This window comes from Ciconia boyciana, chromosome 9 (assembly GCF_034638445.1).
Source record: "Ciconia boyciana chromosome 9, ASM3463844v1, whole genome shotgun sequence".
Taxonomy (NCBI): Eukaryota; Metazoa; Chordata; class Aves; order Ciconiiformes; family Ciconiidae; genus Ciconia; species Ciconia boyciana.
Window position 1 is genome coordinate 4621275 of NC_132942.1, and position 144179 is coordinate 4765453.

Below are 144179 nucleotides of genomic sequence, written 5' to 3' on the forward strand. Positions count from 1 at the left end.
CCTAGGTGCTCTGCTAGGGCTGCCTATGTCCATAGTGTAATAAAGTAAAATACAAATTCATGGACACGTTTTCCAGCCTGCTCTGCCCAAACTAACATGCTTGTGTAGTACTCACACTGAAGTGCCTGGCAAGGCAGAGAGGTGTGCTTGATTGCTTTTAATGGGCACACTCAGCGGGATGGCTTTCAGCAGCATTTACTGCCTGAGCGGCGAGGCATCGTCACAAGGTCTGTCCAGCTGAGGAATGCTGGAAAGGTCTTGTTGGCTACCGCCACTGCTTTATGTATCCTGATGGCCTCAAACCTCGAGCAAAAAGCTTTCTGCAGGGACACCCCCCATAGTGCCCAGCGTTATGGAGGCTGCTGCAAAGTGTCCCCCCTCTGGTGCCAGGGCAGAGAGGAGGGCTGTGCATCCACGCTGCCCTGCTGAGTGCCTCGTACGGGGCCCACCTGCACGTCGCAGAAGCTTCAAGTGAGAAAAATATCACCTAAAATTCAGTTTGTCCACTACACGCCAATTTACATAACTAAACTTTGTGTTAAAGTACAGCCTGAGTAATAACAATTGCTTTATTTATTTTTTTTCCTGAATGCAATTTTTATTAGCTGTGAAATCAAGCCCTTTCCCTAGCTGGAAGTATGTGAGCAACCTTAATGTATAGGAAGATTATAGTGGTATAGCAGAAAAATAAAACTATTAGAAGCTCTTGAGGAATAAATTCAAACCCTCATTAATCTCTGTGGGCTGCATCTCAAATCTGAATTTTTATAGAACGTGGGTGGTATTTTCAAAGCGAGTTGCTGGAACTGGTTGGTTTAGAGGGTTGACTTAGATGATAACAGTATGTTTCTGAACCGCAGCCCTCTGCCTGAACAAGATGCAGGCTGTGGTTCACGCTGTGTACATCACTGATACAGGGCTGTGCCCGTGGCGTGGGGGTGGCTCCAGGTCCCTGCAATTCTAGTGCTGGAGAGCTGTGGGGAGTGCGTGAAGCAGTGGGCCTGACACACAGAGGCTGTTGATACACTAGTTTTGATTTTTCTGATATCCACTAATTCAATTACGGCATGCTTGTTATGTGTCTTTGCTTTATTCTTTTTTTTCAAGAAACAGTTGAGCTTCCTTAGCTGGGACAACTCAGCTTTTTTACTGTGAAACCCCAATTAAAATTGAAGAACGTGGTGGATGTGTCATCCCAATCATTCTGTGTCACTCCTGTCTTTCAGCCAGCCCTCAGAGGAGTCCCTTATTACTGACAGTGCATCTTGGTATCACTGGAGACCTAAGTGTCAGGAATGAGGTTACACTGGCTTTGGCACAGGAGAGGTGCACTTGACTCTTGAGCTTTTGCCTGTCTCTTAATTGCATCTGGGAGCATCAAGTTTGTTGGTTTAAGCTCTCATAACGCAAAGATTTCTGATTCACCACTGCAAGAAGAATAGCAAGAAATTAACTACTGTACCTCTGGAAGTTTAGGTTATGACTGAAGTGCTATCTTTCATCAAGGACAGACTTTGTGCCTAGACAGAGTAAAGGCTAAAGGCTAAATTCCAGCTCTGAGAAGGATGCATGCTGGAGGGATTCCCTATTAGAATTTGAAGAGCTGTCACTTGCTTTGCTGTCACAAGTGTCTTGGTACCTCAGATCTAGGAATTTTCCACATTTTGTTAGTAATACTACTAAAATTTGAAGGATGGATGAAGAAAACCCTGCTTATTATGTGAGATGATAGCAGAAAGATGATTTTGTTCTTAAGTTTAAAGCAGTTTGGTTTTGGCTTCGGTAGGTACGGATTGGAGGAGAACCTTATCTTCATATTTTTAAAATAAGTATAAATAGCTGAAACCCCACTTTGGGGAAGCAGCAGGTGGTGATTTGGCCGTGGTAGGTCCTAAACACAAAATTCAGCTGAAGGGAAAATTTTGCTTATGGAGCTTTTTATCTTTATTTTGTGCAGGTGTGAATGAGTGCAAGATACTGAAACTTGTGGTCCCCTGGGAGCAAGGCAGACATTTACCAAAAAAAAAAAGTGAGACAGCACAAAGAAGAAAGCCTATCTGAGTGCATCAAAGTCAGCTGAAGAAATATTGTCTTTCCTTTAAGACGAAAGCAGCAGTTCAACATTTCTTTGGTTTAATAATACAGTTTTAATAAGAGCCAGATTCTTGTGGCTTTATGCGTTGTTGAAGCATGTAGGCAGGTTGCTATAATGAGCTGAAGAAAAACCCTGCAGAAAGAGGATTTTTTTTTTTTTTCTCTCCTGTAGCTTTGGTTTTACTTCAGAGCATCACAGAGGCAGAGCTGCGGATTACTTGTTCATGAGCACAGCCTGCCGGCTCCGACCACAACCAGCAGCGACAGGGACAAGTCCTCCTCCCTCCTCCATCACCCACACGACTTTGTGTCTGAGTTTGGGCATGCTTTGGTTTGTGTTTTCCCCTTGGGAATGGATGTGCCCACTGAAATCCCTATGAGATACCCACAGCCTTTACTCCATAGCATGAAGACTATATAGGGAAACACCTTGCAGCTCTCTGCAGGGAAAAAAGGTTTGGGCTTTTACAGATAAAAGCCAGAAAAAAACATTATGAAACAATGGGAAATAGTTCCTCTCTTCTCAGACCACCAGGCTACTTGGGGGTATTAGGGGTTGTAGGGCTATTGCAAGCTGTGGCATCAATTGACGTTACCAGGCACAATTATTCCTTTTACCTTATGATTTCTCTGGGCTGTACCCAGCATTTACGTTCAGGGCTGGCTTTTAGCAGGCTCTGTAGGTATATGTCTATGCCATGTTTGAACCCCTGAGTTAGCTCTGAGCTAGCTAGTGTGTCTGCACAATCTGGGGGGGGGGGGCGAAGGTGTTCAGAGGCTGCAGGTCGTGCCGTGGGGCTGTAACTCCAGTCAAAGAAGGGCTATAATTTTAACGTACATCTGCTGACACCCACCTGTAACACTTTTTCCTCTCATTTCATTATATTCTTAGTTGCACCTTTCCCTCCTCATCATTATCACCTTAGGAAGGCTGCAGAACATGAACCCCACTAATTTTTTCTAAAGGTTTAAAAAAAAAAAAGTAAACCCCAGAGTGCACGGGCTACCATTTATGCAAAAGGGTGATCAGGTACAGCCAGGTGATGTACACCTCAGTCTTTATGCTACAGCTTAGCTGCCATGGGTGCAAATCTCCTGCCCTCATTCCCCTGGCTTTCTTGCCTGCAGACGCCTGCTCCCACCCTGTTCTGCTCTGAAAGCAAAACCTGCTGGAGGTTTTTGGTTCAGGTCTGTAACATCATCTCCTCCATCCTCCCCTTTAGGAAAGTGGTAGCTGGTTTTCTCCAGGACCCCATTCCTCTCTGCAGCTCATGTGCCTGTGATGGGCTACCTCTGCTGTCACGCACCTGCACCGGATTTCCCACGATGGTACTTACGGCAGCAGAAATGGTGACTGTGGAGCATCATGAAAAATGTGTTCTGGTGTAATGGCTAGATGGTAGCAGGGACTGAGTTAGGTGTTATCAGGTACGCAACACATGGTTAAGAGTGTAATAAGTACAAAAATCTCCCTCAAGTTGTGTCTTTTTACTCTGCAGTGAACGTTGCTTCTGATGAGGTATCTGTTATTCTCTCACTGTCGTACTTTAATCTCAATAACGTTGCTTTGCAGAAATCAGATGCTGCCAGAAAGCCACAAGCTGGAGCACTGCTCTTAGATGTGTTTAGCGACTTCCCCTCAAATGAAATTGGTGGCCTCTCTTTAGCTAGAGGCTTGCCTAAGTGTTACTTCTACAGTCTTCAGGTTTGATTGCCCTGAGAGCTGTGACATGGATATGGTGTCACTGTAGACTTTGGGGAAAAAAAAAGACCAAAATAAAAGTCACTAAGCTGTGAGCTCACTTGGCTGGCTGCAAATGCAGAGCTGGGAAGATGAGTGTGGTCTTCTGAGTAGCTTGCTGAAACACTGTCTGTCTGTCCTGGCTGGCTGCGGGAATGACTGATAAAATCAGTCAGTGCCATTTCTAAATGCATGTGCCCAATGACCTTCTTTATAGGATGAATTCACTTTTGTAATTTGTGTTTGGGAATCATCATGCAGACTTGGCCCGAAGCATGTTATTGTACAGAAAACACTTTTGCATAAAATCAGCTTTTTAATTTGATGGAAGCTTTCATCTTCAAATGAAAACCTTGGAGTGAGTTATCACAGTCCCTGTTCCACAGTCCTTGCAATCAGAAGTGATGCTGGGTACCAGTATAATGAGACTGGGAGACCTGGTCCGAGGGAAGAGCACAGCTGCAGTGCACGATGCTGTCAGCTGCTGGGGAACAGGGAGAGATTTCCTTCAGGATTTGCTTGCTTGTTTTCAAAAGCAACTTGCTACGGAGTCTGTGTGCCACCTATTTGGATGTACAAGAGAATGACCTTCATCCTAAGGAAGATCTCAGCCATCAGTCACCTGCTTCCTCGACACGCGGGCACGCTGTGCCACCTGAAGCTGTGCTCGCTGCCGCAGGGGTAGCTGCCGGAGGAGAGCCTGCAGTCGGGGCCAGTGACTACTGCACGGAAATTCATCTCAGCACCAGATCCCCCTGCACTCCTGCTGTGTAAGCCCTAATTAAACCCTTGCAGCAGAATAATTAATCATTAGTAAGGGAATTAAATCTGTATTATAGTCTGTATTATAGTAAACATTAGTTATATATTAACAAGCGCATTAGCTATTCATTAACCTTCTAAGCCCTTCCAAATCCCCTTTATCACACTGCAGCTTTGTGTTAAATATCTGTCTCAAATGACCTTAAGTGGGTGCCCTTTTGCTTGCTATTAAAGGCATTACAAATTCCAGAACCTGTTTAGTTATTTTGCCCCTTTGGTTATTATCTCCCTTTCTATTTGGCTTTATTGAAATTCAACTATAGTGAAGACATCACATTATTGATATGGACCCATTAATACCTCCCAGAGATTGAGGGAATCACTTCCCAAAATGATATATGATAACTGAAGCGATTATTCTTTTTGCCTATTGTTGCTCTTGTGCTGCTCGCACCGGGCATTGGCAGATCTTATTCCTCATGTCGGAGGACGTGCTCTACAAAGATGCAGAACAGGGACCAAGAGAGGCCGAAGCTAATGGGTATGTATAGTCCCAAATAAGATTCAGAGCTACAGTCCCATTTTGGGCACCTGCCTTCCAGCTCATTAAGGCAAATCCCTGAATTTCTCTGCACCTCCCTTCCCTCACTGGAAGCTAGGGCTATATCTCCTGTGCCCTCTCTATCCTTTTTTACTAAAAATACAAGTAAGTTCTTTAAGGCCGTAGTTTGTGCAGGCTGGTGTCCAGCATCAGGTCTCCCACCTGCAGGGTTTACAGCCCAGTCACTGGCAAGGTAAAACGATGGGCATGAGCCGAGTGGGTGAAGAAGGGAGCAATGGGACCTGCTGACCGTAGCATCTGACTCTGTAGCGGTGAGAGATTTGTGGCCAAAGCAAGGGCAAAGCAAGAGCTGCTTTTAGGGGTCAGGCTGGGTCACAAGGAAAGTATTTATAATGTCTGGATAGAGAAAACATCCACCCTCCCCATCTGAAAGCCATCTTGCAGGACAGTCCTGGTAGCCTTGGCTATGCAGTCAGAGCTTTCATTTCCCTGCCTGTTGGCTAGTGAGGGAGGCAAATGCAGACCAAATTAGGAATGAAAGACCTCTTTGCCAGGTTCCTGCTTGGGGCATGAGAGGCAGCAGAGGTGCTCTGTGGCATGGTGCTGCCCACGATGCAGGACCGATGCTGCCTCCTCCCTCCCCACCTGCAGCCCAGGGTTCCAGCACAGACCCGGCCGTGGTGCAGGCAGAGATCTGCTGGCAGCTGGTGATGTCTCTGAAACCCTCTCCACGCTGCTCGGGCCTCCTGCGTTTGCGGTGATGGACTGTGTCCTGGCTTGTCCTTGCTGGGTGATCCTTAATCTCTCTCGTCTTTTAATTAGGGCAATTTCTTTTGGCCTGCTGGAAATGCTTTTCTCATGTAGATTAATTAAAAATAAAGCCTAGCTCTGACAATTTACTGTGCTGTGAGCTCTGGTCAGGATGCAGGCAGCTTTCTAAGTCATTATTCATGACACTGTTCTTGCTTCTTATTTACTTCTAAACCATGTTGTGTGGGAACTGGGGGCAGCAGTCATTCTCTGTAAAGTTACAGGCAGAATTAGTCCAGCTGTGAGGGGAAAGCTGTGTACGAAACATCACCTCCACCCTGTGGGCTTCCAAGCCCGTCCCATGCTGCTGAAAGCAGTGGCATGATGCCAGATGCCCTTCGAGCAGCTCCTTTGTTTCAGGATTTGCACCTCTGGTCAGCAGGGGTTCCTGGCTTAAAACCTTGCAGTTCAGCTATTTAAAGGCATGTTAATGGTTTCTGCTGTTTGCTCCCTTTCCATTAGCAGCAGCTGACTGGTTTGGTCTTTGCAAGGTGTGAAACAATTGTCTGAAGACTTGGGCAGTCAACAAATCAATATTGGCTAGTTAATGGCTTTGTTCTGATCTTCCTCAGGGTGTCTATTTAAGTTCTAGTTTGGCCTGCAGGATTTGCAGAATTAGGATGATCTCTTGGAGAATATTCACCCTTGTGTGGATGACTTCAGGTTAGTTTCATCTTTCTCTAACTTTCCCAAAGTTTCATCTTTCTCATATTTCCCATAAAAAGTCGTAATTCTCTATCTACAAAGAGTTTGGGCAAAGTTCCATTCCTTTACAGTATGAATTTGTCCAAGGAATATAAAATCCTATATTTCAAAGCCAAAAGTAAGATCTCTTACAGCCTGGATCCAATCTAACCCAGCAGGTGGGTTGATGTGACGCTGGCCTGCCATGGGGTCTTGCTGGTGATGGGAGATGGGACAGGGGACCTGCACATCTCAGGTCTAATCCAATCTGGGAGCCACCTACTTTGATTTTTCCTCTTCAAACTCTCTAAGTTCTCTCAGGGATCTTTTAGTAAGGCTTCTTAATTTTAATTTCTTATAAACAGAGCTTGGAGAATAAACCATGAATTTAACATCGTTTCTGCTGATAGCACATTAATACGTAGTATGCAGCTTCCTTGTGTGTGTTCCTGGGACCAGATGAGAAAAGCGCTCTGATGAAGTGGGATTGTGCTTGTCATGAATATTTATATAAGAAGTCTCAGTGCCTTGATAGTTCCTGGAATGCAAATGCAAAATGGGAGGAAGCAGATTTTTTTTAACAGTATTTTTTTTTTATACATCTTTTAGTCTCCTTTCAAGGTCCTAGAAAATATTATGCTCTTTCATAGCAAATACCTGAATGCAGAGCAGCATGCTAACTAGCTGTGGCAGGACTGCACTGCTTCACTTATACAGAAGCCATACGGGCAGCAGGCAGTAGCTGATGGGGCATGGCTATACCTCCGCCTGGGCCCACATAATTCAACAAGCTACTCACAGCACAGTGTTATTTGTGCTGACCAGAACATGCATTGACTGCGATATTCAGCAGTAGGAGAACATTCCTGTTGGCGTTGCTGGACTTTAGGACAGACCTTTTGTTGAGTTGCATCTAAATATACAAAATGAAAGCATATCATAGAGTTTCCACTTAACTTTCTCGTGAGACTTGACATGCAATACCATAAGAAATGGAAATTGTAGTGGTTATTATATGTTCTACCTAGAGTAATTCTGCTTAAATTCCTAGGGGATGCTAAAACACTGAATGGGAAGGGTAAAGCAGTGCTTTGATCAGGAGCCAGGTGTAGAGCTGTAATGAAATCCATTTTTAAGACAGTGCTGTGGCAACAGAGCTGGTTGTCCAAAAGTGAAAAAAGTTTTATACAGTGGCTGGAAAGAGGTGTGGGAAAAAAGCAGTATTACCATGAAAGATATTCCTTCTCATGGGGAAAACTGAATATTTGAAATCAGCAACACTTCCTGGTTTAAGTAGCGGAAGACAGCCCAAAACAGAGTTAGTCTTGCAAATATTATTACTTGCAGTGTCTGTCTTACACTGGCGTTTGATACTCTCTGCTGAACGTTGTCATTTAAGGGTTTCATCATGACACTACGTTGCAAGAGCTATCATGCAAAAGCAACAGATTTCCCACATTGACAAACAACGGCCATGGGAAACGCTACCCTGTCCTCCCTTATCCAGATGGGCTAACCCAGGGGCAAATGCCGTTTCAGTCGTCTTACCAGCTAAAGCCTGTAAACTTCCATGTTACTCATTTAACTTTTGATTGCACACTCAGTACCAGCACTATGCTTGTCTGAAGCCAGCTGAGCTGAATTTCTGTTCTTAGAAGGTAATTTTATAAATGCATTAATAAGGATACAATAATTTCAAATTAAGCACCACAAATAAGGAGTCATTTTTGCAGACTATAGTTGGTCACAGAACCTTTAATTTCTTAGTTTTATTCCTTTTAAATGTACTGTAGTTTAAGTTTTGCTTTTTGACTCTTTCGGGCTTCAGAATTCCTGTGTCAAAATTGCTTCATATAATGATTTAATTGTTCATACATTGCAGAAAAGCAAAAAAAATGTCCATGTATTGGATAGCCAAAAGATCAGGCAAATATTTCACTCAATGTACAACAAAATATTATGAGGTAATTTTATTTTTTTTCCCATTTTTAGGTAAAAATATTACAGTATACAAGATAATCTTATTAAAGGTAAAAATACAGTATTTTGCTTTTTCTCTAAACAGATCTACGTACAGTACACTTTTTATTTTGTTGTTGGTTTTTTTTTTTTTGTACAAATATAACTATTATTCTATTAGGCTATCTGTGTTCTCATCTGGCACTTAAGAACTGATCACAGGTCACCTTCTGGTTCTGCTTGTATTTCTTAGCTGATACCTAAATGTAATGTTCATCTTATAGGTGTCTCTTGTAAACAAACAGTACAGTTCAGTGGTTCCCAAGAAATAAGGTGTGCTTTAAGTAGTTGAAATCATGTAGCTAAACGTAAAAACCCAAGCAATCCAAGTTTGCCTTTGTGTTGCGCACTCATCACTTTCCAGTCGTAAAAGTGCAATCCAAGTACTTGTATTACTGCAGCCTTTAAAACAGTTTTAATCCCTTCCTCATCCTCTGTAAAAGCCAAACACGTAAAAGAATAATTTCTACAACGATTTTTCCTTTTTTTGTCAGAATGTTCTCAGTGGAATAGAAGCCTTTTCGTATCGATTTAAAGGTTTAAAACTACTGGGCTATGTTTTTTCGTGATTTATCTCACCCCGTGGCTTGCTGTTTGACCTCTGGAATCCGAAAGCTGAGCCCAGTTGCATCGCTGTCACTGGATTGATGCTGTTCCTTGAACTGAACACATTAGCTGAATATATGTTATTTCTGGGTATTCCTGGGAAGTGAGTTTCACATCATTATGAATATTTCAGTACACTGTTGTTGAAGCTGGGATCACCTAAGGATACAAGAGAGGCTAGGTGGGTACAAAGAGACCATATCCATTAGGGGACTAGCTAATATAGCTGGAAAAGGCAGGGAGGAGTTTTTGGCTGGGAATCCCTTTATCAGGTTCTAGAAGAGGGGTGAAAGGATGCTTTACCCAACAAGCTTGGTCCATTTTTTCCAATGCTGTCATCCAGTCTAAAAGGTAGATGACCTCTACCTGCCATACTTTGCCTTGGTCATTTCAGCAGATGGTTTCTCATTTGATTATTAACTCATTAACCACAGTGCTGTTCAAAGTTATCTTCATGGATGCCCGTGTAAACATAAAAGGAGAATACACACCCAAGGATAGGAATTTTTAAAATTTTTCAAGGAATACGCTTGGCACACTTTTTCTTCAGACTTCACTCAATTCTGATCAGTACAGTCTCACTTGGTATAAATGAGCACAGTTGCATTGTCTTCACTGTAGTCAGGTGGGTGAAGATCTGTCTTTTTTGCCTTTAACTAGAGGTGCCTTCCCTATGGTGCATCTATTTCTGATGTCAAAGGGCATATATTTTTACCAGTAAGTCACTTCTGTGTCATAAAAGATTTAACTGGTAACTCACCAAGCACAGGAGTAATGCAAAGTGCTCCTACCAATACTTGCTAGTTAGCAAAAGTAAGAGTGTGCGGTACCCATCTTTTGCATGGTTTTTGCCCTCCTAAGATGCTGGTTGAGACTGAATAATGTTTAGAAAACCAGTTGCCTTTCTCTGTGTTCACCATCAGATGTCCTTATTTAAGTTCTTCCCAAATTTGTCGCTCAGCTGCTGTATTAGTCTTGCCAGCTCGCCAGTAGCTTGTGACTTTTCCTCTAAGAGTTCATAGCGCAGACTAGAAATATCTTGCTTAATCTCTTTAAGTTCTCCTAAAAAGAGGAAAATGTTCTAGTTAGCAATATTAGCAATATTGAACCAAATAAGCAATCCCTATGCTTTTAAGACCTGAGAAAACATTAATTTCAGTGTGCTTGGTCATGAATGTGTGTGGAGCTCCATATGCTGTCCCTGCATTTACGGACTTAATACTTGATTTATACGAAATAACATGTATTTGTGGTAGTGGTACTGATAGCAATAGCAAGTATGTATGGAAAGTTCATCTTTTTTCTCAAGTTATTCTCTCTCCACATATTGATCTCCACCTACATAGGCCATTTGCAGGAGGGTAGCAGTTAAGAGGTGTTAGAAGGAGGTCCTTTACCATCTGCATACAATGTCTGCTCACAGCCCAGAAGGCCAACTGTATCCTGGGCTGCATCAAAAGAAGCGTGGCCAGCAGGTCGAGGGAGGTGATTCTGTCCCTCTGCTCTGCTCTGGTGAGACCTCACCTGGAGTACTGCATTCAGCTCTGGGGCCCTCAGCACAGGAAAGATATGGACCTGTTGGAGTGAGTCCAGAGGAGGGCCACAAAAATGAGCAGAGGAATGGAACACCTCTCCCATGAGGACAGGCTGAGAGAGTTGGGGTTATTCAGCCTGGAGAAGAGAAGGCTCCGGGGAGCCCTTACTGCAGCCTTTCAGTACTTAAAAGGGGCTTATAAGAAAGATGGGGACAAACTTTTTAGCAGGCCCTGTAGCGATAGGACAAAGGGTAATGGTTTTAAATTAAAAGAGGGTAGATTTAGACTAGATATAATGAAGAAATTTTTTATGATGAGTGTGGTGAAACACTGGAACAGGTTGCCCAGAGATGTGGTAGATGCCCCATCCCTGGAAACGTTCAAGGTCAGGTTGGATGGAGCTCTGAGCAACCTGATCTAGTTGAAGATGTCCCTGCTCATTGCAGGGGGGTTGGACTAGATGACCTGTAAAGGTCCCTTCCAACTCAAACTATTCTATGATTCTATGATTCTATATCCTACATGACACTATAGTGATAAATAACCTTATCCAGTTCAAAAAAAGTCCTTGGGGCAGGCATGGGCAGTACAGTCAGAAATTCCTTCACTTAGACCCCAAGACAAGGTTAGGTGTTGGCAATATCATGGGTGTTGCAAAGCAAGGAGAGGTAGAGGTATGGGGCAGAGCAGGACTATGTGAAGACCGATTCTATGATATATGTGTTCTGCTAAGGAAAATTAAGGACCCAGAATTTCAAAAGCATAAAGGTGGCTCAGAGTCACCATGGCTCACCTTAGTGCAAGCATGAGCATGCTCTCCCTCTACAGAGCATGTTATCTAAGCTCAACCCTCTTACTGGCCATATCAATAGCAATAACATTACATGCTCTAATCTGTGTCAATTATAAAAATCCACTTGCCTTCATTGACCTCATCATTTTCTCGGTCAACCTGAGCCTTCAGTACATACCGCTTAATCAGACGTTTCATTATTTTCTGAAAAGAGAACAGAAACACTTATCTTAACATAAGCTTATCCATATTGCCTTAATTCTAGACTTATTATGAGCAATTCAAACATCTGAATTCACTATGGATAAAACCTGGCTTCAGAGGATGCAAAGAGAATTTTTTATTGATTTCCCATTTATTTTATACTTTATATTATGAACTTTGTACTACAATAGTTGATTGGCAGCCATTCCATAATGAGCCCACGTACTTTGGGATATTTAGTGGGATGCACATGAATGTAGAGTATGTTCCACAGACAGAAAGAAAACACAGATGATCCAATAGCAAGCTAAGAAATGGGATCCAGAGCCTTCCTTTAGCATGTTGTTGTTTAATGTATCAATAAAAAATACTTTACAGGAAGAAATAAGTGGTTAATTAATGATGTTAGCAAACTCACTCATGATGATGAACTAAACATCTGACCCACGGTTAATAGAAAGACTCTGTTTGCTTTGGAATTGGGGTTTTAGGAGAGAAAATAAATTTAGTGAAGGACAGAAAAGAGAGTTTGAACAGAAGTGGAGAACTTGGCTTAAGTGAGAGATATTTCTTAGGGAAATGGCATATTTTAAGGAACATGTCCAGGGAAAAAATAGAGCCATGTAGACTTATAAAATGGGAGATGATTGTTAGTAAGGAACAGCATATATGGAAATAGTAGGAGATGATTATGGATATGAGCTTGCAATGTGATATTGTTCCAAAAACGCATAAGTTACATTTATCTAGAAGGGAAGTAACTTTGGCAGTCTTGGGCTACACACTGGGTTACAGCTGAAGGCCTGCGTCATTGCCAGTTCTTCACTACGAAAAAGACACTCATCAATGGGGAAAAAAAATCTCAACTCTGATAAACACAAAAAGGATTGCTCTATCAGAGACAATGATTTAGGTGCATCCTCTGCAAACAGAGGAGAGCTCACTGAGCATCCAAGAACAGATACACAAATGTCTTTCATTGACCAGATGGCCACTGTTAAGGGAAAAGCCTCTCCCAACATTGGCTCACCTATTCACAGAGCAATCACATGTCTCTGCTTTCAACATCACTGAAAAATGCTGCAGAGAGTGTGAAATATGAGTTAGTTAAGAAATCAGTACACCTGCTCTTTTTTTCTTAGTAGCCAAATACGGATTATAGCAGTGCAAAAGGAATGTGAACATCAAAGAAGGATCCAGTCATTTGTATATGTCATGCAGGCATGGAATATGGGATGTCTAAGACTGTCCTTGTATCAAAGAGGCATCTGGCTAACCAGGTGAGTCATTAAGGCAACAGAGATGAGGCACAGCGCACGTACGGTGTGTTGAAGATGGCCAAGGTAGTAGAATCCAGAGGGAGGTAGGGTTGTCACCTGAGAAAACATAAATGAAGTAATGTTTGGGGAAAGTAGGGAAATCCTGGATCCAAAAAGAAATGATTTTTTCAGAATAGATGACAGAGGAAATTTAGACTAAAACAAAGAATCAGCACACAGTGAATGCTCTTATTACTTGGAAAAATATGATAACATAACATCTAACTACCCCAGTTCCCATACAGCTTGTATTTTTGATGGACACTACTCAAACGCTACCCTATATTATATATATACCCTATGCTACCATGTGTGGCAGAAGTGTCAAGCTTAAGGCTGCCTAGTCTATCAAATACATGTCGTAGTCAGATTTGTCTACAGAAACTAAATGTTAAAAATGTGACCACTTTTTAACAAGAGTCTACTTAGCCACTTAGTCGATATTTCTGCCAATAGCTTTAGGAAAGTAATTAATTTTTGCCTCAATATTGCACTGTGGCTTCTAAGCCTTACTTCTCCCCTTCTCCCCAGTACTGCTCCTTGTAGCTACAATGAGGGAAATAGCCTCTTGGCAAAATAATCCTGGTTACTGCAGGAAAATGCTGAAAAAACTTACAAACAGCCTCTTGGTAATGAATGCTAAACTTGAAACAATTCAAATATATCTGATTCCTATAAAGTACTGTTCCTCCGTTCTCTAAAATTTTATTGAAATTCTTCAGGTCTTAGAGATCTTTTATACTATGCAACACTCAACTACTGAGTGTTGGTCTTTAAACGGTCTTAAGATAATAGGTTCTAGGAACAGGTCAGACATTTGTAAATGATAACTCTGCACCGAATTAAATCTTTTTTATGTATTCATTGGCACAACCGTCAAGCTCTGCATTTGCCATCAGCTATCTGAACACCTATACCTTCTAGCACAGAGGGAAATGAGACGAAAAGGACAGATTTGTGGCCGAGGCACTGAAATTGCACTCATGAGATTTGGGGCTCAATTTCTGGTTCAACCATAGGCTTTTTGGGTCTGATAAGTCCTGCTCCTCAGTTCTTTGTCTTTAATGTGGAGGCCATTATGTCTTCCTACTTCTCTATTTATAGTGTTTTATTCTGGGCTACACTTATGTGCACCGTTGAAGATCACATTATTACAGACTTTAATACTGCTATTTAATTCACAGGTTTCTTCTTGAAGCTGTGTTTGTAGACACTGCAGATGCCATTTGGCATGAGTGTGGGAGGTCCCAGGGCAGCACTAATGGGACGAAATGCTTTGCACCTTCATGTCTCTGATCAAAATCAGACGCAAGTCAGCAGTGATCAGAGGAGACAACTACTCACTGGGGCATCAGATCTGGTGATCACCTGGCATCACCATCAAACCTAGTGATCTCAAATGCAGATGTTATCAGTTAGGCAGTAAGAGCTCGAGAGTGAAGTGATCAAAGGAATTTGCTCATTTCTCACCTCTTTGCTATTTTGTCTCGAAACAGCAAAGAAATATACTTCTGAGCCTTTAAAAGTACAAACTATTCCTTCTAATTTTTTCCTGACAAATCCTTTCCTGAGTTTTGTAGATGAAGATGTTGATAGCATGACAGACTGCAGTGCTGAAAGTGGAAAAAACTTGTCAGCTTAGCACAGCATTTTAGCAATGCTCCATTTTGAAGTCTCAGCTCAAAAGCGTTTGATAAAGGTATCATTTTGCCTGGACTAGTTTATTTCCAGATCACGGCAGCTGTGTGTTGACTTGTTCTTCCTAGTTTTCAAATTATTGCATGTTTAGATTCTGTATATTTTTGTTATCCCTCAAGAGCACTGTCTGTATGTAGTCCAAGTACACAGACTGCAGCTACATCACTTGATAAATACCACTAAAGAAAACAGTTCAGCAAAAAGCTACTGCTTCAAAGGTTTTCCCAGTTGTAGAAGAAAACTTTCTGGCCAGAGTATTGAACTGTTTGTTCTTCTTTGTATTCAGATAATAAGGACTATTACACTCTCCTTATATTATTCAGGCAATTTCTTCCTGCAGCAACTGAAACTTTCTAAGATCATTTGAATACAAGCCCAGTAGGAGCATTAGTAAAGCAAAATAACAGGTAGTTATCTTTTTCTATCTATTTTTCACAGCTACCTTTGGCTTTTTCAACCTTGGAAATAAGGATCTACATTACCACAAACATTAGGCGGTCTCATTTAGAAATAATAGCTACAGGAAGGGAACAAGTCCAGCAGAGGCTGACACATTTTTCCATTACCTGTGGATTTGAATTGATGGGAAAATGTCAGAAATGCTGAAATGCTATTTTGAGCGGGACACAATCATCTCTTCCCTTTGCCTTTGATGGTATCAAGCCAACTAACTCCAGATGCCAGACTGAATGTATCCCACTTCTAACTCAGATTTTTAGACTCACCTTCTCTCCTGGCACAAAAGCCTGGAAAACTTTTAAAACCAGTAAAAATGTATTCCTGGTCTGCTGTACAGCCTAGGAGCCCATTGTGCTGGATGCTGTACCAACACAAGAAAACCCAATTCTAGAATTGCCATTGTGCATTTGATCCAATTAACTGTTACTTTCCTCAACTTTCTTTAATGTCAGTTCCTTCGGACATATCACTTGCCATCAGATTCCTTTTCACTTTACGTTAAAAAATAAGGAAAAAATCCTGTGGGCCACATTTTGCATATTGTGTTCCCCTGCTCCACATGTTTGCACAAGAAATAATACATCTGCTGGCACAAACAATCCAGCTGAGACAGACAGTTGTGTTAGTTCCTGCGATGGCTGGGGTACCCCGTGCCACCACTGCAGCCACAGGTATTTTTGAACCATACCACATTGCAGGTTTAGCTTGGTAGGACAAGTCACTGCGAGAGAAAGCCCATGCAAATGTTAATGCAAAAGCTGGAGAGATGATGCTGTGTCATGATAAATGAAATGCTGCCAATGCAAGACTGGAGGATTAAAGCTTGAATGATATTTCTTGTATTAAATTAAATACCCTTGAGTGGAATTAATTAGCATGACAAACGCTAACACCATGTGTATTTCCATGGGTGATAGGCTGCGTTTGTCTCTGAAGTGCCCCAGCCCAGTCTCATGCCCGTGCTAAGCCACAGCCTGGCACATCACAGGATGGCATCGACTGGAAGAAAGCAAACATGACCCTGGCAGGTAAAAGCTGTTCACTGACAGATCTCTTCCCCTGGCTCCTGCTTTCATGCTGTGGTTACCTGGTATCTTGTGGGCTTGTTATAAGTGTTCTTCCCAGAAAAATTTTCTGTATTTCGAGTGCTAGAGTGAAAACGAACTTTCTGAAATTATAAAACATCATGATAATATTAAATCAGTGATAGCTTCTCATACCCCATACCCAGACAGCCCCAAACTAAACAGACCTTTATAAAAACAGAAGGAAATGGTTCAATATATGAGTAGAATAAAAGCCAGCACGTTCAGGTCTAAAAACCTAAACTTTTGAAAAACAGAGAAGGGTCAAAACCCACAAATTACTGAAAAAAGTTGGATTCTAAATTGTCTAGACAGAAATTATATTCTCACGCAAGTTTTAGACAAGAAGGTGTTAAGAGGTACAAAATATGTTAATCTTAAATAGATTGAGTATTATCAATTTAGAACACAATTTAAGAAAGGAAGAAAAATAAATACTTGTCTTTAAAGAGAACATCGATGTGGTATGAAAACAAATTCTGAAACAGAATTGATTTTCATCAGTCCTTTTAAAACAGTAGTACCATTTGCAACTTTTTTAGCTCCTCAAAAATATGCTTTTTTGTTTTTAGATAGAGCAGTATTTTTTATCAGTGTGCATCACAGCTACTAACTTTGTACTCTAGATGCTTTGAAGGAGATTTTTCTGAAGACTACACACAATATTTGTAAGATATTTCTTTGACTCTGAACTCTTCCACCTCTGAACTTTTTGGTCCAAGTTCTAATGAAAAAGAAATCACTTATTCAAAGGAATTAATTTATATCATAGACCCACAGGAGCCAATACATATCATAGACCTCTGCACCTATATGCAAGTGCCCTGGTAAGGGCCTGGATAAGGGTTTTTCTTCCCTGACTGGACCAGAGATCCTGAGAAATAGGTGAAATAGATCCTGAGAAATTTTTTTTTTAAAATCAGGATGCTGATAATGTCAGGAATAAAAGTGTGAAATAATCACGTAATTTTTTTTTTTTTTTTCACTCATCAGGTGTGCCATGGTCTTACAGAGACTGTTTTGAAGATGATCTGTGAACAAAATCAACAGGCAAGCAAGAAATGACTGATACTCTTAATTGTTTATGTCAAAGCCATGGAAACTATGAATTTTGCATAAGTTCCATGAAAAAGGGCAAGCCAGACACATTCACTCGTGGCTGGGGGAAGGAGAGGCTTACAGAAAATTTTATTACTTTGGTTTATGCTTTGAAGCAGAAATTAAGTTTCAAACAAAGCAAGCTTTGTGAGGTTAGGTTCAAATAATGTTTTAAAAATATATTTTTTTTTAATCATTATTTGAGATAGTTAAAGGACAGGCATTTCTTTCATTTCAAGATTCCACTGTTCTAGTGAGTCTTTCAGTAATCAATAGTAGTGTTAAATGAATTTATAGAGTAAAATGCCCCCAAATGCTTGTCTATCTTGGCAATGCTCACCGTGTGGGGTGGATTAATTGAAAACATGGAGGAGAACCCATGGATATACTTCTCCCTGCAATTTAGGCTCTGGCAGAGACTGAATGAACATCAGACCTGAGGAGCTCTCTTAAATTCATGGGAGCATGATCTCCTCCAAGGCTGTGGGCTTTGCCTGGAGCCCGATGGCTCACCATGAGTTGTTGTATTGCTCAGCTCTTTGCTCATTCAAGGAGAGCCAAGAGATCCAGACAAAGCCCAAAAGCAGGCTGCACGTTACAAAGGCAAACTCTGCAAAGCCTCCTCCAAGTTTCCTTTCCTTATCCTTAGTGTCTCTTAGTACACCTCTTCCCTTCTGCCAGCTTAAAACTGGGGGTAGGCTGCCCACACCTCGGCTGCCCTAGAAAGGCTGGCTAAGCCTGCCAAGGAGCCACATCAGCCTCTCATGTGCAGTGACTATAAGAAATAATAGACAACACATTTCAGAGGGCTTTTCTTTTCCCCCAGGAATGGGTTCCCAGTGTTGTTCTTTTGTTTCAAACCCAGCTCGAGATGAGAAAAATTAAATAAAGGCCAGGACACATTTAAGCAAAGCTGCCTCCTTGCATCTTTGAATCCACTGAATTTAATGACAGCAGCCAAGTAGCTGTGGCTGAGTTCCTGTGAATGTTTTGGGCATTTTCTTCTTCAATGTAAAGCAGGTAGACCTGCCCTGTGAGTGGGATTGTGTTATAAATTTATGTGCTGGGAATGTTTCATCCCAGTGATGCTCTGCAGTATTGCAGATAATAATTTCCATGGGCAACATCATTTTTTCTAATTTCTCTGGCATTTTCACATGGGGGAGCAATTCTAATTCTGTTGGGAAAGGTCTGGATACTAACTATATTCTTGCATCTCTCTTGCTTTGTCATGCGGACACTCACTAGGGCTGAGGAAAGCGTGCCGCTATGTAGCCAGTATTTCCAAAGCAAATTTCTATTTCAAATGACCAAAGGAGCGGTGGCTGAGGCTGGATCTACCCATTAGTGGCTACAGATCAGAGGGCAGATGTAAGTAGAGAGGTTGTTAATTATCGCTTTAGGTATTTAGGAGGTGTTATTAAGCCCTGCTTGGAAACCTGTTCCCAAACCTGGAATGGCAGAAAATGTTGTAATGACAGTAAAATTAATTTGGAAATCACTTAAAGGAAGATGGCTGTTTTGAAGAGGCATAAAGGTTGGCTGGGTAGATGAGAAGCCAGGCAAGCTGGGATCCTATTTGTGCCTCTGCTTCTGCCCTTGGTCTTTGACCTTGCTTATTTGGCCTTGGGAAAGTTGCTTATAAAAGTGCCTGCTTTTATAAAAGTTGCTCTTTTCCCAGTGTCCTGACAGTGTCTAGTACAATGAGGCCACAAGTCTGGGAGGACCCTCTAGGTACAATGTATACAACTAATACACAATGATCAGGCTGAGTAAGAGGCTGTGCTGTCCCTGATCTACCTGTGCACCATGCAACCCCCTCCAGAAGGTCCCTGGCTTGAGTCTTTTCTACAAAGAAGGTGAAAAGCAAAGATACAACATACCCGTTGTTTGGAATTCAGCATCCCCATCTCAAGATCATTTTCACAGTTTTTGGCCTTAGATTTGCAGAGTTTTATGAGGCACATTTTTATTCTCAGTATGAGATAATAAAATGATTTAGGGCTTGGCACTAGATTAAAAGGAGCAGGTAAAGTCCTTCCTTCATCAAAGTAGGATAGCCAGAGCTTGGCACGTGCAAACTTCCACTCCACATCTGCATCCTCCTTGGGAAGGGAAAAGAAAAAAAAACAACACCCAAATGCATAATTAGTAAATAGGAAGGAATTTAGCTATGAGAAGGACAAACATACAGGTAGGGTTTAACTAGAATCAGATTTGTTTGCCAAACCAAGACCCCGGCGCACAACATGTCTTTGTAGGCTTCTCTGTGGTAATCTCAAAATAAGGAAAATTTGTATAAAGCAATGGATAAACAGAGGGTATAAGTCCTTTAAATACTAGACTATTTCATGTTTCCTTAGATATCAAAGGGGTTGTCTTTCAGTAACAATCTGGTGCTTGTGCTATGCTGATAAATGAATGTGTCAGAACATATACAGAGTCATGGAAAGCATAAGAAACTTTTATGTGCACAACAACAAAGACTGTCTCTGATTAACTGCAACACTATCTAACTGCCAGCTAACTGTTTTCACTGCACTTGCCAGGAATCCCCCATAGAAGAGGCTAGGGCGCTGATTTCTTCTATTATTAGTTGATTTCCTCACTGATCCTGTTTGCATTCACCATCACCTATCCCTAGATCAATACACCTTAATTCTCTTACTATTCACCTCCTGCCACAGATGAAGGTAGAGAAAAAGTCCATCACTCAGTGCCTGTGAATCTCCTTTATGAACTGCCAGGGTGGGGCGTGATCACTTCCAAGTGCAAGGGCAAGGTTAGCACATACTTCACGGATCTGCTTGGCATTTGTGTAGGAGGATGGTCAGGGCCGTGTATCAGGACCATTTATCAGGCAAAAGAAGGGATGAGATACATCTGCTCTACAGCTGTTTTCATTGTGGTTTATATGGAGGCCAGCAGTATCACTAGAAGCATGGGTCTGCCAACACTCCGTACTCATGTACATCTGTGTTCTGCTGAAATTAATAACCTCTGATTACCCCGTACCTCTGAAACCCAGTCAAAAACTGGCATAACACAACTGAGATTAATTTTGTCACAGTTACAGCAATACGTCTTCGCCAATAGAGCGGCATTTACTTCTGCCATTTGGCCTTCTCATTGCAACTCACAGAAGCCATAAGCTGAATTACAGTGGAAATCACTTGTGAACTGTTTTAACGATTTTCTGTTAAGCAGCTAAGGAGCTACTGATGGAAGTAGCTCTGGTTTCTGGGTGGCAAAAGGATTTTTTTCTTTCCATGAATGCAAAGTTGGCAGGAAGCACTAATACTTGAGGCATAAACAGAATAAAAACAGAAGTAGCTGAAGAGAGATGTTCAATGGAAAGCCTGAGAATATGGTCTTGTCACTCCAGCTAACAGTAAAACATGTCCCCACTGACCATAATGGAATTTAATTCCTAAGTAATGACCATCCTCTGTTGTCATTCAGCAATGTCTGATGACATTGCTGTCATCAGATAAAGACATTGGCAAAAGGGACTTTCTCTGCAGTCAGTAGGATGACTCTGTCTTTAATCTCCCTGCTACTGAGGATTGAAAGGAACTAGTAGGAGATTCACTAGTTTTGCCCAGTCCTCAAGTAGGAGGATCTGGGCCAAATAGCTCAGGCTTGTTTTTGCTTGCTGATAGTTGCAAGTAGTCTTTAACAAAGTTTTGAAAATTTCCATGCAATCAAGAAGGATGATAAAGCACTTTTCCAAGAAAATGGTCATCACAAAGTTTAGACAAGAAAGTTAATATAGGTCACGTATTCAAGTATTTTTAGAGATTTTTCTTCGGAAACTTTCAAGAGCATCTCTACCTACTACAATAAACTAGAAAATGCAGTAAGAGGCTGAGACCCCTTCAGAAGTAAATCTTGTTTCAGTAGAAGAGGATTCAGGAAGATGCCTGATCTTAAGTAATTAGAAACCTGTGGGGAAATGACTCTGCCTTCTGCATGCAGGAAAGCTTCTGGGGCAGAGAACATATGTAAGGTCTCTCCGACATTAAGACATAGTTACAGCACGCACAAGATAGAGTTATATTTGCACTACAGTACACGGATGAATCAGATGTTACAGTGAGAAAATATTTTCAGCTCTGGCCTTTTGCAGTGTCAGGTTCTGAGGGGAGATTAGGACAAATAATTAATATAAACCCAACCACAGAAACTTGACATTTAACAAAGCAGAAGAAAGAGGTAACTCAGCATTAACATTACCCAAATAATTTTTTTTTCTGCTTTTATTTACATTAGCAGTGAGTTGTGCAAAGCATTTACCAAATCCAGTCTGCTAATAGCAATACTACTGAACAAGGTTGGGTAAACCTTGCAAACACCTTTCTGCAGAAACCTATTCGTATTCCTTGAGGGCTGTGTTCATATCCTTTAAAAGCTGCTTTTTTGTGAATGTTCATGCAGTTATATTTTGCAGACCTAGACACTCCTCAAAAAAATCTATATCAAGCTTGTATACCTTATATTTGGAAAATATGTAATTTTTAAATATGTATACATGAGTTTCAGACCTAGATGGGCTTGGGCTTTTAAGCAGTAGAGAACAGGGTAAAAAGCCAGGTGAAATATTACCCGATCTATCATAAGCAAACAATGCAGCTAAGGTAACACATGTGGACAAATTACTGTAATGAACATAGTAAAAAATATCACAAACTGCTTTCATTAAATACCCGTAAAGGAAATTGGGTTTACTCACAGACGGTCAGTAAAAACAAGGACGTTGAAGTTGTTCTAGAGATGATTCATTGTTAATTATTAATTCAATCCTAATTTGGGGAGGACAGACACAGCCTTAACTCTTACACAGCCTAAGATCTGTGTTTCAACAGCACTCTAATCTTGCATACACAATAAGCTACAGCTTCTGTGTTTTTTTAACATTTTCATTATCAGACATGATTAAGTTCACTGAGTTTGTAATCTAATTTCTTATCTTACCTCAATTTCCTGATAGGAGTTGTTGATCATGGCTATTAGCATATTAAGCAGCACCACCACCATAGTCACATTATATACTCCGTAGAGTACATATCCAATATTCTCAATAAATTTATGATCGTACTTCAGCACCACAGATATCACTTCAGATAAGCCAAATATTGACCAGAATAAGGTTTTAAAACTTTCTTCTACCCTAAAAATAAAGCAAACAATTACTTCATAGAGTTGACACCAGGTTAGCCAGGCCAAATGCTAATAATAAAAGTGGCAATCCACCAATATAAATATGCTGCCTTGGTACACTCTTTGTAAACCATTATCCATCACCCAGGGATGCACCAAATCATATTTCCTGATTTGATAAAGAAATATGGTTTCATACTATAAAGTTACAGTGTCCCCTTACTTGCTCCATCTGTTCTTCTCAGGTGTATTATTTGTCACTTGGATTTTGTGTCCCTGTCAAGGACTTCTTCATGGGCAACTTGCAGTTTGAAACCTTTTGTGTAGGGGTTTTTACTTCTACTCACTCACCCTTTTCTCATCCAGAGAAGACAGGCAGAGATTATCTGGGAAAGGGAAGAAGGAACCTAGTTTGAGCTCCTTATATGTGGTTTCCAGGGCAGAGGAGAAGCAGTACTTTTTATGCAGGAGGAGTGACTGAAAAGTTCTGATTAGTGGCATTAACATAACGAGCACACAGTGCAAATACTCAGCCCATAGTCTGATTTTCTTCCCATCCTGCTTTGGGACTACAAACAAGTCAGGCACCCAAGCATTTGTAGCAAAAATTTGAAATTAAGGAGTGTTAGAAGATGTTGCAGACAGACATTTTGATTTGATTATTACCCTTGCTTGAAAGTAGAAAGGAACCAGAGGAAAAGAAAAAGGTTGAAGATAGAAAAAAATGAGGGGAAGAAGCCAACGACAAAGAGAAGTGGGGCTGGAAAGGATGCAGCTGGACTGACAGGTCGAAAGGAGAGTCTGATTCAGAGGAGTCAAAGCCATAACAGGCAGAAGGGGAGCAGCCCAGCTGAAAAGGAAGGAAGGAAGGAGGAGGAGGGATGCTGCTGCATTTTGGAAGCCGTTTGCTTAATTTTTAATTTAGAAGCCATTTTGCCTTCACTGAACAATCCTTAGCATGTTAACAGTTAATTACCTCCTCTCTTCCCCTGCCTGCCAAGAGGTAAACACCTTCTAAGAAAACAATGCCATTGACAAATTATTTTGATTAAATGTTTTTTACTAGGGTGGCAGCCTAATCCTGCTAAATCTGGATATAAAACCAGATTAGAGACACAAAATATGACATATCCTAAGGGAACCATAAGCTTTACATCAACTCCAGTATCAATTACACCTGCATAAAAGCAAGACAAATTAATTTCAACCCTTTGAAAGGCTGGTGCAGAGCATTGGGCAGTTCCTTTCTGCCAAAGCAAACTGGTATTTATCTCCCATCATAACTTATGGGATTCCATGTTCCATTTACAAGTAGTAGTAAGACTGCAGTAAATATTTAGGTATAATTCTTAGCTAGTATAACTGCATTGACTTGTGGGGAGTAGCCTTGAGTGGTGTTTCAAATAGATGTTGCACAACTTCATCTAAAATGTGGCTTTGTCTTCAGCCTCCATGATACTCGGAGTCACTGATACCATGTTCACTCTCCCTTGCTGCTTTGCACGGGGCTGGGACACCATGCAAAGATGTGGGATGAACTATGATTGTGCCGCAAACAAGTGCCATCACTTTTCCACTTGCTGGACATTTCCCCTCCTGTAACACTCTGCTCTTGTCTCCTGCCCTCATCTGCAGCAAAGGGTAGCTGGCATTAATGTGTCAGATACCCTTCGCTTTTATGGTAGCAATCTGGCCAGTGCTTATTCTATAAATGTACTTTCCAGTTAAAGAACATAACACCAAAAATCTGTGGCTTTGAAACCCACCACCTAAGTCACTTATCAAACTAATAAAAACCATAACTCCCAGCCTTGATCCCAGCTGCACCCTGCTATTAACCTTCCTGTTTTAATTTGGAAAGGTTCCCTTAGTTTTCCACCCTGCCGGCAGATTTTAATACAACGTGTCAACTCTGCTCCTTTTCCGCAGCTCATGCATTAACCTTTGCTCTGGAGCGGTGCCAGATTCTCCTTGAAAAGTTAATTAAGGACTGGGAGCAGCCTTGACCGCCCTGAGCACTGCAGAGGAAGCAGGCAAGGGCCAGGGCGTTGGGCTCCAGTGCAAATGTCCAAAGTCCTTACTCCCAGTGTCAGGTAAGGGACCAGTGCCCATGGTGGTGGGACAGAGAAGGTGGGGTGAGAGGTGGACCTGACCTGTAGCACCCCAAAACAGTGCTTAGCAATGCCCCCAGGCAGATGCAGGTCTCCCTCTTGTAAAGGCAACATTTCTAAGGAGACCTTGTACTAGTCCATCCCTACCCTCCAAAAAGGCTGGATGTCTCTTTCCTTCTCCCTTTTAGATTACTTCCAAATTGCACGAGATTTGGCACAGGTTGCAGGGAACATCAGCTGGGGGTTTTTTTTGAGAACATCTCACTAAAACACCAGACGAGGATGCTTGGAGCCAAGCTCTCAAAGATTCCAAGATGCTGATGTGTCTCATTGTTGCCAGCTAAGCAATTTACCACCTCCCTGCAAGGTCAGCGGGTGTTTTATCCTTCTCAAAGGCAGACAAATGAAGGAATGGAGGAAGTCAGGAGTCTTGCTGAGACCGACAGCTCCTGGCAGCAGGAGGATCTGGCAGTGGAAGATTGACTGATGCTCCTTGTGGAGATGGGTACACTGCAATCTCTCTACTGTGGTAGAGCCAACTGTTGCAGTGGGGAAAGAGCAGAGAGAATTTTTTTGTTTCAATACACATAGTCCTGTAAAAGTTAAGCAAAGATTTTGCATCAAGGAAGAAAACAGACTATAGGCAATTATCTAGTTGCAGATTTTCCTTGCTTTTGTAAACAGCAGTGTGCTGTTCATCAAAAAAGATCACAGCAAGACTATGATTTCATGTCATTCTTGTGTCCTCCTCTTTAAGAAAGCTTAAGGCATCCTTTCAGACTTATGTCCTTAAATTGATTGGTTGAGATTTAACACTGCCAAAAAAGCAATGCAGTCAATATAATTTACAAAAATATCACATTTTGACAAAGCAAAATGAGAAGAAAAAAGCCTTCAAGCCTTGAAGTAACATTGGCACTGAACAGTGAGTCACATTTCCCTTAGGGGAGAGAGAGACAGAAAACCTCACGTTGTAGCCTTCGGCCTGATTTGTGATGCAGAAAGCAAGATGAATGCAATCAGTCTTGCCTCCATTTCGATTTGTTTGCATAGCATGTTCTTAATTACAGGCTGTTTCAAGAGCTGTGTTCTGTACACAGCATACAATAAACAGATAAACATAGCTGGGGTCGGTTGCAACTGTCATGGAAATGGTCTACTTTTCAGCATTGAAGAACTTCAAAAAAATTTTGAAAGTATACCATGGTTAGTTAAATAATCTCTGTATTTAACTGTGTGAAGTAAAGTCCACTGCATCTTTATTTCCTTTGCATCCAGAACATTAAAATGGAAGAAATGACAGAAGCTTTGCAGGAGAACTCGGTTCAGAGGCCACTGGGGTGCTACGTGCTTGCTCTGTAGATGGCAACACAAGCAAAACAGAGCATATGATTTCAAAAGTGCAATAGCAAGGGAAGGTGAAAGCTAAGTTACACCAAACATTCACTGATTATTATCATTAGAACTAAGCAAGGAATTCCCTCTGAGTATTATCTGGACAAATGTACACTCTTTTTCTCTGCTTACGTACTGTCCTGGGAAGCTGTGGTTTTCTTAGATGTGTAATTCAAAGTTATTTCAGTGAGTAGCTGTTTGTCTAAGGTTTCTCACTGAGGCTGTCCAGTGAGCTGTCACGTCAATGCCCTTTGAAACTGGCCACAATCAATTAGCGCACAAATCCAATGGGTCTTTTTCTGTCATGACTAGCCAAGTGATCTCTGAGAAGAGATCCCATAGTCAAATAGTCACATTTCTGAGTATAAAACTTGCTTTCTGTAAAATTTCACCCATCCTCATTAGAATTCACAAACATGCCCATCAGGAAATGCATTCAGTGATGTCTCTGAAGTCACACAACGGTTATGAGGACACCAAAGTAAGCGTTATTCTTCTTTGCCCAGTGAATTTTCAGTGAATGAACAGTTGAGTTCCTTAGTCAGCTCTAATACGGAAATCTTCCTTCTTTTCATGAATAAGTTAATGGCAGCAGGAGCCCACCACCTTCAGCAAGGCCCACAGGCAGCTCACAAAAAAAAGAGAAGGAAACATTGCTGGAGCTGGTAGCTGCCCATCTGCCAATATAACCTTGCCATTCGCTTATTAAAGTTTTTTGGAGACTGTATACCTCAGTTTCTAGCTTGTTGAATGAGATGTCTGAGAAGGATTTTTAGGATGAATGTTAATCTATTCTTTTTGTTTCATATGATGAAAGGGCTCATTTTCACTGATACTCATTTGACACTCCTGTGTGTTTAAATAATCAGAAGAAAGTAAGTCTATTTTAAATCTCTTCCAAATTCTTAAAAGTAAAATTTATGCTCACGGAAAATTTGCTTCATAACAACATGAAGTCCCTCCAGGATAAGTAGTCACCAGGCTGAAGTTAAGGAGGAAGAGCACTGCCTTTTGACAAGATTCTCCCCAATCCAAACACCCTTCAGGCATTTAAGCAATCTTTAGTCCGGTAAGCAGTCATCATTTTAGTCAATGTTTGCTCATTATTTCCATCAAAAGCTAGTAACTACTGGAAGATACACTTAGGTAATGAGTGCTAATGAGAGAGTTACTGCACGGCATTGCGTCAAAGACTGGAATTTGTCAGTGATGTGCTCTAGTGATGTGCCTGGGGGATACCATAACTGAGCGTTACTGTGCCACCAGGCAATCAGACTCAACTTCTCATTAAGTCTTGTGCTTCAAGGGCATCTCCTTCTCTTCAAATAAGAAGCAAGTCACATCCCACACACTCAATTTTCTTCTGCCTTACTACTGAGCACAGATAAATGTAATTGCACCTGGCCTCATAAATCCTTCCATTAAAATGTATACTGAGGTTACAGCAGAGGTCTAGGAGGCGTATTTGGCTCAATTAGAGAAAGTAAACATTATGCTACAAGGTACGAGTGGCGCAAGAGGGTGGTGTGGTAAAACTGGCTCCGGTGCATTTGGAAGAAAACAGCCACTTGCAAGACAGAAATTATGCTGAAAAGGTCATTTCTCCTAGAGGAGCTAGAGCTAACCCCCCAGCTCGCCGTGTGACACGTTAGAGAAATGACACATCAAATGGCAGCTGCTGTCTGCTCTGCATCTGGTAAATGTAGTGGGCTCAGGCATTACAAGCTTGGCGTGGTTGCCTGGAAGTCAGATCACAGCAAGGGGAAAACATTATGCCAAGCTCTTCTCTTCCCTCACAGACGAGTGTGTGGGAAGGAAAGTCCCCACCGTCTCCCTACGGTGGTTTTGTGAGACACAAAGCTGACTGCCACAGTGCTATCCTGGTGCCACATCACAGTCCAAGGGAGGAGGCTTTCCTGTGGATGCATGGGACATGTCCCTCAGACACAGCAGGGCACCAGGATGTCCCCTACTCTGAAAGCTCCTTCAAGACCTCAGCTGTCCCCCCCAGGATTGGAGCTTGGGTTCCTGGGGTCCCAGAGAATCAAGGTTGCATTTTGTGCTACCTCCAAAGGGTTGTAGGCTTTCTCTTTTCAAAAGCAGCCCCAGTCTGAACCTCATTCCAGAAGCATTTGCCAACCTCTTTCTCTTCCTGACATCCCCGACAAGGTGGAGACAAGGCCTCTGACACAGCCATCTCTGCGGGGCTGTGCGGCCACCAGCGAGCGCTGGAAGGTGAGTGTGACCCGGGCCACTGTGGCCAGTCACCTGGCACGATGCTCTGTGCAGCTTTCACATGGCCTCTGCTGAAAAGTACCGAGCCAGGATTTCAGAAACACAGCCTAGGCATCCTGGTTTGTTTTGCTATTTTGAGCATCACAAGTAGCAGCTGGCTCTGCAGGTAGGCACCTAATAATCACAGCTGCGCTCAGGTGGTATCCTAAAACAGACCTCACATAAGCAAAATCCTCCCTTATTTTATATACGTTTTGGCTTGCAGTTTTAAGAACAATAGTCTTGGGTCTAACCTCTTCTCCACTGCTTCTCTGGACTCATTAAACTGAACATCTCACAAACCATTTTCCTGATCTGCTATTTTGATTACCAGAAATAACCTTTAATAACTACACTTCTCCCTATGTTCAGTCCTTGAGCTGGCTACCAGGGCTGGAGGCTGTGGTACAAGTTTCCCAGGCAAAGTCTGGATGTGAATTCCCCATGTGGCTGGAGTAGAAACTATCTGAGCAGACCTTGCAGCAGCAATGGGCCAGAATGGATTGAGCCCTGCAAGAGCAGCTGCTTTTCCATAGGTACTCACGTTGTAAACGCAGGGTTGTATTTTGCACCAAGGTAGTAAGAGTAAAGGTTGAACATTCCAATCATGAAGGCCAGGAACACCATGATGAAGATGACCATGAACTTGAAGATATCCTTCACAGTCCTCCCCAAAGAAATCTGCAGGGGGCCGAAGCTTTCGTTGGCTGGAAGAATGTAAGCAATGCGGGAGAAGCTGAGTACCACAGCTATTGCATACAGTCCTTCTGAAATGATCTGAGGATCCGAGGGAAGCCACTTGTTCCTGGCTAAAACAATACATGTACACTAGGTATTAGTAACAAAAAGTATTAGATGGAAGTTATGATGATAAATGACCCCATTTCAAGACTGAATCTTGGTTTTGGCCCGGAGTTAAAGAAAAAAAAAAGGTTTGGAGCAACTGGTCAACTGAAGTCCTCAGAATGCTGTACAAATATGGGTGAGAAGAATTAGCTGTACTTTTCACATGGTAAAGATGAGAAATGAGCAAGTCACTGGGATTTACCAAAGTCACACAGCAAATAAATAGCATGGCTTTAAACAAATTTTATATTTTTTCTTTCCTAGTTGAACATTGACTGTGCTGTGCCTTTTCCATCTGAAGCCCTTGAGATGGAGAGATAAAACCACAACACAGCAGAGTTTGGCTATAGATTTGGATACATGGCACTGTGTCAATATTTGGAAAGGAAGCATGAGGGAGACTGAGATCTCCATCCCTACCATTAGATAAGAAAATTAGGATTTGTTCAGATAAAGCAGATACAACCATCAAGTGTATCATCTTCATGTTATCTTTAAATTAAAACCAATTCTTGCAGACTAGTCACTCTAATATTTTTACTTTAAAAAGCTTCCTGATGCTACCAGATATGCATCATTTATTTAATCTATTGAAAATTTGAACATTTATATTAATATAGCTTATAAGTGTCCTTGCATCAGCTGAGCTTCTTGATGAAAAGTGTGTGACTCAGGGCAAAGACATGCAATGTCTTTAAGGACACAGCAGTAAACTTAGGCATTATTTTCAGTAACCTAAACCAAAGGAAAAGCAGCAGATGGAGGAATTCGCAGGATCTGGTTGTGACATTCTGTTCTGGACCCTTTGCACCTTTATATCATGAACTCACTTTAAATGGGTCAGCAGCAAACCAGAGAGAGGAAAACCACATCATCATCTCAGTGGCCTCTTGCTTGCCTGTGCAGGAAGAGGGAAGCTTACCTTCAGAGGGGACACACCAAACAAGAGGCTGAGCCTGTGTGACCAGCTCACGGACACGCCAGCGAGCCTGTGGCCATGCACCCTGGTGTGGGGTCAGGGAACGTGCCTCTGGTGCTGCATGGTGCGTGGCTACAGTGGATAAAGTCTGCTGCCCCAGATCTTCCTCTCCAGCCCAAGCACATCGCTAGAATAACTACCCTATAACCCGAGGGAGCAAATGGTCCTCCCTTGTGCCCAGCTCCCTAGCTCCTGTAGCCCCTCCTTGAGCAAAAATCCCCATGGATTTTACTCAGGGTTACATCTAAAGCTTGCAGAGGCATGCAATGAATCCAGTCCCCACACTGGGGTGCAAAGCTCTATTCATTTGTGAACATCAAAGAAAAACCATTTCAGCCATCAAAAATAATGTTGTTGAGGCTATGCTACTGCTTGCATTTCCAAATGTTGGCACTTACAGATGATACAGACTCTCCAAAAATGAAGTTTTTCTCTTGGAGGAGCAGCAGCTTATGGGCGTAACCTGTGTTGGTATTTCCATTATACACGTGTTGGATGTAACAGAGGTGCAGAGTGCACCAACAGTTAGAAATGCAGCTCCAGATCCTATGTTTGTTCACACATGTCCCCACGCTCATATTTGGAAAAACAAGCAGGTTCATTCATCTGTAATTTAAATCATATTCTTCTCACTCCCAGTTCCTGATTATTTGTTGCTCGAGCTATTTTGTCAGGATGTGATTAACCTGAATGTAACCTTAGCACAAGATCAGAGACTGAATCAGCCTCAGATCTCAATTCCTTTCTGGCTGCTTAGGAAGATGGCTGGAATGGGTAGATCTGAGAAGAATAATTCGGTTTAATCAGAAAAAAACCTACATAAATATCACAAAAAGAAAGCTGCTTTCAGCACTGCCACACATTAGCCTAAAAGCACAGGAAGCATTAGATAGCAAAAAGCATCTTACCATAAGTAAAGTAAGCAACTTCAGGGGGAAGGGTGACATTATTGAGGTCATCATCTTGAACGTACTGATCTACGTACTGTTGTGCTTCAGTCGCTTTGAGAAAAGCCATGAACCTGGCGGTGAATGATGCCACGAAGATGGACAGCATCCCAAAGTCCAGCAGGTTCCAGAGATGCACCACGTATTCGCGTGGACCCTCTTCCCAGATCTCCTTGCACTCTGACCATATCATGCCTGCGGAAAGGCCAGAGCACGTTTAACCGGCAAACACAGAATGTGCTTTTTGTATTCAGACAGACCCGTTTCCTGGCTAACAGTAGCTTCTAAGATCGAAACAAACAACTCTTCAATTAAACTGAATTTCTTGAGAAGGGTTCATGTAATTTTTTTAAAAAAATTATTTAAAACTTTAAGCTTATATGTCCTTTTGTGCATATGAGGTAGAAATTTCAAAATTTCACTATATGAGTCAATGGTAAAGTAGATTTCTGGTGATGTCAGAGAAAGCACGGTTCAGAAATACTGAAGACATTAGAAAATCCTACTGCTGATCTGTTTGGAAGAACATAGATTTCCTCTTTTGTCCCCAAAAATCTCCTTGCTGAACTGTCCCACCGAAGATGGTATCATTTGCTCTGCTGATGTTCTCCTTCCCTAAAACAGTGGGTGGGTCCGTTTTGAGAAAGAAAACAGATCTTTGTGAGAGAAAATCTGATCCAGGAGTAAATACAGTATGATCAGAGAAAAGGTAAGACACAAGTTCTGCCCTTGGAGAACTTTTCACAACGTTTTATATATTAAATAATAATGAATTTCCATACATTAAAGTGTGATCTACCACTTTGAAAAGCCTGAGTTTAGTCTGAATTTAGGATCTTTCTGACAATAGACTTACAGATAAACCTAAATGCCAAACCCAGAAAATTCAAACGTTTCAACATCCAAGTTCTACTGGGGAGTGCTAGGGAGGATAGGTGAATTCAGTGGGCAAACTGGAGCCAAGAGCTCAGGTCAAATTCACCAACCTGCCCAACTTTCAATCAAAGCAGGGCAGCGGGGCCAAAATCTGGCTTCTGAATAGCTAAAATATTGGAATATTTAACGCACTGATAAATATTTCCTGCACTCTACCCAATCCTGTTTCCATAGCAGCAGCAAAATTCATGTTTAATCAAGCAGGAGCAGTGCCTGCCAATTTCCATGTGGCCTCCTGCAACCTTGTCCTTTTTGTGAACTCTTCTTCATCCTCTTTGCTGGAAGCTCTCGTGGTGTGGCATGTAAATGCATTTGCTCAGCTACTTCAGAGACTCCTGGAAGCACATGGTATCCCAAGAGGTGCAGTCAAAGGCTAGGTTATAGGGAAGGAAACAAGTCAGTGTGAATCTAGCCGGAGGCTGGAGGAATGAAGAACTGCTGCTGCTAGTCCTTATGCACTGAGAAGGATTTGAGAGAAAAAGGAAAGCTAAGCTATTGATACCACTGGTGGCCGAGGCACAGCTAGCCTGTGACCTCCACAGCCCTGGAATCTCCAGGCAGATCCTTGGAGCCGTACCTTGGTATAGGTTATGCTCTGTATAGATCTGTCTTGGGAGAGAGCCTGAGGTCTTCTGAGTGCTGAGGAGAGTCAGAGGGAGGGCAGGAGAGGAGCCTCCCAGCTCTTCTCCTCGAGTCTGCAGGTCTTTGCTGAGTAAAAGCAGGAACTTCATCCCAAGCCATCATTCACCATGAGTAAGGTTTAATAATAAATAGTTTAAGGGAGAAGGTGGAAGAATTGGTTTCTCAGGAACTGTCCCAGAGCGAGGATGAAATATTAAAGAAACATTTCTAGCTAAAAAAAAAGTATCCCAGAAGTGATAGATAGGAGACATTAGCCCCACACATTATGCACGCGTGTCGTATAAAGGTACTAAAGCACTTTAGGAAATATTACATGCATGGTAACACTGCCGACCAAAGTACTTGTCCACTGACGCCCAGAAATGTCTTTTCTGGTTTAAATATTAACTCTCCCATTCAAATTTATTTCTAATCTTGGTCACTTAATATACCTAGGTCGCAGATTAATGAAGTAAGGAATGTCTAAAACTGAGTAGACTGACTAAAATTAGAATCACTCTGTGAAAGTATCACACTATTGGCCTATAATTTACATCATTCTTTTTGCCAGCGTTGTGGCAATCATTATTTATCCATACATATGGAAAAAATATCTATTCAGGACAAGTAGAAAAGTTACAGTAATTATTTGGTCAGTACTGCTGGGTAATTGTATACACATTGTGAGAGAGTAATTCAAAGCTTCTCCTTAAGTAAAAATACTGAGAAAAGAATAAGAAGCTAAAATTCAGGGGATGGGACGTAAGATGGGATGTAAGAACAGAAATAAGGGAAGGAAACTAGGCAAAGCAGATTTGCTGGGATGTGATTGCATTTCAACACGGTGTTTCTGAGGCCCCCAACGGCTCTGGGAGAGGTCACTTCCCTGAGTTTGACGCACAGAGAGGTGGGATATGAGCAGCTTCTGCTCCCCAGCTTCTGCGGGTCTCTTGTGCCTGTTCTTCCACAGCAGGGATAATCAGAAATGTCACCTTGACTGGCATGTCTGGTTTCAGCAGGGGAAGGAGAGTCAAGCTACAGGCACAGCCTGTCTGGAGGAAACATAGAAGTGTGCAAGAATTGCTGTTCACCACCTGTGCACAAAAAGGAACAGTTTGTCAAATTTTTATATCCACTGGCCTGGTACAGAAATCACGAGCAGCTGATGGAGAGCCGCCTTTGAGCCTTCCTGGATCTGCCAAAGGCTGTTGAATTAAGAGAGAGAGTTGTGGTCAGATGGCATCTACCCAGAGCTTAACTGCTACCTTGGCTGCTTTTGCAGTGAGGATTTTGTCTCCCTAAATGAAACCTCCCTGCTTCCAGCGCACACTTTTGTCCGTGTTGCTCATGAGGAAAATCCCAGCCTTCCTCACTTGAAGGCAAGAGATGGGAAGATCCGGCCGTGGAGGGAGGTAGCCAAGGCATGCAATGAGCCACAGATGCGTGAGCTGAAATTGCTGTGCCCCATGTACGAAAGGGCAAGTTCTCCTTTCAGAGCATTGCGGTATTTCTCTGTGCTGACAGGTTTATCATCTGCAGCCCTTGGATTCTCATTCATAAGAAAGAAGAGTGAGACCAAAAAGGTGTTCTCCCACCTAAAATGCTATTGTTTATCTGGCTGTTCATGGGGATGTTGAATGGGCTACTAACACTACCTGGCTGATTCAGCCATGGTCCACAGGCATTTCAGAGGTGCAGGCTAATGGAAAGTTAAAGCCTCTGATACAGATTTTTGGAGCAGGATGAAGTGCTTGCCTGGCTGAAAGTCATTGCCTGTGCTCAGTTTACTCTATTACTCACCTGCATTACAAATAGTTGGGAGCAGGAGATGGCAATGGTTTTGCATAACTCCAGTCTGAAATTCTCCTGCTGGTAATTTTCTCTGAAAATATATACACGTGGATCAATTTTCATATCTCTAGCAAGATTAATTGCAGGGAGTGCTATTACAGGTTGTGCTAACTCGTGGCCACACTATGCTATGCTAATGTAGCACATTATCCTCAAATAATGCTATTCTGAACGTGCGTCATAATTTTATGGTTGACAGCCAGATAACTCAGCCAATTTTCTTCCCAAAAAAGAACCAAGATCAGGGACCTGTAAACTAATTTCTCAAAAAATGGTCTGCTATGGTTGGAACAAGTAATGTGTCATCAGCATTCATCATTGCTGTCACAGTATGAAGGAGAAAAGAGAAAGAACAGAAGGAAGGGATTTACAAACTGAGAATAAATAAAATTACACTTTTTGATTGTACTACGAATTGAAATGTAGGTAGCATACCTACACTGTTGAGTCTGAAGACAGCAACTGCAGGAGTTGCCAAGTAGGATTAAATATAGCTATGTATATTTAGTACACAAGAGTTAGATTTATTATACTTCAACGTACACTTACTGTCTACTTACTTTTGCCTCTTTGGAAAAGCATGTCTTGGCAACTTTACCTGTGATATTTATCTACAACATTTACTTTTATTTAATTATATTTCTACTTACATATACATATTTGTAATTTCTTTAAGATTTTTGCACCAAAAGGCTGGGGAGTCCACCACCCTTGGTGTTTTTACAGTTCTTAAAGTTCAGGGTTGCACATGGGGCTCAGCAAGTGCCCAAGCACCCGTGCCAGCTGTCTGCAGGCCACGTGCACCAAACTTTCACCTTAGAATTGCTGAAACATTATTTGAAGCTTTATGTAGGCAGACAGGTAAAATGGCCAGAGAAGACTGTCAGTGCTGAGGTAGGCAGTCATTAGAAAATCTCATTATATTCAGAACTCTCTACAATGAATCACCTTTCTTCTCCCAGAAAAGTGAAAACCTTCGCTTTAAATAAAATGTTTTCTTCTTCATCTCTCAGGAACTCACCAGGCAGACAGATACCTACTGCCTATAAGAAAAGAATACCTAGTCTAAAATCTAATCTTCTTGTCCAACTGCTTTAATATCATTTTAAAAATATATCTTACAGACTTACTCTATCCAGTCTGTCATCTATTCAGTTTTTTTCTAGCCTAATATCCTGTATGGGATTCTGATTATTGCGGGGACAGGGAACAAAGAAACAGTGGCCAGGAAGTCATCAGATAGAGCAGCCCGATCCTATTTTTCAGGGGGGTTTAATGCCATCAGTACTTATGGAACTGTAGAATTATTTGCTGCAAGAAAAGAATCAAAATCATGGTGATGAGTAAAAATAGATACGGAAGAGGTAGACAAAGATTCTGCAGAGTTGATAAGCTCATTTTCCCAATAATTCCTTCTGAGCTTGTTTAGATTAGTGGTTCAAGGTACCTGACCTGCCAGGAATAAATTGTGCCTATAGGAAAAGTGATAGACCTGAATTTGCCTAAAACTCCCTGGAAGTTTAACTTGTGCACGACATACTTTTGCACTTGAAGAGTTCATCCACATGAATCCCTGCTTTATAATTGTTGGATAACTTAATTTATTTGAAAAGACTTGAGTGCTGTGCTGTCCTCTCACCAGTAACAATTTCATAACATGAATTTCATAAAATCCAACTTGTATTTACCTAGCAGTTTTCAACACTAGATCTCAGAGTGCATTACAAAAAAGTAAATAACAATATACCCATTTTGCAGATGAAGAAACTGAGGTTCAGTGAATTATAATAGGATCTCATGGCAGGATAATAAAACGGGCTGGTGGTCACCCATGTCCGAGTGGACACACTTCTTTCTGCTCACTTTAGATAGAGCAATGATCTATAGTGAAGCTATAAGTTTCTATGACTATATTACTTTCTTTAAGATGCAATGATTAAACCAACAGAGGCAAACAGACAACATCTATAGCATTCACCATGGAAAGTGGAAATTCAGGAAAGTGAGAATTTGCCAAGCATCATTCAATATTTTCAAAAGCAGTGACCAAGATCAAAGTCTTCTTTGATCCTGTTTAGTCAAAATACTTCCGTCAACCTCTAATTTAGCATCATGGTGGGTTTTCTGGGTTGTTTTTTTGTTTTTGGGTTGTTTTTTTTTTTTCATTTGTCTTGTCACTGTCTATCATGTTATTCCTAGTCATGCTGAATTTCTGTGGAGGACTTGTAGACATTTTGGTTTTGCTTACCCAATACCCACTTCATGATCAGCAATTCTGTCCATGAGAACTGAGTTGTTTTGACTCTAAATATTTGTTTTGGATGATCCGTGATGGTCTCGTTGGGGAGATTTTTTACTCCTTCAAACCGATCTGAAGCATTCACTACTAACAGTCCAAGGAAGATCGTGAAAGAAACTGCATGTGCCACAAACTTCATGAAAGGACTGCGGAGGGTCCGTCCCAACTGCAATGAAACATATACAAGACATAAGATTTTTTTTCACTCATCCACCTCCTGGAAGTTTTTTTCCTATAAAAGTTTGAACCATTTGCCCAAGGTGAAAAGGATTCAGAAATTAATGCTAGATCATGAACTAAACAGGGTTTAGATTTGTTCAGGTTGTTCTTTGCTATTACTAGACATTATGCATTGCAGTTCAGATTATGCCCTTTGGATAATTTTCTATGCATGGCAGTATCTTATATTGCACTTTTGTACCCACATATAATATCTAATTGTCCTGGCCATATGATAAGTGGAAAATGAAGAGACAGGACATTTATATGAGAAATGTTAGTGTGTATACATGTTATATGAATGTACTCATGTGTGTCAATATAAATTCTAATGATGGGCCCCCTTCTAATTCTTACATCATTGTTATATATTAGAATCTTTTAGTAATGCTGAATTCCTGGTTCATTAACGATGTGTAGGAAATAGCCTTCTGTTTAATGATTCTTTAGTAATGCTTTTAATATGCTTTGGTATGATAGTCTTCTCTCATAATTACTACAAAAGCTGGAGGTTCACTCCCCAGAACACAAGGATTTATTTCAAGACATTAAGCCAAGAATTGGAGCAGCAGATCTCTTCGCTATAGCTAATATTTGTTCCATTCTTCTTGAAAAGCTTTGTTTGTTAATTAATTTAAATAACACTCTCTTCATTTTACATTTTCTGTGATCTAAGAAAATATTACTCCAGAAAGTTGTCAGAGTAGAAGCATTTTTAGGAGTGCAAGGAGCAATGCCTGTGGTATTGGACACAATAAAAAGCAATGCATGTGCTGTCCTGTATGTACCCTTTCCAAAAACCCCTCAAAGCAAATGGGATTTTTTTTTGCAGGATATTACTCATTGATTCATTTCTCTTGATGACAAGGTATCCTCAAAATTTTCTTAATATCTGCTGACTTGATCATAAAACTTCATAGGAAATATGAAAAAGGAAATTCCTTGTTTTCTTACTTATCTCCAATAGCAGCTTTGTGCAAAGGAGCCCAGGTCTCTGGTCATTGTAGAGCAGAAAATACTTCAAAAGCTGGGCTCTTTAGGTCTAGCAGAAATTTAAAGGAAGCCTTATGCTTTTGTTCTTATTTCTTTTTCTTCTCTGAATTTTTAAAATGTCAAGTAAATCTTTTAAGAAGTTGACAGAATAATAAATCCTATTGGAAAATTTGCATGTTTCTAAATACCAGAAAGACTTTCCAATAAAGAAAATTTAAAAAATCTGCTCTATCTCTGAGCCTTTATTAACATGTTTGCTTCTTTCTGAGGTCAATAAGGATGTGTTTAAGCAGGTAGATATTACACTGAATCAAACCTGAAATTTCCCTCTTATTCTTGTCTAGGAATATTATGGCAGATGTAGAAGAAAATTAAGTGTGTTAAAACCAGTCCCAACACTTGTGATGCTGGTTCACTCCTCTGCTGTGAACCTTGGTGTAGTGTTAGTTCTCATCAGCTTTTTATGGCTGGTGTTGGGTAGATTTCCATTTTGTAGAAGAATTTATATTTCCAGTACAGAGCTGAGGGGTTGATGGGATATGTTTGAACAATGTCCCATACAGTAATAATCTCAGATGTTTTCCTCATATGACCTGTCTGAGAGAGCTCAAAGAGCAAGAGCAAAGTATAACAACAACTATGGGCATATGGGACCTTACCAACAAAGTTTTAAGAAAGTGCATTTGCAGTCTGTACAAGACTCGTTTCTACCCTGAATTCACTTAAAGAGAAAAAGCACTTTCTATTGAATCATGAATTCTCTCCAAATAATTAGACTTTTTCTGCTGTCTATAGAAACTTAAAAAAAAGAGACCTGAGATTAAACTAGCACAGCCTTGGTTATCAGAGAAATAATCCCGCCTATTACAGAACCAAATGAATTCTGTGGGTAATTTCACTTAGTTCTCTATTGATTTAACAAAAGTCTGCATTTAGTCAGTGTTACATGGGCATTTTATCCCCTTTATTACTGTGGAAAGCTTACAATTTTTTTCTCGAGGTGATGCTTTTCATATCTTCTCAGAAATCTGATTTTTAGCTAAGAGCTACAGGAGGTGAAAGTGTTGACTAGAATATTCTGTAAAAAATTAATGAAGCGTCAATTCCTCCAGTCAGGCTAATACTTTATGACAGTAAGATATATTTTTCAAGCAACATGATACAGTTAAACTCAAGGTGTGTAACTACTTGGATGTATCAATTTCTCAATTACATTTAAAATCACAATATAATCTTTCATCAAATTGGCTTTGCAGGGAACTGCCTGGCTGTCACTGTTAAGACAGAAACACTGACAGTGTGTGAATACAAAGGTTCATTCTTAAGAGAATAGCTCATTTCATGACTTAGTATCCTATCTGTATTATAGGAAAATAATGAAGCATGCAGACATGTCAAAAAGAAAATATATAAAATGTGATAGTGAAACAAAGTTTTCCAAATGCAAATTAATCTCTGCTCCAAGAGACAGGAACAAATAAAGATAGAAATATCATAAAGAAAAAAGCCATTACTATTTTCAGTACTATGCTCATAGCAGAAGCATGAAGCATATTGTTGTAGACATTTTATGTAGCTTAACTGGGGAGGAAAATACCCAAAGTAAAAAGGTACAAGTACAGCTTTAGGTGGAGTGATCCATTAAAGTTCCAGTGCTTAAACAATGCTGAGTCTGTCCCAGAGGGATCTACGGTCCATAAATCCCCAGTATGGCTACATGAAAGCCAGGGAACAACCCAGGCAATGAGAGCTGTGTATAAATGATCTCTGTCAGTGTTGCAATATTTGAATGTGCACTTCAGCCGACCAGAGAAGAAAGAAATACTTCTTGAAGTTCTGCAGATGGTCCAAACAGTCCCACTTGCTCTTGTCATTACGTTTTTGGGCAGCAGACTGTGCAATTTTTCCATTCTATCGCTTATCTTCTCTTTTGGTCACCAGTGAAACAAGTTTTGGACACCAACATATAAAGCAACAGTTCATTTCAGAGTCACAGCCTCCATGAGATGGATGACTCAACACAGATATTTCAGGATAGGATAGGCTTACACTCTGTGGGTCTTGTCAACAGTTTGTGCATCCAGAGGAGAATGAACAACCAACACTAAAATTGGTTTTAATAAAGACAGTTCTGTGCAACTGAATGCAAAAGAAGACTTAAGAGTTTAGTTGCAAACTCCAGTTAATACAATTTACTAAACTTTCAAGGGTGGTATTCTAACTCCACAGAGCGTTATTAAAGAAAATTTTCTGTTAGGGAATAAAGGCTTGAAAACATATTCCTTGCTAAGATACACCAGTGAAGGAATTATTTTGTGATATGAATTACTCTGTTACCCTATGTGAAACTGCAGAATTTGACCAATATATCTTAAGAATGTGATACACAATAGTATTGGTCAGGATAGCTCCTATAAAGCAGTATTTCACAGAAATTGCCTTCATTTTTCTCACTGTCTTAGCCCAGAAAGGAGTCCCTGACTCATGCCTGGGCATCCATGTGTTTTTCAAGTCAGGCCTGATTTGATTTAAGTTAAATATCTTAGTTGATTGTTACTATGGAAAAATTATTTCATTACCCGGTTGTGTAACATCAAGATTGTTCTCATGACTTAAAACCAAACAAAACACTTGTAAAATTGACCAGGACAAAATTGGGCTGCTCAGAGCATCATATGCAAATCTTTTGTTAACATCACCATCCTTTTAGCGGATATGCTGCCTATGTAAAATTGTCTGCAATAACACTACGAGAGGATACAAGGCTCATGCATCAACCCTCAACCCTTGAACCTAATAATGACTATTTTGGGTGAGGTACCAATTCATGGGGAAAAATGCATTCATTATTCAGTTATTTCTATCACAGACCCCAATCAGAAATCAAGACTACATTGTTCTGATCAATGCAAAGCCATGCATTAAAAGACAATTCCTGCCTGAAAGAACTTGCAATTTGACTTTACGACAGAAGGTTCCATATGGTTTTTCACAGTCTAAAGTAGGGTGAAAAGAAAGGGACATTGAAAAATGAGATTGCACAAAAGGTTTAGTGTAATGAAATCGTAGTCGATTAAAAGTTACATCCCCCTCCCTCCAGTTTTTTTTATTTTAATACATGTACCTCAAGAAATTAAAACCAAATAACTTTCTCAATAATTTCTTATTTCTGCTGTAAAATGGATTTATTTTGAATTTTTTGCCTCAGGTTTTTTCCCTTTAGTTTTTATGCTTTTCATTTAAATTCTCCACTTATTTCTAGTTTAATTGTTCTCCACACCTATTACTATATTCAAATGCAACCATTGTAATTCTGAGAATACACCACAAATGTTGCTGTTGGCTGGTGTGCCAACTCCCAGCACATTCAACAGAGGTGAAGGAAATTAAACAGCTTCATAAATCCCTGCTAGACTGAGGTCTGACATAACAGAATCGACATGGTAATTCCACACATGAATTCCCTCTATGACCTAACCAAAACCACCCGCAACACAGCCTGGCTTTCACATGCACTTCTCTGTGTGAAACTCTGGAGTCCTGTCCAGTATTCATAAAAGCTGTGGGGTTTTGTGTTGATACAAACCTTGAGAAAATGAAGTTACATTCTCAATTACTCTAAGAGAAAGTACTTTTCTTGGAAATATTTTGGAGGACACCAAGCCTTAAATGTGTTTTATTATCTCAGATGTTCTGGAAGACTCTTTTCAAAAGGTTTGTCTGATTGCACCAACATAAATCTTTTCAATAGTCTTTCCTTAATACCCACCCACGGATCTATAATTTCTTGGGCTTGACAAATTTAGAAAGGATTCCTCACTGGCTTTTAAAGGAAATGGGAGAAGATGCTTTCAAGACAGAATAAATTACCAGCGCCAGGGGTCATTTTATCAAGTTTAAGTACCTCTGATAAGCCTCCTGCTGAAGGCCTCTACGTTGTAATGGATGATGTTGCTGGCTATTGCTGAATGTGAAATGAACTTCTCCCCTGCCACCCCTTTATTCTGTGGCAAGAGTAGTGAAAAAGCTATTTATCACTCAGCCACACACCTATTTATCTCCACTTGCTTGAGCAGACTCTTTCAGGATGGAAACTTCACTACAGATTTCATACCACAGACAACTCAAGCTTTTACCTAAGCTAATGGTTGGCTCTGGTCCTTTGACCTCTAGGTCTCAGCAAAATTCTCCTGCTCCATCTGACATTGTGAGACATAGCACAGATGTATTTAGGTACATGGCAGTTTTCCAAGTTTCATCATCTTTCCCCTCAAAACCATAAAGTTTGTATGATTAACTCTGGTCTTCTCTGCAGCACTAAGCAGTCCCCTGGGGCTTGTCAGAGTTTCAGGCACATGTGCCATAATAATGCTCCACTAACTAAGAATACAAAATCAGAAAGAAGAAGGAAAGGGAAGAGAGGAGCCCTGAAGAAGGGAGGAACCTGCAACAAAAAGTACATAAAGGGAATGAGAGTTTAAACATCAGAGTTAACTAAAAGGGCAACAAAGATCTTCTCCTTTAGTTATTCCCCATTTTGGTGGTTCTTCTGTTCTTTCTTCATCTCACTACCATGTTGTTCTCTCCTATCCATTTCTTGTTCCTATTCTTTTCTTGTCACCCACTGTCTCAATGTTTCCTTCCCCCATCACCCCCCCTTTATTACCTGTAAAGATGAACCTCCAACCATGCCTAATAGCTCCATTTGTGTATATCAAGCAACACCTCATGCTTGCTCTCCTCTGGGGCAATCTTAGAGGATAGCATGAATCGCTTCCCAATGGCATTACAGAAAAATATGTGACCTCGTTCCAGGCCCTGGATAGAAATGACCGTAAAAAACATGCACCTTAATGAGTTTGTACCTTGCTGCAGGGAGCAATCCAGTAGGCTATGGCAAGGAAGGGCAGGCCAATGGAGACCCCGAAGACAGCCAAGAACTTCACAGCTATAGATTGCTGCCGTAAGCCTGAGAGGTTTTCATACCACATGGTGAGCAATTGTTGCTGGCAGTTGGGGTGAGCAACAAACTGTAAAAGACACAGAAACAGAAGTATGAGCAGCATTGTTTGAAGAGGATGAGATTTCAGTGACTAACCTGGTGAACTTGCCAGTGGAACAAGACGGGGCACGTCTTTGCTCTCCGAGATAGCTTATGTCACAAACAGAAAACTGCAAACCAGGAACCCAAGATCCCCGGGTACTGGCAGAACATGTTTCACTTCTGCTTCTTGTCTTCTCTAGATAAAAGTTTTATTAGACAGCAGACCATCTAGGCCAAAACCCAACATCCATCAGTGGCCAGCACTGACAAAGTGCCTCTGTGGGGTCAGCATTTACATCTGGAACAGTCTACATCGAGATTCAGAAAAGACACAGAGAGGCACTTTGAGGTCAAGCTGGAAAAAACCTCTGATAACTTGCTCAAGACATAGGCCATTGAAATAGTAGCTCAACACAGCACTAGTATTACATTGTTCTGTTCACTGCATACAGACCCAAAGTGAACCATTCTGCATGGTTCTCCTTCTCCTGTAAACGATAGGAGGTTTGGCTGGTATTTTGTTACTTTAAATGTTTTATCTCAGATTATCTTTCAAAAAATGACAGCTCATTCTTTACTGATCGGACAAAAAGACAAATTTAAAAGCAGAAGGAAAAGCTGTGCTGCTCTGGTACAGAAAGTACATGTTTTGTATCCTGTAACTAAGACTCTTCTTCAGTTTATTGTTCAGAGGAAGAAGAAAAGGCGAGCAGCAGACAACTGAAAAGGGCAATTTCTTAATGGTAAAATTACAGCACCACTAGATCCCATGGAAGAGTTTTATAATAAAAGGTAAAACTTCTTTATTTCATATTGTTCTTCAGGGTGATTGAATCTTCAATCACAAAGAAAGATAATTAAAAGGCAGAATAACTGAAAGAAAAGATGAAAAATAAATATGTTGCTAATGTAGTTGATTGCATTAGCAGAACTAAGTGTTTCATTTATGAGTTTTGCGAGTGAATAAATGTTCTTAGGAGGGAAATGTAAAACCTTCCACTATTTCAAAAAGCAGAACTTTCTGGAGGTGAGGGGGAGGATGAAGGGGGTAGAGAGAGGAAGAAAGGAGGAAAGCTGAGGCTACGAGGGGGCTTCGTGGCCGCTGTTGCCCCTGCCTGGCAGAGTAGACGTGGAGCATGTCTGGCAGCTGCCCCGTTGCCCTGCTTCAGCGCTTTCAGCTGCAACCAGCTGGGGGGATTTCAGCTGTAGTCTGTGGTTTTATTGGGACTGAAAAGTAGGGAAAAGTCTAACTGTGCTTTCGTCTTCACTATCTATAAAATCACGATCAAATCGGGAATTTAATGGACTCTTTTCTAGATGTTTGCATAACAACAAAACCGTTACTGTGAGTTTAAATGATCCATTTATTGCTAGTGCAGAATGAAATACAGTTGCACAGTAATTAGGATTGCTTTGGAATAGTGCATTTCCTTCTTTAACAGCACATTGCCAGCTATTTAAAACGTACTTCAAATGAATTAGGCTTTGGGGCCTGCATTTCTCAAAAAGAAAAAACCAGAAAATAAGACTTTACCCCTTCCACTGAATAAATCAATCAGAGTGAAAAAAATTGACAGGTACTTCTAACATCTTTTGTCTTTAGAATTTTTTCTTGGAAATATTAACATTTCAATATACTTTCTTTTAAGTCGCTTTCAAAAAAAGAAAGCTTTCAAAAAAGGTAATCTATAAATCATCAGTCCTAGTCATTCTGAGCATTTAAAGTTTAAGGTTAAGGTGATGACAGCAGTATCGCAAGGAGGCATTTCCTAATGCTCAGTGTTTATGTTTGTACTAATGCTGCTAGGGCTTTTTATTGTTCTGGCAAATGGACAGAAAGATGAAGTGGAAGAAAGCTAGACAGAGAATTGATTCCCTTTGTGAATTTTATTTTCAGATATGATGAATTCAATAGCAATTGTAGCAACTCATGGAAAGGAAAATTACACTAGTAGATGTGCAGACGTCTGAGATGAAGGGCCAGAGCAACAGCCAGACTTCCTCCTGCTCTTGTAATTGTTCACCGCATTATGAGAATTGATTCAGACAAAGAAATTCAGTTGTCCTTGGCAATGAGACAGTCAAAGACTTTTTGCTGGTTGGCATTTCAGAGAATTCATCAGACATTTCAATCTGTTAATTGTTTCACTCTGTCTGGGAACAGCTACAATAAAAATACAAATATAGGAAAATTGAGAAGGAATTGCCATAAAACCCAGCTCGTTGGAACAATTTATTTTGTACAAGGCAATAAAGATTGGCAGCATGCCATAGAGCCTTGATGGTGTTCATCTTACTCTGATTATTGCAAAAATGAGGAGAAAATAAGATCAGGATAAGAAAGATAAGAGCATGAATGAGTTTTGATCTATTGTTTGCTTACAGCAAGCAGTACAGTTTTTCATTATGTTTGCTCCATCAGGTATTAATGAAATACGCAGTGACCCTTGGACAATGCCAACCCTCTCTCTATCAAAATTTCAGAAATTCATCTTAGATCTCATCAAGGACATTACAGAGCCATTTAACTTTCTCTCTTCTCTGGGAATGGGCACTGACACCAAGTTAAAGATTACACTAATGCTTTGCTTAGTGTCGTAGGCACAGAAAAGAACAGAGTTTGAGACAAAAGCTTCAAGGCAGAATGCTTCGAAGTGTAATGCAAAATGGTGATGTGGTATATTGAATTTCAGAGGCCTAAATGCTGCAATGCTTTTTCAAAGTTCCCATTAAATGCTATTTCCCTTCCTTCAGTACTGGAAAATGAGGCTAGGAGGCTTTTAGGGGCAAACTGTGTCTGCTCCTGTGCTGCAGCCCAGAAGAAGAGAAAGGCAGAAAGCGTTGCAACAAGACCGGTGTGGCCAGGGCTGTGCAGAAGGGCAAGATATCGCTGATTGAAATGGCAGCACTGGCAGTGGAGAGGATTGCATGGGTCCAAAAAGAGCCATTTAAAAGCACTGAGTGCTTTATCTCATGGGCAAAGTGAGTCCCCTCCAAGCTGATAAAGGTAATGCATCAGGATCTGGGAGCTCAAACAAAATCTTTCCCAATGCTTCTGCATTCAGAAACCGCGGCGGCAGCTTTTCTGGTCCCATGGCACAGGGAACCCAGTAGATGGCGGTGGTTTTTCCTTATACCATGCATACCTCTGATTTAGGAAGAAAATTGTACTTCCCTCCAGCCTATCAGTTACACATTTTTTCAAGTTAAAAAAAGGCTAAAAAAAGAATAAAATCACACATCAATCTGAAGAGCCAGCTCAAATAACGAAGCTGCCAAAGTGGCATTTTTGAGAGCAGGAAGACACAGGAAAGTATTGACACCTCCAAAAGCCACTGTTCTGTGCTACACAGGATTAAATGAGATTAATATTTGTCTAGAATATGGAAAAAATCTCTCAAAGCCTTCACCGGGAATTTAAAGGGCCCAAAAGAACTGTTTTACACACACAAATACAGAGAATATTTTAGAGACCACTGTGGATACCACATCGAACGATAACTTTTCCACATTGCTATCTAATTCGAGGTATGGCAGCTCTTTCTTGTAGCTTATCATGTATATGCATTGTGGGAAAGCACTTTACAGCTCTCATGACAGAGTGAGATTTTTTCCTCAGCATACTTGTTCAAAAATGCATGAGTTTCACTATGCAGACAATAAAGTACCTTTGTATCTCTACAACTGTATAGGAAGTTACTTCTGATAGAAAACACTGTAATAGAGAGACTTTCGTTTTTTATTTTCTATTATATTGGACAGAGAAAGAGTCTTTGATGAGGACCCCGGTCACTGCTGCTGTTCAGTATTAGTGCTGTGGTTGCCTAAGCTGTCAGTGGTGAGGCACTGTTTAAACCCCCCATCCAAAACACCCCATGGTCCCTACCATGGGGGATCTCTCTTATCCTGTGGCACATAATAGATAAGCTACAGCCAGGTGACAAAAACCCAGGAAATTCTTGAGAGTATCAGACAATGCTTACACATCAAACAAAAAAAAAAAAAGAAAAAGGTATCTATCTTGGACAGAAAAATGCTGTCAGCAGAAATAAGGAAACTTATGGCAAGACAGGTAAAAGGCAGAGGTCAGCCTCAGATGATTGGAATTAATCGTGCAGAAAAACCCCAGTGTCTCTTATTACTGAAATACTCTTTTATTACTGAAATAATTCTAATTCCCTTACGAGCGCAGAAATCTACCACTGAGGCAAAAGAATTATCCACTCAGACAGGATCATCTTGCTTTGCTAATGCACCCTACACTAAATAGCCAGGGGCTGAGGTAGGAAGGAAAAACTCATCAGTGAACCAGTGAAAACACTTTAAAAACCTACATGTCAGAACTAACAACAAAAACTTGTGACTTTAACGTTGTGCTTTCACAGAGATACTCCCGTTGTGTCCTCTCCAGCTCATCCCTTCGCTGTAAGACTTATAACAAACGCTGACAAACCTCAGCAAACAAAAACTGCAATTCAGGTGAGCAGCGGCATGTTTAATCAGTGAGTGAGAGCTAGAAAAGGAGCTACATAAATAGATTTTCAGGAGAACATAGGTAATGTCAAGAGACACTGGCGGGGCAGGGATGAGCTATTTTTCTTTCGATCATGTAACTGCATTCATACCCTTCGAACAACCTTTCTGGGTTCATTATTAAATATTTGTCTTTTGATGTAGCTCATTGCTTCTGCAAGCCTACATTGATTAACACATTTTAGGCTACAGCAGCTGCTCACAGGAACCCCTGGTTGGGTGCGTAATGCTTCAAATGCTGGAGATCCTAGCGAAAATGCCAAAACCATTTTGATGACTCATTTGAGTCAATCGTCACCCCGTGCTTCTGAATTACAAGGGAAAATGAGGAGAGCATCAAGTGGATTGTGTACATGGCTTTTCCCATTTTGCCAGGGATGTCACCAGGGAGCACAGGAGCAGCGCTCCTGCAGGGATCCACACGTTGGAAGAACCAGGTGGGATGTGAACCACACACGTTGTGTGCTCTGAAAAGTTGAAAGTACATAAGTATTATTAAGAAGACTTCATGACACACCTCAAAGACAAACAGTCTGAGCTGAGCTGGCCATGCTGGTGTTCCCAGCAGGACCAAAGCCAGTCCTGGTCTGGAAGGTGAGTTGGCATTTGCCCGGCAGCAGTGCTGTGCTTGAACAAAACCAGAGACAGGGAGGGATGGAAAGCTGGGCTTGCCCATCTCCGCTTCTGTGTAGGCAATGTCGTGTTTCTCCCAGTGAAACCTTCATCAAAGGAGATATGAAATCATCCTTTTTCAGTGGGTTGCTGAAGAGGCTGTGGGAGTATCAGCAAACATCGGCAGGGGTGGAAGAAACTCAGGGAAAGGTCGACGAAGGTTCTTACTGCTCTTCCCCTGAAGGGTAAAAAATATACTGCCATTTCACCAAAGTGGATCAAATGAATTAAAGGGTAAACATATGCCCACACGCGCATGACAGAAAAAAAAGGCAATGAAAATATTAAAACAAAACATAATTTCTTTGCTTTTAAACCACTTTTCACTTTTGAAGATTCCTTTGATATTTTAAGCATTTTGAACTTGAAACTTGAAAAAAAAAAAGGCAAAATGTGTTGGAACAGGTTTTTGATCCGGTAAAAGACCCACCTACTTGCAGAGTCGTTTCACCTGATGCAGAGCAGGAGACGACAGAGCTCAGTGGAAATTGCTGAAGCTTGCTAGGAAATACAGAGTACAAGAAAAGGCCAACATATGCATATGCCTTTTCTTATCTTCACCTTGTACTCTGTTCTGTGAACCTCCAAGTGAACAAAGAGCCCTTTGTTTTGAAGAAACTATTCTGAGACACCTTAACAGAAGCAGATGGGATATATTTATTTCATGATCCGGAGTGTGGAAAAAAATCTGCTTTTAGCAAGTGCTTGTGCTATTAAACTATGACAAATGAGGTTGTTAGAGGGTAAATATGACTGGAACTTGGCTCACTGTTTGCTGTTGTGCCTGGTAAGAGTTGCAAGTAAAACTGGAGAAAGTTTAAGAAAGAGATAGGAAACTACTTGTCCTATTATCTATGAATTAAAAATAATAAGTAAAGTTCCAATCCAAATACCCATGCTGTGAGACTGTGACCTTTTCACAAAAGAAACCTGCTCTAATTACAGTTAAATTCTATCTATGGCCACAGGCCCAGTTTTTAAAGCACTTTGTACCAGAGTAACCTTACAAGGGAGAGTAAATCAGCAGGTCCAAATTCCTTCATCCAGATACAAAAAAGAATGTCATGGAACCCTGTTCAACATGGATGAAAGAAAATTCAACTGATCAAGACTCATTTCAATGGGATCTGACCATTGCATAATAATAAACACTACATGTGAAAAGGTCCTCTGAGGTATTGCAGACACACAGAGAACATGAAGCAAGGTAATGTCCCTGCCCTGAGGATTTCTGCAGCTTTCCCTCTGTCCCTGGCATTCATTTGACTGTCTAATGGCATCACAAATATTCATGAGGTTCTTGCTCATCCTGTAGATGAGCTTTCTAACAGTCTTGGTGAATATTCAAACATGATATCTGGAGTCTAACATCAGCATTTATAAACCTGGTAGCAAAGGGAAAAGGTTTATATTTGTAGGCAGAGCCCAGATGAGCTGGAATTATCAGGAAAAAAAAACCCAACAACTTGTGCAACCTCAGTCTCTGAGTTACTTTTAAGGCATAAAGCCAGAAGTATTTATTACGCTTTTAGTAATAAATTACACCTTTCGTAAAACCTTTCACATGCACCTTTCTGAGCCAAAATAGCTTTCTTATTAGAGCCATTTGGCAGTGGGGAAATACTTGCTTGCATCAAATCCCAAGATACTCACATATTCCCCAGTTTTATGGAAATCCAATATTTGGATCAACTTGCTGGTTGACCTGAGTTATCTAATACAAAATTCTGATTTTGAACACTTAAAACCTTAGCATAGCTACAGTGTACAACCATATCTCTTTCCTGTGACTCGGTCTGCTCTATAAATGCAAGCGTGTTGTTTGGGATAGATCTTCTGCTCTCTACTAAATTAGTGAGTACATTAACAGGATCAGGATCTCACTTTGCAAAGGTGACAAGAAGACAGAACCAAAGCAGGGAAGGTCATCCCAGCATCCCAATGCTTGTGCAATTGCCCCAAACCACCCGTGTGGTGCAGCTCTGTAAAGGAGAAGGTGCGGTCCCATTAGAATGAGCAACGTGGATGGAAACAGGATTTGACCATGCACCAGGATGGTGAACAGGCACAAAATAAAACCCAATGAAAACAGATTAGTCTAATAGAAAACAAAAATAATGGGCTAAATAAAACTGCCAGGACCATTTCAAATGCAATTCACCCATTGACAGAAATGCTCTCCAGTTCTGAGTGAAAACACAAAACTAATAATCCTCTTAGTAGTGGAAGGAATGGAGGGGGAATTTTTGTCGTTCTGTTACATTCTCAATTCATGTGATATAAAAGTAAGTCTGATATATTTGAGGTGTATAACTAGAAAATGTAGAATTTACACAAATTCTTTAATTGGTTCCGTTTAAACCTTGTTCTGCCTAAAGTTTCTTTCTAATTTCACTTCCCTGAGACAAGGATAGAGGCTCTTTTTTGTGCTAAGCATTCTTCTATAGGGTAGTGAATAAGGTGGTTGGCTCTTGAGAAAACTGCATTTTCATATTCTAGTGGGCTGCATGTTTTCTGAAGAGATTTATTGCTAATGCCTGGTTTCTCCTCTTTTTACATGTATGAATAAATCTTATCATGAATTATTTATCTGAAAACAAGCAAATGCATTGGAATGCCCAGCCTCTAACATTCCAGGGTTTTCATATCTGCAGAATCAAAACCACCTGGAAATCCTTATTATTTAATTATTCATCTGAAAACATGCCACAATAAAAAGCTACCAAACAACAAGCTCCCTTTGATATCTAAAAAAACAACCACAGTGGGCACAGAAGGAGAAATTTAAAATGTTATAGCCTCTTCCTCCCCCAGGAGAGTCAGTAAACTATTTTCCCTTGGCTACATGGTGAGGAAAGGCTGGGCTGGTGCTCAAACTCAGATGCCTCCAGTGTAGAAGGCTTCACTCCCAGCAGAGCTGATGGAGAGAGAGAGTCACTCATAGGATGAGACTCCTCTCACCATGAGGTATAGAGTCCCAAAAATGTACTCAAATGTAGACATCTACGGGTGTGTGACAAGAATCTCACGCAGGAGAGCCACACTCTAGGGCAGTACCCATGCAGACACCCAAGTTTGAACGCCACTTAGGAAAATTCCCTCAGTAAATTGAAATACTGAATCTTACTATTTTTTTGAGGGGTTGTACTCATCCCCATCTGACTTTCCATCCAAAATGCACATTAGCAGGTCTACTGGCTATGGGGAGATAGATGAAGCCAAAATTGGGGACAACTAAGGTCAGGTTTATAGCAGACCATATTAATTGCTCTTTTCTAAGAGAATTTTATTATTAATAAAGGTAATTTTAAGTCCTTTCATCTGTGATGGACATCCATGCAATGGGATTGATGTGTTCCTGTTCTCTCTTGTCAAAGTCTAGGACATTGACAGGACATCTAAGGCTCTGTGGCACTTTGCAAATGAAAATAATTACATCTGCATATTACAGTAAATAGGGAATATTGCAATGATTCATTCAAGCCTTGAGAGGATAGATGTATGGGCAGGAAATAACAAAATGAGATTCATCTTGGAAAATAAAAGAAATTAAAACATCTGGGCAAAAGGAAATAATCAGAACCACAGATTTTAGTGGGAGGAAGGAACCTTGCTAATGAAACAGTCAGAGACATAGAAACACTTTCTGTGAGGAAGGGAAGTAACTCCTTCCCTTTCCAATCTCTGACAAAACGTCTGTAATATGCAATTAAAAATGTAGAAAGAAAAATTACATGGATAAGCTTAACAGTCCAGAGTGACCACAGTGTTTCTACTGTTCACATAGATATTAAATTACGTTTGTACAGTATCGACTGGTTCTCCAGTGATGGAAACAAGAGACACTTTTTTTTCCACCACCATAGTCCAAGCCATCAATAACTCCACAAGACCTCAGTTAAATATTCCTGAAACTAAAGAGTGGAAAAAAATTGACCAGGGATTACAGAAACAAAAGCAAAAAGCCAACTTTGTGAAAGCCTTTTTTCTTGAGGAGTTCTCCTTGAGGCTTCACGTTTAGATGGTAAAACATAACCCTGCTTCAAGCCATATCTGTGCATGTTACAATCATTGGGGTACAGAAAGATCAATGTTCACCCCATGGGAAATTCCTAAACTTAATTTCGTTCCAAACAAGGACAAACAGCGACAAGAGATAAGTTCTATGATTTACACAGCTCTGAAAGCTGTGGAGCTGAAATATTTGATTTGGGTTACCAAAATGTAGTTTTCCACTTGTGTTAAGGCTAATGCACAGGCTGTGTGCGAGGCGGTGGGCGGTGTGCCCTCTCTGCCTTTCCTCTGCAGCGGTCCTTCCCCAGGGCATGGCAGTGCAGGGATTTGCAGGATAACTGCAAACTGAGAGCACACAGCTCACAGAGCCATAGCTACCCACCATGGCACGTGGCGCAGATATACTCCTTGCTCTCCAAAGGGAGGAGCTTCAGAACTTTGTGTTGTCCCTGGGCTTCTCCTGCCCTCTGTTCTCAGCTTATTTTCTTGTGCTTCTCTTGCAAACACCAAGCTTTTCCAGTTAACCTTCCTAAGGATGCACTAGCTGAGCTCTGCTCCAGCCTGTGTTTGAGGCAATGTGTCTGTTACTGCACATTTTGAGGGGCACAGCTGTCTCCTCAGCAGGAGCAGGGCTGGTTCTTTTGCCCATTTAGGGACTAACCTGCTCTAGCTCCCATGCAGGGTGGAAATGCTGCAGGTGGGCCCCCATTCAATAGAGAGAAGGACCCTGGAAGGCTTTTTGTGCACAAGACATTGTGCAGGGTAAAACCACATCCTCTGAGCAAATGAACGGGGAGCACAGGTTGTTGCAGCAGTTGACAAGAGCTGGGAATTCTCATGCCCTTGAGTATCTGAGTCGCGTGACCAATGCAGTGAAAAATTATAATCTAATGCAGCCATGAGTATTTTGTTCGGAGCATCCTCCATATGTTAATTATTAATAATACAGTTATGAGAAAAGTTCCTGTTCCAGCTCTCTATTAAATAGGATTTACACAGCCATCTGGTGTTCTGTTTAATTCTTACTAATTTTTTTTTTTTCAAACCCAATTTGTGTGTCTTACTGTTAATTAAATTAAAACTCGTGAAAGAGAAAGGTGCTCTGGCTTTGTGACTGCTATGAACTGAGCTGCTGAGAAAACAGAGGTGGGCACTCAACATTTGCAATTAAAAGAATACAGCAACGATAATTCTGACATTGGGAAAGAAGGAGAATTAATGTCACCTCCTACAGAGAAGCAACAGCTTTAGACCTAAAGGTAAATGTCGACATATAAGTCCCCTGCCAACATTAAAGGATGACAAGAAAGGAGCGTAGCAGTACAGCCAAAATGAGAACAGAAAATATGAAGGGCTCTGTAAAGCCAATATAAACCAGTAAAGTGGTTTTGTTGTGGTACATCAAAAACTGCATTTTCTCACTATTGGCTGTCCCAGGGAAGAGTCCAAGACAGAGTTTCCCCAGAGTTTCTTCCATACCTATGCCTCTCACAGGTAGAAATCACACCCTGGCTTAATTAGAACTGAGTTCACACACAGGGAAGACCTCTGCTACCCTTATATTTCCAGTATCTGATTGAAAACAAAATTGTTTAAATGTTTCAAGAAAAGAAACAACATTCTGCAATTTTCAGTCAAGAACATGAAGTAAACTCTCACTTAGATGCTGTAAGCCTGCACGAAGAACAGCTGAGAGTATCCTTGGCTCCAGAAGCTCAAGATCAGTTTTATTTTCTTTCCTTGGGACCAGAACTCCAATTTAGCAACTCAAGCCACTTTTGGCTATAATCCACCAGAAACACTCAACCTAAATAATTCCTGTTTCACTTTAATGCTGCTTTTAATTTTGCCACTTCCGTGAGTACCTGCTGGACTCCACCACGGTGTTTGCTCTCACGTGGCAACGGCTCCCCAGCCCTCTCCTACAATGCCCAAAGAAACCACTTGAACGGCCTTGCTACAGCATCAGCAGGGTGCTCTGTTGCTCTTCCTGCACCCAACCTTTCTCCTCCCTTTGCTCGAGGCCCTGCACAGCTGGAGGAGAAAGAAATCAGTTCTGGACTGGAATATGCAAGTGCGAAGCATAGCTGAATAAGATCAGGGAGTCAATAGTAAATTTGCAACATTCCCATAGCATGGGCTAAAAATCCATTTCTTGAAAAGAATCCAGGACTAGTAAATGCTCAAATGTTTGCAAATTGTTTGCTTTGCTCTTGAAAAACTGTTCCCATCGTAATAATTTTCAAGGCATCATGAATCATTAAGACAGCTAATTTGAAGGGAGAAAGGACTCCTGAAAACTTGAGCGGAGGACATTTGAGTGCAGTTTTCCAAGAATCCTGGGGTACAGAGTGATTATTTAGTTCTTTCAGGAAGGGTAGAGAATTAGAGTGATACAGTGTTTTTAAAGACCACTTTGTAAACTCCTGTAATTTTAGCTTTCTCCTTGCTGCGAAATACTTACAAGCAGAGTTTCTTAATTCTTCATTGACCTTCTATATAAAGTCCTTCAATGATATTAGAGCCTTAAACTTGCTTTCTTGCCAGCATCTCATATGTACTAGTAGCATGCTTTGTAGAAAAAAAAAAAAAGGAAAAAAAAGAGACAGACAAGTGAAGTCTGGAACTTTTGATGCTTTCTTGATTGACTTTCCAAGGTTCATCTCAAAGTTTGTAAATTAGGAAAAAAAGATAATGGTCAATAAAACTGTGTTCTTTCAGCTGAACGGAGAACTGCTTTTTTGGAGTGGCAAAGGTGACAGGGAATGCTAATGGGAAGCACAAAGGAAAAAGTGCAGAGAAAGATCATTTAGGGCCTGGACAAAAACCTGTTGTAGGTACCAGTTGCAAGTTTACTGAGTAGAGGAGGTAAGAAGGCTTCATCCCCCTTTTTAGCCCAGATGTGCATACAAGGTTTTCCTGCACCGACAGAACGTGGTCAGTCAACAAGTCTGTGAACATTCAGCTCAAGGGCACGTTGCCCCCAGACTTGGGGATTTTCAAGCAGGGATTTGGCCTTCAAAAACAGAGGCACAAGAAGCACAGTATTTTGGGCTAAAAGCTACCACAAGGTTGATGGCTGAGCTCCCTGCTGTGCAGGCATGACACGCACTGTACATGCAAGGGAGGTGCAGCCTCTACCTCCAACCAAGTATGACTTATTGAGGAACATAATTGCTGAATTCAAGATCAAGAAGATACTGTGTTGGAACCAAAATTGTGACTTAAAATTTAAACTGTATAGGTCGCATCAATTGCATCCCTAAAATTTTCAGATGGGCACATAGGAAGAAAAAGATGAAAGATGGCAGAATAGATTTAAATCTATAAAATGCAATGTGATGGCCCTCATTTTCAAAATTCTGCTATCTCTGCCTCCTCCTGGCTTCTGTGGCCATTGGCCTTTGAGGGGGAGGACAACTCCATGAGGGCTGTGAGTTGGGCAGGGGACGGGAGAAGCTGGTAGACCAGCTGCTACTATTAAAGAAAAATACCATTCTTAGACATTGTGGCTGTGGTGACTGCACTGTGTGAGGATGGTGAAGTAACAGAGAAATTTAAAAGGACAAGGAAGATTTTAAAAGTTTGTGCAAAGGCCTGATGAAGCTCTACAGATGCAATTGCTCTCCTGCCTGTGAATGGGAGCCCTTGACATCTTTCCCAGACTGGAAATAAAAGTCTGATAAAATGCAGAATGCATCGGCAGCTGTAAAAGGAAAATAATGGATATTAAATAATGATTTTTAATATAAATTGTTCTCTGCAAATTTTCATCAAAGAAAGCCTACTGTAGGCACTTAGACTACTAATATGGAAATGTGAATTAAGAAGCTAATGGCAGAAATAGATTTTTTTAAAAAAAATCAAGTATTTCTTAAAATTTCAGATGCGAATGCAAATATTTAGTCTGGACACTAACTTAATTTAAAAAACCCCATAACAACTAACACCTCTTTTATTTTATTTTCTGAAAACGTTCTGAAGTCCCTAAAGTTGTCTTGTCTAAGATTCTTCTTGCTGTTCATGGGAAAGAACAAATATAAATTACTTCAGGAGCTCTATACTCATTTAAGTAAGAACATCTTTATTTCTCTGGCTCATCCAGAGCTTGCTGAGCTGGAGAATGAAAAACTGACCATCTGAATGTTGATGCTAATGGTAGAGGTGGGGAGCAGGGGTGGCAGGCACAGCTGTATTCCCTTCATTAGTCCTACCCTGTCAATTAAACTTCCAGGACAAAAAAAAAAAAAAAAGGCAAACACAACTATTTCTGTGTCATTCCAGTCCCAGAGTGCAGTTAAAAAAACTGGAAAGGTCTCCATGTGCCTGGGACTGTTTCTGGGTGAGTTACAGCCACCCACGTCTCAGCACCCGGACTTGGCCTGAGCAGGCAGCACTGTCAGACCAAGTGATGGGGCTTGGGGGTTTGGGTGCTGTGCGTGGGAAGTCGCTTGGTGCTCCTGCCTCGGTCTGCCTTTCACACTTGGAGGGCCACATGCAATCTCGCTTACGCCTATGAGTCATTCCATTAGCTTTGAAAAAGTGACTTGAAATTTACAGAAACTGTCCAAGAATTGATTTATTAAATATGTATAATAATTCACCCTCCAGTTCACCCCTCTCTACTACAGGATTTTCTTAAAATTAAAACAGATTTCAAAGCACAGGGTTTGTATACATAAGCCTAAATATCTCCCAGCTGGATAAAAAACTTGTACCTGAAATGTATTGCCTCTTAAGGAAATCATTACTGTGTAACCATAACACAATCTCTTTGTTCAGCAAGTGTGATAAATATCAGTCTGTTATCATAAGTCACTGCCAATAACCAAAGCCATTTATCTGAATGTGTCTCTGCCTTCCACAAATGGAACTATCTTACTTTCGAGTTAGCATTTAAATGCTCATCTTACACATAGATATATACTGCCTGCTGAAAAGAATATTCTGAAAAGTGCTAACCTGAGAGTCAACATGAGGTTGGTGAATGCTCATGTTTATGTTCTGTAATTAGTTTAACAGTTATTATCCATGAGCAACAAGTTGCTGTGATCCGGAAAGGATGCTCGGCTTTCCTGGGCGTAGGAAGTTATTTATACATAAAAAAATCAACTGTATATGACCTACCACAGATGCTTTAGGTCAGTGTTCATGCATTATGAAAAGGTGCACATATGTAAGAAATGGAGGAAATGTTCTTCTGAAACAGACTAAGCTAGGATGAACGTGCTCAAAGCAGCACAATAACTAACAACAATTTAGCTCCAGCTAATGGTCTTGGTGTCTAAAGGATGACACAAATATTTAGAAGAATAAACAAGCAAAATAGTGCAGAAGACTTCATACATTGAAAAGGCTTGAGGTTCTGACCAACTTCATGATAATTCTCAGACCATAGGTCACTGAGGACTATTCCTTGATGAGGTGCTGTCCATGTCTTTTAGATGAGTTCATTTTCTGAAAGAGCACCAGAGCAAGTTTGGCCTCCTGTTACCAAAGCAGCAGCTTCAATAACTAAACTTGACCCAGCTTGTTGAACATCATCTAACTAAGAGTGAACAGAGATGTTATGCTTAGTTTTGGTGATGGAACGATGCAAGAGACAACATCCTAGGAGGAAATATTTGGCTCCATACCATGTGCTCCTGCATGAAAGCAATTCATTTCAAATAAGAGTTTTAAGATTCTCTTTAATTAATAGCTTTCATAACAAGAAAAGACCTTCTCTGGCCAGCACAGCAACACAGGCAAGAGGCAAACTGAAGCAGGTGGTGGGTTTGAGAGAGAGCAGATGTTAGCTTGAAAATTTGGAACATTCTCCAAGTCCTGTAGCAGGAGCCCAGTTTCCATCAATGCATATTGTAGGAGCAATTAACTGGGACCACCCAGGCCTAGGATTTGCCAGAATGATATTTTGCATTCAAGAACATACTTCTGTAAAGCTGAATGTTTGTTTAAAATACTTCTAAAAGTCATTCAGTCTTCATGTTTTTTTTTTTAAATATACATTTGCCTTCTGTTTTGTAGATTTGGTGGAAATCTGAACTCTTAGAATATGGACCTGGAGCTTTAGGAGAGTGGAAGCTGGGAATCTATAACTTTCTATCAATGTTTATCTATTTTCACATGCTTTCAAAAGAATCAAAATTCCAAGTTAATCAGAAATTGATTTTTGAGGTTTTGATCTAATTCTCAATAAAAATTACAAAACTTATTTTTTTAAAAATTTAAATTCCACTTTCCATCACACTGCGGTAAAGGGTCTTGACTAAGACAAAATTGCTACTTTTTGTGTATGTTCTTTCTGTAACATTAGAGAAAAGGTAACATTTTTGGTGGTTACAAGTGGCTTTGGAGACTAAAACGAGATGTGAATCAGAGCTGAGTGGTCAGGAAGCATCTGAGAGCAGACAGGTGAGACTGGAGACTTGGCCTGCTGACTTCAGTTAGGCTGAAGAGTTCAGCTATTTATTCGGTCTAAGCAGAAGATCTAGTTTGAAGGAAAGACAGATGGTTGGGGAATGGAGAGGAGCTGGATTAAATTCTCTGCTTTTATGATTTGTGGCCAAAGATGCCACAGCATCTTCTAGGTTTATTCCTTACCTTCATGTAAATCACAGTGAAGGAAGGAGGACCTTCAGTTTGGTATGGTAACAACTTTTGGTCCCTGATGAAGTCTTCACAGATTCATAGTCATGACCTGCATAAGAGCAGTGCACTATGGGCAGTCCCTTGTGCCATCTATACATTCATGTCTATCACTTGAAAATAAATGCCATACCTGCTGTAATGCATCCCTTGCAAATATCCTTCTCCACACTAAAGTATGTGAGAAAATGCAAATCATGCCATAAAACACTACCATTCCTGGTCCCACTAAAATCTATTTTTCGTTTATTTTTTTCCAGGTGACATCAAGGAAGCATAATTTAGATGTTAAGATGTATCCACCGGGGACCCAAAGAAATAGCTTACCTTTTTGACCTCGTATTTAATAGCAAGTTTAATCCTGCTCAGACTTGGCCGGTGGTGCTCAGGGCACAGATGTATGTTCACATCTCCATTGAGAATCGCCTCTACTTCTTCGGTGTCTCTGCACAGGTCCAGCACCCCCACGACAAAGTCCTTGCATTGCATAGATAGCTTCCTATAATCGTTCTAAGGGAGAACAGAGAAACATGAGTTACTTAATTGTGCACTTGAAAGCACACCTCAAACAAACAAACAAAAAAAGCAGGAGAGAGCGATTGTGAGCAAGGTTACTTCTGCAAAACTACTGGCTGGAGTAGTAAGAAAGCACTTGATTTCACCCAGGACATAGCTAGCTTTTCACAAATATACATTAACTACTCCAGAATTAATTAGCAATGTTTAACCAGCAACATAGTTTACGTTACAATAGAACGTGCTTTACAGAAAAACAAGTAAATAATTTATAGGGAAATTCTGATTTTAAGCAATCGCTTGACCTCTCCTCTCTGTGTGGCATATCTTCTAGGAATGTGAAAAGGTGGCCAAACAAAGGTCCTGCTAAGGGGTTAGAATTTACAGCCAATTTTACAATTTAGATTCTTCACTAGTAATTCTTTCTTTAGTAACTTTCAAGGAGTTTCAGTCTGCTATGACAAGCTGTAGCATCACACACAGATGTGTTCAAATGAATTCTATAGTTGTAATACAAATTTCAGTTTCAAATTTATTACCTAACAATTTGCTTAAACAGTCCCAAAAGAGCATCCAGAGGATAATTTTTGTCATAACACTTCTCCGGGAAATGGGACTTCAGAAACTCAACATGATTTCCTATGAAATAATTTCACCTTGCAAACCCAAATTACACTTATGGGAAAAGAGGTAGTATGTAGCTGACTTGACAGAGGGCTAGAAGAGCAATTTCACTGCCTTAAATTAAATTGTGATTGATTTTTACATGCTGACACTTAAAAAATGAGGAAAATGCCACCATCTGTGTAAATGTAGTAAATTAGAACACAATTAAGGCTACCATTAATAACCTAACAAAATGGTGATATTAAAGACTCGATGCAACAAATAGAAATAATAAGCATAAGACAAGCTCTTACTGGCTTGAGAGATCTTTTCAAATTAGGTTTGATGAATTAATTAAATTCAGCAGCTTATCTAATTAAGCAAGCAGCCAAAAAAAGAAGATAGTTAAACCTGACTTTGATGAAACGATAAGAGTAACCTGGCTTTGTACTTTTGTATTTTCTAAATTATTAATTCTAACATTTACACATAGCAACATATTAGCCTTCCTCGTTAGGTAAAGATCTCAAAGCACTGTGCAAACATTCATTAATTAGGTAGAACAGCACTGTCTAAACTACGATGTTATTAGAGGTGGCTAAATTTCTTTGGACAGTTTTTCCCTTTCAGAACTGATATGCTCTTGATAATGAATATTTTTTAAATCAGTTGGTTTAATGACTTTGTCGTAGGTTTGAGGTTGCTTCTAATGTGTGCGTGTGTCCCAACTTTGCTTACTATGCTGTCCTGTATGCTGAGGGCTATGAAGAGCTGTTTCACTCAGCACAGAAAAATTCAATGGTCGCAGGGAACCAGAAATCCCTTCAGGGCTGAGCTTAGAGCGTTCTCACAGAAATGGGGAGATGCCATTTCTGATAGGTGTTTAGGAGAAGGGGCTGAGGAGGAGAGCTGGGGAATAGCCTGTATTTTAGTGATGAGACCTTACCATACAAGGTCCAAGGTGGAGTATACTCCAAGCTCCAAGTATATACTCCAAGGTGTATACTCCAAGCTCCAAGCTTGTATGTTTACACGCTCTTATCTATCAAAAAGGTTGAAATCTGGGTTTCCTTTTTCCTCCTTGAGTGCTGTAATCAGACCGCATGTTCTAATTGGGGTGTTCATAAATGGAGATCAGCAGGAATTTCAAATATTCATTAAAAGGAGACATAATAAAACAACAAGCAGGTGTTTATCTCTGGTAGAGCAGGTGCATGACCCATTGCAGAAACGGGGGCACTGAGACTCCTATAAACATACCAATTTAGTGCACTAAGATTTAAGGTGTCCTCAGGGTTCAGGTGGAAAATAATTGTACATTTGCATGTAAATCTAGTACCTAAGTAGTTTGTGGAGATAGGGTTTGTAAAGTGAATGTTATCAAATATGGGATGAAGTAAGGTCTGAAATGTAAATGGAAGACAGATTGTACTTTATGGATTCAGAGCACTCCTCTCTAATCAATTCCATGCTTTAATCTTCACCATACCAAGATTAATTTCAATAAATAGAAAGCTTGCCTGTTCACTGAGAGGATAGATGCCCAAACAAAAATATCAGCCTGGAAATAACTGCAGGAATTGTGAAGGACAGCAAATATAGATAGATCTGAAAATAGGAGTAGGCTGGGAATTAAATACCTAGCTGCCACAGGTAATGGAGACACATAATTAGCCCAGCAGGTTTAAGAAAAACAAGGGTGAGAACTCTGTTGTTTTAATACCATTCTTTATGTACTGTTTGCAAAGTTCACAAGCTTATCTCTTAGCCAGCACATTTTAGGTAATTCTCGTCACTATTTCCACATCATCTGAACAACTAGCATGTATTAGCTCAGATTATTTTTCCTCTTCTGCTTTCTTTAAGGAAAGCAGTTTAGTTAGCAACTAGGAAAGTGCTTCTAAAGCAACTGTAAATGGCAGGCTCCCAGCTGGCAAACTCCATCAAGACCCAACTTTATTCACATCTCCAAGCCTAATGTTTTTACTGGTTCTGTATATTTGCAGAGACTACGAATGGTTTTTCTGTTCAAAATTATTTACTCCAATTTTTAAGTAGACACAAGCAGCAACACAATCTACCAAAGATAAAGAAAAAAAAAAAATAAAATAAAATAAATAAAATAAAATAAAATAAAATTTAAAAGTGCCCTCCAGCCAATCTGCAGCCAGGCAGGAGAGCAGCTTACTGCTCTCAGGAGACATTGCTCATGTGTTAAGACAAGCCTCAATGATCACTGAACCTGCTGTGTCTTCTGATGATTGCTTTCACAAAAGCATTTGTCATCTTTGTTCTGGCTTCCTTAATGCTCACAGTCAGCATAGAAAATCCTGTTCATTCTGACGGTGAGAACACAGCCACTCAGTGACTCTCCTAATGTCAGTGTCTTTCCCTTTGCAAGCACAGGTTATTGAAGGTATCTTTACTAAAAACTGAGATTAGCAGGAGACTGACAGCCAAGCTTCTCCTGACCCTGGCTTGTATCATGTAGCTTTGATGATGCATGCAGAAATGACCTACCTGCATATAAAATACTGAATTGCAAGTCATGACGCACAGTAAAAAACTCAAGGAAGCCAAGAAGATTTACAAGCGGCATGCAAGCTATATTGATGTGTATGCCAGTGCTGTATAAATTGCCTATATTTCACACATTTGGAAGCATCTGAGATCCTGCATACCCTGCACAAAGGAGTGCTGTGACAGTGGTGGGGCTCGCTTTTGCATAGGACAGAAGGCTGCAGCCCAACGGCAAGGGTTAGCGAGACGTGGAAGAGTCAGGAGGAAGAGGTGAAGGAGAAGCAGAACGCATTTCCAGTTATTTTTTGTTACACCAAGGTTTTTGAAGATCAGAGCCCTGAGGACTCCTGGTGACTCTGCCAGGAGACAGAGGGGCAGATGGCCACTGTGTCTTGGGGTACAAAGGGCCAGTCCCCACTTCACCACTGCTTCTGCCAGCCGGGTTCAACCCCCAAACCAGGCACTTTATGGCCCTCCCGGTGTAAATACATTTCTGGGGGGAACCATCCTGGTTGCAAGCCTGGCCAGGCAGTGGGCTGCAAGTGGGGGTCCTCCCTCCCACCGCAACAAGAAACTCGTGGCTGGAGACATGAAATCCAGCTCAGTCCTCTCAGCAGCGTTGCAGAAACAGACACAGGCAATGTCAATAACCCAAACCTTCCTGAGTACTCCGATTAACTACCACATTATAGGAGTCTAAGGAATATGAGTTTCATAAAACAGATGGATCTTTACAGTAATGAAAACCGCAAATCATACATGAGGGATGCTGGGGTCTCATCCTGACAAGCTAAGCGCCGTCAAGCCTCAGCGAGGAAGATGAAGGATACAACTAAGTACACAAGGGAGCCAGTCTGCTTCAAATAACACATGGAACAGTATTTTATTTCCTATAGAGACAGTGAGCAGAGAAGGATCAGGATAATGCTTCAGAATGTTACAATGTAATTTTTTAAAAACTAGAACATAATAAAAGGGTTCCAAATTAGTCATTTCCTGCTTCTTCTAACACTGTTGTGCATGTGGAGTTAAAAATGTCTAATTTTGCTGGTTTGAAAAGGCTGATGGTACTTGTCATTCACTGCAATTTCTCTGAGTACCCTATTATTATCTGTTGATTATGTTCTAAATGAATTCTGTCATGTCTCCACATCTGTTCAAAACCACCCAGATTTCTTCAGAAAAGAGCTGTTTCAGGTCAGAGGGATACAGTCTGAGTAAAAAGTTAAATGAAATGAGAAAAAGTAAGACCAGCAACCTATCTTGGCTAGTTAATGAAAAAAATAACTATTTCAAAAGCAATCACAGTCAAGGATTGAAAAGGAACTTCTTCATCCATGGGAGCCTACCTCTGAAATGCCAGCATTGCAGGTGCATGTTGGATGGCACAGAGAGAAGTCTGGCCTCACTGCTGCAACATATAGTGAGCAGGTCTGAGATTTGCTGAACCCCTCAGTGCAGATGAGCTTTCACCAGAAACTGAATTGGGGCCAACGGTTCAGAAACTAAGAGGATCAAACCACTTTATATGCAATTACAAATATCCTCCATCTCCCTTAAAATTGCTTCTGAGCCTTCTGCTTTCCCAGTCCCAGATTGAGGAACACACTTGAGTTCATGTTTAAGTCCTGCTGAGGCCAATAATACTTGCAAACGTGTTTCAGTGCACTGAAGCAATCTTTTGGGCTTCAGGAATTTCGAAGTGGGATGAGTTTGTCAATCAGCTTGCAGGTTGTTTTGGTTGTAATTGTTGTACATTATTCACTGCACAGTTATTACTGGAAACGGGGCCACAGACCCACAGGATGGTGCATGAGACACAAATACAAAACAACCTGTACAAGTGCATTATTCATGAAAATCACTCCATATGTCACCATTTAGGACATTTAATTAAATTCACTCTAATAATTGCTTCCAAATAACATCTGTAAAGAGCAGGACAGGAACCACAACCCATCAATAGGTATTCTAAGCAGAGATAATTCCAAGTTTCACAGTTTTTACTGCTATCCTGTCTACAACTAGTTGTTATGATAGCCTATACTAAAGCTTTAGGGTCAGACTTGTGATCAGAAAAGCTAGAATCACAGAGGAGTTTCCCTTTGAATATATAACCACATATCTGTCCCAGAATGATTTAATCTACAGACCTTTTTCTAGAAAAAAATGGAGCTTAATGCATCTTATCAATACAGATATTTTTTTTTGCCAAATAAAAGGAGGGCAAACACAGGATGATGGTTATATATTAAAGCCACCATTTCTCAAGGGCTCTGTCCATGGTATATTGTCTCTTATAAATCTGCTCCACTGGAATTTGAGGGATTCCACACAAATCCAAGACTTCTGGAACCAACGAACATGAACGTCCAGCATCTGTGACTGGGGCTATCATAGCACCAGAAAGCCTCTGCGTGCTCTCAGTGCGTTCACAGATTAACTGCACGGCACAAATCTGCTGAATCTCACCTCCTGTCTGTGAGCAATGCAGAAGTTGTGTACTCGGCAGTAAATCTGGCATTTCTGGGTAGCATTAAATTTGCCGTGCAAATGAAAGCTGTAGGAACGCTGCACGGAGCCTCTCCTTATGTTTCCTTGAAGCTCTTGGTTCTTTGTATTTACTCTACATCACATATACACATATATCATGGAGAGAAATACTGCATTGCTTAGATTATCATTTTGAGGAGAAACAGATTAAAAGAAATAAAATGGAGAAGTAATTCTGTAAAAATGAATAGAAAATTCCCCCAAAACACTTGTAGAAAGAAAACAAAGGTGAGAGAAAGGAGAGGGGTCAGAAAGCTGGTAATATTACCTGATAGATTTGAAACGAAATTTTTAAATAAACCGTCATGTCAAATATTCAAAGTGCTTATAAATATTTACTAATTAGATTTGATGCGAAATATGCACAAACAGGTTTAGAAGCTGTTGGACAAATTTCCTTCTAGGTATTTACACTATCTGTGACTGGCCATATGTTTAGGAATGGAAAAAAGCACAAGGCCTGTGGGAGGGAAGGCGATGAGAAGAGATGCTAAGAAAGGGCCCTGCACTGATCCTGCTCATGTAACCACATTATCATCTGAAGTGCACTGAACACCCCTTCCAAAGAGCTCTGTCGACTGTGCACATAACTGCTGACAGGTTTGAATGCAGCTGAGTGCATTTCTATTGTTTCCAGATTAAATGCCTACATCCACAGACTGTGCCAAGGCTGTACAGTTCATTTTCCAGAAAGCACAACATCCAGTTGGTTTATGTTCTCTTGCTTCTTAAGTGGCAGCACATCAGTGATTTTTTGGAGCTTTGGGTGTACTGTGTCATATTCAGTGGGCATGTCTCTGAAAATAAAGCCAAGTGCTCATTTAAAACATTTCACTACTCAGGTGCATGTTGCTAAGTATGTCTGGAGGTTGCAACAGATGCTGCTGGTTCATTTTTTCAATGATCCAGACTTTGACTTCTTCACCCCCAGGAGCATAATATAATAAGCAATCTGTTCAAATACAAGAATTTGACATTTCAAAAGTGTGTCTCTGTTGCTTTCCAAGCAATTTGGACCTTTCTAAATGGAGCCAAGATAAACATGGCAACTGTTTGGTCTCTGAAGAGTGCCAGGCTGCAGCACGGAAGAGCAGAGGGGCAGTGCCTCCAGGCAAAGGATGCTTTTAAATCCTGTGAGGGAGTGTCAGGAGACACCAAGAGATGTGCCCAATGAAAGAGCCCAAGGACAAAGCAGACAGTGCAGTCTGCTTTGACATTATTTTTGGCCAAAGAAGTCCAGAAAACAACAGTATGCTTTGACTGAGGATCAAAAATTGTGTGGCTTCCAATGAGCCATTAAAATAACATCCCTTGCATCATTACAAGGATTTCAATGGCAGTTGCATTGACTGATTTACCATAAGAAATTTTTTTGGTGCCTCTTTTTTCTCCTCAATAGATTTGGCTTTCTTGGTGCAATTCATCTCTTCATATGCACCACAGAAACTGATCTCTGAGACAGCGTATCCCTTCAGCAAGGGGATAGAGCAGTAAGAAATCAATCAAACCACTGACTTTGGATTTCACCTTATACCTATTGACTGGTGGATATATCAAATCCTTAAAGAAGCTAGCCAAGACGGTGTTAATGATTTCTGCGGTGGAGTTAGAAAATCCCTTAAAATTTGTTACTGTGCTTTTACAGCATCCTTCACCGGTCCAGGCATATGTGTCACCTTCAACAATGACATTCCAAGAGCTTTAAAGTGGGAACTGTCAAAAGCAGCAGGAACATAGGTTTGCACCTCCCTGCTTTGTTTCTACTCTTTTGCGCTCTAGCTGTTATGTATCTACCAACTCTACCCATAATTGCTTCTGGGAAATTGTTCATTTTTATGATAAACACAGCTTCTGTGGGACCAAAACCAATGAATAAATTTTGCAAGCTCTTTCCATCAATTAAAATATTGGAAAATGCAAAATATTTCACTTTGATACCCCTTGAAACATAAAAAAAAAACCCCAACCAAAATTCTTTAAAATGTACTTTTTCCTTTTTAAATCTAAAATTAATGGATGGATTATTTGGGGAAGTAAAGCCAGGAATCCATTCACATAATCCTAGGACAAAGCTAAGGACTGAGACTGAACACAATTCCTGACTCTTTAGCCAAAGTTTTAGATTCTCTAGCATAAGAAATTTCAGAATCAGCCCACTCTCAACTTTTTTTATTACTTATATTGAATTTTTTTCTATTTGAAATTTGAAATAAGTTTCCTGTACATGTGAACTCTCTCTACACTGAAATTAGTGGATTGCTTGACTTATTTAAAGTCCTTACTCTGAACAGAGTACAATCTTTTTTTTTTAATATGCATCTAAGAAGTTGCCGTAAGAACACATCCATCTCCTCCACTCCTTTCCCACAATGTCACCTTCTTCCTGACAAGTAACATTACTGAGCATCTCTGTAGCATGCATGTGTGCAGAAACATCAGTGCTATTCAGTGTAGAACTAACACCCTCTTCCAAGTCTCTGAAGATATTTAAATACACTTAGAACAGAAATTATGTTGGTTGACAAATTTTTGAAATTAGGGTATTTAATATCCCAAGGTTGGCATAGCAGCTTTTCAGCATAAGATGGCATTTGATGTCTGATGTACTTCTCTTTCATATCATCTCAGCTGGTTTTCAAACCCACATCACAAGTAAGCCACATGCTTTTGATTTCTCAACTAATTAAAAGGTGGGTTTTTACCTTCTTGCAGATTTTCCCAAGCTCATTTGAATGTTTATGCTGAAACACCTGTTTTCAGAAGATAAACTGTCAAGTCCCTGGATGTCACATAAACAGGACAGGCAATACAGCGGTATTAACTAAATACTTTGGAATGCAAAATGCAGGGAATACACACTTTCAGTGAAGGAGAGGGTCTGTCTCCCTGTATCCTGTCAACAGCTTCTCTGTGTTAAATACAAACTACACATTTCAAAATAATACTCTGCTAATTCTCTTGGTGAAGAAGAGTTTAGGATCTGTTAACGTCAGCTCAAAAATCAAGCTCATGATGATGCAGTGCAAGACTCCCAATCCCTCTCCCTTATTTTCAAATATTTGCTTGCTCCTTGTGTGGGAAATGGCTTTTCGTATTTTTAAAAACACAAATGCCCCTTGCATTAGAGGAACATTTATCTCAATCTTACTTTTATCATCATGCAGAAATAATTCCTCTTTTACCCCCAGATGCATTGCACAGGGGCAGGAGTCCAATGCAGTGTTGGGGTTAACTTCTTTTGTTTGTCACCTATTCTGCTTTCAACAGAGCACTTACACACAAGATGACAGACAGTAAATCTGCAGCTCTGATGTGATAGATGTATCAAAGCACAAAAGTTACCTCTGGGCCAAGCTCCTAATTTCACATGCCATCCATATTTTTTCTCTCTGGCACTTTCCCATGTTTATTACATTCCTGATCTGTCTGTTACAAGCTCCACTGGGGAAGATCCACACTTCCTATACAATTTGAGACTGAATATCTTCCTTGCGCTAAATGCATTAGCTGCTCTCCTTCAACTGTGTGGCTCTTTTCAGCTCAGCTGCTCGAAACCCCTACATTTCCTGAAAACCAGATGGGAAAAACAGGGAGAAAATAATGGATTTAAACGTAAAGCAATTGTGTGCTTAACACAGCTATGTTTATCCCCCAAGCTGAGCTAAATTTGACACTTTCAGCTTGCTTAAGGAGCACATTTATGTATTCAAAGGCACTATGAGTCCCATCTCTCATGGGAATTTTGGCTACAAACTGCACCTGCATATCAGGAGAAAGTCCTCCTAAATCCAGCTTGCAAGTGAATGCTGGCTTAACTGAGAGCCATGATGCAACTTACTTTGATAACTACAATAACCATATGTCTTCCAGATCTCAAGCAGCCAACTACCACAGTTCCTAATGTCCAGCAACAACAGCTCCTTGGAAAACCAGTCACAAGCATCAGAGTGGATGAAATTCTGGTCCCCACAGCACCTAAGCAGCAACCAAGCGCTTCGGAAAAATGTGATCCCAGCTGCAGAGTCCTGGCACAGAGCACTCTTGACCATATGGACATCATCCTCTCTCTAAGAAGAGCAGACTTAGAAGTGATGCTGCAGCACTTTCTTAAGCAGAAACATGAATATAAAAAGTCTATAATTACATTTCTCTGTTCTGAAATTAGTCCAGATCCTGGGACTTGGATAGTGACAGTGAAATGACACACTTGTCAATGAGAATTTTCCACACTACACTGGTGCAAAGTTCCCTGCAACAAATTATATTTCAGGAAATTGCCATTTTTGATCATGTGAATGTCAAAAAACCGTAGACACTAAAGTACCTAGCACCATTTTGTGGCAATGTAAAATTGTTTGTATACCATTCCTGTTTATCCACAATCCTGTGGATAGTCTGCCTAGATGCAGTGAGGATGAGTTCATTATAATTATCTACAATAACAACAATTAACAACACAATGAGGGATAAACTAAATCACTTCCCATCTGCATCCTCTTTAATGTTGGACTTGAGATCCTCAGAATGTGTTACTTCGTTTACATTCATTAATATGATATTAATTCCCTACAGTGCCTTGGATAAATGTACCTGACTCCATTCTCCCATCTGCTGATCTAGTATTATTATTCTATTCCGAGCAATAGTCCTAATTATGCTCATTTGTAGTTCCAGTAGATATCCTTGCCCAACGTGAATAGTGAGCAGCAGTCTTTGGAAACCAGTCATCTTGCTCATAATAAACCGCCTGGCTCCTAACTATTCCCTAAAACCCAATGCTGGTTTTAGCTGAACGCTTGGGCATTTGGTGTTACTGATTAAACACAAAGCTTACCAATATTGTATTGGACTGATATTGCAATAGCGATAGCATCATTTTCCGTCTGTTTTCCTCACCAATAATTTGATTTCGCCTTTCTGAAAAATGTCTTCGTCTTTGGCACTCTAGAGTGTACCCCCTCTTGGTACCATTTATTGCCGAGGGGAGGAGGCAGCGTAATTGTATTACTAGGTAATTTTATATCAGTAAGTGCTCTGAGAAAACTCTCTGAGATGAATGCTGAGCGTGCTAGTAAGGGCAAGCTCAAAGTCATACAAGCTCTGTACTCATTGCAGAGGATGCAGTGACTAGGATGGAAAGGGCCGACGTGTCTTTCCTTTCAAAACAGCCAGCTGCAGGTGGCAGGAGCCATCTCTGCATTACCATCGAGTAGGTGCACCAGTGTGAATACCAGGACTCATTTTGTCTTGCATGGTCAGCGGGTAAGAACAGAAAACACTCCGTCACTGTTAACTAAACACAGGCAAGTGGCCAAATCATTCCCCCTGTTTATCACAGTGCTACTAGCAGCTGGCAGCAAACCTGGCAGAGAAACGCAAGCGGCTCCTCTCCAGAGTGGCAGCGAGGGCCGTGGCTGAGCACAGTCCCAGGCGGTTCGGTTCCGCTGCAGCAGCCTCCATCTGCCTGCACAAGCAGAAAGTCCCCTGGCACCTGGGCTGGGATGCCGGCAGAACAGCAAGAGGCGGCATGGAGCAGTTTGTCGCCCCTTAATTGCTTAGAGACTGGAGAGACAAAGGTAAATTTCTGTGGGATAGCCCAGATCATTGGGAAAGGTTGTGGTAGAGCACAAGTCCTACCTACTGATATAACTGCTGTGATGGATCTCTTAATCCAAGATGCAATCCGTTATTTCTCATTTGTACAAAGAGAAGAATCCATGATTAGTGGTCAGCCTCAGATGAGACCCACTGGTTAGTCCACCAGCTTCACTTTACAAATTCCTTTCAAAGGGTGAGGATGAAATCATGGTTTCAACAAATCCAAAGAGGATATGATGGTCAAATGAGCCATGATTTTGCCACCTACTGGGGCTTTTCTCCCATGTTAAAGCTGTTATAAAATGCAAAATGTGAAAATAACAACATTGTGGTAAGCTGAAGTTTTTATGTTTAAGTACATTTTGAAAGTATTTCTAAACTATTTGTTGCCTGTCTGCTGCCTTTGTGACAGTCATTATAGCTGTTAGATTCATCCTTTTAAGGATCTGTACTCAAAAAGCTGTTGTAGAGGAGTAGTGCTTGCACACAAAAGACTAACACAATGCAGGCAAATCATCTTCACTCCTAAAATCAGTCATCTCTAAAACCAAACAATTTTCTTAATTCTTTGTCTCTGAGAAGCAGAAACAGAGTGAGGAATGGATATCATGGCATCACTTTCGCTAAAAGAGTTCCCAAAAGCCAGTTAAATGCCACTTAAATCTTCACACCACACCAGCTAACTACTGACTTTTACTCAGCTATATGTGGTGTATATGACTCCGCAGCACACATGGGCACTATATTAATTTAATTTAACCTTATTTCACTTGCTTTTATATCACAGTAACTTTAACTTAATATAACCCCATATTTAGCCTTGCCTTCACACAAATCCTTTCCACACACAACAAATTATCTCAAAATGTCAGTTGTTTTTTTCCTTCTACTTAGTCAAAACACTTTACATTCCTGATTAACATGTTACAAGCTTTATTATGCTTCACACTGACTACACGATATTCAGAGATTGTCTGTATCAAAGGTAAATGACTCTCGCCTTGTATTCATTATCAAAAGTTCAGGTTCAAGAAGGATGAAACGGAGATCTCCCAACTCTAACCCCCTTTCTTCTAAATATGTTCAATATGCTCCACATTAGTCTATGTAAGATGTCACATACACAAATATATTTCCTGAAAATCATAGCTCAGTAAAATTAGTTGCCACTAGGCCTTGGAAGTTCAGAATGATTTATAAAAGTCACCTTACATAACAGAAATTAATTTCTAAATTCCTCATCGTACCCAGGGTTTAAGAACTCTGTGAAAAATCTGGACTTAATATAATCACTACACCAGGCTACAAGAGGAAGAAAAATAAAAGTCACCAGCCATTTATGCAGAGAGAAAGCGGACTGACAGCCCCGGTGCAACCATTTTACTAGGGTGTTGAAGCTTCAGATTCAGAAATTTAATATCAGACATTTCTGACAGGGGAGGAAAAAACACATTAATGTTGCTGGGTTTTCCCCTCTTTTGCTACAGATTCCTTGCAGGATTATTTATGTGTAAGGGAGTTAACTCTGCTCACCACCCTTACCAACTCCTGCCCTTCAGGTCCATAACATGTCCATAAATAGGGATTTTGCAACTTGACAGAAATGCACTCTTGATGAAGGATTGGCTGCTTATTTGTAAGGAAACACTGAAATCCCAGGAGCAAAATGACCTTAAAGCAACTGAAATATGCTCAGTTCCAACTGCTTCCAGATTTTGCACTTATCTCTCTACCTGGCTAAAATGTCACATTGTTTGGCCTAAAACTTATCTACATGAAAACGCTTCTGAAATGCTTGACAGTGGTGAGGCAGCTGCTGTGCTCCTTCGTTATGTGAACCATTTACATTGCTCTCCTCTTCCCACCCAATTCATGAATCCACCTGTTGTCTCCCATTAATGATTATAAGGGGATTCCATGTTATTTTATATTTTTATGATCATGGCTGTTGCTTACCAAAACTGGAATCCTCCTGTAGTATTAGGGCTGTTACGTACAATCAAACTGGAAACAGTAAGCTGTAAGTGCCGCAGTTGCAATGCTGCTCATCCTTAACTGAGTAGGACTAGAAATTACTTCCCAAGGAGCTGTAAAGGGTAATAAACATTGCACTGATGGCGTGCAAACTGGCATTGCCAAAAGTCTCTCTTGCAGTAGCATCACAGGAAACAAAAGTATCCCAGCTGTACTCTCTGGGAGATTCAAATATTCCCAGGGTTGCTTCTGTCTTGCTACCTCCAAATGCCAAAAGTTTCCTCCAAACAATTTTTGGAGGGGAGCAAAACCCTCGCGGCATTAATTAAAATATTACATTTTCTTACAGTCTCTGATTTGATGTGTTGAAGGAATCTTTTTTCCCCTCCACTCTTTCAAAAGAGACACATGGGCTTGTTCCTCTGGGAAAGTGAAGAGCACATTTTCCTGCAGACACTATTTTGTCACCTTTTAAAGAGGTTTTCTTTTTCTTTTTTGACCAAAGTTAGCTGGGAGATTTTAACAACAATGTCACTCAATCATCCATAAACTAGGTTAAATGACCTTGTAGGCAGTGGTCAGGATCCAATTTTATGTGACTGCTCAGTGGCTAGTGCTGTCGCTAGGGTTACAACTTTCATGAATAATAGTCTTATTTTTTCCAGGTGCAGATGTGGTTTGTAGATGGATGAGTTATACCTTTCACTATGAATCACAGCATCTACTACTCTGCTTTGCTGTGAATAGACATAGACAGATGTTAACATACCTTCACATTTGCAGATACAAATATATTTTTTTCAAGGCAGCTCCAGGCATCACAGCTTTGGCATCAGTTCTAAACCATTCTGAAAAGCTTTGGATGCTTCTCATGCAACTTTTTAAAACCATTTTGCTTGGGCAATATGCCAGGCAGAAAATGATTTAATCACAGAACAGACATAGAAAGAGCACTTGCAATAACAGCTCTCAAAATATAGAGGATATTTCTTAATTTATAAATATTTAAAGAGAACAATACAAGAGTCACAAATTTGGTGGGTTTTTTTAAGGTCAGGAGGGTTCTCTACATCCATTTTCCACAGCCTCTACTACACATCCATGCAAAACATATCTGCCATTAATTAATTTAGCTCTCAAGACAAATCCAGTGTAGCATCTTTTATTAGTGGACTTGTCTCTGAAAAAGAACAGCATGGAGAATGAATTCCTCATGTGCAGAGTAAGTCCCATTCAATGAGCCAAACACAAATTTCACTACAAGGCTTAAATATATTCTCCTCTCCCAAGCTATTTCCATGATCATTTTTAATTTCCTCTCGTATTTTAATACCTAATTTGTTCCAACAATAAGTTAAAATTTTAATAATAGGAAATTTGTTTTCCTGCTTTACTGGGACTTGATTCTTTCCTGTGTTATAAGCTGGGTAATTGGTTGTACCCACCAATGCATTTGCTTTGCACAAGTGAAAACTGAAAAAAAGAACCGTAGCTTCTAAACACACATGTTTTCAAGGCAGTAGAGAAAATTGTCTTCCAGGTGAGAGGCAAAAAAAAAAAAAAAAGAAAAAACAGTTATTTTTTAAGGCTAAAAAACTACCAAACCACATCCCTGACCCAATCTCTAAGAAAAAATAACGTTCTCATTAAAGACTGACCTGGAAAAGTTCATATCTAAAAAACTTTTTAAAAAAAAGATTATAGATTACTAGCCTATCTTTAGAGATAGCAGTTTTCATCATTTCTACACAAGTGTAAAACTCTTTTGACTTCACACTAGCAGTGTAAATGCATTTAGTAATGTAGACATTTTTGTCCTTTCTCAGGGATCGTGCATATTTAGATTAAAAAAAATCAAAAAGTGAGTCATCCTTTTGACTTTGAATACCAAGATGGCTTCAAAGGCAGCAGGGATTTCCCTTAGAGAAGCCGAAGGTACTGAAGTAGCATAGAGCCAACAGGAGAAGCAGAGAAGCTAATTAGAACATAAACTGCAACACAAAAAGGGTCTGAAAGGAATGTTCTGGCCCAGCCACATCAAAGCCCAGTGTCATCAGGCATTAATTTGGGATAAAGCTGAATAACCCAGTGGCCTGCTCTCTCAATTAGAAATTAGCAATGAGAGTCACAAGAGGTAGCAGAGGAAAGGGATGCAATGGGAAGAGGTGGTTTTCACTCCCAAGCAACAGCGTTTCGGAGTGGTTGTCAGAAAACTCACAGAAGGAGAACTAGCAGTTGCTTCACAGCTGTGTGCAGGACCTGGTGCAAGAGACAGTCACTGGGGAATGGTGACCATTCATATACTCTAAAGTATTTATAATGGTGATATTTAATTTTCAAAACAGGATCTAGGTAAGATTGATGATGCTTGTGCAGGAGAAAATAAAAACAGTAGTATAAGGGAGTGAATATATTCTGCCTACCAGGACAGATTTTTGAAATTCCCTTCTGTCTTTGCTTCCTAAAACGCAGCAAAGTGAAACAGCAGAAAAAAAGGAAGTTGCACAAGTAAAAAGTCATCTTTTCAAGAAGTACAAGTCCTGTCTGGAAGAAAAAAATAGAAAAGAACAGAAATTCTGGAAAATTCAGTTAAGACCTGAAGTAAGGCCAGATAAAAACACTAAAGCCTCAAAGAGCATCTTGCTGAAATAATAAATATGACTTATAAAAGGTGTTCCCAAATATATCAGAAGCAAGATGTCTGCCAGAGAGTATGTTGAGGCAAGAGATTATGAAGGGATAAAAGGATCACTCCAGGAAGAATGGGTCAGAGCGGAAAAATTAAGTGATTGATTTACAAGAGTGTTCATGAGGCTAATTAGGGAGGTTCCCACGACAACCTCTTTTTTTAATGGGAGATGAGTTTCAGGAGCTATCTCCAATCAGTCAGTCCTGAGAAAAAACAAGTCTAAGAGTTTGTTCAGTTTGGGTAGAAGCAGAGTTTCTAAGTGCAGTCTTACTGTTTTACAGCCTGATGGTTTTCAAGTATTTATCTCTTTCCAAGTTCACTGCTGTTCTCCATTCTCACAAAATATTTCCCCTTCCTACAATTTTTGCTTCCCAATGTTTTCTGCCCTTTCCTGTTTTTCTATCACTCATTTTAAAAAAGCAATAGTTTAATAATGATTTTTTTAACTCCATGCAGCATGTACTTTTCATGCTAAAATATTTCCCAGTTGGGACTGCAGAGTTCAACTTTTGCAGTCAGCTCTTCTTTCCAAGTTTTCTTTGGCCTTCACATAATTTTTATATCTTATTTTCTCTATATATAGTACCATCCCCTTATTTTCTTACAAATTTTAAAATAAACCCCCCTATTTATTTTGTGTTGGAAGAGTTAGACTTCTTCCATTAAATCAAATTTCACCAAGTTAAGCAATCAATATGGGGAAAGGAAGCAGTTTACAATCTCTGATGTATTTATTCTCAGCAATGCCCATGATTTGCAGATGGCCTGAGAAATGAAGAGGTTAGGTCTTCTTCAATGCTGCAGAGCCACAAACCCTAAAAAGCTGCAGCTTCTCAGCAAGATATAACCAGACATGCCAGTGCATATTACTTTGCAACAGCACTACAGTGTCATCCTCAAAGTGCAGGATCTGGTCCCCATTTCTCATTTGCAGAGATAAAGCCAGAAATACTGAAAAAATTTACAAGGTCATTTCTCTTAAGAAGTTTAGGCCAAGCACATTCTGTGAAGTTAACAATTTATATTTAGGCAGAAAAAAGGTGGGGCTGACTTACTGGAGCAAGAGCTGTACTGCAGCAATGCCAGATCATCCCTAACAGATAGAAGTCACCGAGTCTCCAGGGCCGTTTTCCCACTCTTTCAGCATCATGAGAATTTAGGGACTTGAGCTTCAGCAGTTTTACATTACTGCAGCCCCAGTGAAACAACAAGCAGTTGCTAGCAGGCATATCTCTGTAGGCATCTACACACTTGACTTGCTGCCACACAAGCTATCACTGCCCACAAATAGCACAGCAGCCAGTTGCAGTCCATCAGCCAGCTGAGCCTGGACATGGTGTTCACCTGCACACAAGATCAGGCTCACAGCCAGGGTCTGCTTTTGGATTCCAACATTTTTTAGAGAAAGGACAACAGTTAAAAGAAAAGTGACAGCAAGAGGCCTATAATTTAGAAATAAAACATGTTACGTTGTTGTAAATGAACCAACAATGTTGGTAGGATTGATAAATCAAGACCCCGCACCGTAGTGGTTCCAAGTGGTGGTTTTGATCCTGCCTTTAGTAACATTTTAATCAACAGGAGCTGAGATCTTATTTAACACTTCTGGTTGGTGAGATCTTTTCATAGCCTCCGTTGCTATTCTACAATTTAATTTGTCTGGATTGCTAAATGGAATGAATTGGCTGATTGTCTTCAGCACAAGGATGTTTCCTGACATACACAAGTATGTAGTCTAATTTGAGAGGGTGCAAGGCTGTAAAACAGACCTGGGTGCAGAGTGGGATCTCACCAGAAACAGGAATGCACAGTGGCAGCTTTAAAAAAAAGAGTTAACAGAGCTATTATTCTGCATTTTACTCACTGTTTCCAGGATGTGTATTGTAATGTTAAGCCTAATGCTGCTGTTAAAGACAGTTGCAAGGGCATTTCCTGCAGACTGTTTGCTAGAAATGTGATCTCCTAAGGGGTTCGATGGACATACAAAAATTATTCTGTTGACTCTGCTTTTAATATTCCAGCCTTAGAAATGAATCACCTGGCTGAGGACAGCTGGTAACTGTGAAGACATCTGCATACGGTTTCACACCAAGGTGACAGGAGGAAGATCGATTTCTCTGGACCAAAGAGGAGAGCAACTCTCATCAGCCTGGCTCATGGGTGATGACTTGTTCATATGGACAAATCCTGGGTATGTTATTCACACTGGAAGTGACATCAAGCTTACTTGCATGAGCAAAACAAACAGAATATACTGGTAGATGAGAGAAGGATTATTTACTTTAGGACTCAGGCCCGCGGTCTGCCAACTTTGAAAGAAATGGGAGGGTACACAGATTTTTTTCAATTTGAGTAAAAGCACAGCATGGCCCAGTAGCTTCACATGCTTAACATCTCCTTTTATAGTCAGCTGTGTTTAACACTCAGCTCTACTTAGAAGCTGTAAAATATCTTAACACAATATGAGATATATACAAACTGATTGGGAGGTATTAAGCTATAATTTGCCTAAATTCCAAGATGGCATTTCATTAGTGACCATGTTTCTGCAGACTGTAGGCGCAACTGGATGGGAAACTGGGGTGTTTATTTCAATTAAAAATCAAAAATAAAATTAAAACAGAAATATAGGACAAAATTAATGTGCTTTGTAGTCTTACGTGAAGGGTGGAAAACAGCCATTAGGCCAGTGATTAAAATATGAAGCTGTTTTGAGGGAGAAAACAAGTAACTTCAGCCTAGCAGAGCTAGGATCCCTCTAGTCCCCAAAGGGAGGAAGGCTCCCCTCTCTTTCTCTCTCTTTCCAAGGGCAATACAGACTAAGGGCCTAATCCAGTGGACTAAACCAGGCCTCTGATATGTAATGCCCTTGCTCCAGTGGATGTTGATTTATTTTTTTTTTTAACCACAAAATGAAAACTGGAAAGAATGAGAAAGTCTTGAACTGGTTCTTAATTTTGAGTTTTCAAGTGGGATATACAAAAATGGCAAAGCACTGAGTTAAGGTTGTTTTTTCAACTTGGGCTTCCTCCACTATGGAAGGTTGTCATTGCATAAAGACCTGCAAACATCCACAGTGACATCAACATGTACTTCTCTTCTGAAATTTCAAGAAACCACCTCTGAGGGATTTCCTACCCCTCCCATTTCTAGGCTAACTGCCAGGACATTTAATACAATCACATTGCTAGTATTTTCAGTAGAAACAACCTGTTCAATATTTTTCATCTTATTTTGGAAAAGGGGGATTTTTGGGGTTGGATTATCTATTTTTAGACCCCTGGACTACATCTTTCAAAGCAATTCATTTTCTCCCATTAATAAGAAAACTTTTTTGCAAGACTTTGACACTAGATAATTTAAGGGAAAAGATTAAATTATTTCTATGCGAATGTAACATTATTCTACTTCCCCCCCCCATCAATAAGCACTGCAAAAGCTGACATTTGCTTGAAATAATGGCACAGCAACATTGACCCAAACTATACATTTGGTCTAAATAGTGGGACAGATCCTCACCTTCTGTGGCCTCATCTAAGCTTCAGAGAAAAAGCACTGGTTTACCCCAACAGAGTATCTGCTCCAGTAAAACCATTGGCATTGATCGGCTCTGACAGATTCCCTCTTTCTTCCAGCTCCAAGCTTCCACTCTTATTATTCTCTTCAGCATGTGGGAAGCCACACAGTAGCTAACAGTCTTGACCTTGCTTTTGAGCCAAAATCAACACATCAAGAAAGGAGTTCAATAGGGCAGTATATCCACTCCAGACATCTACTCTTGCTATTAAAGACCTATTGATCAGTCAACAGAAAGGCTGCTAAAGGCCAGCAGTGTGATCTAGCATATGTCCAGACTCCCATTTTCACCTTAATAACACTGCCATACTACTTTGTAATGTGCGATGCTTATGCAAAGACGTTTCGTAAGAACTGCAGTGTATGACTGAATCTTAGCAATTTAGGGTAAGAGAAATCTATTCAGCTTCTGCCACTGTAAAAAAGAATAAATAAGATGATTTTCACCTAGTAGTCTTCACTGGAGTCTCTCTCAAACTGTGACGAACCACAACTAATGTAACTTCTCTCCTTTAAAGTGGTTCACATTGCTGTTTTGTTTCACCTTTCATATCTGTACAAAGAGGCAACTCACCTAAAAAATTCCATGCTCTCTAAAAACATAGTGCATGTACTGGCTCCTCAGTCTGACATGCTGGACAGTGCTATTGTATAAGGGATTTAGGGCAGCAAGCAGCAGGTGAGAGGCACTGCATTTATATTTTAATTGGCTCTTGCTAGGAGTTTCTTCAGAGATAGGTTATCTAACACTTAATTACTATTTGTCCACCTACATTATTAAAATCTTACTTGTGTCCTTCTGTTTCAAGGACTTTTTGTACCTCCTGAAAACTGTATTGCTAAGATTGCATATAAATAACTATTCTGAAATAATCCCAAGTGATAATTTTATAAATCTGTTGGGCACCAATTGTAATTACAGAACTTTAGCAATAAAAATTAAAATGTCTAAGAAAGAATTATTTTAAGGCACAAAAATGTCCTCTGGAGCTTGTCTGATTTCATAAATTTTCATGAATTGTGGGCTTCTTAAATATGTTTTCAGCAATCACATTCTTTTCTAGAAATAAATTCTCAAAATGTCATGTTCTGTGAAAAAAACTACCGTTTTATTAATACCCTATTCCACATCACACTGATTATGTTAATAAGAATAAATATTTTTGCATAAATACAGACATCTGATTTTTTTCTACAGTGAGAACACATTATAATCTTGAGAAGTTTCTTATTTCTGGAAGCATTAATATCCTAAAGGAACGTGACAGCTTTGAAGTAAACTAGTGGTATGGTTGCTATGGTATGGGCTTCAAACCATACTGAGGTACTTCACTAACATACGTAGATGTGTCTTGGACAGAACCTTCCAATATGGCAACGACATTGGAAAGCCTTCCTGGAAATACAATAATTTGGCAAAGGGTTTCTAATGATTTTTTCCAGTATTGGTTTACTCACATCCATTTGCCAGTGCTGGGGAGATATACCACCATGAGACTATTTAACATTTGATTGCTTGTTTGCTCCTGGAGGATTCGTGTACCTGCCAGTGCCAGTTTAGACCATGCTGGCAGCTCTATGAACAAAAGGAGGGATTCTGGTAGAAATAGATTTTATCAGAACTGACAGGCATGCAATACTGAGGCTCCTCATGCTCCGCACAATATATATTTTTCTACTGAAAAGAAGATGGAACGTTAATGACATATTAACTGTGGGTGTGAACCCACAGCACTTTCCCACTGGAGTAACCTTCACTCAAGCAGCCAGATTCACTGAACCCAAGGAGGTTGCTTCACTAGGACTGAATGCCACACAAGTAAAAACTCCCTTTTAAATTATTGTGTCCATGCGATTCTGATTCACATGGGTAAAAAGAGTTCGCAAGATTTTGCTCTAATTTTATTGCCAGAAGACCTTAGTGGTTTGGGTATTTTTTCCTCTTAGAGACTTACTACAGATTTTCAAAGGCAACGGCCTGAGAACGTGCTTTCTTCTCACTTTTAAACTGGAGAGCATATAGCTACAAATCCTGAAATGGATGCTTTAACACTTGAATAGTTTTCTAAATTAAAAATTATGGATTCCTGGCAGGCACCCTACCCCAGTTTAGTCACAACATAGATTTTATTACCCCAGTGTCACTGATAATGATTGTAGCTGCACAATAGTCATAAGTCAGAAAATAGTCTTATGTTGACGACTGAGCCACTGAAAATGAGGTTTTTTCATGACTAATTTATTTTAGAAAGGGAGACAATGCTATTTATGTCATGTAAATGACTTAGAGAAATAATGTAAATTACATTGGACATTTACAAACTCATTATGATAATAGAAATCTTGAATAACTTGTTAGAGAGTTCTGCAAGTTCCACTGTTATGTTTGGCATGATGGTAAACTTCATAACAATCTCTTGATCATTTATCTCCTCCTTTTTCATGAAATTCATCATATACAGATGCAGTACCAAACCATTAAGATGCAATGCAATTTAAATTATTTTACAGAGAACCAAAATTGCTTAATTTATACCTTTTACCATTGTAACAGGACTAGATGTACTGGATTCTTAAGCCATTAAACCAACCTCTAGAGCTCTGCCTCTAAAATAGATTGCTCAATTAAAAAGACTTACCTTTCTTATTAAAAATGAGTCTCCATTTTTGTAATAATCTAATTTTTATTCTTGCTGCAAAGTAGAGATTCTAAGCAATCACAGCGTGCAACATAAAAACTCCTACTAAGGATGGCTCTGCAATAATATGCAATATTCAGTTCCAAATATTTATTAACTGGAGAATGCACAATGATCTGAATCTATGTGTAGTTAACACATCTGGCAGTTTCTGTAGCTTCTGCTTCCTCTCCCACCCCCTCAAATGGCAAACCAAGACTTGATCAAACATGTAAAGCATACAGTACCGTAAACACATTCAGCCCAAGGAAAAAGGCACAGTGGTAAATTACCTTAAATTCAGTTTCAATGTTGGCTAGTCTGGCCAATTCATTGCTTAGCTCTAAAGCAGTAAGGACAGGGTCTTCACTGGAAAGAGACAAATAAGCAGCACTGGCTAATCCTTTGTAGGCATTCATTCTCGATCGAGAGTGACTAAAGGAATCTTTCCTCTGCTTCTCAATACATTCATTGCACTTGCAAAAATAGTCATGTGGCCTTTCAATCCGCGCACCTTTTAGAAGTAAGATGTGAACAATTTCATACTCCTGGCAGTGGGCAGCAAGTATGATAGGGGTAATGTCATGGGAGAACCGAGTTCCATCTTCATCGTAGGCATAAAAATCATCATCTCTCAGTTCCTGCTCAAGGGGGCTGAGGGTGAGACGCTGTCCTTGTGCAAAGGCTGGATGGTTCAATATTGCTTCTACAATGCGCACGTATCCTTTACTGATGGCTAACAAAAGTGCGTCTCCAACTCGAGCGAGATTCTCCTTTTTGAGGAGGAGCTCTGTCACTTCCAGATGCTCATTCCCTACAGCTAACTGTAGTGCGTTTTGTCCCATATAGTCAACACAATTAAAGTTCAAGGTTTTGGATTCCTCCAGCATTTTTCGCACAACGGGGATGTTGCCATATTCTGCAGAATCGAGAAAGCGTTCCTCTTCTGCAGTCAGGCTGGTGCCTTTCTCATTGAACATGTAGGCTGGGCCCCGGATGGCCTGCCTCCGGCCCTTCTCCCGAAGGGTTGTGTGCCTTCGATGCATGTTTTTATAATTGCTGTTTCTCAACCTGCAGAAAACCAGAAAGGAAGGTTGGTTATATTCTCGGAGAGTCATAATCTCACATAACCTGAAATAAGGTTAGAAATGTCTCACTGTGATCAGATCTTGCTAGCTTTTTATGATTTGGGCTAGTTTAAAATAATTTAGGATACATGTGGAATAAAGATTAGTTTTCTGAACAACAGAGAAGTTCTCTTCTGACTTGTACATCCTTCTGGATTTCAACAAGGATACGCAGCACATTCTTAACTTGAGAAATAGCCAAAAAAATGTGTGAACACGTTGTTTTCCATTTTTATTGTTTAGAATTTCATTACACAGTATTTAGGAATGACACTCACAACATAATGGTTCTCCTAATTACTATTCTGGAGTTTTATCCTTGAGGGCACAAGGCAAGCTAAAGAAAGCTAGCAGGACTCCCCGTGCCAATAGAGTATGTTCCATAAAGTTAAAAAGCATGCTTCCAATTTTAAACACACAGTAACAAGGATAAATATATTGCATATTCTGCTAAGACTGAGCTGGTACAAGCAAACCACCTATTTATTCATTGCTTTTTTAATGCTACGTAATACCATTTTTCTGTTTCCTAATCTAGAGCAGTTTAATGAATGACTGTCTAATTTTCTCACTGAAGTACAGTTGGCAGCTACTCTAAATACAAGTACCCAAATCCAGGGGCCAGTCTTGTAACACACAGGGATAACTCCTGATTTAGTGTCACATCACTCCCCAGTAAACATCTTGCAGACAGCTACTGCAGAACGACAAGAACACATCTGACCACAAACAGAAGGCAGATCAGAAAGGGTCATTAGTTTCCCCACTGATGATGTGGCTGAAATGCCTTCACTTGGAGTTGGTGGGATGGAGAAAAACTATTCTTATTCTCTATTCTCTGGAACCCCCAAAGAAAACTATGCTATGTGCCACCGGGCTCAAGGGGGAATAAACATCCCACTGTATGAAATTAACTGAAATCCTAAATCTGTCTGTCTTTTTGAAACATTCACAATTTGCATTCAGTGCCATCTCGATGTTGCACTCAGTGCCATTTTCTTTTTTCATTTTATTGCAATAGCATCTCAATAAAATCATAGTTCCTCTTTTACAGTCTAACCATGTGGAGTTAATTGCCATCCCAAGCCCACAGAATGTGCCGCCTGAGTAAAAAGGTAAAAACAACACCTCTTTCACAAAAAGCAGTTGCACTCAGTCCAATAGCAAGTCCTAAATCTCTTGGGTAAAATTTTCAGGAGCCTCTAAGCTACAGTGGGCAGATGTAACAAATAAGCAGGTGTTAATGCTCAGTGGGTGGCAAAGGTTCCTCTTTCCACTCTCCATCTGTTCTCCAAGTCAGTTTTGACCTTCAGTCAATGAAAAGTTCATGTGTTGTTCTGAAAAAATACTACTGGAGTTTGAAAGTGCTGTCGTGAATGACGAGAGGGAAAGGTGCCCGGAGACGAAGTGGAGTGGATACATTGCCTTCAATAATACGTTCTTCGGCATAAGAAAAGAGTAAGGCAATCAAGCAAAAACCCAAGAAAACAAAGGGTATCAGAAACACCCAAAATACCTAAAGTGCCAGGACACAGAAATTCTCAAGGTAGCTCTTCTCAGGGAACTAACATATACAAATGCATCTATCATTTTAATGCATCACTTTTTTACTGATCTAGAACAGAAACCTAGTACTAAAGAGTTTCAGACAAATTTTACAGCAAACTTTTAGCAGCTACATTAAAATTTAAACAAATACTAAGACAGCAATTTTGTGACCATACAAAATCGAAAGCGAGTTTCATAATTAAGAACTTCTCCCCCTAAGCTTTAATGCATCAGTATAACAACTTAATAAAAGCTGGAAGAAACTGAACATATCATCCTGTGCTCCACTGAGAGATAAAGTGCTGTATGCATCTTAAAACTAATCCCTTCCAGTGTGGTTGAAAGTTGAAGAACAACACAGAGATGAGGGACATAAGAATACTGAAGGAGGTATGGTTAAGAAAATTAATTCCCAAGATTGCATCAAGTTTTCTACAAGAGGAAACAATAACAGCTAAAAAATTATACCATTAACATATCTAACACTGACAGGGAGACAGAGGTCTCTAAAGCAGCAAAGTGCCTCAGGTAAAATTGAGGCCCCTTTGAAGTTGACAGTACAAGTTCCATTGATTTCAGTGGAGTCCAAATTTTGCAAACACATATGCATGATCACGCACACACGCACAATGTCCCCAGCAATTATCTTTCATCTCAGAAGCAGTCCCAGTGAGGCCAAGAGGACTAACATGTGCTTAAAATGAAATATTTAACCATATGCCGAAGTGCTTATCTAAACTGGAGCCCATGTCCTTAGCTATACAGGACAGCATTTAAGTTTTAAACCTGTACTGAAGTCTTACTGAGTTCAAGTAAGGACTGTACATACAAATAAACACTTCTGAACTGTGACTTTGTTAAGTGGGGACTTATAGTACCAGAAAGCACTTTACACATTTACAGTCTTGGGATTTCCTGGATGTTAAATTAAACCTCTTAAAATGTTAAGTAACTCGAAAGGATGAGCTGGTGATGGCTTAAGCAACTGTTACTGAGATCAAGTGGAAAATGATCCACCTCCAGTAGCTGCTCAGTGATGACCCATGAGTGTGGCAGGATTGCACATGCCTAAATATTTTAGGGCAGTTAATTGCAATAGCTGCTTCAAGCTGGAGGAATTCCACTGGGCTTTTCTCATGTTCAAAGAACATTCAGTTTTATGTTCTGAAAGTGTTGTATGGTAAGATATTTGGCAACCTTATATTTGTTGTTCTATTTAATGGTCAGTACTGGAAGCAGCTCAGAAATATGGAGCATTTCGAGCAATGAGGAATCTATCTGATATTTTGCCCAATGTCCGAGTATAATTCATGATACTTTGTTCTTTTTTCTTAGAAAGCTTTTTTCTCCTGTTATGTTATTACCTCTAAATGAGTACCCAAATAGGTGGGACAGGTAACCTTATAATTACACCCAAAGTAAACATAAAACTACATAAACGTTGTCCCAGTTCTAATATTTTTGCCTGAGAAAGGAGGTTAGAGTTTGGCCTAGAGCTAATTCACACCAGTTTGCTGTATATGTAATAACATGCCAGAAAAAGGACCTTCATTTCACTTTCTTCAATTCACAGAGAGCACTGGTTTCATACACTGTTTCTAGCAACAGCAATTGCATCAGAAAAAGAGGAAACAGAAAAGCATACCTGCTCTCCAAAAAGATAATTACTATACAACATTTATCTTACAATAAATGTTCTGCACGGATGTCCCTGCAGCACAGAATTGATCTCTACTGCCTGCAGGTAAGGGCAAGAGCACCATAATTCAGAGGGCTTCACCTCAGATGAATTATGACCCTCAGTCTTGCTCATGAGCAGGGAAGATCAATATCTCAGCTATTGCACTTTATCATCTTCATGGAGAACAGGAGATGAATAAAAAAATTATACTTTTAACTTTAAATAATTTCATGAGGAATGCTCCGTTATCAACTCCTGTTCTGAAAAGAAAGTTATAATTACGTTTGACCTGAGCACTGAATCGTGATAGAGAAGTGGTAATGCAAAGAGTAATATATGCAGTAGCTGAAGATCTTGGAAACTGAACCCTACTGTAATGTCATGACTGTACTCGGCACCTTTTTCTATTCTGCTTTTCAGTTATGTGCACGCAGGTTTAGAACTAATCATATTTACTGAGCGTGTGTAATGTGCCTTCTTAAAAAAAAGTAATTGTAATTTGATTGCATTTATTTTACCATTTTTGTTTAAAGGTGCTTTGCATTGAAATGACTCTGTATTTGCATATTTTATTGAGACAGCTAGTGATCAAACTCATCAGGCACTGCAATTAAATATTGTGTTTTTCTAGGAAAGAATGCCAATGTGTGCAGTATTGTTGGAGAGAAAATGTTCTGGGAAAAGAAAACCGAAATTTTCAGAGCCTAAGTGATGCTTGCAGCAAAGTGCATCCAGCTTTACACAGCTGAGGGAGCCATAAGATGTCTGGACTCCTGTGGTGAGTGGAGAAGAATAGCAATTTCTGAGAGGTGATTTAGCTCTTAACAAATCATCCTCTGGGAGCATCTCGGCTTCTAATTAAAGTGGCTTAGAGTAGGTCCTTGCAGCTTGCACTGATGGTACTAGGTGTTGAGACACTCAACATCTGAAAAGGGAACATGGCGTAACATGAGATTTGTTCTTAGTGTACCATCACTGAAAACACGGTTGAAGCTGAAACTCTCCTTCTTTGCAACCACATTCTCTTAACTGGTCTGCGTGCGAGACGTGTAGGACAAGGGAGACATAGGAAGGAAACTGGGCTGCTTCATATTGAGCCTACCCCAGAAAACTTCCTTTGTCCTTGATCTGCCTTTCCACAGTGCTCCAGACTATGCCGTGCAGGACCTTTTGCTTCCTCTCTAGTCCCACACAAGAACCTATGGAGGGGCAGGGATACCACATAGAGCTAAGGCTTGGAGAAAATGTTCAAAGGCCTAAATGCCTTAAGAGACTAAATTGGAGTTTTTACACATGGCTTTGAACCAGAACTTTAAAAGCATGTAGGACAGGCTGTACAGTATCTGCTTGAGTTTTTAAAACATCTGAAGTCTGAATAGGTATTGAAATCAATGGGTATTAGGTACTGTGGCAATTCTGGAATTCTCAGGTGATGTCAACCTTTACTTGTCTTAAAGCCTAAAAATTGAGCAGGGCATTTACAAAGGCAGCTTTAGGAACTTAGGGTCTTTGACTACGCTTTGCGTTTCCTTTCACTCAGTGGAGAGAGTTTGGCAGGAGTCTTCCTGTGCCCTTTCAATGGCCCCCTTTGTCCAGAAACTACAGAAGAAACTTCGGATAAGTAACCATTACTATGCCCCATGTTGGGTAAAGCAACCATCAGAGTAGGCTTTGATGAGACTTTGAGTCTGTCTTGTTGAAAAGGAAATTTAAGTTTCTGAAAGCCATTTTGAAAGCATTACCCTTGGTTCCTGCAGAGCCTCAGAAACTGTCAGATTGACACTTTACTTATTATTTTTCTTTCTACTTACACCAATATTTCTAAAAAGAATCAGGGCACGTAAAGGCTGCAGACTCCCTGAGGCCTCTTTGGAATTGCCACAGCTTTTATACATCAAATGGACCATTTTCCTCTATTAAACCTTGCTTCCACACAGAAAACCTGATCATCCAAGACATGCTATATACATGAACAAAAATTAAGGAAATTAAGTTCTACAAGCAGACACAAATTGATATAGAAATCAATCCATTTCAAAGAGTAAGTCAAGTGGTTCAGAGCAAAAATAGTAGGATGTTGCATTTTTTAGTTAAAAAATTTGCAACATATTTTGCAGCAGAATCCAGACTTCAGGTCAGGAGCACAGACTGAACACAAACTGCGCACATTTATTATCCTATATGCAATAGGCTACTCTGGCATTCCGAATGCTGTGTAGGCATGTATTACCAGAGCTCTCTGATACCCTCTTTTTCTCCAGTATCTTAAATAACCGTCTAAATCTTACGTTAAGTCAAGATGTTATCCTTTAAGACAAAACTTTTAAGTATCCTTTTTCACATATTGCTGAATATCCATTCTCACATATGTATACAGTCTCAGTATCATTTGAGGTGGTTGCTTTTGATTAAAAGCAGCTTATTCCAAAGATTTCTATGCTTTGAAATGCTTAAGTACAATTTTATTTAATCTTAGGATGTCCAAAACCCTAATTCAGTACTGTTAGCAACATGGTTCTTCTCCCACATGAAAAGTTGCATACATATCTAGGGACAATTAATAGAATTTTTTAGCTCTATTAAGGCAGATATTCATTCACTTGCAAAGAAGTTCTACAAAGCAGTTTCAGGAAGTAATAGCCTCTCCCCACCATTCCCACTGTTCATATAGATAAAAGAAAATGATATTTCAAGGTCAAAGTTTGAAAAGAGGCCTCTGTCCTTGTGGAAGTACAGGTGCAGTCAGCAAAACCACACCATTTCAAATCCCTTTAAGAAATAGCAGGATGAGATACATTCAGGAAGACAAACCAAGCCTCTAATGTAATTAAAGGATGCTGATGAATGATACACAGTAACACTCCCATCCTCTTCTTGTCATGAAGCATAAGGTCATGAAGCCAATAACCTAGAAACATTGAGGACAGACCACCAAATCTTTACCAGCATCTAAATTTTCGCATCCTCCTTGATCTCTGTTAGAAAGGAGGCAGCTCTGCCCTGTGGTTTGAAGAAAAGAAATGGAATTTGCCTTTCTACCAGCTATGTTTCACAAAAGCCCATCCACTGCTTCTCAGTTGTCTTGCCCTCCCCCTTCTTATAAACTAAGCATCAGCATTTTCTTTCCCATTCCAAAGCAATGTCATGCACCAATACAAGACTTTTACAGCAGGACAGACTGTGAAATAATCACCTTGGTTCTTGTATTCAATTTCTTCTTGTTTTGGAATATAAGTACTGGGTTTTTTTTCCTTCCTTCCTTCCTTCCCTGCTTCCCCATAATATATGGTTGTGAAGATAACTGATTATTACAATGGTATCATAGAACACATGTGAGATAGAGATACCAAAATCAAGACTATTTTTACATTCTCTCCCATTATCCATTCATTAACATGTTTGGCCACCAAATGAACTGCCATGACAAGAATGAGTCCTACTTTTTTTTTAATCCGTCTTTGGGAAGTAGGAATAATTCACACTCACTGTTGAAGCACTTCAAAACTCAGGCTCAAATCATACCGAAAACAGAACAGAGGAATACCTGTTCATTCATAAATTTTTACTACTGACGAGAGCAACAAAAAATATTTCTAATTGTGCAAGCAGGGGGCAGTGTAACGCTGATTTTCAACAAACAGTTCTATTAAAAAGAGAAAGAAAAAGCTCTGAAAAGAACCGGTAATCTCAGTTCTGGCTGTATTTCATTTTTCCCTATTGCTGCACCCTGTTCATTGCTCACTTCATAGTTATTTCAAGACAAGAAAAAACGTGGAGAGAAGAACTCCTGACAACCGTTAGACCCAGCAAGCTGCAACAGGCATGATATAGTTTCCCATATTTACTCCTCTCATTTTTCCTCATTCCACCTTGGCCACACTGTTTCCAGGAAAAACAAACCCTTAAAAAATTCACCCAGCTACGAGAGAAGACAACAGCGTGGCTCCAAACCATGTGGCCGGTAACAAACAACAAGCCCTTTGAAGTACACTGAGACCAAGTATGTTTGCACAAATTCAAAGGGTAGAAAGCCAAACCAATTTCAACACGCAGCCACCCACCTCACTCACGCCAGACCATACTCAGGCTTGTAGGAGAACGAGTCACACCGAGACACCTCTAACCCCCCCAAAACTTCCCAGTGCATAACTGGGGACCGGCATTAGAGCCAGGGCACTTCTCAGAGGAGCTGAAAGGAGAGCCGGCTCTGGAAGAGGCAGAGCCCCGCGGCTGCCCGCCGCTCCCCGCAGGGGCAGCAGCTTACATGTGCGCGTCGGGGCCGGGTCCGCTTCACCCTAGAGGCGCGGGGCGCGGCGCGGCGCGGCCCCCATGGCGCTGGCGCTGTCCGCGGTGCTGAAGTGCAGCTGTCCCTGGTGCTGAACCTCCGCTCAGCGCGGCCGGACGGGGCGGGCGCTGTCCGCGGTGCTGCAGCCGCCGCCGGCGCGGTCGAGGCGGCGCCTCATCCTTATCCCCTCGGCGCCGCTGGGGCAGAGCTCCCCGGGAGCGCCGGGGATTCGCTTCCTGGAGGAAAAGCCTGATGCGAGGTTGGCATGTGAGTTGCGCGGTCCTCCCCGTCTTCCCTCCCCCTCTTCCCACGCCGTTGTCCTCCTGTAGGTGTGGATTTGATGTGTTTTTCGGCGCGCCCCCTTCTCGGCCGGAGCTGGGCGAGTGCCCCTGCACCCTCCCAAGGGCTGCCCCAGAGCAGGCGTGGCGAGAGAGCTTTCCTGGAGAGGGCAGGGCTGTCTGCAGGCTGCCCAGCGGGGCGGAGGGCTCCGTCGGGGGCTCTCCCCCTCACATGCCGCACGTCTGCCTCATCCGGCTGTGCCGCCCCTCCGCTGGGAGTGGTTAGTGCCGCTTCTCCCCGTCTGCCGTGCCCAGGTTGAGATCGTTTTCTGCCTTTCCTAGGAGACCTCGTCTCTTAGGGAGTGGCTGGGGGGTGGAGTAGGAGGGGTGTATGTGTGTGTGTGTGTCGGAAATGGAGGGGAGGAAATAAAACCAACATGCAAAATAACCAGTCAATGCAATCAATCTCCTCTCTTGCTCGGCTGAGGGGAGCCGCCAGAACAGCAACTTCAAACTGCACCCGGGAGCGCCAGTACACCTTCCTGCACTCTATCCTGAGCGGTAAGAGCAGGTGTTCTTCCTGGGACGCCCCCCCACCAGCACCACCACCGCCTCCCACACAGCTCCAGCCACGAAGGGCTCTCCAAGCCCATGAGCTTCCCTGTCCTTCCCCATGCATGCAACTCCCCTGCCCACCCGCTCCTCCTTACCTGGACACGGGTATCCCCACCTCATCATGCACCCCATTGCAATTACCAAATAACGCCAGCCTGCCTCACCTGGCGTGTCTCCAGGAGTTTGAGCCTGGAGGAAACCCTCTGCTTGGAGAGGTGACAGAGGGAGGCAGTGCAGGGCTCTCCGAGCAGCACACGCAAGAGGATGGCAGGATGTTGCTTTGCCCCCAGGTTCTCCCTCTCCCACCCCCTCACAGCACTGGATGAAGCAAGGGCATTGATTAAGACGAAATTTTTCACCAACTTTCAGTCTCAAATCTGTGTAATCAACTCGGCTGAAGATGTGATTTGATGGAGACACCTAAGGGAAAAGATGGGCACAGGCACTGACTGTTTTAGCAGGGACCACCGAGATTTTGGTGTGGGTTCTGTAGCAGCACTATAAGAGCATCCCAGACCATGCCTTTCAGAAACCCTTAAAGACAGCTGGTGCAGGGCTTTCATCCCACATTCCCAGGCAGCTAAGTTACCTTCACCAGCCTGAGCTGTACTCACAATTGTGAGGAGGGTCAGCCTTTTCCTACTAAGAGGTTTTATGGCTTGAGTAAGGAGAGTGTATTAACCTCTAACTATTGTGGGAGGCACCCATACCTGCAGGATTCACTGCACTCTGTTTTGATACCATCTTCCTGTGCTGACACCTCCTGCCCTCTAAAATGCACTGACTGCTTTGTTCTTGCCCCCTTTTATGCCTTCTTGGAGATCACTGAGAAAGTCAGGAGGGCCCAGATGGGTAAACATATGAGAAGGACATGGATGTTACCAGGCTTAGGGGAGAACAGCATTCTGTGGGGGAAGACATCCTGGGGGAGGAAGGAAAAAAAAAAGGGGGGGGGGGAAGGAAAAAAAGAGAAAGACTCCATGGTGATATACTCACTTATGTTGTTGAAATAAACTTGAAAAGATATATTGCTGCACAGACACAAATCTTTGCTTGAGGTAGCTAACACAGCTTGGGGGTTAGAGCAACCCCTCTCTTTTGCTTTTGGACAACTTTTTCACTAAGCAAAAAAATAGCCCTCCAAGTATCTTGGTATTTGTCTGGCTGTTCCCCCTTCAGGGTTTTATTTTCTGCCATTCAATACTTGTCTGTCACCATAACAAACTAATTAAGAATCAAATATGTTTACAGGCTCTTGCATTAAAAGCATTTATTTCCTTTCTAAGGCTTGGGAATACTTGCAAAAGGTCAATTTATTAATTTTATTTTTTTGATTGGGTAGATGGGAAGTGGAGATTAGACAAAACCACCATGTTTTCATTTATTTTATTCATAAACAGTATTGCCAGGTTATCTGAAAAATACTCATTTTAGGGTTGAACATGTGATTGATTTGACTAAACATAGGTAATCTTTCTCCCATATATATCCTGAAAAAATTCAAGTATGGAATCAAGGTACTGAGTTACTGCTCCATGTTTCTGTACAGCTGTAATTATGTCTCCTGATCCTTCTTAGTTCTAACTCCACTGGAAAATATTCACCATTTGTATTTTCATGCACATCTTTTTTTTTCTAAAAAAAAATACTCAAGCCCCAGCAATGTCTAGCAGTCAGAGTTATCAGGAGGACCTTCTTAATAATCTTAATAATCAACAGCTTACCCACTCTATAAATCTGCAGCTGATAAAATACTGACAGTACTCCCAATTGCAATTAATTATGTCAGATTAACACATATGAAGCAAAACAGTAGGAGGGAAGAAGGGGACTGAGGAATTCTATAGTCTGTTATTATCAATGCAGATTAAAAATATTTGAACTACTGTTGTAGGTTGCTGGGAAAGCACATCTCAGAATTAGTGGAAACCCACAGCCACAGGACCAAGAAGTCGTACACCTGGCTCTCTTAAAAGGCATTTGTCACAAGGTTCTGAACTTCTACAAGTTGCCTTTCATCTTGATTAGCTCTGCATTTTGCTACTGCAACAGTTTCACATGAAAAGAGTGTGCTGAGAAATCCATTTCTAATATTATACAAAACCCTTCTGACTAAAGTCTTATTGACTAAAGAATTACAGAAAACTTGTTTTTTTCCCTGCACATCATCAACTATTTGCATTGTTGTACACTGTACCAAAAACATCCTTACCTCATTAGGGGCAAGAACAACGCTTGTATGAAAGAATAGGGTTGTCATTTGCTTCATCTCACTTGTGTCTTTAAAACTAAACAAAACACATAGTAAATGTTGCATCCTACCAAAACCAAGCAAGCACACATTTCTCTGCAGGAACAAAAATGTGGAAACAGTTAAGCAATTTTAGAAGTTGTGGAATTGTATAGTTATGTCATGACATTGAATGAATGAAATATGGAGACTTCAAACTCCTCTCAAGGTTTGTAGTTTTGAAAGCTTTTGAGTTCTTATCGAGCTCAGTATTCTTTACCCTCAAATATTATTGTATTCCCAGACATATTGCAGAAAGAGAATTGCATGAGAAGGCCTTAAAATGAATGTAAAGTTCTACTTTTGTTTGCTCAGGTCAGATGTTTCAGACAGTTATCTATATGCCACCAAAAAAGATGGAAGAAAGATTTTTTGGGGGAAAAGCTTAAATGAAATAGAACGGAAAGACTCAGAAATCATGGTATTAAACTTCTGATTCATTTTCAGAGTAGTAAATTCTCCAGTTGCTCAGCAGAGTCCTCTCTGCTGTCTCTTAATCATTTTCACTGTTCAACCCCTTCACTGCTGTCACAACCAGAACAAACCAGAACACCAGGGGAAGTTCAGCAATGATTTGTCAGAAGAATTTTTGCTTCTATTGATAAACATTTTTTCATTATAAAACCCTTTTGTCCAGAGTCTACTGTTTCATTTAGTCACTGATAACCTTGACTTGATCCTTCCTTCAAACACACGCATGTGTTAAGCACCAACTTTTCAAACTAACCATCTCAGCTAAAATATAAACAATAAAGCAAAAACATTAACAGTACAAGCAAGCTTGGTAGGGTTCCATCTTTTTTCCCTTTTTGCACTGCTCCCTGTCCTGGTCCCCAGACCTGAATGACAACCAAAGGATGAGGAGAAAAGAAGCAGAGTTCTGCTGTGCTTTTGGAGAAGCCAATGCAAGAAAGGTGAGGAAGGAGGAAGGGCTGAAACAGGCCAGCACTTATAACTTGTGAGAGACATGGGCAACCAAAAGCATGTATTATTTCCTACCGAGCCCACGAAGAACTAGCTGTACCAACATCCCACTACTCATAACTAGATATTAGCACATAGGCCTCTCTTGCATAATCTTTAAAAATTCAAGAAGATAATTACAACACATATAGCATATATTTCTAATTATTTCTGGAATGGTACCCACCTGAACCAGCTTTGACCCAGGTACAAAAGGCAAAATATTGCTTTGCATCTTTATATTACTTTTACCATCTCATGAATTTTCCATTCGCCAGAGCTATTGGTGGTGATAACTGGCAGCTTACAAGGGTATCTATGAATAGTAACCCCGTTGGCTGTACAATCTCATCCAATATCCTTCCATATGAAAAAAGTGAAATAAATGCCAAAGTGTCCTCATATTAGAAAACATAATAAGTGGAATACATTTTGATTACTCACTCTCTGTCTAGCTGTGAACCATTATATTTAAGATGGTTTTATTCACTTCAGTGACTTTTTTTTTGCTATTTTAACTACTTCTCTTACTGACCTAACTACTTCAGGATAACTTTACTAACAGCAATCTACCCCCAACAAAGATAAATTCGATCATAAGTGAGTGATATCCCTCAGGTAAGAGAGACAGCAGGGGAACAAAAGTGATGGGTTGATTTAAGATACTACCAGCAGTAGGATTGGTCTGACAAGTACCTATTTCTTTTAACCCATTTTATTTCAAGAACAATTTATATGATAATCGGATCTGGTGCAATTTTTTCCCATTAAAAGTAAATGATCCTTACATGTCAAAAAAGAAGACTTCTGTTAATAAATTGGACAGTTAACATTTGAATCAGAAGAAACTCTGGAATAAAAATAAATGTGTTTAATTTCTTATAGACCCTCATTCTCATTATAAAGTTATAAATATGGAAAAAATATTTGTTTACAAGTTCAAAAGCTAGGGAAATTTAAGCTGGAAAGAGAAATTCTATTCCTCTCTTTTAATAAACATAATCTACGCCCTTCCCTATATTACAAACTCATTTCCTTCTAAAAGTTATGACTAGGTTTTGCCAAGGTCATATCACAGACAGTGATATTTCTATACATATCTTGGTAGACGTGGCTGCAGAGATCATTGTACCTATGTTTTTTTGATGCTTATTTTAACAGAAGTGACTGTTCTTTATTCTCTGTGTGAAACATTACCTGCTGTATATCCTTTGCTGCTTATAAAAGTGCATGTGCACATATTTGAGTTTTTGCTGCTGTTTGCCACCAAACAGTATGATGCTGAACCTCTGCAAACCTCAGACATCACTTTACCAAAAAAAAGTTTCAATTTCTCCATGTTTGCTTAGACTCTCATTCAACACAACTGAATGGATACTTTAAGTGCCTGCTCAAACCCATACTCATCCACTACACCACTTTGAGCTCATCCTCAAAGCCACACAGATGCACGCATGTGACTACCACAAATATGAAGAACAGAGCTTTCCTCTGTACTGACACCAATTCTTTACAGTCTGAATTCCTGGTGGTTCTGCACGTCAGGACCACATCAGGGTCTGGAAACAACACCCTACAACACCCTTTCCTTCATTTTCATTTCATACAACAGCAGCTGGAGAGATTGCCCTGCAGCTTCGTTAAAGATTTCTGGACAGAAGTCTGTGAAAGGCTGCATGCTTACAAACACCTTATCAACCCTTACCCTGTACAATAACCTTTCTGTTCTCCTCCAGTTTCATTGCTTCTTCCCAAACTTTAGAAAGGTTCTAGAAAGCTTTGGTAATTTTCTTTATCCTATTTCTATTTGTTAAGTGTTTGATTATTTTTGCTCATCTTTTCTGCACGTAAACCATTGCTTCCTTTCTCCTGAGGGTATGGGTTAGGGTTGAGTTGCCAGATGGCCACTCTTACACTTGGGCATATCTTAATTTAGCCTTGAACTCTTCCCATTTCCCTTCTGAATCCTTTCCCTCTGCTGTCTATTTTAATCAGATTTTATGCAACACTTCCTGCATGCTTCCCAAAGAAGTTTGGTTACAAACCCCAGGGCCATTTTCCCCCATGATACCTTCTCTTTCTGGATCCCACTCTAATTGCATTTAAAAGTCAGAACATATGTCTTACTCTCACAATGATGTCCCATCTTAACATTTCTACTGATGTGTCCTGAATTACTTATATCTCAATTATATGATACCTCTGGAGGGAGAAATATTTAACAGAACAAATCTGGAAGGATTTAGTCAAGCAAAGTTTTTCTTGAGGAAGGAAGATATAGAAACTAGGGAGCAATAGAAGAATATCTGTCTCCAGTACAAAAAATTAATATTTATTTTGTGTCCAGGTACAGTTAATTATCGGTTTTATTAGCTTATTTGCCTCTCAGACCTTCCCAGGTTTTTTACAGCATTCTGTTCATCTTTTTGCTCCTTTGTTCACAGTATTGTAAATTGGCATAATTTCAAGGAAAAAAGATTTTATTCTAATTACATAGTCAAGAACTTTTACATCTGTTAATGCCAAATCTTCCTCTACTCTGTGAAATGAAATAACTACCTATGGGAAAAGAACTTCACAAAGTAGAAAATTGCCTACAATTGTGCAATTACTACAGAGAGAATTCACAGTAATTGTGTCATTTTCCTATATTTTTTATTTCCTTACAAGTATTCCCATGGACAAGATTATTGATAAGACTCTTCCCTAAAACATTGTACATACAGAAAAAAAATCAACATAAGACTTATTACTACTTCATTTTCATGAGAATCGATACATCCAATGAACAGCTGAAATAAGAACCCTGAAAAAGAAGAATATAGTTTTTGTTGTTTGGAGTAAAAAAAATCTCTATATACAGAATATTTGGGGGGGGGGGAAGACAAAATAAAACTAGATATTCCCCGTAAGAATCAGAACTTAACAGGAAATTCTCTTTTCAAAAATTGTTTTATTGCAAAACAAAAACAGAATTACAAAATCACAATTGATTTTTTACATGCCATTAATTATAGGTCAAAAGAGACATTTTTGCTTCTATGATAGTAAGATACTTTATACCTACTTTCACTACCTGATTCTAGAGTGTAATCTGTAAATATGACATCATTTTAAAGTGGAAAAATGCAAAATATCAATGTTATAATATGTTTTTAAAACAAATGTTTAAACACATTTTAAAGAAATGGCCACTCCATGGAAAATGTTATGTCAATGCTGAGTTTTCAGTTGTGGTTCAAATTTTGAGCACAAAAATGTTCTTTGACTTTTCAGCTCCCCCAGAAATATGCACTGTTTGTAGCCCTTTCAAAACACCGTATTTTTGATGCCTCTTAGGGGATGAGCACGAACTCTACCAATGCCAGTCCAAACCTTCAGTTGTGCCATGCTTATCTTGTAGGTATCTGAAACAGAGGTTAAACAGGCATGATAAAAAGCTGTTTTTCTCCTCTTTCAATTTTCATTGGGGGTAATTTGGAGTAGCTTCGAGCTGTAGAGTAACTAAGAGTAGCTCTGAACTCCCACAGGGACTATCACCAAGGCCAAAAAGCAAGAGGACATGAGTCCTCCTTATGGCCAGTGTGATCCTAATGAGCCTCTTGTGCAGAGACAAGGTCCCAAAAGCCGAGACAGCTACACTTCACAGTTTCTCTCTTTCACAGGGGAAATTAGATAACACTTTGGGATAGCTTTTCAATTTCTTCAAGCATTTGAAGAAGCCAAGAAACAGAACCAAGATTAACTGTGTTTGTCTAAAAGAAGATTTTCCACCTAAATGTTTGTACACTGGAAACTGTATACAATGTAGGACAGATGATGATCTGCTTCATTCAATCTCACCCTAATTAAGAAGAGCCTTAGGTAATACCTCAAGCTACAAAATGAAAAAGCTTAGCCCTTGAAATCAGGGTTTCCATTAAATTTTCACTTCAGTACTTGCAAACAAAGAGGGTTCAGGCTGTATTGGTGACAGCTAAGTTAGTACACTTTAGCAGCAATGCTGTGAACTGTTGTAGTTAGTAGCCTGTGTGTCCTAAAGCATCCTACTATGTGTCCTCGGCCTAAAAGACAACATCTGAAAATACTGTTCTGAATCTGACTTGGTTTTTGCCTTTCTTCCTCTCTGGAGCATTATCGTAAACAGTGTTGTCAGCAGACCAAGCTTGTCTTCTAAAGTACATCCGCTTATGGATGCTGATGTGGTGCCAGTGCTCTCAGAGTTATCAGTTAAAGCAAGCTAGCTGAAGGTGAACTTGCCAGGAGTACCTAAAAAACTTCTAATTTAAAAAAAAAAATCAGAAAAAACCATTTAAGATATTTCAGAAACAAGAAAGTTGTTTGAAACTTTGCAGGACTGTCAGTAACCAGTCAAAAGCAGTTACTCTTGGAAATAGCACAGTGTGATCAGCAGTATTTGAGAGCAAGGCTGTACAATGGCCTTTTTTGGCTTTAAGACAGTGACAATGATGAAGGATCAGCTCATACACACATTAATCTCCCTATATGAAGGAAAGAAGTCTCAAAATAACTAAAATTTCATACAGAAGACTAAAGTCCCTCTCAGCAACCTCTAGAGTCAAATTGGTAAAAAGATTCAAATCTTGGGTAGGCAGATCCACCACTAAAAGCTGATGACAGAAAGATTTATTAAGTGCATCAAATTTAGCCTGGAGAAATCCCATGCATTTTCCAAAGTGTTTGACATAATATATCTACTCGTTGATTGAACAAAAGAGAAAATTAGCAAAGATGCCAGCTCAGTTCACAAAACCACTAGTAAATTCCTTGTCCACAGTATGTTGAATGAAGTCAACAGGCTCCAGGCACTGTGTTTATTTAATTCGTTCCTTCTGTCTTTGATCTTCCATCCCAAAAGCTTTCATCTCTAATAATTTTTCTTTCCTTAAAATAAAATCCACAAAAGAAGGGCTATTCCATATAACATTGTGTCATGTTCAGCATGCAGCTTAGATTTGTGGATCCCTCATCTTATTCTGCATTTTCAGCATGGAAGAAAAGATGAAGAAAGAAAGTATGAAACAACACAGCCCTTCTGGTAAGACTCTGCCAATGTCCTTCCACGTTGGCTTTGTCAAGTTCATATGTGAATGCTGTGAGAACAGTAGACGAGAAAAGCATCACCAGCCTGCAGTAGTTTCATCAGCTTCCCCCAGAAGTTATACCAGAGTTTTCCACTAGCATCCTTCTCAACTTTTGTAGCTCAACCCCACCCCCCAAAAAAAAAATCTTTTGTCTGTGTGTGACTTAGCTCCTTTTAGCAAAGTCTGTGTTAATGTCATCGCTACTGTGTAATGAAATGTGACTGGTGTACTAGAATCTCAAAAAAAACCAGCTCTCAACAATATTTTCAAGTGTCTCCCAGTTTGATAGTTGCATAAAATGAACATAATAGTAGAATCATATAGGTTGGACAAGACCTTTAAGATCATCAAGTCCAACTGGAAACCTAACACTACAAAGTCCACCACTAAACCACATCTTAAGTGCCACATCTACACATCTTTTAAATACCTCCAGGGATGGGGACTCAACCACTTCCCTGGGCAGCCTGTTCCAATGCTTGACAACCCTTTCAGCGAAGAAATATTTCCTAATATCCAACCTAAATCTCCCCTGGCACAACTTGAATAGCAACCAGTTGTGCCAAAGTGGAACTTGCCTGTGGCTGAATCCCAGCAAAGCTGGGAAATTCCTTGCTCCTGGTAAATACAAGAGGGAGATCCGGGGGAGGCTCCAAGTCCTCCAAGCATCCTCACTACAAAAAGGGCAGTTCACTTTGTCACCAAAACTACCAGCTTGCCCACACATTAGTGCTAAAAAAAGGAATTAATAGTCTATACGTGGTATTAAGGGCAGAACCCGAAACAAATCCCAGGACAAACTGAATGAATAAAATATTTTTCAAAACTTGAGAAAATTCAGATTAATCTGTGTTATTATGGGGTGAACAAAGAGTGTTGCCTTCTGTAAACCTTCACTTATGAGTGTATCAAGGTGGTGGTGAGAGGGGGGCTGAGGATCTCACTGTTTTGTTGAAAAACAATTTCAAAACATCTGAAATACTTAAGTAAAATGTGGCAGTGTGAGGAAAGAATCAAAAATAATCAGAAATGTTGAAATGTATTTGGGATGACTCAAAGGCTGAGGATTTATTTCATGCAACAGTTATCCTCTAAAGGGTAAATGTTCAGGCATCTTCTTTTGTCAATGGTCAGAAATTGTTTGCAGAAAATAGACAATTTCTAGGCCTTCTGAAATATTTTAATAAAGAATATCCATGTCATGACAGCTAGACTGTGAGCTTCAGATGTGCCTAACAAAGTCCTTATTTTAAGTGATTAAAAAAAAAATCAGCCTGAGAGACACTTTACATCGATAGATATCTTTCTGGGTGTATTTCCTAATTCAGCAAAGTCTATTTTTCTTCCAAGGACAAGTTCATTTGTCCAGTAAGATAACTTCACATCTGCCTGAAAAAAACCCACACAAGGAAGGTATTACATAAACATTAATCTGGAGACTAATTTAAATAGTTATCGGTATTAGATACAAGATACCTGGCTTCCAACATTAAATTCTATTATATGCTGTAAGTGAAATACTACAGATAATAAATTCACATCAGATCTCTTCTTGAAGGCTAGCAGTCAATTACTTGCCTTTCTTAAGCACCTATTTCTAGTTTGGCTACTGCCTTTGCTTCCTCAGTCTTGCATAAGAGAAACTCAAGAAAGGAATAGAGCTCTTCCTCTTCCTTTACCCCATCTTCTGTACTGTACACCAATGCTTCAATTATATAGGATCTCTCTTATCACTCTCAATGCAGTCCCCGCTAAACGAAGTGAGCTCAGAGATAGGAGTTTTAAGCTCACAATGAGTTTTGATATTTGGATTAAGAAGTTGCAACCTTAATCAGAGCATCCTTCCCCTATCCACTGCAACCAGGACGGCACCCAGCAATGCCATGCCCTGCAGTACTGATACTACCATCTCTATTTCTCTCTCATCGTTTATGGTTTCATCACCGATTCAGCACAGGCAATGTGCAGAATGAACTTGAAGCACATATCCCAATATGCCCCAGGATACTGTCAGGGGTGGGAAGCATGAGATTCAGCACAGGGAGTTCTTTAACTCTACCATAACGTAATAGTTCAGAAACCATGTTGCACACCTCTACTCAGGAATATTAGGTGAGAAATTTTACGCTTCTAAAAAGTCATGATCATTAGTAATCAGCCACTCATTGGTATCACTGGCATCCTTGCTTGGTACTCAAGCAAATCAAAGACAAAACAGCCTCTTAGCATCTACTTAGCCACCTGGGGATGAAGGGGTTAAGTACTGTGCAAATTCCTTCAACATCAGTTCAACGGGGACCAATGTAATCCAACTAATATTGCTAGGCCAGGGCATGTGTTGCAGTAAATCAGTGTGTATGCCAATTGACTTCAAATAAGTTTCTATTCCACTGCATTTACTACCCCGATGTACTTTGTTTTCTCCATGTGCCTAGAGCATATAGTTCTTGCTGTTTACTATTCTGGAAAATGAGCTTTGTGAATGACGCCCTCAGAGCATTTGAAATGCACTTTATTTTAAAGGCAGCAGCGTTTGAGCATCCTTGAAACTGCATGCTTTGTTTCATGATAAAAACAAAATGTCAATACTGTCACCTTTGAGAGTCAGGGAAAATAGGTCTTTCATTCCACCATGTCAAGTACAGCCGTAATTCACTTAAAGTTATACCGGGCATGCTCCTATTTTGCAAGGAAGGATGCAAGAAAATCAGATTTATGAACAACAGATACAGACCATTCATGCCACATTATCACAAGAAAATGGTAAAAGCATTACGTATCTTTCAAACAATGTTGAAAGATTTGGAAATCTCTCTGGCCTTTCACATTCTGGATTTCATGTCATATCTTTTGTGGACTTAACTGGTATGATAAATACTTCATGCTTATACTCTGATTTTTAATCTATGTAACAATCAACTGTGGCATTTAAGAATTTTGCATGAGATGACTGAGCTTTGAGTAACTTTGTCTCCATTGTTGATAGGTAAAAAACATGCAAGTATTTTGAGCAAGAGAGGATTGACTATCACACTAAAAATTTTTTTTCAAACATAATTTCTAAAGTGTATTGCATGCCTGGTATAAGGCAATATAAAATATTGCACACTGAGCCCAGAACGGTAATTCTTTCCAGAACACATCTGGGGTTATTTAATATCTCTGCTACCGATAGCCTTTCCTGCCCTTCAGAAAGGAAAGGTACCAGCTAAAGGACATAAATGGGAGAACATTTTCTTCTTTTTTGATCAGACATTTATTTGGGGGGGGAAAAAAGTGATCATTGAAACAGTGGTAAAAGGCAGGTTCTCTGTGTCTCTACTTATTTTCCTTTCTTATGCCATTCAGCTTGGACTCAGAGATCAGATACACTTTTTATTCTTCAAACAGTGCCAGAACTACACAAGTAGGTTAGAGGACTGATGCATATGTGGTAAGAGCAGGAAAAAATGAAAGAAGATTGCTTTTACTTAGACATAGGTCAGGCGAATGACAGTCTGACAATGTATGCATTGGTTTTCTGGTGCAAACTTTTGAAATGGCAATTTTCAAAATTTCAGTCATTGCTTTTAGCCAGTTTGGTTTATGCTTCCCTAACCTGCTTCATTTTGACTATATATGAGCCTTCTTATTAGACCCCAGGTTTTAATTTCTCCCCAAATTAAAGCAATGAGCCCAAAGAGTGAAATTTATAGCGTCACACGTACGCCATACTCACAGTGCCCTACCCAAACCTGCCTCAGTATGCTAGCCTGGGAGCATCCTTATGCCATGTATTCTTTTCAAAAACCTTCAGAACACATTTCAAGCAGGTTTTGGCTCTTTCCTTTGTGCTTACAAATGCTCTCCTGAACAGCCCATTCCTATTCCTTGGGGAGAACAGCCCAAGAATCTCCCTCTCCCCCCCAGCCTGACCCCACTGCTGACCACATTACTGCACAGTTCATGCTCATTAATGTGAATAGGCCACTTACCTGTTAGAGTTTGTAATATTTGCCTCCCTCCTCTATTTACTGTTCACGACAAGCAAGAAAGACAAGCTATGAATAACGAGGTTTAATTAAGCTGCAACTCCATTAACTGAGATCCTCCAGGAAGTACCCAGCCATCATTCACCCACAGCAGGTCATCCTTCCTTCTGTCTTTTCCACCTAGTGAAAGGAGCTTCCATTGATCACTCACAACTCAGTTTGAGCTTTGCATGAGAGGCTTGCTGCTAGAGCAAGTATCTACCTTCTTTCTATGTCTTTTAGGGGTGGGATTCATCTTGCCTAACTTTAGGGTTTTACAGAGCAGAGGCTGTAATGACAATCTTAGCTGGACATACAGTCTCTCTTTGCAGTCAAAGGAAAGAAACAAGCACTCCTGGGGTGGGATATGCTTTGCTTAGATGACTCAAATCTGTTCTCAGCACACCTATTTTCCTCCTGACAAGAAATTAATGATTTCAGGTATAGTTATAGACATCCAAGTCTGAAAGGACAAATCCCACTTCTAGAGACTCAAGCTACTATTTATAAATTATCTAAACACCTAATACACGATGCTCAGCCTGAACATTTGCCACAAGATGATTGTCCTGCATGCATCCATCCAGCAAAATGTTCCTGAATTTGGAGAGTTAACAATTGCCTAATATTAATCAGAAACAAATTTATTCACCAGATGTAGACATGCCCCTCATCTTCCATAACTCCAGAACCTAATATTTAGGGGGTTTGGATCATTTCCAAATTTCTTTCAAAAAAAGCACAAGATAATTCACCATCTACTTGTCTTCTTGACCCAAATCAAGCCTGACAGCTCCTTTTTGCATTGACTTTTGTTCCAGAACTTCAGATCAGTTTAGAAGCCTTTCCTTGAAATATAGTAATCATAATCTCACCCTAAATCTTTCTCTGTCCTGATACTGAACTTTAAACCTCAAATTGCTTTCAGTCCTTCTTGTTAAAACCAATAGTCAATGACCCATCACTTTTAAGTTCCTATTTCAAGCTGAGCCAGAAAAACTGCTGTCTCAGTTCTAGAAAAATGAGACCCAACTAACTGTATGAGCAGAAAACCTTGCTATTGAACTCTCCTTTTACCCCAACCAGTGACAAGTCAGTATTTTGCAAAGCAACTGCTTGGCTAGATCTCTGCTGTGCAGAAGTATTTCCTGAAAAAATTACCCAAATCCAATCACCGTGGATTCTGCACTTGTGGTTAGCAGTAGACTGTGGGTTTGCATTGCTCAATAAATAACACAATTGCTGATGTTTTATCTATTATTATGGTTTCATGGTGGTGACCAGAAAAAATCCTCTTTCCAATGATCATTGAAACAGACAGGCAGGTCAGATTTTCCCGATCTTTACGAGGATTGTTTGTGCTTTTGCTGGAATTAGTAGAAGTTTTGTGACAAAGTCCCCAAGAATCAGTGAAGTTTCAAATGAAGTCAGCTTAATTTTTTTATATCTTCTCACAAACACAGAACAACGGAGCATTAGGAGGGTGGCACAAATTAACCTGATGGTGTAACACAGCTTTCAGTTTAGCACACCCTAACACGGCCAGTGTGCAAACAGAGCCAATGCTTTCTGGACGAAACAAAACAGACCTGTCTGTCTTGCTCTTGGAGTCATCCTCATAGACCCGGACCAAACCATCATTTGGAAAACAATGTCGACCAGGTCAGCAACATCATTGAAAAAGGCTGATTTCATCAGTGATGTAATTTCAATGAGGCAACTGGGACTCATCCCAGTCTTTAGGAGAGGTTTCATGGTGTCCTGGTTTCAGCTGAGATAGAGTTAATTTTCTTTATAGTGGCTGGTATGGGGCTATGTTTTGGATTTGTGCTGAAAACGGTGTTGATAATACAGAGATGTTTTAGTTGTTGCTGCACTGGTCAAGGACTTTTCAGCTTCCCGTGCTCTGCCAGATGCAGAAGAAGCTGGGAGGGGACACAGCCAGGACAGCTGACCCAAACTGACCAAAGGGCTGTTCCATACCACATGACGTCATGCTCAGTATGTAAAGCTGGGGAAGAAGAAGGAAGGGGGGGACATTTGGAGTGATGGTGTTTGTCTTCCCAAGTAACCACTACGCGTGATGGAGCCCTCCTTTCCTGGAGATGGCTGAACACCCACCTGCCCATGGGAAGTAGTGAATGAATTCCTTGCTTTGCTTTGTTTGCGTGCGCGGCTTTTGCTCTACCTATTAAACTGTCTTTATCTCAACCCTCGAGTTTTCTTACTTTTGCTCTTCCGATTCTCTCCCACATCCCACCAGGGGGGAGTGAGCGAGCGGCTGCGTGGTGCTTAGTTGCCGTCTGGGGCTAAACCACGACACATGGTATTAAGACAAAGTCTGTGTCCGAGACGTGTAAACTATAGCATTAAGTAAATCATCTTTCTATGATTAGTTTTATTTGTTTTTATATGTGCATCTTAAAGCAGTAGAAAAAAAATATTCCGTAAATTTTCGCTATATGCAGTCAGTCCACAACCAATTTTGAAAGCCAGATAAAAAGACCTTATCTCCCCAAAACACAGATAGACAGTCCTGTCAATAAGAGATGATTCATGAAAGCCATTTGTCTTTTACTGTTCTTCTGAGAAACTTGGAAGGGCAAGAAGGTGCATCTTAAAGAGATTGAAAAAGAAAGATTTCTCCCCTCTCCCATTATCACCTTGATAAATCTTGATAAAGTTTTAAAGGATATCTAACATTATTTCCTCCACCAGTTCAGAATTTTAAGAGAATACTCAAGGGATAATGTGTGGGTTTGTCCATCTATTGCAGTACATACAGTACACAGGAACCCCAGGAGACTCTTTAGCAGTATCTCTGGCTCAGTGGCACCGGGATATGATCAAAGGTCTAAAATAAACCTAAACCCAGTAGGTAGAAAGACCACTGAGTTTACAGGGCTTCCCTTGAGGCTGATTATTGACAACACCTCCAGACAGTGTGAATGATGCTCCTCCTGAAGGTTTCCTGTCCATCTTTTTCTCATAAATAAAGATGCTGAGATGATAACTGGAGACAGATTTATGTATTTTGATTCACATTTCTGACCAGTGCAAAATTTTTTTAATGGTTTTTTCATGCTTATTTTGAAAGAGGCTAACCATGGTCAAAGAGTCTAATGCTTCCTCTGCTAACAGGCTTCCACGGAAAGCTTTAGAAGGTAGCATTGAGGGTCCTGCTCAGGCTTGCATCAAGGAAATATGCCACCTTTTCAAAATGGTTTTCTTTCAGGTGTTTTTACCTAAACCAAACCTGAGTAATTTGTACAGGCAGAGGTCACTGTGGCAGCTTTATACTTTCACATTTCTTTCAGTATTCAGAAAGTGAGCGTGCTATCTGCTTCTCCAGCCTGCTGCTTTAACAGTGAGAAGGCTGAGAATCTTTTGCCCCTACTCACTTTGAATACTGAATTAAACAAGGAAGATTTCACAGTTTTGTTCAAAGTAAATCCTTCAAATCATTCTGTTTAGGCTGCAGAAAGAAACAACAAAAGAGTAATTTTTTGTTATAAAAATGCAGAGATTACAAGATTGTTTCAGTATGTCAAAACCAAAGATAAATGGAATTCAAATGGAAATGTTTTTGCAGCATTGGCAAAATCCTTGTTGCATCACATTTGAGTCTGTTAGTGTAAAGGTATCTGCAAAGCCAGTTCCTGTCTCTAAGCAGAAGTCCTGAGTAAACATGCAGCCTCCCTAGCAGCTTGTCTGTGTACTTCATCTTGTTACGCAGCAAGGGGAATCCAAAATATCGCTGCTACAACCTCACTACTTCCTGAGGCCAAAATCAACATACTTCAGTACCTGCTGTGTTGGGTATAGAACCAGCTCTTCAAGTATAGTAAGTAAAAAGGAGAGTCTATGCCAGTAGACTAACCATCCCTGTGTAGGTAGGTAAACATAGGGATGCAGTTTCCAGATGTGGCAACTTGGTGATTTTTTGCTTTAAATTGGTTTGCTAAAATGACCAGAAAGCAAATCCAACACTGGAGTATTTTTGGGAGACTGAAGGGAAAGATACAGCTGCAGCCCCTTGTAAGCCTAATGGGAAAATAAATTTCATATGAAATGAGGAGTGGATAATTATGTGTTGCCTAAGAAAAAGAAAACTATTCCCTCCTAGAGCTTATTTTGTTTTGAACTTAAGTGCTGCTGGTGAATTTCTGTCTATGCAAAATGATTGGAACAGAGGAAAGCAGTGAGGAGAAGCTACACAAGAAGTCTGCATACAGGAGCAAGCAAATGCTCCAAATAAATTTAGCTTTTTCATATTGAAACATGGGTATTTTGGAGAAGGTGAAGTAGTTATCTCATAAAAGAGAAAGCAGCATGCCTATTAAAAGAGGGATTTAGAGTGTTACATGTGAGTCAATGGATTTCTGTTCCTTAAGGGAAAAAATTAAGTGCTTTAAAGGAAAAAACACAGCCTGCAGTTTCCCAGTCATGTTTCAAAAGATAAATACATCAATCATAGGACACAATGGTTCCTATAAACCAACAGCACTATCTACACAGGGAGACGAGGCAAAACTGCAGAAGGCTTCTTAATGGTGCTTGAAACTAAAAGAAAAAAAAAAACACAACAGCAAAACAAAATGTCCTTTTTAAAATATCCCTTTGAAAACATGCAGAGATTGGAAGGAATATGAAGTTGAGATTCCTCTTAAACTGTGATTACAGTGACAAGTGGATTTTTTCTAGGACATGCTATCTCGCAGTCTGCTCTGGAGGCAGTCAGAAGGGTACGAGTCAGGCAGAGGTACAGTGAGGACAGAAACAAGCTGGCTCCAGGTATGAAAGCCCTGAGGTAGCTCAGGGAAAAAACCTCACATAAATAGTTCAGCACCAGCCTGGATGAAAAGCAAAGGAATTTCTCGGCTGAACAAAAAAATGAGGCAAGACACATAAAGACAATAGAGACTAGTCACAATAACTATGCAATTAATGAAAGAAATTTTTACAAGGATTGCTATGTTCATTTTAGGTCACACTTTGTGAATTCACGGAATCAAAGACAGATTGAAGTTGGAAGGGACCTCTGGAGGTCATACGGTCCAACCTCCTACTCAAGCAGAACCACCTAGAGCCAGTTGCCCAGGACCATGCCCAGATGGCTTTTCAATATCTCTAAGGATGGAGACTCCACAACCTCTCTGAGCAACCTGTGCCAGTGCTCAGTCACCCTCACAGTAAAAGGGCATTTCCTCATGCATTACCAGCCACTTGTAGATGAAGGTTTGGCATTGGACATGTCTTTGATTCCAAAGGTGTGAAATACTACCTTCAGTCAACTTGACAAGCATTTTTCTTCCAGAATTTAGTCTTCCAACCTGCAAATCTCAGCAAAAAGTACCACGCGCATCTTTAAAATTGGGCAGTGGGTAGGACGTGCTGCTTTTAATTCTGTTTTAACCCTTGCTGAGCTGCTGTTCTTTAAAATGCTGCCACAGCCACTTAATTTCCCTCCCCAGCATTACCAGTCGGTGGGATTTTCTTTTGTTTGTATGTTTTGGCTTTTTTTTTTTTTAGGAGTTATTGTTTGGTTTTTTATTGTTATTTAATTGTTTCTTCTCTTTTGAACTGTGGGAGATAACAGCTGTGTGGGAGACACAGTGATGCAGCACTAATGATGGAAACCAGCCCTGGTGACGTCACGGCTGTGTCATAGCAGGCAGAACATTGGCAATGACTGTGTCACTGGGGGCCTGGTGACACAAGTGGCCCAGGACAGATATAAAAAGGGCTGCTAGGACTGACAATGTCACAAGAGCAGCTGGACCACTCTCTGCTCCAGCAAAATGAGCTGTCTTACAAGACAGACAAATGCAGCATGCTGTGAAGTTGCGTGTGAGGACTTTTGCTTTCACGGATAAGGAACATACTCCGTGGCAGTCAGCTGACCTACATTTACAGCTGAAGAGGTACGGCTGACCCACAGGGAGTTGCATCTAACCTACCAACACAGAAGGAGTGCTAGTCAAATGGACTGTGCCTTTTAAAATGATAAACTGAGCAGGCACAGCTGCATGGGGACAGGTTTTTTCCTGCTGCCATACACAAGAAGCAAACGAGATCAATACTTAATTACCGAGGATTACCTATAATTGACAATACCTATTATGTAAGATGAAGTTAGACAAGTCTGTAACCGTTTCCAGTGCAATACCTGCTCCTTAGTGACTAACAAAGTTTTTTCTTTCCCAGTCTCATTTAAGCAGTGCCTGCCCCACTGCTCCCCTGGTTCCCAGCAAATGGATCAGCTGCTCCAAGATACAATTACTGTTCAGAACTAAAAGAGTTTTGCTCTCTTTACAATTTTAAGGCAAGTTTATTTTCATAAACACTAGACTTGCCTGTTTAGAGGTTTGACATTTTATTGACAGCCATACAAGTTAGGTTACGCAGATGGAACAGACGCTGCCATTTTTAGGTATAATTAGCATTTCATTTCCTTTCAAACAATTTCCCCATCATGTTGAGCACCACCAGGGCAATGGGAATGTTCAAAAGAACACTCCACTGCAGTTTTATGCTATTGTAAAAAAAAGACCTTAGCAATTTCTGAACTAAGGTTTTTGGTGCTGGGTTTTGGGGTTTTTTTTTGGTACAGTGATGTTTTACCAAGTTAATACCAGGTAGCATATCTAAAGCTTTAGGAAAGGTTGAATTCTATATCTTTTCTACCGTTATTTAATTTCTCTCATGGACTTAAAAAGTTACCCTATTAAAACTTTTCTTGCAGAAGGGAAGTTTTTAGTGAATAACATGATAGAAAGGAGACCAGGAATCTCCCTGGCTTTTTCACAAATGACTGGGGACAATTTCCCATTGTCCCAGGCTCCTTGCTGCATACATACAGCAGCCCCAATCACAGTCCCAGTGAGCTTCTGAGGAGCATGAAAGGGGAGATGAATCTCCTGTTAGACCAGTGCCAGGCTGCATTGGTATTTCAGTGGGCTGCTGAGGAAAGGGATGAGGACCAGCAGTCCATCGGATCACAAATCCAACCCCAAGAGTCTGAATCTCTTGCACCTTAAGTGGACTATTGTAGGCAATTTTTTTAGCCACATCTCCTTGATTTGAGAAACCTTCCAACAAAATTCATGTCAAAATTGATGCATCTCCGTAAGAAGTTTGGGGTTTAGTAAGAGGTTTTCTCACTGCTTCCCCATTAACCCCTCCTATGGGGGCTGAGATCCTCCAGGCTCTGGCTGGATAGCATACAGAAGATGACACCTTCATGTCACAAGGCTACATGATCATTATGGTGCTTTCCTGATTACTGAGGAGTTCTCTGAAGACATTAAAAATTAAGCAGCCTGATTCCTGCTGAATCCTAGCCCAAAATTCATGATCCACAGGACTTCTCAGCACAGCAAGAGAGACCAACATCTGACAAAGTAATTTATAAAGCTTCTTCCTGACAGGATTTAACTACAGTTTGCCACCGACATCAGCCTCTGCTTTAATAGACCCAATGTGTCATTTATGCTATTCTTGCCTCCCACCCGTTTTCTGCAAAACATGAGGAATATTCATTCCACTGTTCACTTCAGTGACAGCAGGAGAATGCCCCAAACACAGTGTCTGGCGTGTGTCCGTCTAGTCATGGAGATAAATATACCAAGAAAAGCAGCCTGTAGATTTAGAGTCTGTAATAGTGGCATTTAATGCTTGCCAGAGGTACATTGCCATATGCAGTGGAACTACAGGATCCTCACGCTGTCACAATAACCGAAATAAGTTACAATGCAAAAACCAGCGGTATTTCCTGCACTAAAACAAAGTTTCTAGAAAGTTATTGTGTAACCTTGGCTATCCTTTACAGAGCAACTTATAGAATAACTACAGGAGAAAAAAGAACAAATGTTTATGGCCTCTAAGCATATTATTTTTTCCTTTTAAATGCATTAACCACTTTGCAGTTTAGATTTTTCTGGTCATGCTTTCATTACCATAGAGCTGATTGGCAGCCGTCCCCTTGCAAACAGAAATGTCCACATCTGATACAACAGGACACTTTAATACCCTGTATGTAGTGGGTGAGATTCTATAAGATATGCTCTATAATTACTGTCACTTAGCAGGAAGTTTAGAAGGTTTGTTTGCAGAGCGACCAGTTACTTTCTACTCTAACAATATTATTTACTGATCATTTGCTATTATTTATGTGTGCCTTAACCTGGCCATCAGTGGAAAGAAGTTTAAAAGAGACAATTTAATATACTTAAGGAGCAAGAGTTCATACGCCCCAAGTGTATTATTTTAAGTTGAAAAATGAACTGTGAAAGGTTCTAGCAGCAGGGTTTTGATTTTTGTGGTAGTTGGATGTACACAATAGCATTTTACTTGTGTAAGAAATTATCTGTAGGATTGTGGTTTCTGTGCTAGATACATGCCTGATACTCATGTAGTCGTCCTTAAGCAAAGGAACAAAAAAATCAAAGGTCTTTCATGCTTACCTGTCACCTTGAGATAAACAGCAAAATTCAACTAATTTCAAAGGCAGCCTGACTGAGCCTGAAAGAGGCAGCAATAAAATGAGAAGTATTGGGCAACCTTTCGTATTTATTGAAAGCGTAAAAAAGATTAATTTTATGTATAATCAAATCCACACATAAGCATTCATTTCTACTATTGTAGTCCAATAAAAGTAAATTAAACCATGTCAGAAGTGATGGCTTTTCCTTGTGAGACAGACAACAGCCACAAACGAGGCTATGGAAATGAATCAAACTAACTATGAGTGCAGTTCATGTTGTTTACAGAGAGCAGGAAAAACCAGCAGCCATGTGGGAACAGACTATGTGATAGTAATTGAAAAAACAGTAAACTTTGCTTCATTCCTCTTACACTAAAAAAAGCTTTAATTTTCTTTAGTTTTTTCTGAGTCTTAAAAGATTAGGAATGATAATGTAAGCCAGTGGCAGCCAAAGAAAAGAGAAAAAAAAAAAAAATCTCGTGATGGGAAAGTTTCAAACATTGACAAATCTCTCTCAGCTCCATATATGAAAGCATTTTTAATCCAGGCTGTTTCTTTGTGCTGCACTGCCAGATGAGTCACTGATAGATGGAGGAGTTTGTAGTGCAGCAGACATGAAAACTGTTCCTTGTTATAAACCAATATAGGAAATTGCATACAGAAAAACTATATTTAAAGACAGACACACAAAAGAGTTTAATGAAGCTGTTCCTGCAATCTCACTTCAGCCTCCCCAGGCACAGACATTTGCTCATTCCTCCCGGCATCTCAGAGACGCACTGACACAGCCAGCCACAGAAACACCCTTTGGGGGCTCCACTCCCAAACACTGAACCCTGAGAGAAGACTTTTTTGTTTGGTTTTTTTTTTAATCTTTCTGCCTTAATTACTATTCAACCTGTATATGAAAGGAGACAGGGACCTTGTTCAAAGGTCCCTGTCCAATACCAGGCTGGATTATAGGGCTTGCACAGAATACAGCACTGCCTTAAGGCATTTGCTAAACATATTGCTTGACTTTGTAACCCAGTGCTCTCAAACTGAAAGTTAACCATCCTTTCACCAGTTTTTCCAAAGAGAAAAAGACTTAAACTTCTTAGTATGTGTGGCCCAGTCAGCTATTCTTTGACTCCATAAAAAGAAATTAAGTTCAAGTTCTAGTCAAGTCAGCAACAGACTCCTCTTGACTTAATAAAGTCAGGCTTCACTTTGGGCTTCAGTTCAAGGTCCTTCACTGTAAGAAAGTTGAAGAAGCAGGTGGCAGCAAGGATTTGTGTCTGCCATAAGCACTATCTGCTGCCCAGGGGAGCAGCAGCACACAGGCAGCCAGCAGCTCCTACAGCTCTTGGCCAGAAAGCAGAGGAGTCTGGAGCCCTGTTCTTCTTTGGGATGAGGGCAGTGATGGCACCCTGCAGTGCTGGCACCACATGCCTGCCCAAGTCCTCATAACGTGGGAAGAGGGGTACCTCTTTGGGAGCAGGAGCCTGAGGACTTTGGCCAAAGCAATGTACTTGGTTAAGCCTGTGGAAAATTAGGGACTTGTGACTCCAGACCTCAGTAATACAGGGGATCCCGTTCCAAGTATCTGTCCTCAATGTTTGGCTCAGTAAAATGTCCTGCAAAGTGCTCAGCAGGAACAGTTGTCAGTGGAAGAGCCAGGGCCTAATGGAAACCCTGGTAGAGGGATGAAAGATGAGAGCTGCTGCTGGCTACCTCTGCCAGTCCACTGCTAGGACTCCAGGCAGGAAGAGAGAAACAAAATCACTTGGACATCCAGATACTTTAAGATCTTATTCTAAAGAAAAACAATATCAGTATTATTGCTCCTATTTTCAGAAGGACTTGACCCCTGTGCAAAGTTAGGTGGCCTAATGTAAAGCACAGGGCTATGTCTTGTTTTCTGTTCTCCTGCTATAGTGCTGGGAATCAGAGGCAGCAAAGGCACAAGGGATCTCTCAAATTCTCTCTAGGCATCTCAAATGACCCCAGAGATCTGCTACAAGGGTACTGCTTGTGTTTTGATAAGATAAGGCTAGTCTGATTACCCTTCTTAGGGAACCTTTAAGTTTTAGAAATACACCAGTGTTCGCTTACCCCTTCCAAGGCCTCTAATACAGAAGAAATTCTGACAAGACTGTTCTAGTTGGCATACAACAGCAACAGCAAGAGCTGAAGTTGAAATTAGGAGCCAAGTGAAAACATAAATATATTTATACAATGCCAAAATACATGTTTCTCCTTAAATTGTTAATTCTCTCCCTTAGCCATATTGGAAGCTAACTCTGAATCCAATAAAGCAAAACATCTCACAGTAAATTACTTGCAAGTGAAAGATTCAGATCCAAAGTATTTTTTCTCTCCAACACAAGTTAATAAATGAAACAGCTACACAAAGTGATAAAGACAAAATATTTCTAATTTATGCATTGTTACAAAAGCTCTATCCATCAAGTTACTCTGGGGAAATAGACTGTAGTAATAGATTCCCTTTAAATATAGCCAAGAAGGAAATTAAAACTGGCTTAAAATAGACATCAAACCCCTCACTATAACGATGAAAAATAGTTTGCTGAATGACAGTGTCCAGATCCAAAAAAAATATCAAAGTCCCTGTGAGATAAATGTAAGGCTGACTCATCCAAACTATTTCATAAATGTATGTGTTAGAAGAACAGCTCTATAGGACAAATGCGAGAACACCACAGCCTTATGTAGCCCCCACTCTTAAATGCGTTTCTGAATGTTGAAAATGTCACACATCTCTCTCTTTAAGGAATAATTATTGTATTAGTACAACATATTACTTGAAGTATTTTTGATGTTTGACTAACAGGACAAAGAGACACTCTCCAAGTCACAACCCGACTCTAGCAAAGGTAGAAATAAAAGTCAAACTTTACACACATCCTTCACATTAGCAGAGTTTTCCATAGCTAACTGAGCTGCGCCTTCTCAAGGACACCAAAGCTGTCAGCTACTGCACATTTTGAAACGCATGGCATGAGTCCTCAGCAAGAACTGCTTCACTATACAGTTCTGTAGACCTCACTGCATGCTAAGGTAGACATGGAAACTCTTCCTAAGCCGGAGGCAGAGTTCATTGTGCAAAAAAAAGCTGTGAAAAAGTTACTATCCATTTCTCATCACTTCTTTCACACCATGAGGTCCTTGCTGCAGAGTTTGGTGGGGGTTTTTTGGGACAGACACACGCACACATTGTTTTACATTAAGAGAAATATCATTGAAATGGCTTGCAGGTGATGTCCTAGACAGTTTGAATAGTTTTGCAAAATCTCCTGCATAAGTAGGGAGAGGGAGGACCATGGAATTAAAGAAGAGAGAGCAGGAGAATGGGAGAATGAAATAACACGAAAGCAGAAGTTAACCATATGTTTGCTTTTTATGTACACAAACTAAATTCAGCTTCTGCAAATTAAAAATAATAGAAATTTAAAACTACTTTTAGGCTATGTTCCTAAAACAGTGACTAGAAATGTATTTTCCTGATATCAAGCAAGGCAGCACACTGTGCATTTGAACTAGCACTCTGGTAAGCAGCAAGTTGATTCAGTATCCAAGAATGGGAAAATTAAGCTAGTTAATTGCTATTTTTCTTTCCTAATATAGCATAGGAAAACTCTGCAGAAGTACCCCAATCAGGCTATAGTTAGTAGCAATCTGCAAATCAGTGCCTTTCAGAGGGGTTTACTTGTGTTTGACTCTACCTTCTGGGAAACCTTCTGTGGCTTCTTCCAGGAAAGCAAACATAGCTCTGCCCTGGTCCCTTTTCTATTCTCTGACACCAATGAATCCAGACACCACGTCATATGTCTATCTCTCCACTCCAAGAATGGCATTTTTCACATGCACCTAAAACCTCATCGTGTCCTTTATGGATTCTTCCCCTGATGTTTTTTATCCACTGTTTCAAGCCCAGTATAGCTAAAACCAGAAGTTTCCATAATCTTCCCAAATCTTCCATTTTTCTATCACTGTGGACAAGGGTCATCCAGTCCTACTTCCCAGGTAATACCTTCAATTCTCCTTCTAGGTCACAGAGATTTTTATGCAGCTCATCTCCAAAAATAAAATCTTTCTAGCTTTCCTGAGGCTAAAAGTTCTTTTTTAAGTTTTCATCTCTTTATTCCAAAAATTTTTTCTTTGTCCATTCTGAATTCTGCTGCACAGATTGTTTTCCTTGCATGGCCTGGTGGCTGTGACATCTATATTTTCACATGTTATACTGCCTTCCTCACTTCAAGCTCTGCTAGCATGAACTGATTGTCTGCCCTTTCATGGTTCTTCATGGGCCAACTCACTCATCCAACACTGAGCAGTTAACACAGCTGTAAACAGTCCATAAGCCATCCCTCCATCATCTGTGTGTCAAATTTTAAAAGATACATCACCATTTTGCTTGCCATCCTTCTTCCATACCTAACTCCCCAATAATTTGCTAGACCACCTCACTGTTTATTCTCAAAACACCTTTTATTTCACCCCCCATAAGGCTTTTAAGAAGTCTTGATAGGAGTCGACCTATTAGCCTGTGAAGATCAACCCCTATCATGCTGAAAAATACCTTCCTATTACCTTGTTTACTCTCATCTGCCTGTCAGCATCCATCATATCCAGCACTCGTGCTTAGACTATAACATTTTTCAGCAGGTGCTGTCTTTTTCTGTTCAGGAGACCAGTACAGCTCTGAATTTTAGGAGTGCTTCCCTTTCCCAAAAGGGTCAGGCAAGCTCATAGTGTTGCCTCGTAGGCCAAGTAAATTGACTTTAGTTGCTCTCATTAGAAAAGGGACCAAAAGCTTTAATGCAGGATTTTCTTAATTGAGGACTACAGAAACAGGATAAGAAAAATGCAAGAGAAATTGCAAAATAATTTATATTAAATATGGCTGGATTTTATCATTGGAAAGCAAAATGCATTTGCTTAGGTTGAAAACGGAAGAGATGGAGGGTGGAAGAACATAGTCTAGTTTAGAGCTGAGGGGCAAGAATTGCTCTTATACAAGGAGCTCTCATCTCAAACCCGTGGGCCGCTTTGTCTGCCCAGTGCTACACACAATTGGGAAATGCAGGTCATGCATCATCTGCAAAGCTACACTTTCATGCACACACAGGTTCCCTTGATCCTTTTCCTAAAGTATGCAATTAACATTTCAAATTAGACAAAGCATTATCATTTTGATAAGAAGGCTAGATAAAATGGATAAAAGATGTATTTTAATTCTAGGTTTTGTTCAAGTTATGTTTTTATTCATGACTTGTATTTTTTAATTACTTCTGATTGCTGTATCAATAAAATGTCACACATCAATCCCTACAGTTTACCAGCTGGAAATCTGAGGGTGTATCTTTAAAAGCAAAGAACTGAAATCTGCATATGCTGTACTACTATGTTTACGATTCACAGTGAAGAAAAAGAAACAAGAACCCTGATTGAAAAAAGACAGGCAAATGCCCATTCCCAAAAGAATAATAATAATAATAAAAAGCTGAACCTCCTGTAAAAACAATATCCTATGAGTCCCTTCCTAAAACCTCCTAGGATTTCCCATCTCTGCAGACTCATAGGATGTTCTTGTCACTGTCAAGTACAGACTGCAGCGCTAAGCCAGTGCACTGTACTCATAGGTAGTACACAAACACACAAAGATGCCAATTCTTTCCAAATCCAGTATCTCAGTACATCCAGCTGTGAGACTGAGAGGCCCAGTGCCTTAAAAAGTTTAGAATGCTCTTCACGTGAAGATCCAGCAGAGAAAGACTCCTTCAATACTAAATTACTGAAGCTGAGTGCTGAAAATACGGCCTTTTCAGTAGACGAGAACTAAGCACAATCAACTAGGCAACCTCTAATGTCTATATTTTAACTTTTGGATTCATGCATACAACTATAAATTTCTCATTAGAGTCCAAGATAAGCCCTTAGTAGTTACAGTCAAAAGTACACACAAAATACTAACCATGGAAATCACTTCAATTTTCCAACTAGTTATTATTTCCATACTTCGCTATGAGCTATTCCAAGTGATGAATAAGATTTTTGCTTCACCTCCCCAGGTCTAGTTAGTTGATCTGAATCTCTTCACAAGCTCCAGGGACATAATTCATTTCATAAGAAAAGAAGTAATAATACAAGTAATAGAACCATTAAGGGGGAAAAAAAGAACATTATAATTACTGTCAACAATATAGATGTTCTTCATACGCTGAAGTCCTCTCAACTTCTCTACACAGAGAGAGCTATTTTTCATACTTTGCTTTTGAGAAAAGAGAAAATATTGAATCAATTACATAAATGTAATGTTCAGGTTTCGCATATGCTTGTTTGGATTTTGAAGAGATGGAAAGAGGAGAAAGGCAGCCACTCTTGGGAAAAATACAGCCTGAGGCCTGATTTTTCAAATGTATCATCAAAAAGATTATGGTAACAAGGAGAAGTGGGGGGAAAGAGGACAGTGGCTAGCAGCAAATGCTGTCCACAAATCCTGACTTGCTCAAAACTTGCCTGGGATTTTAAGAGATCTTTTAATGTGTTTGGTATAAACAAGCTTTTCGTATGACTTCTCCAACCATCTTACCACTAGATAGTTTCACTGAATATTGAAGATTTTCTGTGTGCTTGTCAACTGAATCTCTTTGTAGCATCCTGCTCAATTACTGCTATCAGTGCTCTTCTGTCTCCCACTTCTACATCATGTCTGCCACACAGACATTTCCAAAACAAGACAGTAAGTGTAACAAAAAAGATCACATTATGCCTCCATATTCATGTATGATTTTGATTGCACACAGTAGAATTTTTAGCTCCAAAGCTTATGGATTTTTATAATCACCACAGATGTTATATTCAGTGCAGACAGAACTCTTGACTCAAAACCAGAGGGGTCCTGCACACTGTTATAAAACTGAACCCCTGCAAAATGTGTGGAGGAAAAAGCATTCAAAAGCATTTTTCTTTCAACTGCTTTCTCGCACATCTTTGCCTGCACCCTCTAGAGAAGACAGATCCACTGCAATAGGGCTGCCTTGACAGCTAGCAGTGTGCTCCTGCCAGATGAGTGAAAATTTAGAAAGGAACCAGTTCATATTCAAACAGCTTCTACAGATAGCATCTGGAATTATACCATCCAGGCCAAACAACTGGATTGTTCATTAAAATCATCTGATTGCCATGCACTTATCTTTGTGCTCACAACAAAAGAGAGAAAAAGAAAGAAGAGCTGCTTTTTTCAGTCCTTTGTACTATCATCTCTTTCTATTAGACTCTGCCTATTGGACAGAGATTTTGCCATGATTGGTTTCTTTGACATGTATTTCTATTGCTTTTCATCTGAAAGGAGAAGGTGGCTAAAAATTAAGTGAATTGTTCATTAAATAGCCACCCCTGCTTTGAGAAAAGGTTATTCTTTCTTTGGATTCTTTGATGCTGTGTTAATGATGCCTTTCCTTCCAGAGGCTTTGTGCATAAAAGGCAAGCTCTTGGAGAAAAAATTGGAAAATAAACCTTCTCCCCCCATCTTTTCCATCATGGTAATTTAAAAGATAACTGGTTTGAAGATAAAGTTGATTTCTGATAGAAAAAGACCCACTGTTTAAAATGAGAGTCTGCTACTGTTAGCAGATGTTTGACATGAAAAACGGTCCAGCAGAAGGAGTGGCCAGATTGGCTGATGGGGACTTGCAACAATGAAAAAATAAAGCAGCAATCTTAAGTCAAAGTGACCCCACTAAAATATATCTGGGCTAGAATGAGATTTTCTTTGTTTGTATTTTTGTTTTACCTGTTGGTGCATTTAGACACAGCAGGAATGTAGGTCATCTCACATGAAATTACATACTAAAAAGAAAAAAAAATATATCACCCAGCTCCTTGCTTCACCCATCCTCAGTCTGTTTGTAGTGCTGACATTCTGAATCATGGGAGTGCGAGATGTGTGGACTGGGTGGTGGTTTTTCTTCTCTTACCTTTCTTCTATTACTGCTAATACAATCAATTTTACTTGTTCTTATGAAAAAAGGGGAAGTTAGAGAAATAGAAAAAAGGACAACAAAAATAAAGATATGCTTGGGATTACCATTTATTATTTCTTGAACACTTCCTTATTCATTCAGGAATATGTATGTAGGAATTTGTTGGTCAAAGACCAAGAACAATTTCTGGGCACATGAGAAATTTTCTCCTCCTCACCCCTAATACAAAGGCCAGCACGCACACAAAAAACAGTTAAGTTCTCAAAACGAGGTGCTGGTGAAATTTAAGTCATGTATTAGCTTCATACTGGTTTTTGCCAAGGGATACTTTCATGCTCAGCTAATTACTAAAGTCTAAACAGAGCAAAATATCAAACAACTCCAAAGTGTCAACACCTACGATCTCATGGCAGATGTAGAAAAATTATGCACAACTAAGTTCCTTGCCTTAAGACAAAGAACACATGCCAGCTGGGTTTTTTCATTATTCTGCAGCATTGTTCACCAACTCTGAACATATTGTCCAAAGAAGAAGCCATAAGTATTACCCAAAATGTCCAAACCCCAGCAAACATATTAAATATGCAGTCAACAACACCCAGCGCAATTCTACAGCTACAAACTACAGACCTCCAGTAGCACTAAAATGCATTCCTAAAAGGTATTCGGGATGATCTTTTAATCCTTACCCATATCAGTAGACATATCAATCTCAACAATAATACAGATATGAAAAAAGGCAGCCAGATGAAGCTCTTAAGTATACAGAGTTAAGGCATTTGAAAGACAACAGCTGAGAACCCCATTAATTATCATTTTGGTTCCTCTACTCACCTGCTCTCATCCTCAAAATGTTTATATCCTTTGTGCAAAAGCTGTTACCATACCCTACCAGACTAGGGCGGGTGGAGAAGTACTGAGTAAAGGAGACAGGAAAGAGGTGAAAAAATATACCAAAGAAATCACACTTGGCCAGGAGGCATTAATACTAATAGGCTGGACAAGGGACTCTGGAAAAGTCACTTCAAGAAGAGTTTGGGTGCAGTGCCGCAGCAGCAGCATACACACAATTACAGACAAAATAAAGGGACTGCAGTACGCTGCCTGGGGAGCTGCTTAACTGTTTTGCTGACCCTTGCACTGACTACATTCAAACTGTGTTTGCTTTTTACTAATAAATATATGTGTAGCTGGCTTCACAACAGATTTCAAAAGAAGGCTTGCCATGGAATACCTTTGTTTTAGGAGGTAAAAACTACCCTTGGATTTTTCTTTCAGTTCCATATATAGTTAACCCCTGGAAAATTTCCCTCAAAAATTAATTTTTGGGGGAAATAAAAAAGGACTGGAGAGTGTCATTGTGTGGTGCTCAACTGCTGTCCTGTCAACCTATAACCAGCTGTCAGATTTGAGACCTCCAACACTCTGTTGCACTAGTGTAGCTTAGTGGTGACCAATGTATAGGACATGTTTAGGCTCTCACAGACAGTGTGGGGAAAAGTCTCCTTTGTCAGTACAGAACCTTCCAGTCTACCTCAATGACTGCAGCAGAACAGTGAATTGAAGCCAATATCAGGGCAAGCTCCTGGAGCATTGCCTTCTTTTTATCAACATCCTCTTCTTCTGGAGCTGAGTGTAGCTGGCTGCTGCTCCTCGTATACTTCTATTTAAGTCCTGGAGACATCTGGAGAGCACATCTGTTGAAGAAGATATGTACAGCTGGGTGTCCACAGCATATTGAAGCAAGGGAGCCCCCAGAGGTCTCAAATATGTGTTGAAAAGTGGATCAGAAAGTCCAGTACTCATGAGGGTCCATATGCCAGGGCCACAAGGGACAAGAGCAGCAGATGTTTCTCATGCTCCTCTGGGGTCTCCCAGTCCTTCCTTCTCTCTCTTCCTTCCTTCCAAACTACTGACACTGCTGGAGTGACAGGGGATCTACAGCTGCATGTTATCCTGAGGTTTTGTGGACTATGGACAAACAACAATGCTTTAACTTTTTCCTCCAAAGTCAGTTGGGTCATCTTTTTCTCATCATTCTTTCTGCCAGCTGTTTACTGTGAAGGGTGCTACCACATCTGGCACTGTGAGGACTATCTAGAAGATGGTAGTCATTCCTGAGCCAGTTGGTAACCCTCAACGTTTTCAGAACAGGATACATTTACAATGGCTGTCCTGAGCTGTGAGCCCAGACACCACATACGTACTTCTGTCTGGCTATTGATGAATTCTAGAAAGGTCTGAAAAACTAAAGCTTCAAAGTAAACCTGAAGTATAAAATAATCAACAAAGATAAGAATTTTTAATTGATTTTACTTACAAAAATAAAACTTTTTACTTACAAAAATAAAACCTTGGGAGCAAAATTCAGTAGAAGGAAGAGACAGATAAATCAATACAGCAGGTGGAAGTGATGGAAAGATTATAATCACATCTGTTGCTCTTTTGTGCTGCAAAGTAATTTTACAAACCAGAGAGAAACTTGAATGTAGAAATTCGACTCAAATTTTAGTCATCCTAAAATTTGTTCTCAATTCCAGAATTATTTAAATTACTTCTGCTAGATTTTTTTTTCTTTTTTTTTAGTTGAAAGCTTTATGAGCCATCCTCACTATGGTTTTAATTTCATAGATATTTCTTATTTTCACCCCACTGGATAAAGATGACATAGCACATGACTGAAAGCTTGTCAGAGAATTAGAGAGAGCAAGAAGAGATCCTCTTCATCTGACAAGCTAACATTAGGGGGCAGATAGAGGAGAATGGGAAGAGGTGCTCGTGAGTGTTAAATGGGTTAACCAGCACACCTAGTGGGGTATAGAAGGGATGGAAGTATTAGCCAACAGAAGCAGGAAAGCCTGTTCTTCTTGGAGAATAAAGATCAAGAGGGTTTTGTAAATCTCTTTTTCTGATCTGAAAATGCGGGCATACTTATTAAGGACTTCATAGGAGCAGTAACCCAGCAGTTGTTTCTCAAAAAGAGAATTAGAATTTCTCCAGAAGGAACTATCAGGGTTCCTCGCATTTGCCTTATAAACCTGAGAAACTCCATATACCACAACATCTATCTTCAGCTGACCCAAGTTAGACTGTTTCAGATAATTCACCCCATTCTGGTATCACTGGCCTTACTCATTCTGTGGCTCTCCTGAAATATGGTTTACAGTGTACGATAGAGACAGAAAAGTTCAGCTTTCTCCCAGCTTCGTTACTGTTCAACCTTGGTGCACTGTGTGATGAACTTAGCTGCAGATGTTACTGTACAACTGTCCAACCTGGGAGAGACATGGAGGAGAAAGATGAGCTACTGCGGCTCACAGACCAGGTTATTTATGGTGAGAGAGTCTAGAGGCAGCCTTGATTATGAAGAACTGCATCCAATTGAATGCATTTTTCTGCAATTACAATCAATTAAAAAAGAGGGCTCCTGCATCTTAATAAAATGCTTTCCTTATGTTGTCATAGTCTAAGCAGTACAACTAAAATAGGAATGTTAACAGAATATATATAAAAACAAAATAAGAGTGAAAATAAAAGAGCATTTTAATTCTTGCAAAATATAAGCAAACTTAGGTACGTTAGGTTGAGATCATGCTCTTCTCAGAGTTTCTGTACATGAACTCCAGGAACAGAGAAGGACAGGAAAAGATACCCGTCTTGTGAAATTTCTGAAGTAACAGAGATTTAAGTAAGGTAGGACTCTGGCTCATATCATACATATGCCAGCAGAGAAAAAGGAATAACAGCCATGTTCAGGTGTATAAACTGGAATATTCCTTGGCAGACATGAGAATTAACCATTCCATTTTACCCAGCATTAACTAGGAGTCAGTATATGAGTCTCAGTCAATTGCAACATATTGTTTCATCTGCCTCAATTCTTTAAAATTAAAATGAAAAGGGTGGATGGCTGTAGGTGTAGAAAACATGACCTACAATGGGCATTTGAAGTAATTGGAAACAACTAGCCTGGAATAGAGGAGACTTGAAGGAAACAAGCTCTCAGATAAAGAAAGGAAATTATATATCATGACAAGCTCCACAGCCATAGTATATGTGTTGTTTTAACAAATATTTTTTCCCATATGATTACAATAACTTTTTTTTTAAAAAAGAAATTAACATTTGGGAAGGAAGGGAGGAGGACATTGATTAGCTGTATCTCATTTTCTCCCAAATTTCTGGATTTAAAAATCAGAAGCTGAATACAGCACGATGATGACACATTTGTTTAGAAATTATTTTGTAATGGCTCATCTCACCTTAGGTGGGTAAGGGATAGATTTTGTCACTTAATTGTATATATGAAACATCACTCAAAAAGGCTGCAAAGATGCAGTTGAAGCAAGAATATGTCGAGAAGTGGAGTAAGCTGCAGATGCACAGAGCTGATTACAAACCCTGTTCTACTAACAGTACTCAAGAGGGACCTCTTCCAAAGTCAGTAAAATCTCACTAGCTTAAGTATGGTGTTGCATGGGAGTGAGCCCTATCGCTCCATATGTCACATTTTGTTTTGTTATCTACTAAATTATCTCCATTTTTAGAGTCCATTTGAGGACTACTAATCAATATATTCACTGTTAATATGTATCTCATGCACATCTGGGGCACTTCACCTCCATACAAAGGTCCATTTTTAGTACACTTTTTGCTATTCTAAGGAATCATAGAAAAATACGTGATCATTAATCAGCTGAAGATACACCTTCCACCTGAGGTGGTGAGACATATAGCAAGCCTTCTTTGTGACAATCAATCATATTTTATCACAGTAAAGTACTTCATTATTCCTACAGTTTTAAAACTATTCTGTTTCAAAGTACTTTTTTCAATCATTCTTTTGAGGAATAAACCTAACATACAGGAAACTTAAAGAAGACAGCTTAATTCCAGGAGGTTTGCAGGCTTGGTTTGTTGTTTAAAAACATGATTTTGCAAATCCTGAAATAGGTTTGAAAACCAAGAGAAATCATGTTATTATCATCACTACAACTACACCAATATTTACTAGCTTTACACTTTCACTTGTAAAAGACTGAAGCAACAAAGGAACTCTAAATGAACCAGCCTTTTTAACCTCAAAAATGAAAGTTAGGAAGCTACCTTGAACAAAACTACATCTTTGTGCATGTCAGTCAAGCTCTTAAACTTTGGAAGAAAAAAACCCCACAGTGATATTTTCAAAACACTTGCAAAGAAAAGTAAGGATACTATTTCATTGCTATGAAATCAGCACTATTTTAGTTACTCAGAAAGTACTAGCAGAAGTAAGGACAGCTAAACAAGACTTGAGCAGAACATGAGAAATAGCTGGGATCTACCCACCCCTTTTGTTATTCAAGATGAAATTCAGCTGCAACAAGGGAAGGTTAACTTCCCTTCAGCCAGGAACCTGTGGGAGGAGTAATCAGGCTGCTCCTTGACTTCCATCAACCCTGACAATACAGGAAAGCATGCATTTCTGGGGAAAGGTTACCTGATCTTCTCTGAAGGTTCAAGGAAATAAGGAACACAAAAGACTTCTCAGCTCTAAAAAAAAAAAAGACTCCCACCAAAAAAAACCCCAAAGAAACAAAATATACAAAGCTGAACATCCCTAAATATAAAAAGGTGATGGTGTCTGCTGTATTACAGCCAGGAACTAAGGCTTAAGGGTCTGAACACCAGCTGACATTCATGTGATTTCCCTGATGCTTGTTCCATCTGCAGCTGCAGAATGATGCCTGCATGAGGATCCCAGCGTTTCTCTCCTTACAGCTGTCAGTGTGTGACAGACATAAAGGTAGCTCACAGGACCCTTTCTGTTTATCTTATGTCTAGTAAGGAACAGAGCATACATGGAAAGTTCAATCACTTTCTATTCTCGGTAATCATACAGCCTTTGCCAAAGGACATTACCTCAGTCATTTGCACATGAGCACAAATCCACTCATCTGCTCCCTCAAATGCATCAGCACTTCAGCTCTGCAGCTTCCTCTGAGTGATTGATGCAGTTGCTTCCCTCCAGTGTGTTGTACAAGAGAAGGGAAAATGCAGGAATGGGGAGGATATTCACTCAATGGTCCAAGGTAGATCGTGTTTTTATAACTGATTAGTATTTCTGTGCCATTACATTTTTCATTAAAATCCCTTTCTTGAAGCTAGGTACAATTTGCACCATGTTTTCCACTTGTTTAAGCTTCAAGCTGTCGCTCAAAAAATTAATTTCAGCTGGGTTCATCTTTCCATCACAATCTTTTTGTCACAGTGGTTGATTAATTCTATGTCATTGTTTGCTCTTTTACAAGATTAATTGCAGGATGAGAGAATATATGACATTCTGGTGAGGGAATATATCAAGTTATTGTAATTCCACAATGCTGGAAAGCAACTTTTTTCCCCCTTCTAAATTCAGAAAACAAGCAAATAATGTAGTGAAACTAGTTTGGTCTGTTATTGGACAAATAGCGTTGATTGAAGGAAAGACCTTGCTTAGTTGTTTGGTTAAGGTTTGCCACCATAATGCTCATTCTCTCCAGGTCTATTCTAGCGAAGCCCTTAGGGTCTGAAATGTATCTCCTGAGCTCTTGAAGGAGGCGAGCCATTTTCACAGTCAGATAGACTGACCAACAGTGGACAGCTGTAGGGAAAGGTCTAGCATTAAAACAAGTAATTCCTCTGGAATTTTATGCTAACACCTAAACCAGCCAAGACGAATATATTTACCAAACTGCAACAAATGAACGAACATAGAAACACCACCAGTTTTCACATCAGTTGTTGTAACAGCAGGTAGGTTCAGAAGAGACCAGCCTGTGCTCAGTGCAATGCACAGATCCTGGGTTCTTACTCAAGACTTGTACATCCCCGGTTTCCCTCCCTTGAATTTGATTTGGTTTTTAGGATCTTTACTCAAAGATGTGAGCCACTGATAAATCACGGAATAGTCACTCATGAGCTGCACATTTCCTGGTAGGAAACATGGTGACAGAGGTTTTCCCCAGGTGAGGCTTGTCCTGTTCCAGTCCAGGTGAGCTGACACCTCCAGTTTTAATGGCCTCAAGACACAATACAGGTATGTGAAGTAAGGAGAGGGAGGGGGCTTTGGGACGCTCTTTCTTTAGTCTGTAATGGCATAAGATAAACAGTACTTTGTATTCAGTCAACCTTTCATTGGCTTACTTTAGTATACATTTATTTCCCCACAGAGCTGCTTTGCAAAGCACATTTTCAATGCTGTACTGCTGTTTGCAATACTGTATGATGCAGTCATACAGATCTTTCCTATACAAACTTTATTTATTCAGCTTTTATTCCATTTATTCTGCCTACTGATGGTTTGGAAGAAATACTATCCACTAGTTAGACTACTGAATTGATATTTCTCTACTGGTTTTTCATTTAAGCTTGAACACAGTCTTTCTGTTCCTCATTTACCCCATTGTATGGAGAAATAAAAGGTTTACCAGAAATGTCTATGCTCTCCAGATGCGTAACACTGTAAAGGCTTGTTCCCTCCTGCATTGAAGCCAAGGAGAATATTCTCTCCAATTTCTATGAGAGCAGGTTTAGGCACTGCTTGTATAAATTACTTTCATTAATAAAGCAGAATGAATTACTTTGCATCATAATAAATTTAGGCATCTAACCCGAAAGAAGTAACACTGCATAGATGCAATAATATCGTCCATGATCTGTGAGATTTTTTACTATTTGAATGAAATCAGGAAGATATATAGATAGACTGAGAGTGAGTTTTTACAGTGTGTAGCAAACCTATGTAAGAAGAAAAATGTTTTATATTTTACCTTTTTATTATTTTTCCCCATTCAGCTCTACTTTTTGCATAAACAAAGTGGGTTTTTTAGCATTATGGTGTTTAATAGTCAGTGCTTATTTGACATTATTACACTAGATTTTCAGTATTTTTCTCTCATTCTCTTTTACAGGTTTTCCACTTGTGCTTCTCTTCCCCTTCTTGTGAACCAATTGAGCACATTCCATTCATGGAAATTCCTCTTTAAATTTTAATTTGGCTTCAGATCAGCATCAATAAACAGACACAAATACAATACAAATTAACTTGTTTTGAGTGTTGCCTGTGTATGGGTCAGAGATGTAACAAAGTCCTGTTGACCTTTGTAGAGATAGGGCTGGGTGTGCAATGCCAGGAATACTTGGGTTTTTGTAAGCAATCCCAGTGAGACCAATGGGGACGATTCATGTAAGAAAAGGCAATAAGGTGTATCACTTAGTTGGTGTTAAACTCTGTAGCAGAAGTAACAAACAGCCCTGAAATGGCATCTACTCCAAACAGTCTTAGTCTGCATGAATATATGAATACAACCTGAATATTAATCTGAATTTTGCAACTGTCATTGAAATAGATCATGGGCACTGAAAGTAACTTCACTTCTACACGGAGATAAATACAGCTTTATAAATGAATTCTATTAATTCTTAATTAATTAAATCTACTTTTGTCTGACTTCACCCACAGTTTAAAAAAAATAAAATTAATATTGTATAGGAATGTACTTTAATGGAGTATGGGCATTTTTAGTCAGTGAAAGTTGTGCTATCTATTTTTTCCTGAAAAAAACCCACTCTAGTTTATCCAAGTAAAATATGCTACAATGTTGGAAACATGTATAAATCTATTATAATTATGGCTGACTATAAACAAAATCCATCTCTCCCCAAAGCAAGGCTATAATAAAGCATTTAGTTTCTGTAAATTGGATTAAGCTTCTCATGAAATGTTGCAGCAGTAAGGGAAACCTGCTGGAGTGACTGGATTCAGCTACTGAAACAAGTTTTTGGTTGCTACTCGTATTGGCCATATTTAAAGTCTTCCCATAATGAATTCTGCTTGCAGAGGATTACTGCACAGAGTGAATGCATAACTGACCAACTAGAACTGCTGTGTCTAGAAAACAGGGGGGAATAAAATCCTATAAACAGACATCGTAAACATGTTGTCACCTTAACAGCATACAGTTGCTTCTTGATTTATGCACCAGTATTGCTTTAGGAATAGGGAATGCATGCCCAAGACCAAAACCCAGCAGCCTGTCCAGTTTCTTCTGTTTAGTGCTTTCAATATTCAGACTTTTCCAATGTGTCATGTCATAGCTTGTGAGGCAAATCTGCCTTCTAGAATTCAGCCCACAGAGGAAAGTAAACCTGATTTGCCTTTTCCAGGTAAGAAAAATATATGCCATATGGGGAACTGATGTACCCAATTGAGTGAAATCATTCTTGACGTTAGAACATCAAGCCTGTGATTCTGAAAGTCATCCAATGACTTTGGGGACTTACTTTGTAATTTAACAGGAACTACATGACTAAATCCCATCAGGAAAATCCTATGAGTAACATGGAAAATTTCAGTATAAAAATTGAAACTCAGTGAATTAGTCTGGGAAAAATCTCTGTGTTCCTTATATCCAGGTAGCAATGGTGAAATCATGCCCTGTGTGGAAGAAGCATAAGAAATATGTGGGATGTAGTAACTTAGGAAGAATAAGCCCTGTCTAAAGCTGTTTTCCCACAGGAATATTCAATATATCACTTCATCATGATCACTCCAATGCCGCACTGCAATATTCAAGGTGGTTGAGTAATTTCTACAATTCCTCTTCAGTCTCAGCTCTTTCATCCTTCCTGTACCACAGAGTAATGTGTTCGGGGGATAATATGCAGTTTCTTGTCACAAGGCAGCATCTGATAATCCAAATGTAATCTGTGCTGTACTGTGCAAGTAAGGAGAGGAACTAATGAGCCACGACATATACATAAAGAAAAATGTGTACCTCATTTTAAAAAACTCATGTTTTTCTCTTTCAATGAAAAGCTTTTCTTAAGTCTTTACCAAGGCATCAGAATTTAAACAGAATTACTCAGATGCTTGAAGCTTTCTATTTGTTTAAATGTCTCATAGCATGAGGAAACTAAAGTTAATGCACGAATTGCTCTCATGTTCACAATATACAATTTTTCCTAGTCTTGGGGCTCTTGGGTATTATATTGAACAATGTTAGAGAGTATTAATAATTAGGTAGAATTGCATCCAGAAAGCCTATCTGGATATATAAAGTAGTGTAGGATTTCACAGGGTTTTTTTCCTCCCTCCAGGCCATAATGCTCATTTAGCAAAAATGTGCAAAAGTGAAATATACATCAGTAAATCTGATGTGTAAATTAGAGAAGTCTCAAAACAATTTACATTTTTATATACCTCTGAGGAAGCAGGACACTTTTATTAGCTACTGTCAGGTAGCACATAAATAACTGCAGATCCAATTGCCTGAATTTCTGGAACTTGTCAAAGAGCTTAATAGAAAGATTTATGAGAACTTCAAGCTTTAGATTTCAAATCCTTGGTATCTGTCAAGCTACAGTCTTAATACTATACTTCTCATCCTCAAAACTGTCTGTAAATTCAAAATGAAGCTATAAAGAGTCATTAAAGTATTTTATTTTGCATCTTAAATTCTATTCTCATGTTCTGTTCAATATGCATTATTGCTGGGAAGTCCTTTGTGCTTTGAAGTAGTCTTACAGCTTATACCAGTCCAACCTGCCTTACTTTTCCCTAATAAGTTTTAAATTTTTTTTTCAGCAGAATGATGCTGACATTTAATTGTATTATTTAATGTCAGTAATTGGGATGGCTAGATTATTTTCCTTCTGAAAAGGGCTGTTAGGAGATTTTGATTCTGTATTGGTTCACTTAACAGGGGAGGCATCACCTGCTTTGGATTACAGGACTGTGGTCCCGTGCCAGGGGACTGAGGATGGTGGGTAACACAGTGTGGTAGGAGTCAGCAAATTCCTGTCCTTGCAGCTAACACTGGAATTACATAAACAACATGGATATATTAGTCTCCTTTGAAGAAGCCAGCATATATATATACACACACACACATATACATTTATACACACATATACTATATATCCTTGCTGTTACTATGAGCGTCTTGCATATGTGTTATTGAACTTAAGAAAAGGCAAATGTCTAAGTAAGAAAATGCAGATCTGCAGAACCCAAACTCTTGCTCTGCATGACCACAATATTTGAAATCACTGCAGCATACATTTTCAGACATCCCATTATTCAGGAAATTGCTCTTTGACTTACAGGTTTTTAATCATAGCTTTTTTTTTAAATCGGAAAAAGGCACCGTTGTTTACTTACTAGAAAGGAAAATATTCCTGAACTGAGTTATTGCTCAAATAACCTAATTTCTGAGAAAGTCCAGGAAGGAAAGACTTAAGAGGAAACCAAAAGGGGTCTAAAGCTTTTCTGGATAGTTTTTGGGTGTTAAGGTTTTTGTTGGTTGGCTCTGCACAAAAGTTGCATTCTTTCTAAATTTTGTGATCAAAATCAACATAATGTTACACAAAATTTATGTTTATAAATTGTGCTAATAATAATTTAATACAAAATTTCCATACCTCAAAGCTACTATCCATTTTATTTATGGATAAGAAAATTCACAGAAAAAAAGAAATAAAGACTGTTGACTGTGCCTCTTCAGAATGTATATCTTACAAAACAAAGAAACTATCTTTTATTATACAAAGTTTTATTTCAAGGAAATTATATTAGAAAAAAAATTATTTCTAAGTTTTCATGGGAACATATTGAAAACTCAGCATCCAATATTCAAGAACAAAGCAAGAATTAAGGTTTCTGATTAATTCCTAGCAACCACTTTTTGAAATTCTTTAATTTGGTAAATTATACATCTCTGGAAATGTTTCAAGCCCTTTTTAAGAGCTTTTCTCTTAAAAGAAAAGGAAAGTATATCTTTATAAAACTGTGTAAGATGGCATTTACTAGGAATTTACAGAATACTGGAGAAAGAGCATACCAAAAAATGAACACAAGGAATTCAGGCAATTGGCACAGAAGTACCTCAAGTAACATTTACCAGGCAATGAAACTTTCTTGGCATATTTTCAGAAGTTGCTCCCTGTCTATCATAAAATATAAGTGAAATAAGATGATACCCAGCACACCAGAAAACATTTAAAGTTCTTTCAATAGCAAGTTTGCAGCTTCAGTAGGCTTCACTGAAGTACCATGTAGTGACAGATTGCATAGCATAGCATTTTATCTTTTTTTTTTCCCACCAAAATCACCCAGATTCCTCTTGAGGTTAAATTTAAAGTAAACAGAAATTCTTATCTCACAAAGAGGCTTTTGTAAGTGTCTAGAACAATCCTTGAAATATTGTTAGGACTCAGCATAGCATCCTGTCAGAATAAAAATAAAAGTTCTGTGTTCAAACAGAGGATGAGATTTCCAGCCTGAAATTCAGTGCAAACTTGCCATTGCTTAGCAGCAGTAATTTCACAATGCTTTAGTCAGAGCTGTATTTGAAGTTAAAAGTCCATAAAGTGAGAACACAAAGGTTTAGTAAATTAACTTATAGCAATTGGCTTCAGTATACAAGAGCAATGGCCATTACCCAAGGTAGAAAAACCTTAGGGATTACACAGTGTATCATACATTTGGTTGGATAAAAGCAGGAGAATAAGTTTTGTTGTTACTGTCTGGAGTAACAGAACCTGAACAAAACACTCTTTTCGCATCCTCACTAGAGTTTTAAACTCAAGTTCTCTGTTTCTTTATGCACAGGGTCTGCCAAGGTGGACTGAGCTTTCAAACCAATAAGAGCTGAAAGGGTTAAAAGTAAGGAAAATGCTTACTTTCTCATTCCTAGACTCAGTTCCAGTTCTCATGGTGTCAGTCACATAAAATAACTCAAAAGTAAAATAATGGCTTGTCTTGTCAATGAATATTTTGGCAATAAAATACTTTTGGTTGCTCTTCACATGCATTGAACTCCAGCCCAAATTAAATACCCTGTGCTTTTATTTAAATTTTTTAAATGACCCTTTACAAACTAAACTCTAGTTATAAATGAAGTTGTTCTGCCTTTCCTTCAAAACATACCAAAGCATATTTTGAAATATAGGACTGAAGAAAGTCACTTTCAAAACCGCACATTTGAATTACAAGAAGCTGACGAGCCATATGAAACCACTAATTTCTAACAACTTTTGAAGCTGCAAATCCATTTAAGAAAGTAGGAAAGGGAGGAGGAACATTGGCTCCATCCAAGTTCCATCATGGAGGCAACTGGTAGCCCCAAAGCTAAAATTCTCAAACCACGGCTTATAGGATTTTAGCAGTTTTAATTATGGTGAATGGAACCAATATGAACCTTAACATATACTTGACTTCATATCATCTACACAAATTATCAGATTCTAGCTAATCTAAAAATATGTGCCATAGTTTGTTTACTCACAAGTAATAAACCAAAAAGAATGGGGAATAGGAAAGGAGGAGACGAATGAAAAATTAAGAAACACTCACAGAAAAATGAAACTTTTCAAATATTACAAGACACTGTATGGGTTCTGGCCTTGCTATACTGTTTCAGCATGGAATAGTGACTAAGAGTTGGCACAAAGAGTTATTCAACAGTAGTTAGGAGCAGCAGGTCTGAGGCCACTTCACCTCAAGTTACAGTAACAGGTTTTTAAGCCTAGGTGCCTAATGCAATACAGCAAAAATGGAAGCTTACAAGTCCTTGCACCAAGGCTGTGCTATCGTAACCCCCAAAGATCTCTCAAATGCAGTTGTGCTGTAGGAAATGCTTCTGTTATTGAACTCTGTTCCCAAACTACCTCCTAAATCGATATCTTCCTTTGCTAGTGAGGACACAGTCCAAGAAGGATGTGAAGGGAGGAGAGAAGTGAGCTAATTAAGTTGTTTGACTTTCAGGTTTTTGGTGTTTGTTGGGTTTTTTTTTCTTGGACTTTGATCAAGATTTGCAGCTGTGGGAAATCCCATCCTGCTTTCTGGGTAACATCAGTATTCTTAGACTGTACTCTGAATCAAAAGACACCATCATGCAGGCATCCTGTTTACTCTTCAGCAATTTATTCATTGTGCTTTTCTATGAAATGCTTCAGTCTCTTGCCCATGTGTAACAACAGTGTTGAGACATATTTGACAGGCTGTTTAGAGGAGTTTATATCCTGATATTCATCAGTAACTGGTCAACAGCAAAGAAAGCTACTGAGCTTCCTCTGAGCTTCTCCAAGGTGACCTACACCATAACCCGCTCTACTAAGTCTACAATTGCCCTATATGCCCCTGCACCCTCCTTTTCTCCCTGGCTTTACTGGCTTGTGCATGAGAGCAATGATACTGTTGCCCTCATCCTTTCTACCCATCCTCTTTTTAGTGCCAAACGCCCATAGAAATACCTAGAAAAAGTAATGTCTATTCATCTCCTGGAAGACTGGAGATGGACTCTAAGCATGGAACATGAGAAATTCCCTATATACACTGTTCTCACAATTCTGGTCCCAAGATTAAGTTTGGTTGGTTTTTTTTTAACCTCAGAATGCCTTAAAAATCTTTGGGGAAAGAAAAGAAGAAAAGACAAGCCAGAGACACAATATCAAGATTTCAAGTTTTATAAATAACTTCAAAATATGGTCTCCATGATTTGTTTTAGAAATGCCAAAAATCCCTCTAAGTAGAAACCATTTTACATGTACTAGTAAAATATATATTTATAATGGCATCACCTTTTTTTTATTAATGCCATATATCTTTTGTCCAGAAGATGGCCTTTTCCTTACAGTCATCATTTTCCCCATAAGAACATAGTCTGCACCGATCCTCTCCCCATTATGGGTTTTGAGAAGGGACTGGGCTGCCCTTCAGCTACAGCAATGTAAATGCAAACTTACTCCCGCTTGCTTGGGCTGGAAGCAAAAGCCATATATCTGCATAGCCAAGATTTTGCTAAATAAAGTCTTACCATCCACAAATGAAGTACTACCTTCCCTAAAAATGAGGACAGCAAGGCCATTGCTTCTCTGGTCAAGTCCTCCCAGAGGACTGCAGAGCTTCCCCTGGTGAATCAAGTGCGTGTACTAGAGCATGAACCAACTATGCCTCCATAGCTCATCAGACCAGCACTGGCAATACTTCTTACAATTTCCTCCTTTGGAGGAAATTTTACAAAGAAACTATAAATTGTGGAAGAAATAAGAGCGCTGGACTTCTGTTTCCTGCCTTTGTTATCCAGGAGTTGTTTTTCCCCTGCAAACACCTGCGGGTAGCACTAATTAGTAGTAATGATTTGGTTTTCTTGGAAAAATAGCAACTCAAACAGCTCTTTATCAAACCTTTTAAGAACAGAGGGTTTTTTTCCCAAAACCTTTTGCTTTTTCCTACCTATATGTAATTATCCACATACTCAGATCAATTTATTACCCTATGCATAAGCACATTCTCTCTCGTTTTTCTTTCCCTTAGGACCTTTACGACTCAGACTGCTCAAATTGCCCAATTGCAAATGCACTTTGATCAAACGATGACTCAAGGAGACTCAAAGATTATTTCTGCAGGGAAAGACAAGGCAAATTGATCAGTGCTGTCACTGGTGAGAAAGAGCTCCTGAAGGAATAGTTCTAAAATGCATTATCTTTAATGTAATCAAAGGAACATTTCATTTAATTTTAAAATGCCTTGCAATATTTGTTAGTGCTATCGTTTCAGGGGGTTACAGTGACAAAAGTTAATCACACTGACTAGACAAACGCTAAATTGTTTAATTAAGGCTATCTTACTTTCTTTGTAATATTTTTCTAACTTGGTGTACACATAGATTATTTTTAAAATAGTAAGAGCACAGGTGTAAATAATCTTTCAGGGTAGAGGTGCTGAGACTGAAGATGTAAGAGGGCTGGTGGTCTAGGAAACTAAAGAATAAAAAGATGTTTTTCTTACCACCTCATGACACATTTCAGATTGAAATGAGAAGAGACTAGGCATGGCCATGGCATGGTTTTTCCAGAAGGCATGAAGTAGATCATAATCCACCCATGGATTACCCAGGCAGCATGAGTGAAAATTTGGTATATTGCCTAGACACTGCTCCCAGAGCCAGTGATTAGGAGGAGTTTGCAGCCTTCTGTTTGTTTTCCTATTTTGGCTTTGCACTTCTACAGGGAGGGGATGTAGCTGCAGCAGCGATGGAAGGGGAGAGGGTCTCCACAGGCAAAGCCCTTCCCTCACCAAGTAGCAAGAGGTGCTGCTAACAGAGGGAGCTGAAAACCCTTAAATCCAGGCAATCTGCACCTGGATCTCAACCAGGCAGGATGGCAGATGTAGGCGACAGAGCTAATGCACTACACACACCAGAGAAAGCCCCTCATCCACACGGGACACAAGGCTAAGGCTTGCTTTTAGCAGGCTGATATGAGGCAGGCTTTGAATGCTTGGGCTGAACCAAAAGAAGAGCGTATTTCCTCTATTCTTAGGTATTCCCATAGGCTCTAGAAAGCAAGTTAGCATCCAAGTTGGTTCTTCCTTATGACTTTCATTTCTGTTGCAGTGATTCATTATCCTTCTTTTTTATCCACTCTGAGATGATGATGGCATTCACTTGTTAAAGAAAAAAAAGAGAAGTTTATGAACAGTGGAAAGTGGACATCTGGATTTAAATAGCTAAGAGATACAGCAGGAAAGAGAAGGAAAAAAGTGGAAAGGATGTCTTGGAAACTGAAGTACCTGAAGCAGAAGACAGTGGGTAAGACTAATGTCATTTTTAGGGATCTTCCAATGGCTATTCCTTATGTAACAATTCATAGGCATAAAATGAAAGTTAAAGCTTTAAAATCTTTGAAAGGGGGAGAGATGGAGTCTGAAAAGCTTCTGTACATTCTGGATATCATGGAACATTAGATGTAAATCAGGAACCAGCCACATCCCTATAATAGCTGGAGAAAAGTTCAGAATAATTACAGATGGAAAGCAGGATTGCACCAAAGGAAAGATGAACTGAACACCAGAGAGGCCGGACTAGTAAAGTCAGGCCCATTGTCTGTAAACCAAGTGAGAACATGTCCTCCCTGTCGATCTCTAAGTGTCCTGGTTTCAGCTGGGATAGAGTTAATTTTCTTCCTAGTAGCTGGTATAGTGCTGTGCTTTGGATTTAGGATGAGAATAATGTTGATAACACGCTGATGTTTTAGTTGTTGCTGAGCAGTGCTTACACTGGTCAAGGACTTTTCAGCTTCCCCTGCTCTGCCAGGTGCACAAGAAGCTGGGAGGGGGCACAGCCAGGACAGCTGACCCACACTGGCCAAGGGGCTATTCCATACCATATGGCGTCATGCGTGGTATAGAAACTGGGGGGTTGGCTGGGGGGCAGTGATCGCTGCTCGGGGACGGGCTGGGCATCGGTCAGCAGGTGGTGAGTGGCTGCATCACTTGATTATTTTCTTGGGTTTTTTTCCCCTCTCTCTCATTGTTTTCCTTTTCATTACAATTTATTATTATTTTATTTCAAGTATTAAACTATTCTTATCTCAACCCATGAGTTTTCTTACTTTTACTCTTCAAATTCTCTCCCCCATCCCACCGGGGGGAGAGGGTGAGTGAGCGGCTGGGTGGTGCTTGGTTGCTGACTGGGGCTAAACCACGACAGTAAGCTGTGTTGTTCCCCAGAAAAAGCATTTGCCGCCTCTGTATTCCGTGTTTCAACTCCAGAACATGATGTCCCCTGTCCTGGTACAAAACCAGAGTAAGAACATGGAGCTTTGCAGGGAGGTTTGGTTTTACACTTATGGCAGTTATAAGTACAAAAATTATATCAATGTGATTTCCCCACCCCCACGATTTTTCAGATGTGCTCTTTTGTTCATGAAACTATGTTCTCAATAATTAGTTTGTGGCCCTCTGAGTCTAACTGAGCTCTACAGCAAGAAGGTTTTGTTTAGGGCCAGCCTTTACACTTTTCTGATGTGTATTCTGTGAAATCTGTCCCCCCTCCCAAGAACCGGACTTAAACATAAATAAATTTTAGTGAAAAAATGCCTTTTAAATAAAGCACTTATTCACTAACAGAACAATATCAAACCATCAGCAAGACCTAGGATTTAGGTGACTTATATAAATATTTTCTGGTGTTCATATCTTTGTTTTCCTAGAATAAGACCGTGTTTTAAAGTTTTCTCTTCAGTGACAGTGGCAAAGAAATAGTTAATTTTCCAAGATGTCAACCCTTGTTCCACCATTGCTCACCTTCACACCAGCCATCTTCTCACTCAAGCAGAAAAGTGAAAATGGAAGTAGCACTTCAAGTCAAGAGAATAAGAAAACACTCTGAAGGTGGCAATTTGAATAAAAGCATTTCTGTGCAGCCTCGCTCTTTGTTGCAGAAACAAGACAGCGGACACATTTGGTCTGCTTTTCATTCGCAGCTACAGCTATGGTTGCAGCTGCAAGCAAGAGCTGCTCCCAGAGAAAGTACTTGCTTAGAAAGAACCCAAGAGCAGAAAAGGTATCATTTTAGGATAAATCACACAATAAAACTGAAACAAAACAAAGCAGACTAAAACTCACATGAAAACACGTCAGGTGAAAATACCGTTTCTAAGGGTAAGTAAATAACACTGTGATGTTGAGTTCCCACCTCCTCTTTGCTCATATTGTCCGGTCTCAAAAAATTTCACATTGCATGACACATTTTCATGGGAATGTAGGGCATGGTTATGGAGAATGCTCATGGTTACAACACTTGGTTCATGAAAACACCGTTTAATGAGTTGTAACTCTATTGCTGAAAATACAGAATGAGACTCTGGCATACATGCAGTAATAGCGCCCCAGCTATAATCAGCTATTAAGAAATATTTAGTCCACTCCCAAAATCTGTTACAGAGAAATACTTTCGTCCTGATTCGCCGGACCATAGCTCTAAAATTTTCTCTGGAAGCTAAGCTTTAATGGATCTCTTCCATCAAACAGCACTAGCCAGGTTCAACCTGAACTGATTCTTGGGGTCACTAAGGTGGAAAATGCATAGAACTGCTTTAATATTCTAGAGCTTGATTATAGGTTTGTAACTAGTCATGCTACTTACTTGACTTGCAATGCAGTCCCTTCCACCACACACACAGTCTGCGTAATGAGAAGGGGATTCATTTTTCCTATGTTAAATAGCTGCATAAGACTATGAGAAAACCTGGTTTGCAGAAAAAAATGAGGGCATGCTTACACTAATTTCTTGTCAAGAATTCATTAATTTAAAGAACAGCAGCTGCATTTACAAACAAACTGCCACTTCCCCAGGACAGTTACTCCAGATCTGACTACGTACTTACAACTCAGCATCATGATCATTTTGAGCATAAACTGATTTTAAGGGTCCTCTTCCTGGGATGGAAGGAAAACAAGAAGAAAGAACATACAGAAACAAACTTTTTTTGCTCTTTTAAATGCATTAAAGCATCTTAACTCTTGCCAAGATCTTTTTTCAATATTTTGTAGTTGAAGTTTACAGAAAAAAGTGAAAAATATAGCAAGAATTTCATCCACCCTGTACTGGGCACAGTCAGGGGCAAGTAATAAGCAGCCAGGTTTTATTTTCCAGGATTTATTTGCAATAATCCTGGTTTCATGCCACTAACCACAAAAAAAAAAAAAAAGCTATCTGAAGTATATATTTAATGTCTTTCCTACTCAAAGCAAGTACATTCATATTTGTTCGAAGTGGCACCTGATAAGCTAGACCGAAAACAGAACCAGAGAAAATAATTTCTGGAGGCTGGTGATTTACAGGTGAGCAGCAGCAAGCCAGTTACAGGGAACGGAAACAAGAAATGAGTTGAGAACTCTGAGACAGAGAAACTAAAGGGTAAGGAAAGAGAAACAAAACGTGTCCTCAGTGGGAACAGAGAGAATTTCAGCAAAAGTGCTCTTGTATGTGCTACTGAGAAAAGGCCTTGGCAGAGCAAAGCAACAAGACCCCAAGGCGTATAAATTTCTCACCACGATCCGATCACTAACTCCCTCCACAGCCTGGAGCAAGTCACTCCAGATGAGGCGAGCAGCACAAATTCAAAAGACACTTTGGCAGTGGGCCTATAAAACTAGGCACAGGCTCCCACTGGATTATTTCCCCTGCTTCTGTGGAAAGTTTGCAGTCCACACCACAGCTAGATTTAATGCTCAAGTTAACTGGTTAAGGCTTATTGCATCGGTCACAGACCTGCTCCCTGCTATCAAGTCACCCAGGCTGTCAGTGCCATTAGGTAATTTTGAAAAACAAGATGGATGGTAGCAGTGCAGGAACAGGCAAGCAAGCTCTGAAACGGGACTAAAAGCAGAGCTAATCGAGGTGTCTCTTGCACTGTGCTGCAAAAGCTCAGGAGAGAAGACATAATGATTAACTTTTACTCAGAAGAACCTAGGGTGAGCTAGACCTATAGAGGTCAGGCTGGAGGAAGCTAAAAGGAACTCTTCTCAAACAAAGGTAGGTTATAGCAAAAAAAGTATAGAAGACGACAGGAAAAAGGGAACAGGGGAGAAAGGAGTTTAAGGAAGTCCCAGGCAAGGAAAATATTTCTTCAATACTGAATCATACACTATTTGTTTTATACTACAGTATCTTGGCCTGCTACTGAGTAGCCCTGGCTATACTAAGTAGCAGAGCCTCTGAAAGTTCAGAAAGTTGGCCTCTGGATGTACACAACATATAGAACAGAAAGTAAAATACAAAAAAAAAAGTGAGGAAACCTTCCTTAAGATAGGCAAGTACTTTTCCATTTAATGTAACTGATAATCTTCCAAATAGCTCCCACTGAAGAACACTTCTATCACATATGAACCCCTGAAACAAGGGGTTGTCCCTGCAACACAGACTGGTCCCCTTTACATGTCATCAGTTACAGTTTAGGGTTAAAAGTAAAACAACTGTTGGGGCTTTTTCCACTTGTTTTACACATTTTCTATGACAACAGCATCAAGATTTAGGATGCTTAAAGTTTATTCCAGCTTTAATTTTCTCCACAAATTCTTCATCTCTGTAGCAAATTAAAGGAGCAGATGCATCCCTGGGAAGGTTTCCAGACTGATTTTGAAGAAAGCGAGACATCCAATACTTCCTGAGATAAGCTGGGGTTTCTGATCAATGATAATACCACATGCAGGATCAAAGAAGAGTTTGGAGTAAATAGCTGATGTGTAGAGTTGTATAAAATGGTTAGGATGCAGATGGTTTCTGTACCTCCCCATGGACTCCTGCTGAAGATATAAACTGCTGATCTCCATCTTTGATTATCACACGAATCATCTATATTGCTTTATCCTTTGATGCAGCTGAATGCTCTGCTTTCCTATATAAGTAACTTCTGTTTATATTTATTTTCAAAGACTAAGGAAAAAGAAAGGAAAACCTTTCAAAAAAAAACCCAAAACACCACAATGTAAATGTTCCCTGGTCAATATTGTTAAACTAGGATGTTATCACCCAAAGTATTTTCTGCAAAGACCTGGCTTTTATCTCTGTTTTATGGCATCCAAATAGCAAATCCCAATACTTCATCTCGGCTTCCCTGGGCACTGCAACAAAGGAAAATATCAGGTCTTTTGCTCTTAGTACAGGTCCAAACTAACTGTTGCAGAGCATTTCAAACACTAGGTTATTCATCTGTTCAGCTTATTGTATCTGAACTCCCACTAATTTTTGTGGGGTAATGAGCATAGAAAATGCATTTGAGAAAATTCAATTACAAAATTAAGCTGACCATGGTACATCTGACTATGTAAAGTAAGTTTAATCCTTTATGTGTAGGCAAACAAGAGTTTCAGGCAGGGATGTGGTTTAATCTCAGAGGGGGTATGTGAAAGCTGATGGAGATGGCACAGTTTTTCTAATATATCTCTGCATAACCGCAGTTTTTAGAACAAAGCTCAGTTGAATTAGGTACATCAAGTAGAATACTACAAACAGATGCTTCAAACACGACTAAATGACTGACGCAAACAAACATAAGCTTAGAATAAGAAGCCAAACAAACTGTAATTTTTAAGACAAATTTTTACTTCAGTGGCCAATTGCCCTTTTCACAACACAAATACTTGCTGTTTATTGGAAAAACACATTTCTTGAGAAGATTGTTTTGGTTTTAATCATGTGGATAAAGCCTGTGAGGAAGTAGTAATATAAGTTGTAATTCACTCATTTTCTTTCAGCTCTAGAATTTATTCTGGCTGAGAGACTGGCCAAGACAGCTTTCATTTCATGCTTATAACTTTATATTTCCCTTAGTATGGAGTAAAGCAACATTTTTTGTTGCTCTTGATGTTATTATTCCTCTGTTAAGATCAAAATTACAAATACAAGGAGAATGGTTTCATTTATAATAAAAGAAACATAAAAAACATTTTTCTCTGAATTATTATGTTTGAAATGTGTGTTCATTTCCTCAAAAGTACAGTTCATTATACAGTATAAAGCAATATTACTGAACTAGATAGCTAGAGCCTTCAGCAGAGCCCTAAAGGCCAGATCTTGCAGCTCTACCACGCAGCTGCTGAATAAGAAAAAGAAAGAAAGGAAAAAGAAGAAGAAGAAAAAAAAGGAAATAAAGGAAATGCTGCATTTTCATTAGGAAAAAGGAGAAGGAATTACCACGCGTTTGTGCACTAAACTTATATCCAGAAAGTCTAAGTTCATACCCAGTGAAACACTTTCAAACATTGGCTTTTGGAAACAGCTATCAACAAATGAAGTCAATGTGCAGAAGTGAGAGCTCTCATACCTGCTAAGGAGGACCCTACTGAGCATGGTAGTGGAGGTATATATTTCAATGTAAAAGGTAATTTCAATATCACAGGATTTCCCCATTCCACCGTGGAACAAAAGCAAGAGCCTCAGACGTTGAAAATGCATATGAGCAAAGATTTGTTCCAAAACATGCATCACAGCTGGACATCAAGGCATTTGATTGTTTTGGGGTAAAAGAGCAGATCAGGATAAGGGTGTAGATCCTGAAGCTCCTAGTCTTCCATCTCTCTATAGTTTTAACCTTCTCCAAAATGAGAAATGCCCAATTTTAATTCCCAATTAAACTTCCTCAAAACAGGTATAATTCCACTATGTATTTCAGTTCTGGAAATAAAAATCACAACTGTTTCTAGTTCCATGTGAATAATTTCCTCCTAAACACTTGAAAGTTCACAAATTTGGAAAGCTTCTGAAACCAGATTTTATTGGGGAAAGTGCTGGCTGCTACAGCTAGCACTGCATGAACTGCCTATAACGCTTATTAGTGATGGCAACCTACTATGGAGGAAGAAATTAATAGGCTATGAGTCGTTCTTATCACAGTTAATATTTCTGCAGTAATTAAAATGAAATTCCTCATGGAGGGAGGGGAGGGGTGATACAACATTAAACTAACTGCATGGACACACTCTGATAAAGTGACAAATAAGGTGGAGTAGAGCATGGGAGACATTGCACTAACCTATAGCTGAAAGGCTGGCTGCTCTGCTCCTCATAAAAGTCTTTGTGTGGTTTCCTATCCAACTGATGCTGTTAATTCAATGACTTAAAGGAAAGTCATTGAAGGAAAAGTCTCAGTATTGTTTGGTTTATTATTTAGGTTAAGCTCTTTCTCCTGCAACGTCTTCAAGGAAGCATTCTCATTGGAAATGCCTTCCCCTGTTAAGACCAGTTGGAAAGGTTTGCCACCATTGCTCATTCCATGCAAGGTGAAGAAAATAACCAGGAAATATTGTGGCCACGCGTTTATTACTTACTGAAACCAATGAAAAGCAGCTTTTTGTCCCTGCGTTTTATGTTTCCCTTCCAATAATTATGGGGATAAGAAAGATGATTTTCCTCCAAGTTGTGTTTTCCCAAAGGTTTTTCAGTTTGTTTTGGATTTGTTGAGCTTTGAGGCTCAAGATAGCAAGCGCCCTCCCATATAAGCTCTCGCTTATATGACCAGAAATCAACCTGCGGGAAGTGCCTACAGTTCATAGAAAGCAGCGTCATTCCCACAAAAGCTTCCCCTCCCCGGTGAGCCAGAGCACCTCTTGCACTGTCACCCACAAATCAGCATCATGCTCTTCTCAGGTGGGGAAAAGCAAAACTGCTTCTGAAAAACAGTCTTTCTGCTTTGGAAACCATGGCTGGACACTCAGAGCATATTTTAATGCCTTAATAGACTTACAGCATTTCCAAAAATAGTGCATAACAGGATGT

At 39.9% G+C, this 144179-nt stretch overlaps 1 protein-coding gene across 1 annotated transcript; it reads right to left on the reverse strand.

The window, feature by feature from the left end:
- Nucleotides 1–10197: 10197 nt before the first annotated feature.
- Nucleotides 10198–82785, reverse strand: TRPC7 (transient receptor potential cation channel subfamily C member 7). Its single transcript, XM_072872556.1, has 11 exons — nucleotides 82015–82785; nucleotides 59339–59521; nucleotides 42966–43130; nucleotides 36838–37054; nucleotides 31143–31376; nucleotides 28954–29218; nucleotides 22444–22639; nucleotides 19353–19574; nucleotides 16374–16454; nucleotides 11735–11810; nucleotides 10198–10340 (listed from the first exon to the last, which is right to left on the reverse strand). Exons 1-11 carry the CDS (start codon nucleotides 82765–82767, stop codon nucleotides 10198–10200), a joined length of 2535 nt encoding a protein of 844 aa, XP_072728657.1. The 5' UTR covers nucleotides 82768–82785.
- Nucleotides 82786–144179: the final 61394 nt, after the last annotated feature.

Bases quoted from the DNA above. Each gene is read 5' to 3' on its own strand.
- TRPC7 (XM_072872556.1), bottom strand. From the start codon at position 82,767: ATGCATCGAAGGCACACAACCCTTCGGGAGAAGGGCCGGAGGCAGGCC. The intron at 22,640-28,953 runs GTGAGTACCTAT...CTTTATTTTTAG, and splicing joins TACAACCCTGCGTTTACAAC to GGTAGAAGAAAGTTTTAAAA. The intron at 19,575-22,443 runs GTAAGATAAGAA...TCCCTTCCCAAG, and splicing joins ACTCCTATCAGGAAATTGAG to GAGGATGCAGATGTGGAGTG.